The 138,407-nt window shown below is 33.1% G+C and overlaps 3 protein-coding genes and 1 long non-coding RNA gene across 5 annotated transcripts; 2 read left to right on the top strand and 2 right to left on the bottom strand.

The window, feature by feature from the left end:
- The first annotated feature begins 41,488 nt into the window (after window positions 1–41,488).
- LOC130947847 (serine carboxypeptidase-like 20) lies at window positions 41,489–65,756 on the top strand. The gene is made up of 14 exons (XM_057876564.1): window positions 41,489–41,779; window positions 41,985–42,136; window positions 43,260–43,336; window positions 44,133–44,255; window positions 44,403–44,505; window positions 44,669–44,706; window positions 44,942–45,043; window positions 45,333–45,407; window positions 61,373–61,597; window positions 64,000–64,065; window positions 64,517–64,638; window positions 64,719–64,832; window positions 64,945–64,990; window positions 65,371–65,756. Exons 1-14 carry the CDS (start codon window positions 41,613–41,615, stop codon window positions 65,452–65,454), a joined length of 1,494 nt encoding a protein of 497 aa, XP_057732547.1. The 5' UTR covers window positions 41,489–41,612; the 3' UTR covers window positions 65,455–65,756.
- Window positions 65,757–66,097: 341 nt separating this feature from the next.
- Window positions 66,098–70,627, bottom strand: LOC130947848 (uncharacterized). Its single transcript, XM_057876565.1, has 8 exons — window positions 70,521–70,627; window positions 70,352–70,375; window positions 69,676–69,781; window positions 69,522–69,590; window positions 68,339–68,832; window positions 67,354–67,615; window positions 66,555–66,763; window positions 66,098–66,427 (listed from the first exon to the last, which is right to left on the bottom strand). The coding sequence occupies exons 1-8, from the start codon at window positions 70,523–70,525 to the stop codon at window positions 66,361–66,363; spliced, it is 1,236 nt and encodes a 411-aa protein (XP_057732548.1). The 5' UTR covers window positions 70,526–70,627; the 3' UTR covers window positions 66,098–66,360.
- Window positions 70,628–100,859: 30,232 nt separating this feature from the next.
- Window positions 100,860–103,483, bottom strand: LOC130947591 (tyrosine-protein phosphatase DSP3-like). Its single transcript, XM_057876291.1, has 5 exons — window positions 103,084–103,483; window positions 102,831–102,924; window positions 102,459–102,516; window positions 101,891–101,934; window positions 100,860–101,575 (listed from the first exon to the last, which is right to left on the bottom strand). Exons 1-5 carry the CDS (start codon window positions 103,242–103,244, stop codon window positions 101,312–101,314), a joined length of 621 nt encoding a protein of 206 aa, XP_057732274.1. The 5' UTR covers window positions 103,245–103,483; the 3' UTR covers window positions 100,860–101,311.
- Window positions 103,484–110,981: 7,498 nt separating this feature from the next.
- LOC130947412 (uncharacterized) lies at window positions 110,982–113,288 on the top strand. Of its 2 annotated transcripts, XR_009072661.1 has the most exons (4): window positions 110,982–111,530; window positions 111,693–111,772; window positions 111,909–112,351; window positions 112,761–113,288. It is a non-coding gene; the product is annotated as an uncharacterized LOC130947412 (long non-coding RNA). The 2 variants fall into 2 exon arrangements; XR_009072660.1 differs by having other exon boundaries at window positions 111,693–112,351.
- Window positions 113,289–138,407: the final 25,119 nt, after the last annotated feature.

Genomic DNA, 138,407 nt, shown 5'->3' on the forward strand with positions numbered 1-138,407 from the left:
TTCATTTTTTTCATTATGAACCACTGTCATGCCTCCCTTTTTGGGAACAACTTGGACAGGGCTCACCCAGGGGCTATCAGAAATAGGATAAATAATCCCAGCCTCCAGTAATTTAGTGACCTCTTTCTGCACCACCTCCTTCATGGCTGGATTTAGCCTCCTCTGTGGTTGAACCACTGGTTTGGCATTATCCTCCAACAGGATCTTGTGCATGCATCTAGCTGGGCTAATGCCCTTAAGATCACTTATGGACCACCCAAGAGCTGTCTTGTGTGTCCTAAGCACTTGAATCAGTGCCTCCTCTTCCTGTGGATTTAAAGCAGAGCTTATAATCACTGGAAAAGTGTCACCCTCTCCTAGAAATGCATATTTCAGAGATGGTGGTAGAGGTTTGAGTTCAGGTTTGGGAGGTTTATCCTCCTCCTGAGGAATTTTCGAAAATTCCTTTGCTTCCTCTAGTTCTTCTTGATCAGGTTGAGCATCTTTGAAGATGTCCTCAAGCTCTGATTCTAGGCTTTCAGCCATATTGATCTCTTCTACCAGAGAGTCAATAATGTCAGCGCCCATGCAGTCTTCTGGTGTGTCTGGATGCTGCATAGCTTTTACAGCATTCAACTTGAACTCATCCTCATTGACTCTGAGGGTTACTTCCCCTCTTTGTACATCAATGAGAGTTCGTCCAGTTGCTAGGAAAGGTTTTCCTAGAATGAGAGTTGCACTCTTGTGCTCCTCCATTTCCAGCACCACAAAGTCAGTGGGAAAGGCAAAAGGCCCAACCTTGACAATCATGTCCTCTATTATGCCTGATGGGTGTTTAATGGAGCCATCAGCAAGTTGGAGGCATATCCTGGTTGGTTTGACTTCTCCAGCCAACCCAAGCTTTCTGACAGTGGATGCAGGTATTAGATTGATGCTTGCTCCAAGATCACATAGGGCTGTCTTGGTGCAAGCACCTTCTAATGTGCATGGTATCATAAAGCTTCCAGGATCTTGAAGCTTTTCTGGTAAGCTCTTCAGAATGACTGCACTGCATTCTTCAGTGAGAAACACTTTTTCAGTTTCTCTCCAATCCTTCTTATGACTTAAGATCTCTTTCATGAACTTAGCATAAGAAGGTATTTGCTCAAGTGCCTCTGCAAACGGAATCTTTATTTCAAGAGTCCTTAGATAGTCTGCAAAGCGGGCAAATTGCTTATCCTGTTCCGCTTTGCGGAGTTTCTGAGGATAAGGCATCTTGGCTTGATATTCTTCAACCTTAGATGCTGCAGGTTTATTCCTTACAGAAGTGGTTGAAGAGGCCTTGTTAGAAGGATTATTATCAGCACTCTCAGGTGTCTGATTCTCCCTTGGCGTTTGAACGCCAGGATTGGGAGGAAAATGGGCGTTTAACGCCAACATTTCCCCCTTTTCTGGCGTTTGAACGCCAGAACTGGGCAAGGAATGGGCGTTAAACGCCAGCTTTTCCCCCTTTTCTGGCGTTTGAACACCAGAATTGGGCAAGGAATGGGCGTTTAACGCCAGCTTTCCTTCCCTTTCTGGCGTTTGAACGCCAATAACATTCCTCTCTGGGCTCTTACTGTCCTCAGAGGGATTTTGAACAGTGGTTTGGTTATCCTCTGTCAATTGTTCCTTGTTTGGCTTTTTGCTCTTTTGAGCAGTGTTGTTCAGTGCTTTCCCACTCCTTAGTTGAACTGCTTGACATCCTTCTGTTATCTGTTTAGATATTTGCTGTTTTGCTTGATTCAACTGCAGTTCTATGTTCTTGTTAGCAACTTTAGTATCATGGAGCGTTTCTTTAAATTCTGCTAACTGTTCTGTCATCAGGAGCAATTGTTGATTAAGCTCATTCATCTGTTCTTGAGGATTAGGATCAGTGACTAATGCCATGACCTCCTCTTTTGGAACGAACTCATTGCTAGAATATAAGTATTGGTTTCTAGCAACAGTGTCTATAAGCTCTTGAGCTTCTTCAATTGTCTTCCTCATGTGTATAGATCCACCAGCTGAGTGGTCTAAAGACATCTGAGCTTTTTCTGTGAGCCCATAGTAGAAGATGTCTAACTGTACCCACTCTGAAAACATTTCAGAGGGGCATTTTCTAAGCATACCTCTATACCTCTCCCAGGCATTATAAAGGGATTCATTATCCTCTTGTTTAAAGCCTTGGATGTCCAGCCTTAGCTGTGTCATCCTCTTTGGAGGGTAGAAATGATTCAGGAATTTGTCTGATAACTGTTTCCATGTCTTTATGCTTGCTGTAGGTTGGTTATTCAACCACCTTTTAGCTTGACAGCAAATGGAAACAGTAATAGTCTGTAGACATCCTGATCTACCTCTTTATCATGTACTGTGTCAGCAATTTGTAAGAACTGTGCCAGAAACTCAGTAGGTTCTTCCTGTGGAAGACCGGAATACTGGCAATTTTGCTGCACTATGATAATGAGTTGAGGGTTTAGCTCAAAGCTGCTTGCTTTGATGGGAGGTATACAGATGCTACTCCCATATGCAGCTGTAATGGGGTTAGCATATGACCCCAGAGTCCTCTTGGACTGATTAATTCCACTTGAGTCCATAATGGACAAAAGGGAAATGATAATGATTGCAAAGAGATAAATTTTGTTTTTTTTTTTTTTGAATTAACGAAAAAAAATTAAAATAAAACAAAAAAATTTAAAATAAAAATTCGAAAATCAAAAAGAAAATAAGATCAAAGCAAATTGAGAACCGAATCAATTAGTTAATTAAAAAGATTTTGAAAACAGCAATTAAAAAGATATGATTGAAAAACTTTTATGAAAAAGATTTGATTTTTAAAAAGAGGAAAGAGAAAAACAGCAAAAAGACACCAAACTTAAAATTTTAGAAAATCAAACACTAATTTTTTCGAAAATTTTAAAGGAAAAACACAAAGAGGACACCAAACTTAGAACTTTTATAGATCAAAAAGGGCTAAGAACATGCAAAATTCGAAAATCAAAAGAAAAACAAAAGCATGCAATTGACACCAAACTTAAAATATGAAACTAGACTCAACTAAAAGACTCTAAACCAACAAAAATAAAACAGTCCTAATCTAAGCAACAAAATAAACCGTCAGTTGTCCAAACTCGAACAATCCCCGGCAATGGCGCCAAAAACTTGGTGCACAAAATTGCAATAACACTTTTGCAATCCCGCACAACTAACCAGCAAGTGCACTGGGTCGTCCAAGTAATACCTTGCGTGAGCAAGGGTCGATCCCACAGAGATTGTCGGCTTGAAGCAAGCTATGGTTATCTTGTAAATCTTAGTCAGGATATCAGAAATTATCAGGATTGATTGTAAAAAGCAAAAGAACATGAAAAAGGTACTTGTTTTGCAGTAATGGAGAATAGGCTGAGGCTTTGGAGATGCTCCATCTTCCGAATCTCTACTTTCCTACTGTCATCTTCATCAAACACGCAAGGCTCCTTCCATGGCAAGCTGTATGTAGGGTTTCACCGTTGTCAATGGCTACCTCCCATCCTCTCAGTGAAAATACGTCCCTGATGCTCTGTCACAGCATAGGCTAATCATCTGTCGGTTCTCAATCAGGCCGGAATAGAATCCAGTGATTCTTTTGCGTCTGTCACTAACGCCCCGCCTTCAGGAGTTTGAAGCACGTCACAGTCATTCAATCATTGAGTCCTACTCAGAATGCCACAGACAAGGTTTAGACCTTCCGGACCCTCTTGAATGCCGCCATCAGTTCTAGCTTATACCACGAAGATTCCGATTAAAGAATCCAAGAGATATCTACTTAATCTAAGGTAGAACAGAGGTGGTTGTCAGGCACATGTTCATAGTTGAGAATGATGATGAGTGTCACGGATCATCACATTCATCCGGGTTAGGAGCAAGTGATATCTTAGAATGGAAGCAAGCATGATTGAATAAGAAACAGTAGTAATTGCATTAATCCATCAAGACACAGCAGAGCTCCTCACCCCCAACCATGGGGTTTAGAGACTCATGCCGTGGAAGGTACAAGAAACGTGTAAAAAAATGTTATGAGGTCCTAAGGTACCGATTACAATGTCAAAAGATCCTATAAATAGTAAACTAGTATCCTAAGGTTTACAGAAATGAGTAAATGACAGAAAAATCCACTTCCGGGCCCACTTGGTGTGTGCTTGGGCTGGGCAATGAAGCAATTTCGTGTAGAGACCTTTTCTGGAGTTAAACGCCAGCTTTCATGCCAGTTTGGGCGTTTAACTCCAAGTTTTATGCCAGTTTCGGCGTTTAACGCTGGAATTTCTGATGCTGATTTGCTACGCCAGTTTGGGCCATCAAATCTTGGGCAAAGTATGGACTATCATATATTGCTGGAAAGCCCAGGATGTCTACTTTCCAATTCCGTTGAGAGCGCGCCAATTGGGATTCTGTAGCTCCAGAAAATCCACTTCGAGTGCAGGGAGGTCAGAATCCAACAGCATCTGCAGTCCTTTTCAGTCTCTGGATCAGATTTTTGCTCAAAACCTTCAATTTCAGCCAGAAAATACCTGAAATCACAGAAAAACACACAAACTCATAGTAAAGTCCAAAAAAGTGAATTTTAACTAAAAACTAATAAAAATATAATAAAAACTAACTAAAAGATACTAAAAACATACTAAAAACAATGCCAAAAAGCGTATAAATTATCCGCTCATCAGTAGCCTAAAGCCAGAAAGTTCTTGCTGTGAGGAATGATCTTCTTGTAGTCCACAGCAGGTGGCTTCTCATCAGCATCCTCCCAAGGCACGTCAGCTCGACGGCCTAGCTGGGTGACCAGATAAGGGAAGGGGAGGGTGCCTCTGATATGGACCCTGGCCATATAGTGCCGGATAAATCGTGGCAGGTACAGGTCCTTACCCTCCATCACACACCAGAGGAGGGTGATCATAGCTGCAGGCAGCTCTGTCTCATGAGTGCTCGGCATAATAAAGTTACTCAGAATCTGGTGCCAGAGTCGAGCCTCATCATTCAAGTATATCCGCTTGATTTCTTTAGGCATGGTGGTGTTCTTACCCAGGACCCATGGGACAGTAGGGTCAAGGGCTATCCTCTCCTTGACAGCATCCCAGTCAAATCTCAAAAAGTGCATGTCCTCTTCAGCCTTTTGGTAACCGTCAGGCTGATCTGACGTAGGCTGAAGGTGTAAAATATCCTCAATGGCCTCTTCAGTGACCAGTATCTGTTTCCCTCGGAGGTGCATTGCATCCAGATAAGTCTTGAAATAATTGCAGTAAAACTCTCTTACCCAGGACCCATTTACCTCAGTCAAGTTTCTCTCCAAGAAGAACCAGCCTCTTTGTTTGATCTGATCGGAGGTGTACTGCTGTAGTTCTTCTAGAATTTTCAAAGTCCTCTCCAGGTACAAATTTCTAGAGGAAGCAAACACTAGAAACTTCAGCTCACAGTATCGATTTGGAAACTTAATTGGATCATTGGCAGGGAGGAGCTGGTCAGCCTTCTCCTGCGCAGTAAAGTGCTTTTCCCGCCAGGATTCATCATGCATAAGCTCCAGGAGAGACATAGAGGATTCACCTCTTTTCCGTTTGCCAGTTGTTGCCTTTCCTTTTCCCTTTCGCTGAGGGTCAGACATCCTGAAAAAAAAATAGAAATCTAAGATATAACAAAAGCAGGAAAACAAGTAGGCAAATAACAAGATAAGCACGAAGTGGCAAAAGAGTAGTAGAAAAATAAAATAAGTTAAATAAATGTATATTTTGGATTGTTTTGGAGTTGAAAAGCTGATATGAGAATCACATTCCAAAATATGATAGAAGTGGAAATCCTGTTAATTAGGAAAAACAATAATCATGCCATGAGTGAAATTAATTGAAAGAAGTAATGAAAAGGCAAAGGGGGAAGTTAGAAAGTTAAAAGTGGGTAAAATTGAAAAAGAGGTTAGAAAGCGAAATCAGTGAGTTAGTAAAAAGGAAGTCAGAGTAAGTGGCATGATGCTTGGTTTCTAAGTAACAAGAATTTCACAATTTTAAGCAACAATTAACTCATATTCAAGCAGGGGAATCAAGTTGTTGATGATGCATATAGATATAGAAATAGCGAAAAGTGAAATCTAATCAACAACAATGTGATTTATTAACCAGGAAATCGAAGGGAATAAGAATGCTGGCCTGTGCATTCGTGAATTGGTTTGGTAAAAGCGAAGGAATGCCAAATTCACATTGCTAAAACCAAAACATGAATGAATATCAAAACAATTTATAGAAAATTTGGACACCATTCCGGCTAAAATTGGATATTTCCGAAAGATAAACAGGAAGCAGAATAGTTCATATAAATTAACATAAACTGCAAATGGATATAAATAATATGACATGAAAGAGCAGTCGCAATAGCAGCATGAACAGGAAGAACATCATATGAACAATACTAACATCACAGCAACAGCAGAATTGCGAAAATTATAAAACAAGTAGCAAGAACAGCGCAATGAATCAGGCCTAAATAAACTAACCACATCCTAGCTACCTAACAACCTATAATCCACTACAAACATGCATCTCTAACTAGCCTAATGTGAAATAGAAACTGAAAAATATGCAAATAACTATGAATGAAAGAAAGGTGGCGTTCGACAGAACCTAGTAGGCGTATGAAATAGGCTAGGGAACTGAGAGATGGCGGTGATGTGGTTGCGGTGGTGCTGGGAGGGGCACGGTGGGGTTCCGGTCGTGGTGGGAGCTGGCCGCGGAGGGGGCAGCGGTGGTGGGAGGAAGAAGAGAAGAGAGAGAGAAGAAAGAGAGGGAAGGAAGATGGGGGTGGTTGTTGATGCGATCGCGTGAGTGACGTAATCGCATGGAATGGTTAAAAGGGTGAATGTCATGCGACCGCGTCGCTGGAAATTGTGCTAAACGCACAATTCCAGCATCGTTTCAGCGCAACTCTCTGTCTCTTTCGGGGTGTTGTGCAATCCACGCGATGCGAACGCGTCGTTCACACTTTCACGTGGGATGGGTGTTTTGCTAGTGACGCGTTCACGTGATGAACGCGAACGCGTGGGCCGTTTTGTGCGAAACGCACGACAGCCACACGATTCCAGCTCAGATTTCTGGGCGTTGGATTTTTACGCCGATTTCCAGATCACGCGGCCGCGTGAATGACGCGGACGCGTGAGAGGTGGTTTTCGCGACTGACGCGATCGCTTTAGCGATTCGGTCGCGTCGCATGCCTTTCTCTCTTTTTTTTATATGCAGTATGCAGAATGCAAGATGCAATGAATGTCATGCAGAAATTTCAGGTTTAAACAAAGTTCAAAAATAGAGTAGAATGGAGAAGGAACGATAATACCATGGTGGGTTGTCTCCCACCTAGCACTTTTAGTTAAAGTCCTTAAGTTGGACATTTGATGAGCTTCCTGTTACGGTGGCTTGTGCTTGAATTAGTCCAGAAATCTCCATCAGTGTTTAGAATGCCAGCATCCTCTGGGGTCCCAAACAAGGCACGTAAAGTCTTTGAGCAGTTTCAAACAGGTTGCCAAGCTCCCGGGGTGTTGAATGTCAGAACAGATTCCAGGATCCCAAATTCTACTTTTGCACCCATCTTTGTCTTGATCTGTATTTTTCCAGTCGGGTGGTGAGTAATCTGAATTCTCACTGCAGTGACCAAACAGCTTCCGAGATCCTTTCAATTGAGCTTGACACCAATCCTTGCACCTCAAATTGAAATGTGAAACCTCATTGAATCTTGCATACCAGCTCTGAGTGCGAGTCAATTTCCTTTTACTCTTAAAGCCGCAAAGAGCTCTAAGTTGGCCATCTGTTTCAAGTAAACCATATTCAAGTTGAAAATTAAAGATAAAAGCTAAGGATTTTACCCACTTGAAGTTTGTATTGGGCGGTAATGGCCTTGGGATAAGTGTTTCCAGTAGTTTTGCAAGCTCTACTCCCTTGTGGTCTTCAGTGAATTCTTCTGCCTCTTTGTAAACTTCTTCAATTTCAACCATGTCTTGATCAAAGTCTTCGATATCTTCCTCATCACTTGAGTCATAATTGGGAGGTTGAGAAAAGTCTACCTCTGCATCATCTTCGTATTCACTTGGGGAAGATTCTTCTATCTCAAAGAATTCACTTGCGGATGCAAGTTCATTACTAAGAGGGCTTGACTTGTGATCATCATCATTAAGGAGATATGTGTCTTGGGTTATTCCATCTAGTTCCTCATAAGATACGTGCTTTGGGGGTTGTGCACTATCCTCTTTAGCATCAATTGTAACGTCTTTGACGGAATTCTCCACAACTCTGGATTCTGGCAAAGGTTCGGCATCTCCTAAATCTTCAACTAACTCTTCTTTTTCTATAGTGACAGCTTCCTTTACTTGCTCTAGTACGAAGTTATGCTCTATACTGTCCACTGGAGTTTCTAATGTCTCCTTCATGCTACGTTCTTCATTAGATTCTCCATATGAAGCAACGGGGGTCTGTTGAGTGTCCAAACGTCTGGAAGATAATTGTTTTATTGCCTGCTCCAGTTGATGAAGGGTTGTATGAAATTGGTCTATTGATTCTTCGAAGCGAACCTGTGACTCTTGGCCTGATGAATATGGACATGGTGCATAAGGGAGTGGTGTTTCTTGGGAATAATTGGATTGGCGTTGGGGCGGATAAGGATCATATGGTGGCGAGTGGTGAAAAGAAGCTTGTGAGTGTGGTGGTTCGAAGCCATGTTGAGAGGATGGTCTATGAGCACAGGGTGGGGCTTGTTGGTAACTACAAGGAGGTCCACCATATCTATTAGTTTGGCATGCATTGTAGAACGGTCGTTGTCTGTGATATCTAGGAAGGTGTTGTTACCTCAAGGGTTGATCATATCCTCTTGGCTCCATCCATCTTTGATTGCTTTGACCGTGATGCATAGTCCTGTTATAGCTTCCATTCCTTTCAACAAAATTAGAACCAAACTCAAAGCGAGAGGGGTGAGAATTCATAGCAGCTATCAGAAATAATAAGGGAAAATAAAAACAAATAAACGAGTAAAAGAAAAGTATTTACAATAACCAATAATAAGGCACACATTTGCAATTCCCCAGCAACAGCGCCATTTTGACGTTAGGATTTTTGCTAGTAAAGAATTTTATAAAAATAGTCGCGTTGTAAGTATAGCTTCTAAACCAACAGAAAATCTTTTCGTACAAACGTTTGATTGTCATAAGTAACAAGCCCAATAAAATTTATAAACCGAAGTATTCAAACCTCGGGTCATCTTCTCAAGGAATTGCAGGGAGGTGTGTTTTATTATTGGATATGGAAAACAGTGTTTTGGATTTTGAAAATGGTTTTTGAGCAAGAGAAATGGGTTGCAGAAATTAATGAATTAATAATGAAGAAATCTCTTGGCAAGGTATGAAAACTGGAAGTCCTATCATAGTTATCCTTATCAATGGTGATGAGAATTATACTTTCGCTCCCACTAAGTCAACCTCTAACTATGAAGGTCAGTTAAATGGATAAATTAATTTAACACCTAAAGTCCTAGTCAACTCCTTAAGGAAAGACTAGAGTTATAGGAATCTAAATTAATCAGCAAAGATATTAATTATCAATCACGATGAGTTTGACAACTCAAGAGTTACCGATTAATCAACCAAAACCAATAGTAAAAAATCTAAATGATTTATATAAAGAAAGGGAAGCAATCATGATTCTGAAATACCTCAAATTATATTTAAATAAAGATGTCAATTCTAACATGGACAAGTTCATAAGACAATTGAGCAATATAAATCAAATACAAATAAAAGCTTTAGAGTAAACAAAAATAGAAGAGAAACATAAATTATTGAACCTGGTACGAAGAAGCAATCCTAATGACTAAAAGAAATCCTAATCCTAAAACCTAAGAGAGAGAAGAGAACCTCTCTCTCTAAAAACTACATCTAAATTATGAAAAGCGAATAACTGGAGATCTCCCCATAATGGATGCATTCCCCCACTTCATAACCTCTAATCTATTCCTCTTGGACTTGGATCTGGGCCAAAAAGGGTTTCTGAAATCGCTGGGAGTATTTTCTGTAATTTCTGGTGTGTGACGTCTGTCACGCATCCGCGTGGGTCACGCGGTCGCGTCATCTGGAGTTTTCCTTGTCACGCGTTCGCTTCGATCATGCGTCCGCGTCATCTGTGTTATTCTTAAGGCGTGCGGCTGCGTCAGTAACGCATTCGCGTCGCTCCCTTTTCGCGCCAGGTTGTGAGAAGACAATAAGCACACATGTAACCATCTCGAAGATGCGTTTATTAGGACCATAAAATATGTAAAAGATCCACATGGTGGATGAATAGGTCCACATATATCGTCTTGAATCCTTTTTAGGAATTCAGGGGACTCAAATCTAATATTTACTAGCGATGGCCTTAAAATTGGCTTTCCTTGAGAACATGTAGCATAACAAACTTCACTAGATTTATGAATCTTCTGGTTCTTTAGTGAATGTCCATGGGAGTTTTCAATAATTCTCCACATCATGGTTGTTCCCGGATGACCCAATCGATCATGCCAAGTTACAATGGCATGTGATTCAATTGCACTAATTTTAGTATAATATAACCCATATTAAAGTGAGGGTAGCTTTTCTAATATAACATTTTATTTGAATCATGAGTTGTGATATACAAGTACTCATGATTTCCCTCATTCATTGTTTCAATATGATACCCATTTCGGCAAATATCTTTAAAACTCAATAAGTTTCTTAGAGACTTAGTAGACAATAGTGCATTATTTATTATGAATTTTGTTCCTCCGGAAAACAAAATTATAGCTCTTTTGTAGCCTTCTATCACATTGCCTGAGCCAATAATAGTATTAACATATTCTTCTTTTGGTACAAGATGAGTAAAATATATATTATTTTTTAGAATGGTGTGCAAACTTGTAGTATTCGCAAGGCAAACATCTTCACTATATGTCCTTGTTATTTTCTTCAAAGACAAATAATAATAAAATGAGTAGAAATATTTGCGTAGTAAAATTATTTTCTTGATTGAAAATATTTTTCTAAGGAATATAGTATATACTAAAAATTTTATTACTATTATCTTGGCACATTCAGTCATTTTGACGTTCATAAATATTTTATTAAACATTATTTATATATATCGTACTTGAAATTCAAATGCATAGAAAATAAAACTTAACAAGAAGTTTCTTACATTATTTATTTACATGAATAACAATCTCACATTAAATTATTCCATCATTGATCAAATGACCAATATTTTCTTCAGAATCCTCAAAAAAATCAAATACTTCATAATGAGTGGTGTAATTTTCAGCATCATTTGAAACAAAATTCGTTTACTTTCCTTTGTCATCTTTTTTCAAAGATGCTTGATAAAGATCGACTAGGTGCCTTTGGGTACGACAGGTACGCGACCAATGGCCCTTTCCACCACAACAAAAATATTTATCCTTTGTTGATTTAATTTACCCATTGTTTCTTTCTTGATCCCATTTCTGGTGAGATCCTTTCTTGTGAACATAATTTTTCTTCCTTCCATAATTTTTCTTGTTGCCAAAACCTTACCATTTACCTCTTCTAGAGTTATGATTTACCGCATTTATTTCAGAAAATTGGGCGGCGCCAGTTGGGTGCGTTTCATGATTTTTTAAAAGCAACTCATTGTTGCGTTCACCAACAAGAAGGCAAGAAATTAACTCAAAATATTTTTCAAATCCTTTTTCTTAATACTGCTGCTGCAGGAGCACATTCGAGGCATGGAAGGTCAAGAAAGTTTTCTCTAACATATCATTATCAGTTATCTTTTTTCCCACATAATTTTATTTGTCAGGTGATTCGAAACTTTGCTGAATTATATTCACTTATGGATTTAAAATTCTGTAGACGCAAGTGTGTCCATTCATATCGGACTTGAGGAAGTATCACTATCTTTTGATGATTATACCTCTCTTCAAGGTTTTTCCACAGATTTGCATGATCTTTTCGTGTGAGATATTCATTTTTCAATCCTTCATCAAGATGACGATGAAGAAAGATCATGGCTTTGGCTTTATCTTTCTGGGATGCATTATTTTTAGCCTTAATGGTATCTTCAAGATTCATTGAATCAAGATGGATTTCAGCATCTAGTATACATGATAAATAGTTGTTTTCAGATATATCAAAGAGCATTAAATTCAAGATGAGAGAGTTTTGACATAATAAAAATTTGTTACCTAAGTTTTTCCTAAAATTTGATCAGAGTCTCGTATTGATAACGTATTGTAAATTAAATAAATAAATAAGAAAGAGGTAATAAATAAAGAAGTATAATTAGATAACAATATTCACCACAATTACTATTTCAATATAATAGAGATGATTAATATATTTACTAATATTATATATAAAGAGTGAGAGAGATGAGTATTCAGAATAGTTGTAACATAAAAAAACAGAGAGAATTGTTTTATTGTTGAGTATATTATTCCTCAGATTGCTTCTCCATTTATAGGCAAGTGAAGTTTACATTTTCAACTTCATTAACTCTGGTTTGTTTTGAGAAAATGAGTCATTCAGTATTAAAAACAAAATCAGCCGCCCATATTAATGGGCATCTATTTTGATCTTATCACAATATATATAATCGATAGTCATTTTACATAAGGTGATGTATTCAATGTTCAGCGAGTTAAACACCAATGTGGTCCTTCAAATTTATCATTTGCACCAAAATGATTTTTGAGATATAAATTGCTCCATAATAATTCTGAGATTGAAGAAATTATATTATGCTAGTCCCTGACTTTTTTCTATCAATTTCTTCTTGATGTTGTGAGTGACATGACACATAACCACCATGATGGACAACACAAAGGACGTCATTTTAGTTTTGAAGCTAAATGTTCCTCATTTTATTTGCCAAAGGACGTCGTTTCGTAGAGTATTTAGCGCCAAAACTAAATTAACGTCGTTTCATGTTTTCTAGTTTAATAGTTATGTGCCATGTCGCTAATGACATTAAGAAAAAATTGACAGAAAAAAAAGTCAGGGACTAATGTAATTCAATTTTTTAAATCTCAAAGATTATTATAATGCATTTGATATTTTAGAGATTAATTTAGTACAAACAACGAATTTTAGGGATCACTTTTGTAAGAACCCAGTTTTCGTTAAACAGACTTTTTTGGTTATTTTAAAATTTATTTCAAAAAATTTTGAACCATGGCTCAACAAAAAATAGTGAGGCTGATCCAATAGTAAAATAAATAAACAAAAAAATGAAAAATTAAATAGAAAAAGACCATTAATAAGGTCAAAATTAACTTTATGAGGGTAATTAATCCTCCTAAGTTAGGTTTGACTAATAAATAATAAATATTAGCTTACTATTGATTTATTTTTCTCACTAGAGACTTTTTGAGCCAGAAATTCACTTTTAGTGACGGTTTTGCGTGCACTGAGAAAAACTCCTGTAATTGAAAAGTTCGTAACCGGTGGTAAAAATAATTTCTACTTTGATAATTGTGTCCCAAGATTAATATTCGCCATCCATTCATGATTTATTTCTTTAAGAATAAATCTTAGCCATTAATTATTTTACCACGCGATAAAATTTACTCTGAACTGAATTTTTGACTAGTATTCCGCAAACAACTCCTAGAGACCCATATCTTCTTACTTGGCACCCATGTAACTTGTCTCTCCTTCTCAGCCTCTGGGCTGAGACTATCTCAGCCTTTCACCCCTCTCTTCTATGCTTTTAACCTCGAGTAACTAATTGCGGATAATTGTAGATAAGCTCGACATGCAAAACGCTGACCAAGCTTCCTCGTTTCACGCCCTTTATTCATTAAAGGCCAATCCTTGATCATGAAAATTTCAGCCTCTTTTACCATCAAAAATTCAGCAAGACTTTGAGTTTTTATTTAAGAAAGCATTGGCCACAAAATTTACAAAACACTTTACACATTTTTACACTCTTTTGACCGAATTCTTGAGAGAGGAAGAGAGAAAATTCTTGCACTTGTTCTCTGTGCCCCAGCCACCTATTTCAAATCTTCTTTCATTGTTCTTCATATGTTCTTCAAGTACTCAATGCATACAAACACAAACTCTTGCCCGTTTTTGCTAATTCTTACGTTTATACCGAAATTTCGGCTAGATAAACTCTTATTCTTTCTCTTTTCCTCTTTTCTTAAAAAAAGTATCAATGATGAATTTTTACTCTCCTCCATATATAGAAAACTCCTCTTGAAGTATCCATGGAGCACGCCTAAGGAGTTAGAGAGATTCGAGCTCAAAGTGGTTGAATTTCGACGTTTTTGTGACACTTTCGGCAAAAAACAAAATTGCATCATCACTAGCTGTGCTCCTGCCCTTGTGTGCATGTTTCATAGTGTGTGAAAGGTTTAATAACTAAATGACATAAGAGATAAGGGTTAGGATTAGTTAAAGTCTATTTGTGCTTATTTTCGGTGTTCATATGAGCCACCTTGTAGTAATTTTATGCTTGATTCTTAACTTTGGAAATTTAGTGATGCTTCTCTATTTTAGGCTATTATTTGAGTGATATAAAGCCTATTTTCCTCTGAAATTTTTATGAAACTACTGAAATTATTTAGAACACTTGGGTTTAAGTTTCAAGCCTTAAAAGTCACTAAAAGTGGATAAAAATAAAAAATTACATCCCTGAAAAATCCAGTCACTAAATGATTATAAAATTCATGTGTATAAGGATTAATAAGAGATTATAAAAGTTATGTTTAATCCTATGGAACAAAAGTGTAAAAGTAAAAAGGGTGTTATGGTTATTTTTGAGTAAAAAGAGGGTTAAAAATTGAAAGATAAATAAAATTTTGAACTTAGTGTCATCAAGAATAAATTAGTAATTATATAAATTAGTTGAGTCAAAATTATAATTAAAATAAAATTTTGGGTTTAAATAAAAGTTTTTGTAAAAATTAGAAGTAAAATAGTATAAAGCAGTAACTAGAATAAGTAAATAAATTAATAAAGAGTAAAATAATTTTTTAGGTCCCTAAGGATAGAATTGGTATTAATTAAAAGAATTATGAATATTTTGGTCATAGAAAAATATTAGAATTAACCCGGTAATATTTTTTACGGTAAATCAGGTTAAACGGTAAAACTAGAGTACTTAGGGGCATATTAGTAATTTTAGGCATAAAATCAAAATAAAAAATTATTAATTATCTTAATGAAGGGTAAGAAGGTCTTTCAGAAAAAAATATGAGGGTAAACCGGTGAAGTAATAACACTAGTGGTGAAGGCGTCACTAAAAGCCTAAAGAAAACTAAAAAAAATAAAATTATGTACAAAAAGAATAAAATTGGAAATGTACGAAAATACCAAGGGCAAAATGGTAAAATATGTGACAAGGAGAGATATTTTAAGAAAGGACTGGTGGTGCACGAAATTGTGATCACTACAACTTCGCACAACTAACCAGCAAGTGTACTGGGTCGTCCAAGTAATAAACCTTACGCGAGTAAGGGTCGATCCCACAGAGATTGTTGGTATGAAGCAAGCTATGGTCACCTTGTAAATCTTAGTCAGGCAGACTCAATTGGGTATAGATGATGAATGAATAAAACATAAAAGATAAAGATAGAGATACTCATGTATATCATTGGTGAGAGCTTCAGATAAGCGTATGAAGATGCCTTCCCTTCCGTCTCTCTGCTTTCCTACTGTCTTCATCCAATCCTTCTTACTCCTTTCCATGGCAAGCTTATGCAAGGGTTTCACCGTTCTCAGTGGCTACCTCCCATCCTCTCAGTGAAAATGTTCCTATGCTCTGTCACAGCATATGGCTAATCAGCTGTCGGTTCTCGGTCAGGCCGGAATAGAATCCAGCGATTCTTTTGCGTCTGTCACTAACGCCCCGCCTGCTAGGAGTTTGAAGCACGTCACAGTCATTCAATCATTGAATCCTACTCAGAATACCACAGACAAGGTTAGACCTTCCGGATTCTCTTGAATGCCGCCATCAGTTCTCGCCTATACCACGAAGACTCTGATCTCACGGAATGGCTGGCTCGTTTGTCAGGCGAGCACTCGGTTGTCAGGCGATCAACCATGCATCGTGTATCAGGAATCCAAGAGATAAACACTAGAGCCTCATATGCTTGTAGAACAAGAGCGGTTGTCAATCACCTTGTTCATAGGTGAGAATGATGATGAGTGTCACGGATCATCACATTCATCAAGTTGAAGAGCAAGTGATATCTTGGACAAAGAACAAGCGGAATTGAATAGAAGAACAATACTAATTGCATTAATACTCGAGGTACAGCAGAGCTCCACACCTTAATCTATGGTGTGTAGAAACTCCACCGTTGAAAATACATAAGAACAAGAGTGATCATTGGCTTTGGTCCCAGAGAGGGAACCAGAAGAACCAAGATGAAAATACAATAGTAAAAGGTCCTATATATAGAAAACTAGTAGCCTAGGGTGTACAGAGATGAGTAAATGACATAAAAATCCACTTCCGGGCCCACTTGGTGTGTGCTTGGGCTGAGCAATGAAGCATTTTCGTGTAGAGACTCTCCTTGGAGTTAAACGCCAGCTTTTATGCCAGTTTGGGCGTTTAACTCCCATTTTGGTGCCAGTTCCGGCGTTTAACGCTGGAATTCCTGAGGGTGACTTTAAACGCCGGTTTGGGCCATCAAATCTTGGGCAAAGTATGGACTATCATATATTGCTGGAAAGTCCAGGATGTCTACTTTCCAACGCCGTTGAGAGCGCGCCAATTGGGCTTCTGTAGCTCCAGAAAATCCACTTCGAGTGCAGGGAGGTCAGAATCCAATAGCATCTGCAGTCCTTTTCAGTCTCTGAATCAGATTTTTGCTTAGATCCCTCAATTTCAGCCAGAAAATACCTGAAATCACAAAAAAACACACAAACTCATAGTAAAGTCCAAAAAAGTGAATTTTAACTAAAAACTAATAAAAATATACTAAAAACTCAACTCAAACTACTAAAAACATACTAAAAACAATGCCAAAAAGGGTACAAATTATCCGCTCATCAACTGGACACATGTTTTATTTAAAAAGATAGGCAGAGAAGTCCCTTAGAGATAAATTTTTTTTAGATATGCTGCGGAAAAAGAATTGTAAACCCCAAGGTCCTTGAGGTTGTTTAGAGGCGGGTATTACCCACTGACTGCAAAAACTCTGTTTCTCTTTTGTGCGTATATTATGGCATCAAGCTTTGCGACGATTGCCTATTGTCACGGACTAGTGGTATTCTTAACCACATCGATATGTATGCACGGACGGACACAAATCGGGAAACCATATCTAGGACTAGTTCCTATGTAACATCGGGTTGTGGGTAGTCAACCAACGCATGAGCTCATGATCTGCATAGGATCAGGCATGTATCATACATGGTTGCTACATTCTCTATGTTTGTGATTGCTTACTTGTACATGTTATTGTATTTTGTCTCTTCTTCTTTTATTTCGTGCTTGGTTACTATTCTGCTATATACTTATGATTGTACTTGTTTGTGTGACTTACCGACCTAACTGCGCGAAGTCTTAGACTTAGGCTACGGAACCCCTTAGGTTTTCTTGTGTAGTACCCTACTGGAAAACTTAGGTTCTCACCCCTTACTTCTCCATTCTGTAGATGCAAACCAGCAGCGAGCAGCAATAGAATTACTCGAGGATCAGAGCGACTTATCTTACTTTCACACGGTACTTTCATGTTTCTTTAGCTATTAGGGATTGATGACTAGTAGTAGTTATAATAGTAGCAGTAGTAGTAGTTGTCTTTGCCCTCGCTTTGTATACACTATTAAGAGGGTTAGGTGCTTTTGTAAATACATATATAAATAAATTAGAATGGGTCCCAAACTAGGGTGACTATTGTGAGTTGAGACCTATTAGTATAAATATGGAGTCTGTAAATATTTTCATGAATAAGCAACAATGTAACCCGGTGTGAGTTATAATATACTAAATGAGCCTTTGAGCATATATGTATGATATTACTATGTTTTCTATATTTTCTATGCTTCATGTATATTTATCTATTTAACTATTACCTATTTTGTTATATTTATATATCTAACATATGATCTCGATTAGCGCTACAGGCTCATATGTATATATTTAATATAAGGTCTAGAATTTCTAGAAAAAATTGTATAATAACGTCTAACAGCTAACAATGGTCATGACGTACTAGAAATCAGATCGTTACAACTTTAGCATTGAACTCATGTTCAGTAGATAAATATAGCAAGCATGATGCCTTTATAACACTAAATAAAGTTTGGATGATATACCATGGGAAGATCATATCTATGCCATTAGTTAGAGGATATTGTTGTTTTCTTCTTTTCTACACTTATTAAGAATAAAAGAGTAAACTAGTAAAATGATACTTAAAAGTTTATACCACCGACAAAAAGAAATAAAAAAGATATTAACGATAAATAATTCGTCAAAAAAATTAAAAATGTGACAAAAAGAACAAGATATAAAATATATATTCTAAAAAAAATATTTCAGATTTTGATGTAAATTTTAAAAATTATTTTTGGTAATTTAATGTTAAGTGATTTTTTTTAAAAAAAATTATTGTAAATTATCACATTTTTTGGAACATAAAAAGAAAAATCTAGAAAAATTTTTATTTTGAATTTTTTGTGTGTATTTTTTAAATATTTATTTAAATATTGATGTAAAAATTTAGATCAAATAGATAAGTTGTTTGTTAAATATAAAATTTATTTTCATTTAAAAAAAGTATAATAATTATTGGTTATTTTTGTCGTATTTTTAAATTATTCCAGAACTATTTTATTGATATTATCTTTTAGGTATCTTTTTATCCGTAGTTAAATTTTTTGAATACTAAATTTGTAGTTAAGTAGATAGGGAAAATGATAAAATTGTTTGTAAATTAATATATATCAAAATTATTGGCTAAAATTTATAGTATTAAGTAGAGACGGCAAAGCTAGGGCCATATACATGTCCACAAACGCATAATCCATTTATATGAACGGCTTTGCATTAATTTCCCACTAATTGTGTTGACGTCATAACCCCACTTTGGAATTTAATAAAAGTGCCCTTTTGTCACCACAAGCCGCATTGCATTATACTACACAATACTCTAGAGTCTAGATCAAGCAAGTTGGTTTGTGGAGTTTATGAAACACATAGCTAAAAAAAAAAAAAGAATTGTGACTTTTTTTTATTAAAAAAATCATATTAGAAGAATTTCAATTTGTTGTAATTAGTTGAGTTAAATTAAGCAGATTTTATCAAATCTTAAATATTAATATTTTAAGAGAAAAAAAATTAGGGTAAGGGAATGAGTGATCAAAGAGTAGAGACCAAAAGAAAGAAGACAAATGAGAACACATCTTTGCCAGAATAGCAAAAAATTGACTGCCATTTTGTGCAATTGGCACATTCCATGGCTTCGTATAATGAATGGCCATAAATCGGTGGCCCCGAATGTACAATCACATGCCATTGGCCATTACATACACTCCACAATTTCAATTTGGCTCTCCACCTAGTAAATTAAATAAATGTCCTCCTTGTTTCTTCCTATTGTTAATTTCTTCCACATTGACCCAAATTTTGTTTTGTTTTGCCCATCATACTCTTATTTTCATTTCATTGGTCGTTTGAAGTTGTCATAAAACATTGAAAGTAGAGACTGAATTTGACATGATATTGGTGTGAAAGTATTTTATAATGTCAACCAATCAAATCTCATTATATGTTCGAAATTTTAGATTTTTTTGGTTACTAATTGTTTAGTAAGTTAATTAGTTGTATTTAGATATATAATTAGATAACGGTGTAAAAAAATTAACATCATATTAAACTAAGTTTTTAAGTGAAAAAAATAATATTAGAGAAATAATAATCTAAAATTATTTTATTTAATTTAGTTTCTATAATTTGAAGTATATAACATTCATAATTATACTAACATTTAATATTATGCCTTTATTCTAGCGATAATTAATAAATATAAATTGTTCTGATAAGGTGTATCTGAAATGGATTATGAATGATGGACTTTGAAAATGAGGATGAAGACGGTGGTAAACGTGATGAAGATGTCTTCATGTCGGCTTCGAAACTACAAAAGACTTTGATGTCTAGGTTAGCAAGAGTTTATACAGGATAAGTGTAGAATGAATTGAAGAATACTTGAAGTGTTGGGTTATTTATAGAGAGAGGTCATGACTTCACCTACAGAGATCTTATTTGAAGCTAGTGGGTGATTTCTTCTCTTACTGCATGGTAAATTAACCCAAGTTGAATTGGTTATTCTCTAAGGATGATAACCAAAGTAGTGGGGAAGGGAGCAGTTACTTGCTCCCTAAGTTGCGTCGGACTCGGGTATCTAGACTTAAGCTCTTGGTTGGCCGAGTAGGTTGACCTGCGTCATGGGGCACTCATCTCCAGACTTGTGCTGATAACTCTTAGTGTAGCCCATTAAATGTAGTGAGTCCACCCTTTGGCCTTGGTATTTATTATTGGGCTCAAAGTATGAACAGTACCCCTACTCGAGGACTGATTGATCAATTTGGACCTCGAGTACGAACCTGAGTTAGTCGCTAGGCGAGTTGGCTTATCTCAGGAGATCGATCAACTAACGACGAGTTGAAGTCTTCGTGATAAGAGGTCGGAAAGTCGACATGATCTATGATCTCGTCTAGGTTAAAAAAATCAACGTAATCGTTGGGATTTGTGCGCATCTTTCAACTGTTCCGAATCTTTTTAGTCTCCTAGGTAATTGCACTTATCGTTTAAATCAAATTAAAATCATCCTTTTATCGCTATTTAGCTGTTATTCATATCTCACTCTTTCTATATTCTCTTTAGTTGTTATTCATATCTTCTTCTTCTTCACAATTTTTCCTTATTTAAACTTTTGATATTTTGATCCTTTTCATCTTATTTGTTAGTACTTCAAGGATTCTCTAAGAATTCTTTGCTTACTCTCCACATCCATATTTCAGCTTAGTTATCTTCCTCTTTGCAGTATTTTTGTCCTGTTTATTCTATTTTTTTTATGCCTTCTTCTCTGTTCTTGTTCTTTCTTACCTTATGATCCCTTTACGGTTGAAGCATTGCTTCTTGATTCTAATTTGTTGTTCCACTTTCTGATTTTGTGATCTTGTATGACTTGCTATATGCTTATTGTTTGATCTTGATGTATCTTCAATGATGCTAATTGTGCGTTGGAGGCTTCTATTGCCCCTCCAAGGGCGATGACATCCCTAACATTTTAATTTGTAGCATAAAATATTTGTACAAATTCCCCTGTTTCTTGGGGTGTAGCCATCATGGATGGTGGCGAAAGTGAAGGGTTGCACTTTTTTGGAGGTGAAAGACCCCCTTTTGCGCATTTCGAGTAGTCATTGTTTTTTCTTTTGAAACTATTCGACTTTATGTGCCGATTTGTCATTTTTTGGATGCCTTATAACATTCTCAGGGGTTTACAATGGGTACATTTTCCAATCTTAGGTGTCGTCTCAGTGATGGATATCGAGACCCTTTAAAATTTTAAACTTGTTCATACATTTTGTAGAGATAGGAATGATGAAGAACACTACGACTTAGTCGTCCCCGGCCCTGAAGTGAGAGTATGTTATTTGTTAAGATTCTTTTTTCCCAAGTTCAAGAAAGATGTTTTCTATTCTTGCAAGGTCGCTCCTACCCAACTCCATCCCAATTCTTGGGCCCACATGCGAGGGTACTAGGTCGTGTGCCAAGCCCTTTGATTTCCAACCTCCTTACACGTTTTTCTTCATATCTTTCACCTAACCAAACCCTTTAGTTCTTCGAAGAAACAATAGTTGGAATCTTTTAGAACCCAACAAGGTCGAAAGGTTTTCTCTATTTTTAAGGAGTCCTTCCACGACTTTAAAAGCTACTACTTCAAGCTCCGAATTCGAGATGGTTTCTTTCTTTTTTGTATTAATAAGAAGGAAGAATTTATGTCCTATTTGAACTAGCATACCAAACCTGAAAGTCGAAGGTAAGAGCTAGAAGACCACACTAACGAGGAGGATATTATGGTTAAGATCTTTTGAGAGTGCTAGGGTCGAGCTCCCAACCACTTAAAAACATAGATGTTGCTAATTAAATCTCCAAGCTATGTTCGAACCTTACTAAGTAGATATTTGTAATCAAATCTCTTTGTCTTTTTATGTGTATTGAACTTGTTTTTCTTTGCAGAGAGGACACTCACTGCTTCTGAAGCTTATAGGCAATGAAGAAAAGTCAAGCATAACGACTTGAAAAAAAAGTATCAAGCAGCAAGGTCCTAAACTGAGCTCTTCTGCCTCTCCTTCCTCAAAGGCCCAAACTGACCTCTCAGTCTAAGTCACAAAAGTTATTCCTAAGCCTCCTTCTATTCCCAAGTTCCAAGAACTCGAGAAGGGGGTCGATCAAGGAAATTCCAAATAAAAAGAAAACCCTTAGTAACAAATATAAGAGCTTTGCTGAGCCCAACTTTAATGCTATGGGATTAACTAATGTATTCATCATGCCATGTAGTCGCCTTTCTATTGATGCCATTGGCATAGAGAAGAACTTGAAAGTTCTGATCAGAAGCAGAGTCCAAATTATGGGCTTCACCAGGGCCATCTAGAAAAATCAATGATAATCAAGGTCGAACCACGTTGAGCTGAGGAGGATAATCAAGGATTTTGATGAGGCTTGGAATGTTTCTTTGGAGGCCCAAAAGAAGACAGAGAAGGGACACGATTCGTGTTTTTAGTGATAAGCTCAAGTTCTAGGAGGGCTTAGAGAAGGGAGGAGTACGAACAACTCGAGGATTCTTCGATAAGGGGATTTGACGATATGATCGCCAATCTAAAGGCTCAATTCCAAGTCCTGGCTCTCGAGTGGGACATCACTCTTATTGACCCAGACAAGGTCATGGTGATTGGCTAGACCATAGATCTCTCTGAGGCTACACATAAATATGCTGATGTTCTTCTAGTGGATGACCCCAAAGCTGTTTTAAGGCCTAATGTTGTTGCCCTTTCTTGAATTACTTTAATTTTTTTTATTGAATTTGTAAAGTTTTTTTTTCGAGCTGTGGGATTTGAACAAATTTTTTTGTATTTTGGATATTTGCTCCATTTTGGAGCCTTTTAGTAGCACAACTTGTCTTTTCGCTAGGTGTTGCTTTATTTTCATCGATTATACTTTCCCAACCTCTTTCAAATTGTTTTCACTTAACAAGTTCTATTTCACTAAGATAATTGAATTGTTTTTGCAAAAGACGGATTTATTCAGCTCATTTTTCCAATTCCCTCCTGAACTTGGACCTCATTGCTTTGCATCTCTAACCACCAAGGTCGATGACTACTTTTGTGTTTTGTTGAGCTTGAGTCTAGGATGTTTAACAGAAAATCGGACATGTTGTAATACATAAAATTGCATGAGTAAGAGAATATACTTTATTCAATGCTAAAAGCAATTACAAAATAACTAGTTGTTACTAGGAGCATTTTTACAAAGAAAACTCTTAGCCCTCACTTTGAAGCCTTGTTAAAATTTCCTTCTATAAAACCCAGTGAAAAAGAACTATAAAGTCAGAAAAAAGAGTACATAAGTTGCACTATCTAAATATAGTATCTCTATAGATTGTAACCATGTCACGATCTAGGTAGTTTGTTCCCAGACAGGTCAAAAATCTTGTAGTAGTATTTCCCTAAGATTCGGACTATCTTGTAAAGACCTTTTCAATTGGCTATAAGTTTTCCTTCACCTAGCTTAAGCATCCAAATGTTATTTCAGATTAGCACTACGTCGTAGTTCGAGAAGTTTTGATGGATGACTTTCTTCTTGGACCTTGCTGACATTCTTTGATTTAAGGGTTTTTCTTTAAGTTTGACCTTCTCTAGTATCTTGAGTAGGAGATCATGTTCTTCTTTGTGAACTCGGATGTTATCGACTTTATCATTTACTTCCATGGGAATCATTGCTTCAATCCCGTAGGCAAGTTGGTAAGGTGAATCCCCCCTTATTGATTGGGGGGTCATCTTATGGGAAAGATCATTCTCCCAAGTGCCCTTAGCTTCATCTAGTCTTGTCTTCAAGTCGGTTAGAATAACTTTGTTCACACCTTTTGCTTGTCCATTGGCTTATGGATGCTCTACCTATATGAACTGATACCCTATCTTCACTTATCTACTAACTTCTTGAAAGACGAGTCAATAAGCTGGGTCCCGTTATTAATAGTAATAGAGAAAGAAACTCTGAACCTGGTGATTAAGTTTTTCCAAAAGAACTTCTAATGTTTATGGGTTGTCGTCTATGAAAGTGGTTCTGCTTCAATCCACTTAGAGAAGTAGTCAACTCTCACGATTAAGTATTTCACCTGACTAAATGATTATGGAAATGGTCTGAGTAGGTTAGTTCTTATTTAGCAAAAGGCCATGGTGAGGTGATGCTTATGAGCTCTTCTGGTGGGGCTACATAAAAATTTGCATGCAACTGGTATGCACCTCTTGACAAAGTTGGTAGTGTCTTTTTGTAGTGTGCACCAGTTGAAATCATCTCAAAAGGCCTTCTTTGCGAGTGACCTTGCCCCAGACGATTTTCAAAGATGCCATTGGGGATTTAATCTAATACCTCTTCCATCTTCAAAGTCGAGACGCACTTGAGGAGGGGGTGGAGATCCTCTCTTGTACAGAACTCCTCGAACAAGAATGTAGTGTTGAGTCTCCCTGGTTAATCTTTTTGCTTCCTTCTCATCCTGGGAAAGAATATAAAAATTTGAGGTATATAACGTAAGGAGTCATCCAAATGAGATCCATTCTATAGAACGGTAGTACTTTCAAGCTATTTGATTCCATTGATACTGAGGGTGCTGACAAGGTCTCCTAGATTAAGCTTCTACAAATACCACAGGATCGTTGTGACCAGGGACTACACGCTTAGCATCTTCCTTTGGAAAAGTTGATTGTCGGCAAGTCAGGCTCCGTTCTGCTTTTTTTCAACCTGGTAGATATTTTTTAGATGTCTCTTCAAAGATGACTTGGTGGTGCTATCCCCAACAAGACCCTCAGCTATGACATGAAAGTGTCTCTCTAGGGTCTTTTATGGTCCCAAAAACCTTTACTTCTCCTTGGATTCTCTTTTCCTCTTATTGTTCACTTCTTGGTTGTGAGATATTTGTCCAAATGACCATCTCTTGCCAACTTCTCAATCACATTTTTCAAGTTGTAGCAATCATTGGTTGAGTGGCTGTAAATGTAATAGTATTCACTATACCTTGTCTGATTTCTCCCGCCTTGCTTTTGATGGGACGATGTGGTGGTATCTTTTCTGTATGGAAGAGTTTCTTATACACTTTCACAAAAGAAGCTTTAAGTGGATTAAAAGTGTGATACCTTCTAGGTCAGTCGGAGGTCTCACTTTCCTTCTTCTTTTGATCTCTCTCTCTCTCTCTCTCTCTCTCTCTCCTTGGATTGGTAGGTGTTCACCCGTCCTTGTTAGGGTCTCATAAGCTTATTTGTCTCTTCCTTGATATATTTCTTGGCCTGTTCGTGTACATCGACCATGGATGTCGGGTGGTGCTTGGAAACGGACTACAAGAAAGGCCCATCTTGTAGTTAGTTGATTAACCCCATGAGGGTTACCTCAGTTAGTAAGTTTTGGATCTATAGACACATGTTGTTAAACCTCTCTATATAAGATTGGAGTGATTCTCCAACTTCCTATTTTGCACCAAGCAAGCTCAAGACGTGCTTGTCCTTGTCTTTCTGAATGGAGAAGTGAGTTAAAAAATTCTTGGCTAACTCATTGAAACAAGTTAATAACTTAGGGAGTTGCCTTTATTGAACCATCTTTGAGTTGCCTTTGTCAAGTTGGTTAAGAAGGCCTTGTAGCAGGTTACGTCTGACGTGCTAGCTAGGTACATCCAAATTCTGAAGTTGCCCATGTGAGTGGTAGGATTGGATGTACCGTCATAGAGAGCCATCTCCAGGTTCTTGAAGTTCTCAAAAACCTTAGCCTACATGATGACCTCATAAAATTAAATGGGTCCTCACTATCATAGTGGTAGTCTGAGTTATCTTGGTTTTTCTGAGCTTCTTTATTGCAGAGTTCTTCCTCCAGTTTTTTTATTTTCTCATCTACTTTTCTTCGTCACTAAGCTAAGTTGCTGCCCATCCTCCCTCTGCTATGCCAACTTGAACTTTAAGTGCTCAAGCTGGCCAAGGTGGTTATATACCAACCTTAAGATTTCTATAATTGTACGTCCATCTCCTTCAGAAGGTGGCATGTAGATGGTGGAGTGCACTCGTTATGGTTGTTATGCTTGGGGTGAAGATTATGGATGATTTTGAGGTGGAGGTAATGGGGGTATGGAGTGAGAATGGCGTCTTTAGCCATAACTTCTGATATGTGAGCTAGAGTCTAATGTGATTTCGTCGTCCTCGTAGATGCTACCCACCATTTCAATGGTTGATCTTTAGGTATCGGTAACGACCTCAATGTTCCTTGGTATACCCAAAATAATGAGTGATGGAATTTGAAAATGAGGTTGGAGACGGTGATGAAGGTGATAGAGATGTCTTCACGTTGACTCCAAAATGGTCAAGTGAGGTTTACCTACAAGCCATCAACTATGGAGATCTTATCTAAAGCTATTGGGTCATTTTTTCCCTTATTGTATTGAAAGTTTACCCACATAGGGGTGGGGACATGCCCCCCGCCCCCGTCACCATAATCCCCCCTCGTCTCTGCCCCGTTTTTGCCACGAGTAACGGAGATCGCATATTTGCCGGAGACCTGGATATCCACGGATATCCGCATATTTTACAAACTGTACAAACAAAGATTTAAATTCAACAACAATTGTACAAACAAAGATCCAAATTCAGAAAATTAATAATTTCAAACAATTTCAAACACAGATAATTAATAATTGAACAAATCTTAATTTTTCAAATAAAAATTCAATAACAATTACACAAATAAAACTACAAACTTAAAAGATTAACAATTTTAAACAATTTCAAACAATGAACAAACCCTAAACCCTAAATGTTGAAAAAAACCTCAAAATAAACTAATCAGAGAAGGGACTTATTGATGCGGCAGCGATGACGAACAGCAAAGAGGTTGTTGGAGGCAACAACGACGCTACTGGTGGCGGAGATGATTCTGATGGAGGCATCAACGGTGCGGAAGACTGATTAGGAGGCTGCAATGATGATGAACGAGCATGGAGCAGGAGGCGGCGATGCTGTTGAATGAGTGCGGTGTGGGATACGACGACGATGAAGCAGGGATAGTGAGTGAGAGGGCGGTCATTTGCAGTGTGAATATGTGAAGGTGGCGGTGACCAACGATGAGGCTTGTGACCGGCGAAAATGCAAAGAATCTTGGAGTGGTTGGCGAGGTGGTGAGCAGGAGGAAAATGGCAGCGATGCTGTTTTTGGAGGAAAAAAGCAGCAGTTGGAGGTGATGCCAAGACATCATTGCCTGTTTTTCTATGCTTTTTCACTAGATTTTGGTTTAGTTTTCATACAAATTTTATTAATAAAGGAGAAAAAGCATGAAAAATCTCTGCATTGAGAAAATCTCAAGCACATGTGAATTTTTGTTAATATACAGGGTAAATATGATGGAATAGATCACACTAAGAGAAGTCATAATTTTAAACATCATTAGCACACTTAGTAAAGTAAAGATTATCACGTATGTTACTTTGATACACTTGTTTGTTTGATGACAGGCTAAATAGAAGTAGAAAAGCAGAGAAAGCAGAGTTGGGGAGCCAAAGTTGATGGAAAAGTTTGAATAAAATTTGACAATGAACCAACACTGTGATGAAGAATTGAAGAGGCAACGTTGGAGAGAACGTTGGGGGTCCAACGTCAACCCCAACGTGAGCGCAAAGGAAGCCTGGAAAAAATTGCAGCCACGTGTATGCATCCTTCACGCGTACGCGTGCTTGATTAAGAAATGGCAAACCACGCGTACGCGTAACCCACGCGTACGTGTAACCCACGCGTATGCGTGAGTAGCGAAAAATGACAAGCCACGCGTGCGCGTCACCTGCGCGCACGTGTTAAAAAGGCTAACATTGGAGATAACGTTGGGGGGCAAACGCTGGGTCCAACGTCCATGATATCATCCCTGGGCAAAAATCTGATATGACGTGTACACATGGGTGACGCGTACGTGTCGATTGGCAAAAAGAAGTATTCACGCGTACGCGTGGAGGATGCGTATGCATGGATTGCAAAACGTTGGACCGGACGTTTGCATGCCAACGTTGACGCATTGGATTAGGTTGGGGGTTGGACGGATATAGTGACATGTAATCCTCCCAATACTTTGATCTATGAATGTGGGTGGTATAGTCAGTGACCGAACTTCACCTCTTCCCATGAACAATTAAACCAAGACATTGGACAATTGTTCATGCTTAGAGAGATTGGTGAGCCAAGACATTGGGATCCAATCATCTAAGATTGCCAAGACGATCAATGAATGCATTGATTGAGGAAGAGATGAGGATGAAATTTATCCAAAGAATTGCAATATCTCTTGATCCCAATGTTCATTTTATTTTCCTTCTTTTACTTTTTATCATTTACTTTTTGCACTTTACTGCTTTTATTTACTTTGATGCAATTTACTTCTCTGCTACTTATCACTTTAAACTGAACTGTCTAACTAGGCTAATTAATCAACCATTGTTTGCTTAATCCGTTAATCCTCGTGGGATCGACCTCACTCTTTAGTGAGTTTTATTACTTGATGCGACCTGGTGCACTTGCCGGTAGTTATTGCGCGGAACTAATTTTTCGTGTATCAAGTTTTTGGCACCATTGCCGAGGATTAATCGTGATTAACAAACTACCGGTTGGTTGGTTACCTAGATTTGACATTTGTTTTTCTGTTCATTACTTGCTTTCATCTTTTATTTTTATGCCATTTGAATGTTTGTGTTAATGCCTCGCCAAGAAGCCCCTGTTTGTGACACTTCTAGCTCTTGGTGATTGTGTTATTAACACATAGAATAGTTTCTTTTATTTAGCTTTCTTTCAAATAAAATTGGCATATATGGTTACATTCTAAGTTTGGTGTTGCCCTGCAACAACCCGTTTTCCAATCTTTTCGGATACTTACTTCAATTCTAAGAGAAAGTGTCACACTAAGTTTGGTGTGCCACTTATATTTTTTGTGCAACGTATCCAGCAACATCACTTGTTGTTTAATCATAATGCCTTTGCTTCTTAGGCCTGCAGTGTTACCTTTAATTTTTGCTTGCTTAACCACATACATTACTCATATTTCAGTGTTTAAGACATTCATGACCCATCATGAACCTCATCACCACTATTTTAGTTGTTGCTTGAGGATAAGCAATCATCTTAAATTGGTGTGGGAAGGGGAAGAATAGGAGGTGAAGGACAAAAATAATGAAGAAGAACTACAAGGTGGTAAAGCTCCTTTTTCCTCTTATTTGTTTCCAGTAATTTAAATTGCATGATTGTCTTCTATTCTCTTTGTATATATGTGTGATTGCTCCTTGTGAATAAGCATAGTTTGAAGTTTGACTGTAACATGTTGCTGTGATATCATGAGTGCCATCTTGAGTTTTGTAAATCCAAAGCAATTGAGTTTCATAATCATAAACAAACAAGGTCTGAGCATATAAGTATTGGGAAGCTAGCATGATTGATTTGTTGCACAATTACATTGGAAATTATTTGATTGAAGTTTTCATTGAGGACATTTTATGAAATTTTTGAAATCATAAAAACCTTGAACAAGCAAATACAATTAAGGCAATAAAAAAAGGGAAACAATGAGAAAGCTGAAGGCTCTGAGTACCAATGACAATTCAATTTTTAAGTACTTGTGGTGTTTATGTATCAAGCAAAAAGCTTGAAGACAAAACACTTAGAGTCAAGGTTAGGCTCAAGTGCAAAAGCATTCCCTCAAAGCTCAAGGCTCTGAGCATCAATGATTAGAGAATCAAGAAGATAAGAAACAAAATGAGCTAAAAGAGTCCTATGATTAAATGCTTGTGGTGCTTATGTATCAAATGGTAATACTTGAAAACAAAACATTTAGAGTCGTAGCTTTGCTTGTAACTCATGGTGCAAAGCACCCAAGAAGCTAAGGAAAGAATGAGAAGCTTGTTTCAAGGAAGAAACATAAAGAAAGAATTTCATAATTGGGAAGCATCAATCATCTTATTTCTTTTGTAATTGCTGTATGTATAAAAAAACTAGCTAACCATGAATATTACACTGCTACTCCTCTCACCTTGGTTTGTTAGACCTTATTGCATGATTCTCTCCTTGCTTGGAACAAGTAAGATTTAAGTTTGGTGTTGTGATGCCAAGGCATCATTGCCTATTTTTCTATGATTTTTCACTAGATTTTGGTTTAGTTTTCATACAAATTTTATTAATAAAGGAGCAAAAGCATGAAAAATCTCTGCATTAAGAAAATCTCAAGCACAGGTGAATTTTTGTTAATATACAGGGTAAATATGATGGAATAGATCACACTAAGAGAAGTCATAATTTTAAACATCATTAGCACACTCAGTAAAGTAAAGATTATCCTGTATGTTACTTTGATACACTTGTTTGTTTGATGACAGGCTAAATAGAAGCAGAAAAGCAGAGAAAGCAGAGTTGGAGAGCCAAAGTTGATGGAAAAGTTTGAATAAACTTTGACAATGAACCAACGTTGTGATGAAGAATTGAAGAGGCAACGTTGGAGAGAACGTAGGGGGTCCAACCTCAACCCCAACGTAAGTGCAAAGGAAGCCTGGAAAAAATTGCAGCCATGCATACGCATCCTTCACGCGTACGCGTGCTTGATGAAGAAATGGCAAACCACGCATACGTGTAACCCACGCGTACGCATGAGTAGCGAAAAATGACAAGCCACGCGTGCGCGTCACCTGCGCACACGCGTGAAAAGGCTAACGTTGGAGATAACGTTGGGGGGCAAACGCTGGGTCCAACGTCCGCGATATCATCCCTAGGCAAAAATCTGATATGACGTGTACGCGTGGGTGACGCGTACGCGTCGATTGGCAAAAAGCAGTAATTCACTCGTACACGTGGAGGATGCGTACGCGTGGATTGGAAAACGTTAGACCGGACGTTTACATGCCAACGTTGATGCAAACGTGGATGACAGAACCTGGGGAAAAATTTTTACACTGCAACATTACTAAAGGCCCCAATGCACCCCTGAACCATGCAAGCAAGCCTAGCCCATCAATTATCACTCATCCAAGGCACAAGAGGGATCTAGATTTGGAATTTTAATCCAATTGTAATTTTTTCTTTCATTTTCTGTAAGCCTATATATAGGCAGTAGATGGATTGGAGAAATCATTCTGGATTAGAGGGGAGTCCAGAATTATGGATTGGAGAAATCATTCTGGCATCACATCCCTTGGCACACACCTTTTATGCACTTCTCTTTTTTTCTTTTCTTTTCTATTTTATTTTGTAATTTCCATTTTGAATTTGAAGTTTCAATTCCAGTTTTAGTTCTTCATCTTCTACTTTATTCTGCACTTTCTTTCTTCTCTGTTAAATTTAGAGCAATGAATTTAACTAACTCTTTTTATTTGGTTAGAGAGCTCTATTATTATTTAATGGATCAATTGTAATTTTCATCATGCTTTCTCCGTCTTTTCTCTTGGTCGTACTAGAAAGCTTTCGATCCTAATTCAATTGAACAATTTCTCGACGGAGAAATTGTTCATAATTGGATTTCCTCGGAGCCTTGACAAAGGAATGAGGAAATCATGTTAGAAATGCTTTCTCACATTGGATTAGGTTGGGGGTTGAACGGATATAGTGACATGTAATCATCCCAATACTTTGATCTATGAATGTGTGTGGTATAGTCAGTGACCGAACTTCACCTCTTCCCATGAACAATTAAACCAAGACATTGGGCAATTGTTCATGCTTAGAGAGATTGGTGAGCCAAGACATTGGGATCCAATCATCTAAGATTGCCAAGACGATCAATGAATGCATTGATTGAGGAAGAGATGAGGATGAACTTGATCTAGAGAATTTCAATATCTCTTGGTCCCAATGTTCATTTTATTTTCCTTCTTTTACTTTCTGTCATTTACTTTCTGCACTTTACTGCTTTTATTTACTTTGATACAATTTACTTCTCTGCTATTGTTTGCTTAATCCGTTAATTCTCATGGGATCGACCTCGCTCTTTAGTGAGTTTTATTACTTGATGCGACCCGATGCACTTGCCGGTAGTTATTGTGCGGAACTAATTTTTCACGTATCAGGAGGCAGAAGAAGAAGGAGGTTACTAGGTGAGGCAGATGGGTGAAGGAAATAGTGAACCTGCTGAGTGAGAAAGTGAGGCTGAGATCTAGGATAAAAAATTAGGGTTTTTAAATTAATATATATAAGGATATACATGTAATTTTATATTCACGGGTATTATACGTGTACCCATAGGGTGAATACCTCTTTTCTTGTCTTCACTCCATTTATTAGGCGAGTATCCATACTCGCCACCTGCCGAGAAAAAACGTCTCCCATATCTACTCCCCCACAGGTAAATTCTCGCGAACACTCGCTCCGCCGAAAAAATTGCCATCCCTATGCGTACACTAAGTTAGTTATTCCTCTGAGAATAATAATTGAAGTATTGGAAGAGGAGAGCTGTTACTTGCTCCCCAAGTCGAGTCGGACTTGGGTCTTAGTACCTGAGCTCTTGGTTGGCCTGATAGATCGACCTACGTATTTTGGGGCGCTCTTCTCCAAACTTTGGCTGATGGCACTGAGTATAACCCATTAAATGCATTGAGTTCATCCTTTTGACTTTGGTAGTTACTATTTAGGACACTATGGAAAAAAAAAGTTATGTCTATTTTGTTTTCCAAACTTTGGCACCAAAACATTATTTAAAAAAAAAAACTAAATTTTTTAAAATATCACTAAAGTTTATAACAAAAAAAATTAATATTATTACTAAATCATGTTATTTAAAAGTAAGAAATAATTAATTTGAATATGAATACTTATTATTGAAAATGTTATAGTACTATATTCATTGAATTTTATACTATGCATGGTTAGCGTAAAGATTTTGCAAAATGGTTTATACTTTTTGGTACGTTGAGAGTTTTGAACCCAGGACACTTGAATGAGACTAGCCTAGATTTTTACATGTAAGTGGTTTATTAATTTTTACATTACTTTTTAATTTATTATATTCCGATAAATTAATCATCATTCAACTTTGTTTATCAATGTTATCTTGATCCATGTAGGTGATGAGCGGAGTGTGTTTAAAGTAAGCTTCAACAACTTTGTATTTATTAAATGTGTTATTTTTATGATTCATTAAATTTTTGTGAAATAAAAATTAAAGAATAATGTGAATGAATTTTAATAAATATAGAACATATTAATAAATAAATAAATATCTTTTTAAATACAATTTTTAAAATGACAAATATAACTTTTCTTTAAATAAATAAAAAAACTATAAATACATAAAAACATAAATATGTCTTATTCATTAAAATAAATTATTATGTAGTAAAATTTTAATGATATTAAAAAAATGATCATATTAAAATTTCGTTTTTAATTACAACCTATAAAATATAGAACAATTAAATTTTGTTTTATATTAATTGACAAATAATTATTTTTTTATTATAAAATAAAAATATATTAAGTGATTACTTTCAATTATTAAACATATTATTATATAAAATAAATATGCTATCCAAATATGTGTGTATTGTTGGAATAAATTAATTTTCATATCCCAGATCATCCATATTGAATCACCAAAAATATAACATAATGCGGAAGCGTACCTGAATTCATAAACATGAATCATACGATCGGAAGAATTTGGATCTTGTGGTTCTTTCGATCTTCCTCAACCAAAGCCTTCTGTATTCCTAGGGGGCTGAACTGTAACTCTTTTGATGGGGAAAGAGCAACAAAGGCGGCTTTGGTATATTGGGGACCGAAACCCTGAAGGTCTATTTATATTTGAGCATGGCACCCATTAAACCCTTAAGCCCAAATAAAATAGTATCTAAAGCCAAAAAGATAATATATCTAAATCCAAAAGATAATTATCTAAGGAACAAAAGATAATCCGGTTTTATTCTCATTTAATTCCAAATCAAAAGTAATAATGACTTATTCAATTAGCATTTATAACAATAAATGAGATCATCATTATATAAGTCATTTAATTTGAAATAGCATCATTTGTGATTATAATTGATATATGTATTGCCCACAAATAAGTTAGGAAATCAAATAATTTCCTAACAATCTCCCACTTGGGCTATACATATATTATTTCTTGACATAATCACATCCTTATAAACTTTATGCGCGCATCTGAATGCTATTTCTTTCATTACTTTAACAATCTGGTCCGTCTCATACATTAGATATGGAACTACCGCAGCTTTTATCACATTAAATGCCGTGACTAAACCACGCCAATCACCATCCTAATATACTTAACGACATAGATCAAATTTGGATGAGTAATATGGAAATTACATGCCAAGTGATCTCATGCATGTCTATTTCCAGCTGGTCCAACTTTATTGAGATCAAACACAATACAAATATTGCAAAATGAACATTTCATATAACATAAAATAAACCATCAACTTAATTCTGCAGAAAATAACTCAATATCTGTCATAGGACATATAGCATAAAATAAACTCCCACTAAACCAAGGCATCACTAATATTGACACCCATCCGAGCAGTGTGCTCATGAAAAACTTTAGGGTTCAATCCCTTGGTAATGGGTCTGCTAGCATATACTCTGTTTCCATATGTCCTATGGAAATCTGTTTTTCTTAAACTTTCTCCTTGACAACTAAGAAACTTGATGTCTATATGCTTCGATTTTGTCAAGCTCTTATTGTTATTGGAGTATAGTACTTACTGACTTATTGTCACAAAATATCTTTAATGGCCCCTTCAATGTCATCTACTATATGAAGCTTAGTGACAAAGTTTCGCAACCATATGCCATGAAATCGGAATCAGAGTACCTAATGATCTCCAAATTTTCTGATCTCCGATAAATAAGCATGTAATCCTTTGTTCTCTTTAGATAACGCATTATGCGTTTAACAGCTATCCAATGATCCATATCCGGATTGCTCAAGTATCTACCTAACACTCCCACTATAAATGATATCAGGATGTATGTAGACTTGAGCATACATTAAATTCCCTAGTGCTAATGCATAAGGTTTATCATGCATTGCTGTCCTCTCAAGATTATTTTTAGGGCATTGTTTGAGACTGAACTTGTCTCCTTTAGTTACGGGTGTGTCCATTGGTCTACAACTTTCCATGCCATATCTACTTAAAATCTTTTCGATATAGTTCTTTTGTGATAATCCAAGAATACCTTGAGAGCAATCTCTTAGTATCTCGATTCTTAATACAAAAGAGGCATCACCAAAATCTTTCATTCGAATTTGTCCGATAGAAATTTCTTAGTTTCATGCAACAAGCCTATATCGTTACTAGCAAGTAGAATGTCATCAACATATAAGACCAAAAGGATATATTTACTCCCACTGAATTTGCGGTATACACATTCATCTATAATATTTACCTCAAAACCATGAGGTAATGACTTAATTAAACTTGTGATACCATTAACGGGAAGCTTGTTTGAGACCATAGATGGATTTTCTCCTTTCTCTATTGGATCTCCTTACTGACACTTCTTGAGGTTGTTGAGCTTGCTGTATGGATTGGGATTGAGGAGGATTCTCATTATTTTACTGTGCTGTAGCAGTATCTTGAGCAACAACGATATTCTCATTGTTCTCTTGTACTGTAACTGGATCTACAGTAGGATTCTCATTGTGCTCTTGTACTATAACTGTGTCTTGAACAATAATAGGTACAAAGACCTGATCATTGTCAGTTACAGAATCCTCATCAAAAGCAACATTCCTAACATTTTCTTCCCCCCAAACTCAACATCCTCAAGAAATCTCGCATTTCCCGTTTCAAAAATAGACCTTAATGCAGGATTGTAAAACTTGTACCCCAGTGAGCGCTCGCGTAACCAACAAAGTAGCAACTAATTGTCCTTAAGTCCAATTTTCTTTCATGCGGCCTATTAGGTCGCGCCTCAGCTGGACATCCCCAAATATGCAAATGCTTTATACTGGGCCTTTTCCCAGTCCAAATTTCATATGGGGTTTTATTAACTGCTTTGCTTGGCACCCTATTAAGGATGTACACTGCGGTCTTTAATGCTTCTCCCCAGAGTGATTCAGGCAAGGAAGAATGACTAATCATACTTCTCACCATGTCTTTAAGAGTTCGGTTCCTTCGCTCTGCAACACCATTCATGCTAGGTTTGCCTGGCATGGTGTATTGCGGAACAATACCACACTCCTCTAGGAAAAGAGCAAAAGGTCCGGGACGTTGCTCACCTGAACCATCATATCTTCCGTAGTATTCACCACCACGATCCGATTTGACAGCTTTAATTTTCTTTCCAAGTTGAAGTTCAACTTCAGCTTTGAAAGACTTGAAAACATCCAAGGCTTGGGACTTTTCATGAATTAAATATAGATACCCGTAACGAGAGTAATCATCTATGAACGTAATAAAGTACCGTTGTCCATTCCAAGATACAGTAGGAAATGGGCCACATATATCGGTGTGTATCAGTTCTAAGACATCTTTAGCTCTCTCGGCACCTAATTTTCTTTCGTTTGTCCTTTTCCCCTTTATGCACTCAATGCAGACTTCAAAGTCCGCCAAATTTAGGGGTCCGAGAATTCCATCCGACACAAGCCTCTGAATTCTCTGTTTAGAGATGTGGCCTAGGCGTTTGTGCCATAATGATGCCGAATTCTCATTAAGTTTTTGTTTTGTACCCGTTTGCAGTATCTCATTATTATAGGAATTTAAGTTAAGCCTATATAGATTATCCACCAAATGACCAGAGCAAATATTATTCGAATTATAAAAGAGACTGACTTTATTGTCTCCGAATGAACAAAAATAACCTGATTTGTCCAAACGAGAAACAGAAACCAAATTTCGTCTAAATGACGGTACATAAAATGTCTCTAATAAATCCAAGTAAGATCCACTCGTGGAACATAATCTAAAGGTTCCTATAGCTTCGACTGCAACTATATTGCCGTCTGCCACGTAGATGTATCTTTCAGCATCACTTGGCGGTCGGCTCCACAGGCAACCCTGCATAGTGACACTTACATGAGTAGTAGCAGCAGAATCTACCCACCAAGTATCAACAGGTGCATAACTTAAACTAGCCTCAGAACAAACGAAAGTAAGAATTATACCCTTCTTTACATGCCAAGTGGCATATTTGGTACAATCCTTCTTCATGTGTCCCACCTTCTTACAGAAGAAACAGGTTGAAACTTGATCCTGTTTCTTAGCCTTTTTCTGCTGAGAAGGCGCATCCGCAGTAGTATCACGCTTTCTTTTACACTGAGAAGATAAAGCCATGTGAGCACTGAATTTCTTAGTAAAGAATTTCTCAACATCCTTTAGGAACTGTTTGGCATCTTTATCCTCAGTAATTGAGCCCCGAAACGCCTCAGGAATTGAGCGTTTCATGATCATAATGCTCATTCGATTGGATCTCTCCCACTTCTCTATTTTAACCTCATTGAGATTTTCCGGAGTGGAAGTGGGTTTCTCCTCTCGAAGAGCTGTATCTAGATCCATACAACCGAGGACAATCTCCACGGTATCTTTCCAAACTTTAAAGTTTGAACTATTCAGCATAGGAATACTGCTAATTTGTGCAGAAACATTAGTAGCTGAAGCCATAGTTTCTAGATTAGAACAAAAGAACATGCAGTAAACATTAGTTAATTAATGGGAAAAAATCCATATTGAGATATCTAGTACAACATTAATTTTCAATCTTTGGATAGAAAAATTAACTGTAAGTGATACTCTCATTGCAGTAATCAAATATTGTCAAAATTCCTGTCACACATGAAGCCTTTCTTTGGACCGACTTAATGCGCACATGGAGACTTAAACTTTGCAACCTATTTATTACCGCATATATTTTCTATTAATTGGCCAAACAATAAACTTCCTTTGAGCCGATTATTGACCGCATAATTAATAGAAAATAAACAAAAGTGCGCAATGCTTATTATTTGGCCAAACAATAAACTTCCTTTGGGCCGATTATTGTTCGCATAAATAATAAGTATTACTTTTATTCTTAATTAGTTACCCAAACATGTATTCACAATTAATATGTGCATGTAATTCGGCCAAATATAGGCCTTCCTTTGGGCCGACCAATATTCGCATGAATTACATATTACCGTATTCCTTATGTTTTGAATAAATCAATTTTCACAAAAGAGGCTACTTTGGCAGCATAATGTTCAATCAATTTATTCCAAAACCAAATCTTTATAAAACATGTGGGTATAATAATCCAAATTATTACTAGTTTCCTTATGTAACAATTAAACAAAATATTTAAATTCCAAAAGGAATTAAATCTTAATGGTATCTTTTTATACCTTAAAGAAAAACATGATTATAATTCATGTGCCAACAAATTTTTATCCGTTAAGATTAAAATTAATCTTTATATAAATTAAGTCCTGAATTAATCTCGTATAATATATTTATATACATATATAAATATACCTTTAGTGTATAACCTAACAATGATAATGTCCATCAATCGTACATACACATTAGTACGTCTGAATAATTCATGTAGAAATTTCATGAAGCATTAGTAAACATACTAATTAATATATATATACATATGACGCACGATGCACATGGAAACAATTTCACGAAGCGTCCAGCAATTTTATATGTAATGCAAATAATGCATATGTTTTTATATATTAATCCAATAAAATAAAATAAAATATTTTCAATGATTAAATTATGGATGGCTCTGATACCACTTGTTGGAATAAATTAATTTTTATATCCCAGATCATTCATATTGAATCACCAAAAATATAACATAATGCGGAAGCGTACCTGAATTCATAAACATGAATCATACGATCGGAAGAATTTGGATCTTGTGGTTATTTCGATCTTCCTCAACCAAAGCCTTCTGTATTCCTAGGGGGCTGAACTGTAACTCTTTTGATGGGGAAAGAGCAACAAAGGCGGCTTTGGTATATTGGGGACCGAAACCCTGAAGGTCTATTTATATTTGAGCATGGCACCCATTAAACCCTTAAGCCCAAATAAAATAGTATCTAAAGCCAAAAAGATAATATATCTAAAATCCAAAAAGATAATTATCTAAGGAACAAAAGATAATATCCGGTTTTATTCTCATTTAATTCCAAATCAAAAGTAATAATGACTTATTCAATTAGCATTTATAACAATAAATGAGATCATCATTATATAAGTCATTTAATTTGAAATAGCATCATTTGTGATTATAATTGATATATGTATTGCCCACAAATAAGTTAGGAAATCAAATAATTTCCTAACATGTATATATATAAAGAAACTCACATGTAGTATGTCTTTATTATATAAAGTCAAACATATCAAATTATTTAATAATTTAACTATATCAACTTCACAAATAATTTTTTTTAGTGTATTATATATATATATATATATATATATATATATAATTTGAAAAAATAGACAAATAAGAAACAAACAACATTATTCTTTTTTTACTTTTTCTAAATATAGATAAATACTTTTCTAAATAAAGTAAAAATTAAAAATGATGACTTGATGATCTAAACTATTGAGACCCAACTGGTACTAACCCAAAACATGATGACTTAAGAACATAATTGAGATGATTTATATCATTTCTAATCTTATGTTATATTAACCTGCGATAATCAAGTTGAGACGAAGAACCGGTACCCATGCATAAATCTAATTATGTTTCAAACTTCTATCAATTTCTTTAAATATAAAATAAAATACTAATCACAAAAATAAGCAATTAAAATTTTACTTTTTCTAAAAGTAAAAATTAGAACTGACAGCATGACACAGCTAAAACCCCTCAGGTACCCGGCCCATCCAATATCGTAGGATAATTTTTACGTTATTTAAAAAATATTAAAGAACCAATAATATTATTTATTTTTTGTTTCTAACAAAAAATTAAAAAAAAATTGTTCATTTTTATTATTTAAAAAAATTTGTTCATTTTTATTCTATGTAATTATATATGTAATATTATAAATAAAAATATAGTTTTCAATAATATTTGCATAAATTTATATACTACCTAATAATATTTTAACAAAAATAATTATTTAGGATATTTTTAGTTTTAATATAAAATAATCTAGTTATCTATCAATTAATACAAATAAAAGTTAATTATTTGATAGTTTATATGTTGTAATTAGAAAACCATTTTAACTTGAATTTATTTTAAAATATGCATAATTTTTTATTAATATATTCTATATTTATTTATTTAATTTAATACAAAGCTAATATATGTTTTATATTTATTAAATTTTATCAATATTTGTCTTCTATTACATTATTTAAGTTTTATCTAATAAAATCTAATAGTTTATAAAAATAAAGCATTTAATATCTACCAAATTAGTTTGAGCTCATTTTAGCACATTTTCTACATCATAGAGGTTTGTGTAAAACATTTACAAAAGTAGTCGATGTCGTAATTTTAATATCTTTGTGTGTAGTGTGCGTGTTAAATCTAATTTAAGAGTTAAACTTTATATTGATTTTTGAAGTTGTACTCCTAGTTCAATCTGGTCTATAAAATTTAATTATTAAATTTGATGTCTGTAATTCACGTTAGTCTCTAACTCTATTTTTACTAAAATACAGAATAACATTAATGATATATTGATTTAAACTGATTACTGTTACGCTAAATATAATGTGACCATTAAATTTCATTTTATTTTTTATAATTATTCTCGTAACTTTTTTGGGAGTTTAGAATTTAGGATTTCATCTTCCCACAAACATTATTAAAATTTTATCCTAAAAGAGTGCAATAGAATGGAAAAGATTAGGTAAGAATCAAAATAGCTATGAGGACAACTGCCAAGATCAAGACAAATCTTATGGTCATATGGAATTCAACGTGGCATTTGTCAACCTATTTTAGTATGTCTTTAATGTCTTTGTGGTAGAAATAGAGTTAGAAATCAACGTGAATAACAGATGTAAAGTTCAAAGAATAACTTGAATAGATTAAAATTTTAAGAGACAGATTAAAACTTGAGTGTAACTTCAAAAACTAATTTAAGATTTATCTTGCAATTTGTCCTTATTGATTATATTCAACGATACAATTCAATCCTCTATTCATCGATCTCTTTTTCAACTAGTATTAATCAATTAAATACTTGACTAGTGACTGCTATATATATATTAATAAACAGATGCTTGACTACTACAACTATTTAATAACTATGAAATCTTATTAGGTTCTTCCACATCTTCAACACATTTCATTGCTCCATCCTGGATCAACTATAGTATATATTTTATCGTCTCACCCAAAAAGGAGACAAAATTAAAAGTATAATTAAGAGGAGAGAATGATGATGAGGATGATAGAGCAACACAACTTGGTACTTTGCGTAGCTTTATCATCACTTTGCATTGCTTTTGCTCCTTGGATCTCTATTGAAGCTGCCCCTCCATCCTCTCTTATCACACAACTCCCTGGCTTCAAAACTTCTTTCCCATCCAAGCATTATTCCGGGTATATACACACATTATTATTTATTTATTTTCATGATTATGATGAAATTTATCCTAATTGACGCCTGTAATGTTGCACCTTTTATTTAGACATATTCCATCCACTATCATTGAATTTATAAGATATTATATATGATTTTGATTCCACAATTATTAATTACTTTGAATATATCTTATTATTATTATTATTATTATATGGAGTTTAGATATATAACTGTTGATGGAAATGTTGAGAGTGGGAAGAACCTGTTCTACTACTTTGTAAGTTCCGAAAGAAATCCAGCAAAGGATCCAGTTGTTCTATGGTTGAATGGTGGACCAGGTTGTTCTAGCTTCGATGGCTTCGTTTATGAGCATGGTAATTATAATTATTAATTAACTACTTAATAATTAATTAAGCTGCTAAATATTATGCTGTATAATAATATATACGTACCATTCTTAGTGTTTAATAAATGTCTCACACTCGCACTCATTTAAAATAAGTTTCAGAAATGGTCATGGGTATTATTGTAGCCAATCCAAGTCTAACCACACATTTCTTATTGTTGGTTATATTTCCTTATCCATGTGTTATAGTCTCATATTCTTATTCGTTTTCATGACAGGTGCTATCTATATCAACTTATTATGAACAATGAAAACATACAATTATTATTGATAGGGTTACAAAAAAAATGTCATGTATGTCTAGATGTTATGTCGCATCGATATATGTTATCTACTATATATGTACATTTATATTTTATCTTATGATAAATAAAACATGAGTTTATATATGTATACCAAAAACTAGCTATTAAATATAAAATACACATTAAAAATAAATTAAACAATATATATTTATACATAAATATATAATTATTTATTTATTAATAACTGATTTTTGGTGTGCACATCAAATTTTTGAGACTGTAGTATTCGATATCATACTATTAATATATATATGATACACAGACGCTGATAGAAACCAGAATACAATACGATACACGTACGGAACACATAGACACATAAGTTTTAAATTTTTAGAAGATATCGAGCCACAATATAATATATATAATATCAAGTATTTTTTAGATAAATTATAATAATATTTTAATATTTTATTGATATTAAAATATAAATTAATTTTTTTAACTATTTTTGTTGTATTTTTAATTACATAAAATATTTATTTTTTTATTTTAATGAATAATAATATATATTATTTCTAAACTCATTTCAAGAATACAAATTAAGAATAACCTTAAATATACTAATACGTGATGATATTTAAATGTGTTTAAAAAATTTTTTATTTTTTATTATTAAGACACATACGGTTGAACAAAAAAAATACATATATCAAATAATTTTTAATGAATATCGTGTTTGAAATATAGTCAACACGTGACACGACCATTCAACGAGGGTCTGTGCTTCATGATATATAATAAAACTTTGTGATGATGTATATGTGATATATGAAATCATGCATGCAGGGCCATTCAACTTTGAGGCTTCAAAAACAGAAGGGAATCTTCCCACCTTGCATATCAATCCATACAGCTGGTCTAAGGTTAGGAGTTGAATTTTATTATCATTTTTGTATGTTTTAATTTTGTTGTTTTTTAGATTACATCAAGATCTGTCTGAATTTTATGTGTTTTTAGGTATTGAATTCCATGTGATTTGAAGATTATGTCGTTGTGTACAAATTAATGAAAAGTGCTGCATGTTATATAGGATTGTTATATTTTGGAAGATTTAGAGGATTTATATAAAAATGGTGGGTCCAACACTCCAATATGCAAATGGACTTTACTGACAAGTGGAGCTCATCACTGTTTTGTCTTACATATATAGAATTGTTCTATATATTACACCAAAAAAAAAAAAAAAAGAATTGTTTAGATTTGTATACTAATACTATATCTGTATATCATCTGTGATTAGCACAATGACGGGGGAATATTTAATTTATAGAAAGGAAAAGTATCGGTGAACAATGAAAATATTAAACAATGTAAACAATAGATATATTGGATGTTCATTTTACTAGTGTACGGATGGTTATTTTAATATTAAAATTTAGAGAGTTAATTTGGAGGTGTAGTGTGTTTTTATTTGATTGGTGGTTGTTCATATTGTTCAACAAAGTCATTGTCCCCCTAGCATTCCCCTTATAGAAAACATTGCATGTGTTAGACATTCTCTCAATTATTTAATTAATAACCTACCTTTTCCTTATTAACGTAGGGTATATGGAATAAAAATGAAGAAAATATTAATTTTTGATGAATTTTAATTTGCATGAAATTTAAAATGAATAAGATTGCTCTTGAATTAAAATAATTAATAAAACGTTATTTCAGGTTTCCAGTATTATTTATTTGGATTCACCTGCTGGGGTGGGTCTCTCTTACTCCAAGAATTCCAGCAAATACAACACTGGGGACTTACAAACTGCATCTGATACTCATGCTTTTCTCCTAAAGGTAATTCCGCTTATAGGAACAATAATATATAAAGTCTGTTCACAATACACAAAATAAATATTTTATTGTTAAAATTCTAACAATAATAAGATCAAATTAATCCATGATGAGTTCCTATTAATTATATGTATCATGATTTCTTGGCAGTGGTTTGAGGAATTCCCTGAATTTCTTGAAAATCCATTTTATATTTCCGGGGAGTCTTATGCTGGAATATATGTTCCCACGTTGGCTTATGAAGTGATCAAAGGTATCACACATACACACACGTCTGTAGAATTTTGATTTCTTTTTTCCAACTTGCACTATAATTTATTCAGACAATTCAAGATTGTTTGTTCATATAAGATAGAAAATATTTCCTTAGATGAAATTATAACATAAATTATTTACATGTACTGCTATTATTCCAGGAATCAAGGGTGGTATTAAGCCCGTGATCAATTTCAAGGTACGTAAAGAAGCTATGAAATTTGATTTGATTAAATTAAATTAAATTATTACTTCAATTTCAATGCACTGTGTATCCAGTTATATTTCACTGCATTAGCAAAGAAAGAGATGTTATTAGACAACTATACAAAACGTTTTATAATATCAATATATCAAAATTAAATTAATTGGCAAAATATTGTTAACTAATGATAGAAATTTAAACCTAACACTTTGTTCTTTGGTGTGTTTAGGGTTATATGATTGGAAATGGTGTCACGGACAACACCTTCGATGGCAACGCTTTTATCCCATTTGTGCATGGGATGGGCCTCATATCCGACAGTATCTACGAGGTTGTAATATTAGACAATTCGGATTTTCTTTTTTATTTTTTTGGATAAGTTATATTTTTTATCTCTAATATTTTTTATTTTTGTCAAAATTATTTTTAAATGTTTTTAATTATTTTTCTAATATTTTAGATAGAGTAATAATGTTCGGGAATAATTTTGACATAAATAAAAGACACTACGAAATATTACAAAAATTAAATAAAAAAGTCATACTTTAGTTTTGTATTTTTTTTTTCCTAAGTTCAATTTAAGTTCATAATAATTTGCGTATTTTATTACTTGATTGCAGGAAGTAAAAGCTTATTGCAAAGGAAATGATAACGAAAATGATATGTGCTCAAAGAGTTACCTAAAAGTTGACAGGGTAAGATGAATCGCAGCATGCATCGCATGGCTTTCCAAATATCTTTCATTAAATATTTAAGAAAAAGTATATGGAACCAAGGTAGTGAACTCGTAGTTTTTACCTCGACTCGAAAAGTTAGTTCAAAATCGTAAGTCGTTGAATCGTAAGACGGAACGTAAACGTGACTCGTAAAATATAAAATTAAAAATTATAAAAAATTTGATAACACAAATTTACAAGTCAAAAGTCATAATTCATAACAAAACTCAATCACAAATTAAAACACAAATTCACAATTCACAACTCACAGATTTATAAAACATGAAATAAAGTTAAGTAATAAATAAAGCAACTAAACTACTACAATGAATAACTAATTATCTTGTGCATTACACCATAATATAAAATTTTCAATTATCCTTTACACAGTATCCCTTCACTTTGTAGCATAAGTATTTAGTTTTTTATTTTTTTTTTTGAGAAGCAATAATATTTAATAGTAGCTGGTTTATCAGTATGTACAAAAATGATGATATGAGGACAAATTCTCAGAAAAGGAAAGATCTTGAACAAAAAGTAAAAATTGAACACTGTACATCTCTAAGTACACAGCAAAATCATGTGATGGTGATAGTGTTTATGGCAAGTTTTCCTTGCTAAGGTAATGAATGATGAATCTTCATCCTGTGTTGCTTCATATGGTTGAGTTCATTGCAATGCTTAATTAGATTAATTCATCATTAACTTTGAATCTTAGTTGATGAATGCTTTGTTGCACAGTTCCAAAAGCAAGATAACAAGCTCCCCATGCCTTCACGTGCTGCAATGCTTTCTCTTCTTTGTATAACTTTAATAAACTCATCAGCACTTAAGTTTCCATCCCGGTTAGCATAAAAAACATGAAAAATTATGTCAGCAACTGCATCTGTAATAGTGATGCCACATACCTGTGATGCTGCTTTTTGAAAATCAGATTTTGTCAACTCTCCACTGATTTTTTCATAGCTGAATATGGCTAGGGAGAAGAATTCCAACTGCTTGCGCAATTTTGCAAAGACTTCAAACTCTTGAAATGTGATTTTTATGTTTCTGAGATGCGAATCATCGTTCATTTCCTCCACCCTATCCAACAGTTTTTTTATATGATTGATATCAACAGCTACAACCAAGGAAAGTGCGAAATCTTTGGCTGAAATTGTTCCTTTTCTGTTGTAGTAATAGTGAGCAAACTATATCCAATGCCATAATAATAAATTAACAATTCAAGTTTTCAGCTAAATAAAATTCAACAAAAAAAATTCAACCTGCAAAGAAATGAAGAACAGCTTTATTGTGACTTGTGAACACAAACCACTAAAATGAACAATCACTGAACAGGGGAGGCAAACCAGATTTAAGGCTTACCTAAATTCACTAAACAGGGGAGGCGAAGAGCGCAGTAGGCAGCAACAACCAACCATGAATACCGGCAGTCAGCGACACAAAGCATCAGCAACACAAAGTCAGCAACCTTCCGATGCAGTCACAGTTGCACTCAGAAAGAGCCAGAAAGGCAGAGATACACTCACAGGGGCACCGCGACAAGCCATATGGGTCGCGGTAACACAACTTTTCTTCTCCGATTTGGTGATTTCAGAATTCAAAGGGAGTTCAGAGTTTAGAGGGAGGGAAAGTGATAAATTGAATGAGGTGAAAACTGAAAAGACAGTCATAGATTGAGGAAAAATTGCTAGGGTAAACGGTTTAAGAAGAATTTGTAGGGACATTTACCTTCTTCACTTCAGATTGGGCTCTAGGGTTTGAATTGGTTGCAATTTGGGCTAAGAAAACCATTTCTGGATCCTTCTTAAAACTGGAACGCAACCTCGCCAGAAACTCGCGATTCCAGCGTTTAAACGTGTTTCCTCGGGGATTCAGCACGGAGCTGCTTCTTGAAAGACGAAAAGCATAAACGAGACGATAGGGAGAAACAAAATCGCAGAATCGTGCGATTTTACGAGTAGAGTCGCGATTTTAACTACCTTGTATGGAACCAACTAATAATCAGTCAAGAATGGAACAACATAATTAATTATAATTAGTTTTATTAATTTATAATTTAATTTGTTTGTTAAATTATTGTTGACCACGTTAGTATTAGGAGAGAATCACGGAAAAGATGCTTTGATCATTCATTAGTTGATTCCATATAATTAATTATATTTTATTAATGCGTAACACATGAAACATAGAAATCATATCCAAAACCATCCAATTTATAAGAAAAAAAAACATCCGTGTGCCTATTAATAGCAACATCCGGTTATCAGTTGGCTGATTCTTGACTTATATAGAGTTGGTTCTCTAGCATTGTTGAATATTTAAATAAATAAAAAGAATGAAAGTAAAGAAATTTTTTGTTATGCAGTGTTAGTACCAAAAAATTTACACTAATTTCTAATTATATATTGCCACATAAATAAAAATGATATATTTTTTTTTTCTTTAGATATCAGATATAAAATTTAATTGCCCTTTGCTTATGCAACACTAATAATACATTATCATATGACAATGATGAGTCAATGCATAAAAATTATACTAAAAATAAATAAACAAAAGATGTATATATATTAATAATGAGTTTAATCAGAACAGAAATAATACTTACTATGAAGGACTTCCAATCATGGATGAATTTAATTTTGATATACTAACAGTATAATATTTTATATTATTATATAATTATTATAAAATTTATAAAGAAGAATAATTCTAAAAATAAAAAAGAATAAAGTAACTTTTGTATATTTAAAATGTATATTTACATAATAGAAATGAGAGCTATTTAAAAGATATCAGGTCTAAGTTCAAATTAAAGAAGAAGAAAAGAACTAGGAGAAGAAGAGAACGAAAAATAAACGAGAGTAAAAAGAAAGATATAAAAGCATTGTATTTATTACTATCAAAATCACACACTGCATGAGTCTCCCTTATGCTATTTATAGACCTTACTAACATGCCATATCACACTCTCTAACAGAATCACTAATAGAAGTGTGCTAACGCACTTGCAACTAACTCATCTACTGACTCAGCTTAGTTCTTCTAGAACTTGATGGTCTTCTGAATTCTTCTGATAATCTTCTGAACTCTTCTCACATACTATGCCAACCACATTATTACTAGCTACACTATCATTCTCCCTCAAACTCAAGGTGGAAAGAGTTTGCACCTTGCAGCTTGTCCCTAAAGTGCAAGAAAGAATCAGAAAGAAGAGGCTTAGTAAGAATATCGACAGCTTGCACCTTTTCTAAAATATGACTAACCCGAACAAACCCAGCTGTGACCAAATCACGAACAAAGTGCATGTCCATCTCAAAATATTTCGATTTGGAGTGCAGAATCGAGTTGGCAACAAGCAGCACATCATTTAAATTGTCGCAATAGATCAGAAGAGGAGTAGCAAGAGGAAACCTGAGCTCACCAATCAAATTCTTGACCAAAATGAGCTTTGCAACAAGGTCAGCCATGCTCCGATACTCTGTCTTGGTACTAGAGCGAGCGACGGCAAATTGCTTTTTGAACGACCAGGAGACGAGATTCTTCCCAAGAAAAACACAATATCCCCCCTGAGACTTTCGATCGTTGGGATCACCTCCCCAGTCCAAATAATAGTAAGCAACAATCTCTAGAGATGGGTTGAAGTAAGAGTACTAGCCAGGTACCTCAAAATACATTTTACAACCAGCCAATGAGCTTCTAACGGATTTTTCATATACTGAGAAACCTTGGTGATACTGTATGCCAATTCAGGTCTAGTGATAGCTATATATTGCAGACTCCCCACAATAGAGTGCTAGAGCCTGGGATCCACAAATAAAGCACCACTAATTACCGTAAACTTCATGGTGGAAGGCAAAGGGGTTTGGCATGGTTTGCATCCCTCCATACCAGCCTTTTTCATCACATCTCCAATGCACTTTTGTTGAGACAGCAATAAGCCACCCGTTCTTGTTCTTGTGACCTGTAGCCCAAAAAAGTACTGCAGCTCACCAAGATCCTTAAAAAAAATGCATGTTTAATTTTTGAATCACATACGTAATGACACTAGCACTTTCACCAGTTACAATAATATCATTAACATAGACAAGAATAAATAATCAACCCCATTTGAGAAATCGATGAACACAAAGACATCAGATTTGGTGGCTACAAAACCGAGCTCCCTGAGACCACCTGCCAGCTTACGGTACCAAGCTCGAGGAGCTTGTTTGAGGCCATAAAGGGCCTTGGTTAGCTTACAAAGCATAGTTTCATCACCCTGAGTATACCCCGGAGGCTGCTGCATATAAAGATCTTCTTTGAGATCACCGTGTAGAAACACATTGTTCACATCAAGTTGCCATATGGGCCAAGCATTGGCAAGTGCTAAAGTTAAAACAACCCGAATGGAAGTTGGCTTAACCACCGGACAGAAGGTTTTAGTAAAGTCAAATCCAGGCCGCTGAGCAAAACCCTGAGCAACAGGCCTTGCTTTATACTTTTGCAAGGAGCCATCTGAATTGAACTTGGCACAAAAGACCCACTTGCTGTCAATAGCCTCCCTGCCCTCTAGTAGTGTCACTAGTTTCTAGGTATTATTCAGCATAAGCATACTGTACTCAGCATCCATAGCTGCCTTCTACTTAGGATTGCTGAGGGCCTATCTAACAGTTTGAGGTTCAAGTTTGGCATGAAGAGCTAGAGGTTTGTGAATGCCAGCTTTGGCACGAGTCACCATTGGGTAAGAGTTATGGGATTGAGCACACTGAGTATCAACAGCTGGTAGGATAATTTCAAAGTTGGACATAGGAATAGGGACAAAAGTGGAAGACACTAAGTGTAAAGGAGAAGGATGAGAGGAATGAGAAGAAGGTGAGGAGCTAGGAGGATCCACTGGAATAGAAGAAGGTAGTGTAGAGGTGTGAGCATGATGAATTGGGACTCTTTGGAACATGTGGAATTGTTGGCATTGTAGGTGCTGCCTCTGAAGTAGAATTAGGAACCTACAACTTGGCAAAGGGAGAACTACTATCTTTGAAGGGAAAAATAGTTTCTAAAAATCACATGTCTACTGATGACAACCATACCAACCGTGGTAAGACAGTTGTAGCCTTTATGTTGAGACTTGTAGCAAAAAAACAAACAAGGAGCTGAGCAAAAATCCAACTTGTGTTTGTTATAAGCCCTCAGGTATGGAAAACATAAACACCCAAACTCACACAAACTATCATACTGAGGCTTTGTGCCAAAAGCCTTCTGATGAGGAGAACAATGTTGTAGAGTTAGCGTTGGAAGATATTTAATGATTCTTGTAGATGAAGCGAATGCCTCTCCTCAAAATTGGATGGGCATACCTGCTGCAGCTACCAAGGTTAGGCCCATTTCAACAACCTGCCTATGCTTCCGCTCAGCATTTCCATTCTGCTGATGCACATGAGGACACGAAAACCTGTGAATAATACCCTTAGCCTGTAGATCTCTAGATAAAGACAAATATTCAGTAGCATTATCACTTTGGAAACCTTTCAGCTTTTTATTGAATTGCAATTCAACCATAGCAAGAAAGTGTTAAAAACTTATTTGAGTTGACTTTGGGCTCGAATTAAGTACAACCATGTATACATGGTACAAGCATCAATGAAATTAACAAAGTACCTATTACCACAACTATCAGGGATAGGAGCTGGGCCCCATATATATGAATAAAAAGCTCTAAAGGTTCTTTATATACTGACTTAGAACTAGCAAATGGCAGTTGATGTGATTTGCCAATACAGCAAGCATCACACACTGTCTTATTTACAACAAAAGGAACATTACAACTCCTAAGAACAATAGCTATTACATAATTATTGACATGTCCTAGTCTTGCATGCCACAACAAGAACTTATCTGCAATAACTACTGAAATCAATGATTGAGAATTTTTGTGAGTAGTTGACACATTGAGAAACATATAAAGGCCATTTTCCAATTTTTCTTGGTTGAGTAAATCACTGTTTTCCTGTGATTTCACATAGCAGCTATCAGCATGAAATTCAAAATAAACTCCATTATCACAACACACTTAAGAGATTCTTAGTGATATTAGGAACATGTAACAGTTTGCTTAGCAAGAAAGTTTGAGCACTCAAATTAGATTTTAAAACAGATTTTCCTACATGATGAATAAGCACACCTGAACCATCACCGACTATGACTTTCTCTGAGCCTCCATACTCTTGCTATTCCAAGAGATTCTAAAAGTTTGATGTCATGTGATGTGTTGCACCACTATCTGGATACCAACTAGGATCATCAAGTGTTGCTAATGTAGTAATCACATTATTCAGATTCGCACTTACTTGCGGCACAGCTCTACGATTATTGCTGTTGTTGTGGTAATTGTTGTAACTATTGCTCTTAGCACTTCTAAAATTGTCATCAAATCTATGCCAGTAGTTTAGATCACTGTGGCCATATTTTCCATAGACCTGACACTGAATCCTCTCACGTGATCCATTTCCTCTTCCTCTGAATTGAAATCGAGAGTCAACAACATCTCTGCCTCTACTAAAGTTATTATCCTCATGAAAGTTACCTCTACTTGCACTGAAATTGCCTCTTCTTGCATTGAAGCCTCCTCTACCAGAGCCTTCACCAAAATTTTCTCTATCAGTGCCTTCAATACTAGATCTGTTGTCAAACATTGCAGATCTGTCATAGCTTGGCTGAGTTCTTCCAGCACGTCCTATTCTTCCTCCTCTATTGTGATAACCTCCTCTAAAATTTCCTTGTGCATGCTGTGCTATATTTGCTTGAATAAACTGATCCGATTTTCTAAATCTTTCTAACATACTTTCATGTGCCATTAAAACTGCTTCTAGCTTACCAACACTGATACTCCGAGGTCGTGTCATCAGAGACGTAATCAGAGAAGCATATTATTCAATTAATTCATGAAGAAATAGTGTTTACATGATCGCTTTCACGAACAGGTTCTTCCACTGACGCTAGCACATCTATCGTACTCTTGATTGCAAGTAAACAGACACTTACGAAGGATCCAATTTGAATACTGCTCAATCTATTTCTCAATTGCATCACCTTAGCCTTTATCTGTGACGTGAAATGATTCTCAAGTCTCTACCATACTTCATGAGTAAACACACATCCAACCATCCTTATGGTGAATGGTTTTGACATAGATGCAAGGAGCCATGATTTCAACAATGCATCTTGCTTTTTCCACGCCTTGTACTCAAGATTTATTGATCTTGTAGTTGCATCTGCTATTGTAAGGTATTTTTTCAAAAATTTTTCACTGGTAAGATGATTCAGCATATCATTGCCTTTAATGGTTCCTTCAGCTTGATCCTTCCATTGTAGATAATTCTCATTGTCAGGTTTCATTGAGATTGGAGTAGACATGAAGCTTGATTGCATTTGAGCTGCAGAACCTGGATTTGTCATTGCTGTGATTGAACCAAAGCTCTGATACCATGAAAGGTATTAGATCTAGGTTCAAATTAAAGAAGAAGAAAGAAACTAGGAGAAAAAGAGAACGAAAAATGAATGAGAGTAGAAGTGTGCTAACCCACTTGTAACTAACTCCTCTGCTGACTCACCTCGGCTCCTCTAGAGCTTGATGGTCTTCTGGATTCTTCTTATGATCTTCTGGGATCTTCTCACATACTATGCCAACCACACTATTGTTAGCTATACTATCACTATTTATACTAAACATAGCACTCCAAGATAACTAAAAAAAGTACTAAACTATTAGTTACTTACAGAAATTTATTTAGAGATATTTACTAACTAGGAATAATTGACTAATATACCCTTTATATCCACCACAAACTCATGGTGATTTATTGTGTAATCTGAGTTTGCTCTTGAATTTGTCAAACAGCATAGTGAATAATGGTTTAGTAAAGATGTTAGCTACTTGTTCATTGGGGGGTACATGAGTGACTGAGATTAGACCCTTCATTACACGTTCTCTAACAAAATATAAGTCCATCTCAAAGTACTTTGTTTGCTAATATATAATAGGATTGTATGAAAGCAATACTGATGACATATTGTCACAGAAAACACTTGGTGAGGTGAGACAGGACTGCTGCATTTCAAGGAGTATATTTTGAACCCAAGTTAATTCTGCAAAAGATGTTGCTAGTGCTCTAAACTCAACTTCTGTAGAACTTCTACTCACTTAATCTTGCTTAGTACATTTTCATGAAACTAGATTAAGACCATACTAGATGCAATAACCTGTTGTAGACCCCCTATCATCAAGGACCAAAGCCTTATCAGAAATTTGAAAAAGTAGTAATTCTCAAATCAATTGACTTATAAAAATGCAAAGCTAGATCACTAGTGCCAGCAAGATATCTTAAAATTTTCTTGACTGCACATAAAGGTAGAAATAGGGCGGGTAGGGACGGATTTTTGCCCTACCCGACCCCGCCTTGCCCTACAATAACCCTATCAAACCCGTTTTGCTTCTACCCACGGGTAGTAAAAGTTAAACCTAACCCGCCCTGCTCCTATAATTATTAAAATTTAATAAATTAAATTAAATTTTAAAATTTATATAACCTTCATTATATACACAACATAAATTAAAGTAAAAATTTAAGTATGATACAATATTATTAATCATTTTACTAATTATTTTATATATATTACATATATTATATATTAAAAAGTATATATATTGATATATATTATATATATCGGGACGGGTAGGGGCTGTTTAACCTAAATCTGACTCCGTCCCGCCCCGCCCAAGAACCCGTCCCCGTGCGGGAGCGGATAATTACCCGCCTCGAACGGGTAAAGTGGGGTTGTTACCCATGGGTTCGGGTAGTATTGCCACTCCTAACTGCACACCAGTGATCTTGACAAGGTTTGGCCATAAATTGGTTTACTTTATTGATTGAAAAAATAATGTTAGGTCTAGTTATAGTAGCATATTGGAGACCCCCAAGAATGCTTCTAAACAGGGTTGGATCCTCAAAGGGAGCACCTGATTGAGCTGTTAATCAAGAAGAAGATATCATTGGAGTATTCATAGGTCTAGAGTCTTGCATACCAGCTCTCAATAATAATTCAAATGTATATATAGTCTGATTTAACATAGTAAGATTATCAGAATGTTTAACAGCTTCAATACCTAAGAAGTAATTGAAGTCACCAAGGTCTTTAAGTAAAAAACTAGAATGTAGTTTTGTAAGAATAGAATGCATTTCGTTCTCATCACTATCAGTAACCAGCATATCATCAACATAGATTAAAATATACATAACAGAATGAGCAATATGTCTAGTGAATAGAGATGGATAAGATGTAGTGTTATTGAAACATATGGTTTTTAAAGCTACAGTGGTAGTTAAGTACCAAGCTCGAAGAGCTTGTTTTAATCCATAAATAGCCTTATTTAATTTGCAAACTAAATGAGGATTTGATGAGTAAAAATTAAAGCTCATGGATGTCGGTAAGTGCATCAGATCGTTAAAGTAATACCACAGTAAGTTGATACCATTTCTACAAGGATTAACGGATTAAGGCAAGAAACTCTAATTAAATATCTAATTAGATCGACCAAACCTTAGAAATTTGATTGTGAATCTTGAAGAAAAGAAGAAACAGAATAAGAGAATTGAGAGAATGCTTGAATTTGAGAGAAAATCAATAGATGAGAGCATTGAAGACTCCGGAGATGTTTGATTTGGAAGAACAATGCTTGTACTTTCTTATTTAATTCATGGAAAAATCTTTTCATATCAAATCATTTATAACTAAATCTCAATCCGTTGGTGATTTAATTTCTCTAAACCCAATTAATCGTCAATCCCTTAGTCAACTAATTGAGAAAAGAGGTAAAGAGCAGTTTCGATTCTTAGGCCACACAATCTTCAAGAACTATCACTAGCCAAATTATATGTCACGTATTCGAACTAGATATAGATAAGTGAAGATTATGAGATGAGTTTTAAGTTAATTTTGAAATTAATTTTCTCAAATATAAAATCAGAATCTAAGACATATATAGAATATTTTCCAATAGTTCTAACCCTTATTGATAAAGAACAAAACTCAATCTTGAAAAAGTAAAGAAGTATGAATTAAAATAAAGAAAACTCTTACATTATCAATCTTAAACCCAAACAGAGCCTCTAACCTTCAACGGGGAGGTTTAGGGACTCACGATATAAAAGAAACTAATCCTAATTATGAGAGAGTGATCCTCTAGTTGATGATTAATCTATGTGAACAAGGTTCACTTATGTATATCCTAAGTTCTATCTAAAATTCAAATTCAAAACTAACCCTAATCTTTATCCTTCGGAAAGATAAGATAGCTAACTTTTTACTTCAAATTCAACTGAAAACAGCAATTCAAATCTAATCTAGAAACAAATCCTAACAACAAAATCTTTATATTTTTAGAAGAAATTAATGATAACTAATCTCTTGAATCTTGAATCTTCGGATGAGGTTAAGATTTCTTATGATTTGTGTAATTGGACTTTGGCCTTAATTGTTGCATCCTGGGATTTGCGGAGTGTTGTACGCCGGGTTTTCTACTTTAGGCGTAATCCCAATTGCACCTCCAGGCACAATTGCATGTTGGGCTTGGGCTTGGAGGCAAGGAAGGACGCTGAGCTTGTGGAGTCTTCCACCGAGCATGTGTGCAAGGATGGGAGGATGCGGGGCTTGTGTAGCAGCTGTCGGGCGTCCTTGCTTGAAGGCTTGGGTGTCCGGTTCTCTTCCTTTTAGACCTAGTTGGACCGTTCTTGAATTGGTTTGGTATTTTCTTGCTAAAAAGGCTTTAATTTTTTATTATTTTGAAACAAAAGCATCTGAAAACACAATAATACTAACATAATTCCAAATATTTGATTAGTTATGAAATTTCACTAGAAAATATGAAAATTTTGATTAAAATTCTAAGAGAACCTAAGAAAACAATTTAAAAAGAACCCTAAAAATTGCTTAAGATGTCATGTCATCACAACACCAAACTTAAAACTTTGCTTATTCTCAAACAAAAGAAAAAGTAAATAGAGTTTATCTTAAGTGAAAAGATTTGAAGAGTAAAATTAATTTTAAAAACAAAAGTGGGATTTATGATAATCCTTGTGGTTTCATTCGGCTTCTCTTATCTTTGATGAATCTTGCATACTTAAGATTTGAGAATTTCCAAAAACTTAGATCCTCATTATATTATGAGAATTTCTTTGGTCATATATGACTTTTAATTTTGGAAAAGATCTTTGAGGCTTTTGACTGTTTTTCTGTTTTCACTGCTCCAAGGAATTGATGGTTGAATTTTCATAATACTTCTTTGAGTTTCTGTTTTTGTAGCTTGTCTTTTCATTTCCCCAAGATTCAATTATCTTATTAAATTTCTCAAATATAACCACATATTTTATGCACCACCACTTTTGTTTTGAATTTATTATTCAATTTTTTCATTAAGATATCCTTCTTACAAATTGATCGCTAGAGAAACAAGCAAAAAAAAATTTTGATGCAACAATAAAGAAAAGAAAAGGAAAACAGGGATAGAAATCTTAAAGAGAAGATGATGTAAAAAGAAAATAAAAGGAAAGAAAAAGAGAAAAATGAATAATGCATGCTCAAATTTTAAAAACTAATTTTTCAATTAAAACATCCCTGGATGTTTTTTTTTTTTTGAAAATTAATTTGAAATGCATAAAAGAAAGAATAGAAATATCTAACTAACTATCAGAGAAATATAATTCAAATTTACTACATGTTTACTTGTCCTCTTCTTGAATAGAGGCCTATTAGTTCCTGAAAAAATACCTCAATAGATGCAAAATAAATTTTTCTAACCATTTTCAATACCAAACTTAGAGTTTGGTCAAGTCTCTAAGTGTGGGCATATAAGTGAGGAGAAGGTGAAATATGTTGTGATGTGAAAGGTGGGTAGAAAAGAAGAGAAGATAAACGTGAATATAAAGTAAATGTGGAATCTGTGTGTTTGTATGTGAAGTATGATAATAGAGAATGATATTGAGAAGGGTGATATGCATGCATGCAGAGTGGTCTTTTAAAAAATAAACAATGATAATAGTTATAAAGCAAAATTTTTTGAAAATTAATTTTAAAAATTAAAATCAATAAAAAAAATTATGAGTAGAGACCAGAATCTAATATATATATATATATATATATATATATATTTGAAAATTTTTTAAAAACAACATAAACTAAAAAAAGGAGAATAGAAAAAATATAGAAAAACAAAAAGAAGAAAAATGCAACTATATGATGTTTAAATGAAAAAGAAAAGAAAAAGACTCCTTTTTTTATAACATGATGCATGCAGAAGAAAGAAAGAAGAAGAATGTAAATGAAAACCAAGAAAAGAAAAGAAAAACTAATCACAGTTGGGTTGTCTTTCAACAAACATTTCTTTAATGTTATTAACTTGATGTTGAGTCTTTTAGGTTAGAGGTTGGGAATTAGTTAGAGCCCTTTTATTACGGACTTGTTGGCTTAATGGATTAGACAAGTCATTCTTTATGGTTTCTTCTGATGTACTGAGATATGCACCCTTTATATTAATTGCCTCACATTCCTCCAAAACATTCGACTATATTGTTCTTTGGATACAGAAACAAAGAAAAATCAAATGCACCTTATAGAATAAAGAAGAATAAAGAAGAGAAAAACGAAGAAAAGAAGAATTTAAACAAAATAAAGAAAATTAAATTAAATTAAATTAAATTAAATTAAATTAAATTAGATCTAACTTAGCGATTTAACTGGACGTATGTTGTCAATCTCGATCAATTAATTTTCGGCAACAATGTCAAAAATTTGATGAGCGAAAATTAAAGCTCATGGATGTCAGCAAGTGCACCAAATCATTCAAGTAATACAACGGTGAGAGGATATCGTTCTCGCGAAGATTAGTGAATTAAGGCAAGCAACGTCTAATTAAATATATAATTAAATCAATCAAACCTTAGAAATTGGATTGTGGATCCTAAAGAATAGAAGAAACAAAGGAAGAGAATTGGGATAATGATTGAATTTGAGAAAAAAAAATCAATAGATAAGAGCGTTGAAAGCTTTGGAGATGTTTGATTCTTGAAAGAATGATGCTTTTGCTTTCTTATTTAATTCATGCAAAAATCTTTTCACAACAAATCATTTATAACTAAACCACAATCCCTTAGTGATTTAATTTCTCTAAACCCAATTAATCACCAATTTCTTGGTCAACTAATCGAGAGAAGAGGTGAAGAATAGTTTCGATTCTTAAGCCACACAATCTTCAAGAACTATCACTAGCTGAATTATATATGTCACATATTTGAACTAGATCTAGATACGTGAAGATTATGAGATGAGTTTTAAGTTAATTCTAACATTAATTTTTTCAAATATAAAATCAGAATCCAAGACTGATATAGAATATTTTTCAATAGTTCTAACCCTTATTAGTGAAGAACAAAACTCAATTTTGAAAAAGTAAAAAAAAAAAAAACATGAATTAAAATAAAGAAAATACTTACATTATCAATCCTAAAACCAAACAGAGCTCTTAACTTTCAACGAAGAGGTTTAGTAACTCATGATAGAAAAGAAACTAATTCTAATTATGAGAAAGTGATCCTCCGATGGATGATTGATCTCTGTGATCAAGGTTCACATATTTATATCCTAAATTCTATCTAAAATTCAAATTCAAAACTAACCCTAATCTTTATCTTTTGGAAAGATAAAATAGTTAACTTTCTACTTCAAATTCAAATCAAAACAGTAATTCAAATCTAATCTAGAAACAAATTCTAACAACCAAATCTTTATATTTCTAGAAGAATTAATGATAACTAATTTCTTAAATCTTGAATCTTCGGATGAGATTAAGATTTTTTATGATTTGTATAATTGGACTTAGGCCTTAATTGTTGCATCCTGTGAATTGAAGAATATTGCACGCTGGGCTTAAGGTCTTCAACTTTGGATGTAAGCCCAATTGCACCTCTAGGGACGATTGCACGCCGGGCTTAGGCTTGGAGGCAAGGAGGGACGACGGGCTTGTGGAGTCTTCTGCCGGAAGTGTGTAAGGAGATGGGAGGACGTCGGGCTTGTGGAGCAGCCGCCGGGCGTCCTTGCTTGAAGGCTTGGGCGTCGGGTTTTCTTCCTTTTGTGTATGGTTGGACCGTTTTTGAACTGGTTTTGTATTTTCTTGTTAAAAAGACTTTATTTTTTTATTATTTTAAGACAAAAATACCTAAAAACATAATAATACTAATACAACTTCAAATATTTGATTAGTTATGAAATTCTACTAGAAAATATAAGAAATTTGATTAAAATTATTAAAAAAAGAACCCTAAAAACTGCTTAAGATGATGTGTCATCAAGATTGGAGTGTTCAAAACCTTGTGGTTGGAGTGTCCATTGAGAAAAGCATTATGAAAATCATATTGCTTAATTCTCCATCCCTTTGATATTATTATCCTAATGGTTACTGTCTTAATGATAGGAGAGAAGACTTGATCAAAATCTATTCCTGCTGTTTGAAGATATCCTTTAACTACTAGCCTAGCTTTATGCCTAATTACTTCCCCTTTTGAGTTTTTCTTAACAGCAAACACCCTTCTACATGTCATAAGTTTTTCATTCTTTGGTAATTCAACTAGTATGCATGTATTATGATGTAACAAAGCCTTATATTCAGTTAACACAGCTTCTCTCCAAACTAAAGATTGTAGTGCAGTCTTTGCATTTTTAAGAACATCAGATTGAGATAGCTTAGGTGATAAGTAACTAACCTGATAAATTTTAGGTTTGAGCTTACCTGTTTTTGATCTAGTAACCATATGATGAGAATTACCTTTGTGTGATGTGGGTAGAGAGGAAGTAGAATCACCCTGAAGTTCAATTTGGATACCTAAGGGAGGAATGGTACTAGCTGTGCTATGATGGTGTGTAGTGTTCTGATCTGAGGTTAAAGGTTGTAGTCTAGCAACTATTGTACCTGCTTCAATAAACACAGAAGCAGCCTCCAAGGGAAGTGAAATAGATTGTGTAGGCTTAAGGGAAGAGGGGAGAATGGTAAAAATTCTGGGTGACATTTCATTATTTGATATAGATTATATACCAAAATTATTGTGTGATGTATAAAATGTTGGTGCAAAAATTTATGATTCATCAAAAATTACATCTCTTGATATTATAATTCTATCTTCTTTAATAAGATATTTATACACTTTTTGTTCATTGAATAACCAATAAAAATTATGGATGTGATCTAAATTCTAGTTTATTTTTATTATAAGTTCTTAAATTCGAATAGCATAAACAACCAAATATCTTCATAAAACTATAATCATCTATAGTTCCAAACAAAAATTCAAGAGGAGATAAATTATTAAGAATTGATGTAGGCATTCGGTTAATCAAATAAATAGAAGTAGAAAAAGACTTATCCCAAAAATGTAGAGGAAGATGAGCAGTAGCTAAAAGACTCAAACCAGTTTTAACAATGTGTCTGTTTTCTTTCAGCAAAACCATTTTGCTGAGGGGTTTGTAGACATGTAAGTCGGTGTCCAATGCCTTCATTGACCAAAAATTGTTTAAAAGAATTCGAAAGGTATTCACCACCATTATCCATTTGTAGTGCTTTAATTGAATGTCCTAATTATTTTTATAATTACAACCCTCCTCTTAAATGACTGTTTATACAGTGATACTACGTATATACAAACAATTAGTTACCAATATAATATATATATATTAAAAATGAATTGACAACACAGGTATTATATACAAATATATGATAGCTAATTTAATAACTCATTTTTTGTGTGCAAGTAATATTTCTAATATACAAGAGTATATTCAAATTAAATTCATGTGTTAATATATCATTAGGAATCATTGGAGAATGACTAATCTGTGCGCTATGAATATATATGTCCCAGGCCATTGAAGATCTTAATGTGTACAACATACTAGAGCCATGCTATCATGGTTCAACAGGGAATGTGAGTTTGCCAACGAGTTTCAAGCAATTAGGGAAAAGTGAGAAGCCACACCCTGTGAGGAAGAGGATGTTTGGTAGGGCATGGCCCCTTAAAGCCACAGTCAAAGATGGCCCAGTTACATTGTGGCCCCAGTTGGCTGAAGATGGCCACATTCCTTGTGTCGTAAGTAATCACTTCTAATAATAATATTAATCAATTCAATCCTGTTCATTGCATATGTTTATATTTACAGATTTTTTTAATAAATGAATAAATAGAATTTATTATTTATTTATACATGTACTTTTTTTTTAAAAATATTTATATTTTTTAATTTTATTACTTATCTCATTATCATTATAAATACAATAGATATACATATATTTCATTTACAGTAGTAGTATAAATGAGATAATACATTTATTATTTAATGTGTATCTATCTCATTTTCAGTAACAAGGAAATAAAATCCTTGAACAAGTAAAAAGAAGGTGTGCATTATGATTTGATTTGATTTAGAACGTAAAATAAATATAAATTGTTACTACTTGGATTATAATAGTTTGATTTTTATTTTTCAATTTGATCCAATTTTACTCAAATGATTGTGATTGTATGATATTAATTTGAATTTATTTTATAATCCAATATGATTCAAAATATTGTGATTTAAATTCAATCGGTTTATATTTTATCTTGTTTATAATTTTATAAATTAAATTTTTAATTATTATATTTTTGAAAAACTAAATTATATCTAATTTAGATTTTAAAGATAGGAAATAATTTAAATTACAAATTTTTTTAAATTAAAAATTCAAATTAGATATAAATTATAATTGAGAAAATTTCACTTCCTTCTATGAGAAATGCTAAAATGACATGTTTCTCTCCTCTATTTGTAAAATATATATTTTTCTCCTTTTTAATTTTTAAAAAACCTCCTCTTTAATTATTTTTAAATTTTTTGTGTTAACTTTATCCATTTTTAAAAAAAAATAAATTTGTTTTTTTATAAAAAAAACCCTTTAACAAAAATTTTAATTTTTTGTTATTAAATTTTGTTTACCAAAATACCTTTTAATAAATTATTTTTTTATTGATTAAATTTTATTTTTACCAAAATATTTTTAAAAAAATTAATAATTAAATTTTTTTTTCTAAGATACATTTCAATAATTTTTTCTTAATTATTAAATTATGATTTTACCAAAATTTTTATAAACAATTATAGTTATATTTTACTATTAATTTTTTGATATCAATATTATTATTTGAACATTAAATAAAAAAATCTTGGTAAGATTATTTTCTGATATTAATATATATTAATTATTATACATATGAATAGTGGTAAGATTTTTTTATTTAATATTAAAATAATATATATTGAGATTGAAAAATTAATAGTAAAATATAAAAATAATTGTTAACGAAAATTTTGGTACTGAAGGGTATCTTAGAAAAAAGAAATTTAATTATTAATTTTTTTAAAAAAATATTTTAGTAAAAATACAATTTAATCAATAAAAAAATAATTTATTAAAGAGTTTTTTGGTAAGTAAAATTTAATGACAAAAAAATTCTTACTAAAGGATATTTTTGTAAAATAATAATTTATTTTTCTTGAAAAATGGATAAAGTTAACATTAGTTAACACAAAAAATGTAAAATAGATTAAAGATTAGGTTTTCTAAAGGTTATAAAAGAAGAGAATATACATTTTACAAATAGAGGGGAAAAAGAATGTCATTTCAGCATCTCTTAAGAAAGGAGGGTGAAATTTTCTCTTTAATCAATAAAAAATAATTTATTATAGGATATTTTGGTAAGTAAAATTTAATTAAAAAAATAAAATTTTTGCTAAAGGATTTTTTTATAAAATACAATTTATTTTTTCTTAAAAAATGAATAAAGTTAACGCAAAAAATTTGAAATGCATTAAAGAGGAGATGTTTTAAAAGTTATAAGAAAGGAGAATGTATATTTTACAAATAGAAAAGAAAAAAATATTATTTTAACATCTCTCAAAGGAGGAGAATGAAATTTTTTCATTATAATTTGATTTGAAAGGATTATAAAATTTGGATGGGATATAAATTATAATAGTTTGAATAAGATTAAAATTTAAAAATAAACACAAATAAATGCCACATAATTAAATCACAATCTTTTGAGTTAGATTGAATTAGATTAAAAGATAAAAATCAAAGTAATACAGTCCAAATCGTAAAAAAAAATCTAAATTATACTATAATCTCTTTTATATTGTAAAAGAAATATATGCAAAAATCATATTTACATATATTTTATTTGCAGTATAAACGAGGTTTTTTATTATCTTGTTTAAACATGTATTTCAGATAAATAACGATACACAAAAATATAAATAATTTTAAAATATATATCACTGAATAATGAATTTAATTTATTTATTTAAAAAAAAATCCTATATTTACATGGTGTGCCTAATTTGTGTCGGTCTTATTTGAATGCATGAGCATGACAAAGTAATGGCATGATGAGCAAACTTGGAAAGTAATAATTAGCATTTGATCACGTATGTTTGATTTGGCAAAGAGCAGAGTGATGAGGTAGCAACTTCATGGCTGAATAACCAAGAAGTCAGACAAGCCATTCATGCTAAACCAGTAAGTAACAAGTTTATTTATTTTATGATCACCATTCAAACAGTGAATATAAAAAGCAATTACTTTTACGAATATTAATTTAGGATACCTTTTTATTTATTAAATAATAATAATAATAATAGGATCAGTTATAATACCTTACACTCTAATTAAAAAAAGTCTTGGATTCCAGTTTAAACACAGTATAAAAAAAATACAGGATTGAATATTCAGATAAAACATCTTTACATTTACATTACATTAATATCAAATCTAAATTATTATCGTTGGGAAGATGTGAAGAACCAGAATTTTGTTGTTTGCAAAAATGGAGAGACATTATGTTGAACATTTACATATCTTCTCTTTGATCTATCCAAACTCTTGGAAACCTTTAAATAAAATTTGTTCTTATTCTTGTTATGTTTAAGACTGACTTAAAAGTTAAAACAATGATGAATTTTAATCACAGGAAAGTGTTTCGGGTCCGTGGGAATTATGCACTGGAAGGATATATTACAATCACGATGCTGGAAGCATGATTCCATACCACAAGAAACTAACGATCATGGGCTATCGAGCACTAATTTTCAGGTATCCCCGAATATTTTTGTTAAACCAATATATGAATCCCGTAATTAGTATTCCTTATTGAATGATGATATTGATGACAGTGGTGACCATGATATGTGTGTGCCATTTACTGGAACTGAGGCATGGACACGATCTCTTGGATATAAGATCATAGATGAATGGAGGCCATGGACCTCTAATGACCAAGTTGCTGGGTACCTTTCTTTATAGCTAGCTACTTGATCAATTTTCTAATCACGTTCCCACTCAAACTTATATATCAAAATTTACACAAATATACAATAAAGATCACTTCATTTGTTGCAGATACTTGCAAGCATACAATCACAACCTCATCTTCCTCACTGTCAAGGTACCTCATAAAACACACCACACTAACATTAATTTTCAACTTAAATATCATATCTTAAAGTAGTAAAAGCTCTTTTGGCGCCTCACCATTTGTCCAAAGACAAAGCAACCCTCTACAATTCGAAAATCTCTAATCGATCCCCGACCATGTAAATAACTAGTCTAAACGACCCTTGTAAACAGTGACCTATTGATATGCCGAAGACCGCTTAGACCAATTACTTGGATGGTTGGAAACTAATTAGGAATTTTCGAATTGTAGAGGATCGATTTGTCGTAGGACAAATAGCCTAGAACTGGAAAGGACATTTACTCGTATTTTAAGTCACCATAGTTATCATTGTGACTAATTTGGGATCGGTCCTAACTGACATGGAACAGGGAGCTGGACACACAGTCCCTGAATACAAGCCACGCGAGGCACTGGATTTTTACAGCAGATGGTTGGAAGGGAAATCCATATAAAATCATAGGCCATACCTCAACTATGTCCGACTACTAATTTGTTATTATTCGGTTATGTATAATAAGCAAACTATATAGTGTAGCCATACTGCCAATGTAAAATTGGCAGATTTCTGGTCAGTTGTTCAAAACCAAATAGAAGGCTTCGTGACTAAGTTTGACACACAAGGCCAATTCCAATTTAAGTATAGTATCATTTTAAGGACAATACAAGGTCCTGATAAGTTACACATGTCAAAATAAATAGGATAATTTGTCTTTTAGCAATGCTGAGACCAACAAAATTTATCATTTTGGGTCAATACTTAGCCAACAAACGTATTTTTAAACGCAATATCCAAAGAATAAGGTGTTGGCTAAACCCTAAACCCTAAACTTTTAAACCCTAAATATTAAACTTTAAATCCCTTAAATCCTAATAGTATAAAATAAAGTGTTAGTCCAAAACATTGGCTACTATTGAAAAAAAGTGTTGTTTCTAACATTTCTTACTTTTTTTTCTTTTCTTTCAGAAACCTCGTTAAGGAGAAATGGAAGACTTTAAAATATTAAAAATATTTTTTGAACCCACATATTATAAACTCGTTGACCCATTCAAAAATCTAGAACCAATCAATAAACCTAGCAAAGCAGTTGAAATCAATAAATTCAATGCGCAATGGTTTTGTTAAAAGAAAATAGATTATTCAAGTTAAATCTCAAAGCAGAGAAATGCATAATACAACATAATCACTGGCATGCAGGAAACGGACATGATGCAGATAAGAGAGTCATATGCAAAGTCAAATAAAGAAGACAACAAGTAATTATAACTTAGGAAATTATGAGCCAATCTCACAAAGTAGATAGGTGATGGGGCATGCTAAAGAGAGAATGCAATATCTCAGCCCTGACCCTCTGCCACTCTCATTCTTCCTCTTCCGCCTCCTCAAGCCAATTGACGAAGGGTTCAAGTGCCTTCACAAAGCTTTGCCTGAAGTATTTCCAAATAATAAACTTTAAGTAACAGCTACAACCTTAGGAAATAAATGGCACAAGAAAAATGGAAAACTTGAAAAACCACTTTTATGAGTTGGTGAATGCCCATAATTATTATATACCTGCCCTTGGTGTTCGTTCCTCTGCGGAACCAGTGAAGAATCGTGTCTTCAGCCAGCACATCCTGCTCATAAAGGGACCTTATAATCTCAGGGAACAGCTTCATGAGTTTCGCATCCTCGTAGCATTGCATCTGTACTTTGTACATCAGTTCAAGCTCAAGCTTCCCACTGGTGCAGAACGTATTCAACAATGGTGCCCAAGTTTTTACCTTTATCAACACAGAGTGATGTCGTCAATACTTGCAATATAGAACATGCATTATAAGAAAAATAGAAAATTATGACTTTATGAGAAATTATGTTTCCCTATATGCATGTAAAAGCAACCATCGAAACAAGCAAACACAAACATGTTTTAACACCATATAAGAACACCTAATCCATGATTAGGCTCTCAGAAGTCATGCACTACTCAGCAAGCCTATGAATACATAATCCATGATTAGGCTCTCAGAAGTTATGCACTACTCAGCAAGCCTATGAATACATAATATTCATAAACTAAATACTTCTTATATATAGACACAGGTTCAACAATTGAAATTGCACATTCAAATACAGAGTAGATAAAGAGAGTAAAACACTAATGCCATTCCAAAATGCAAAAACCACTGGACCACTTCCAGCCATGGGCAAGCTAACTAGACTCAAATTGCATAACAAATTTTTAAAATACTGGCAACGTTATTAATAATTATCCCAATTCCCAAGAACACTAGTTTAAGACTACAGAGCTGATAAGTTTCCAATCAAATACAAATAGTGAAATAGCCATAGATGGAAAACATTTTAAAGGTACCTGGCGCAGGGCTGAATTTGAATTCTGTTGCTGATTTTTTCCTGACCACTGAACAGCATCCATTAAAACATCCCACAACACCCGCACAACCTCAATATCTGGCAATTTAGCATCTTTAACTTGCAGCTTCACTGTTTCTATGACTTCAGATATATCAGCTTCCTCGGTTATCAGTGTCGTCAAAGTAGACTTCATTTCCTTAAGTTTAACTTCGAATATTTTCTTCTCATTATACTCCACCAAGGTTATCAGTCCTTCCTTCCTAAAATGTTATTGTGATTAATATCTTTAAGTTACAACTTAGCGAGCAAAACATTAGGAATGATAAAAACAACAAAAATATAGTCTACTAAATGATCCACCTTAGTGAACTACATAAATAAATTCAATTATTTATGGAAATAAAGTCAAGATTCCTTAGTCCAAATACCAAATTTTAAATTGATCAAACTAAACCAAATTCTCGTCAGTATATAACCATTTTATGAAAGAAGTAAGAACAGGAGTGAAGTCTGCAACGCAATACTAAACAGAAGTACAGAACACCTGTCATATATATAACAATAATGCCTAAGCCTCATGAAACTAGGCAGAGTCAGCTATATAGATAAGTTGATGACTTAGTCTCCTATTGCAAAGCATATCTACAGTCAACAGGTAGAAATTTAAATATTTTTTACTGGTTTGAACAATAGTTTTTCTTGGACTCTTACTTTTACCTATTGTACTGCTCTTAATCAAATCTACTCTTCCTAGAAGGGCTTATACAGGAGTCTTCACACATGAACGAATCATCTTAGGCAAGATTCTACTATCTTTGTTAAGATAGGTGCCACGTCATCTTTCACTCTAAGTATGTTACCAAATATCACAATCATAAATCTCAGGTCTTAGCATATAACAAACCAAGAGCATTCCAAAATAAGGTCACCAAAGGAATTAGAACTGCATATATAAGGACGTGACTATAACAACTAAGTCTTACTTGAAATGCTCAGCAAAAGACTCATTTGATCTTTTTGAAGGGGGGAAAAAGTCCAAAAGATTATCCTCCACTTTTCCCCGTTTCAGAATTGAAATAAGATCATCAAGGCTGTTGTCAACCAGATACTCCTTAAAGAACTCAGTTACGAAGGACAGAACTAGCCCTTTGCCCACAAGATTATCTTTAAGAAGTGGTTGGAAGACAGTCTCTGGAGGAAGACCGGATAGCTTCTGAGAGAATGCAAGTGCCGTGAAGATTGCCAACTTTTTCCTTTCATTTTCTTCAAAAAACTCCAAGGATTGTAGGAATCTTCGCATGACATTTTCAAGATTCTTTATGAGGAATGGCTTCCTTCGCAAAATCTTTTGTGTGTAGATCACCGATGGCAAAATGACTTCCCGCTTCGGCTCACACTCTATTATAGAGTAAGGATGGCGATCCCCTTCATCAGGCTTGGTTGTTCCAGGTTGTGTACGACAACCAATGAAAACAACCTACAATAATGTAAAAAGCATATATCAGATAAACATTCAAAGAAGAATAAACTACATGGAAGAATCAAGGACTTCCCACTGATTGACAAGTCCTGACATATCTAACTATAGCAAAAGACTGAAAGACAATGTCAACTTGAATGACCTGATTGACCCAAATAAATGGAAGAAACAATTGAAATATATTGCTACTCAACATCAATTCAATCTATACAAATGATGCATATCAATTAGTGGTTTATTTGACAGTTATGCAAATTGGCATACTCTTCTATTTGCACTACTTACATGAACAGCATCACAATACAAATAGAGATGTCAGTGTCAAGGTGAGTTGCATCTCAGACTAAAAGAAGGGTAGACTAATAGAGGTGTAGGTGGGTGGGTGTGCATGGAGAAGGAAATCTTGACCATCGAATCTGGCATCTACAGCTATCACTAGGTCTAAAAACACTGATAAAATAACTGGTGACGTAACCATTACTAAAACAAAATAAATGTTATTTATTCAATCTAAAGATACACAGAGGAATGCTCTGCATATATCAGACACCACCTAAGTTTACTGCACATCCTAACAGTTTTAGATGTAAAAGTCATGATATCATGAAATATGCACAATCAATCCACATAACATGAACTAACTAACAAAAACAAATAAATTATCTCGACTGGTTCAGAAAGCTTGCCTCGAAAAAGGTGTCACCGTATCTTGAGAAGTCAAGTTCTGAAGACTCAATGCTCTTAGCAACAAGTTCCTATACACATAAACTACCTAAATCATTATGTATCATTAAGATATCAATAATTGAACTGAAAATACAATGTAGGATGTTATATTACCAGATCACCAGCATTATCCAAATAAATCTGGACCACTGCATCCGAGAATGCTTCAGGGTCCAAAGGCGCCGCAATATTCCGCTTGCGGGTCTTAATCCGCGTGCCACTGAAGTTAGAGAAGAAGAAATTCAATAGGCATTTTGGCAAAACTCTCAAAAAATATTGCTCAGTATATACACAATAAAAATCAGAAATCATAAGATATGTTCAGTATTACCAATTCATAGCAATAAAAAGGTAGACACTCAAAAGCAGTTATCTTCATGTTTGTGTTTTTTTCATGTGAAGTTAATAATTGAATAATAATTGAGTATCATCTAACTGTTCTCAATTATCATCTTCACATCACATGAAAACAACTGATTGTTTGTTTCTACCCAATAAGAAGCCTTCAATACAATAGAACATAAGTCCCATCACTACCAAGTGCAATTTTTTTGAATAATAAAAAATAAATAATTGGAGTTTTGTACATGCAACATCTGATAATAATAATAATAATAATAATAATAATAATAATAATAATAATAATAATAATAATTTGACGGATGCCGCTGAATACAAACCTAGCTATTGCTATTACTAAAATATATAATTCTAAGTTAAAACCTAGATGTATAAAAAATAGATAAATATATAGAAGAATGTGAAATTAGGGATTGGAGAAATAACTTACCCGAGAGTGGGTTTCTCCTTGGAGCTGCAATAAGAAGAGGGGGAAAATTAAACGAAATTAAATAAATAATGAAATCGGAGAGGAGAAGGGGGAAATTGGAAAAGTGGAAAAGAGGTGAAGGAGAACAAAAACGACACCGTATTGAGGGATAAGGGGGTTGGTAGGTTACCTCATAAACCAAGACGATGAAGAATGAAAGAACCAACGAATGAATGAGTGGGTGGGTCGGCTCTGTGAGTCTACGACTGTGTTAGCTGATGCTGGGGATGAGAAGGAAAATTATGAGGGAGAGAGAGAATATATATATATTAAACAATTAATAAAAAACGAATAAAGTATTATTTATGTTTTAAATATTTGGAATAAATATTAAAATAATTTCTAATATTTTCTGTCTTATTTGTATTTTAAATATTTTAAAAATTATTCAATATAATTCTCATTTTTGACAATTTAAAAATTATTAATTAAATGATATATATCTTTCTAAATTTTAGTTTTTTTTCTGTAATTTAGTAAAAAAAGTTAAATCTGAAAAAAATTTATTTTAAAAGGCTATTAGAAAATTTTAATTATTAAAAAAGATTTTTAATATAAAAAATTATTAAAAAACTAATTTATATAATATTTAAAACGAAGGACTAAATTTTTTCTAAAAACGAGATAATCATATTAGTATTTCATGTAATTATTATTGACCGGAGTTGTTTATTTTTTTTTCTCTTATATTTAATTAATATTAATTCTCTTTTAATTCTTATTATTTTGTTGTTGTTGTGTTCGGTTATGGGATGTTAAATGAAATAGTGAGGTTATTTAAGATATAGAATTAAAATAAAAATCAAAGTAAGACTTAGAAATTAATTTGACACCAAAAAAATGTTAGAAGAATGGGAAAAAAAGAAAATAAAAAAATTTAATAATAAAAAAAATTTAAATTATAGAGGTCATATATTTTATCACAATAATAATAAAAGAATTATATTAAAAGTTAAAAAGGACTTATTAATAGTAAATTAATGGTTTACAACAATAAATTTATATTATAGATAAAAAGTACATTAATAAGAGTATGAGTATAATAGTAATTAAAATAAAAAAATAAAAAACTAACCTATAAATATATTTATTTTTTTATAAAAAAAAATTAATCTTTTTTATTAAATATTATAAAAATTAATTCTTCTTAATTATTTTTTGTAAAATTATTTTTAATAATTAAATATCCCTAATGGATTTTTAAAGTAATTTTCTATAAATTTTATATACATATACAAATTTGATAATGACACGTCACCAATTAGTGACACAACTAATACTTTTTTTAAATTAAATAAATATAATATTTACAAAAATGTGTAATAGATAGAAAAATTACAAATTTACACACATATTACATATTTCGAGTACAGAAAAAAAGTCAATAATATTATAAACTGAATATTCTGAATGCAGGATACACAAAAAAAAAAAAAGAAAACGGATGTACCTAGGATATATGACACAACTATGTGCAGTTATGCATAAACCGGGTGCATAGTATTAGGGATATATTCGTAAAAAGTTTAAAGCCACTACATTCAGGATACGTGCATAAATATATAGGAATCTATACATCCTAGATAAGTACTTAAAAAAAACTCCTATATAAGTAGCTTCTTGACTCAACCAGTTATCACACTATATCCATCTCAACTCTATCTATTTCTCCTCTCCTTGTTACTCATACAAATGACTAATAATCAGTTTTTTTTTTTTTTTTGTAGTAGTAGTAGTCTATCCCAATGGGATAATTAAAAACAATGATGAGGGAGTAATATTTGAGTGTAATTCACGTATGATGTTGTGTACTTGCCGTGTTGATTCTCTAGATTCGCTTAAAAATGTCATCTTAGGCAACATGAGGGCAATTGGTTCAAAAGAAGTTGGTATAGTAGTATATAGATTCCTATCATGCTACCTGGTGGAGGTTTTATTAACAGGACATTTTGGGTTAAAGTTGAAAAGAACATCAGTATAATGTTCGATATACATGCTAGGCTAATGCCGCAACATGTTATGGAGTGGTATGTTGATACTCGTGACGTAGGTGGTGGTTCTGGGTTGTCTTCTTCAATACCTCATGCAGTCTTAGTAGCGGCGAGGTCGATTCACTTTGTTGATCCTAGAAATAGTATTGATGTTGAATTGAGTGAGTCTGATTCGGATTATGTTGCCGAAACTGGATCGTCCAATGAGAGTGAGTCCTTTGGGGAGTATGTGCCAGATACTCCACCTTGTGGATCATGTTGTGCTTCTGAAGACGATGGATCATGCTGTTATGCCCTGGAGGAGGAACCTGACATGAAGTCCCTTAGAATATCCGCCTCATGCCCAACAAAGAAAGTGGGTGATGGGACATTGGTGCGCGGAATTATACTTTGCACAACTGAACCAACAAGTGCACTGGGTCGTCCAAGTAATACCTGAGTGAGTCAGGATCTATCCTACAAGGATTGTTGGCTTGAATCAAGCTGTGGTTATTTTGTGGATCTTAGTCAGGAGGATAGAAAAGTTGTTTGTTTGTTTGAAGCGCATAAAAGAAAAATAAAGATAACGTTACTCAATTGAAGGTGAATGCAACGATTAGAAGATGGTTAAGGCTTCAGAGATGTTTTGTTCTTCTGGATTAATTCGGTCTCACTATCTATGCCAACTGTGAATGATTTCTTCTATGGCAGGCTGTATATGATCAACGCCTTTCTTGAGAGGTCGCTGATTCTCCTCCAGGCTGAACACCAGGGTTAGTGCGCATCCAGACTGAATGAGAGTGAAGCTCCTGCAGTCCATTTCCCTTGATGATCCTACTCAAAACGCCACTGACAAGGTCGAATCTTCCGGATAAGAGAATGTTGCGCCTTCGGTTCTTTCCTTTACCACAAAGACCTTAATCTCCCTATACCTCGGCTGAACTGGTGTCTCGAGAAGTTTCCAACGAAGTCATGGATTAGCCATCTAAGAGATGTATAATCAAGCTAGTGGTTCATTGATATCCGATGAAAGACACTCGCCAAACCCATGTAGAATAGAGATAACCTTGTGCCGGTTCAACTCGTTCATAAGGTTGAAGAACAAAGATACATCTTAGAATAGAGAATCAAACACAAATGGTGATAGAACAGTAATACTTTTTATTAATCCATAGAACTCAGCAGAGCTCCTCCCCTTAACCTAGGAGGTTTAGAGACTCATACTGATAGAAAATACAATGAAAGCTTCGAAAAATGCCAGGAAAGATCAAGTGTCTGTAACAAAGGGTGATTGATGAGCGGATAATTTATACGCTTTTTGGCATTATTTTTAGGTAGTTTTTAGTATGATTTAGTTAGTTTTTAGTATATAATTAGTAGTTTTTATGCAAAGATCACATTTCTGGACTTTACTATGAGTTTGTGTGTTTTTCTGTGATTTCAGGTATTTTCTGGCTGAAATTGAGGGACCTGAGCAAAAATTTGATTCAGAGGCTGAAAAAGGACTGAAGATGCTCTGAACTCCCTGCACTCGAAGTAAATTTTCTGGAGCTACAGAAGCTCAATTGGCGAGCTCTCAATTGCGTTGGAAAGTAGACATCTTGGGCTTTCCAGCATATACTTTACTCGAGATTTGATGGCCCAAACTGGTGTTCCAAGTCAGCATAAAAATTCTAGTGTAAAACGTCCAAACTGACATAAAAGCAGGAGTTAAATGCCCAAACTGGCACCAGAGCTGGCGTTTAACTCCAAGAGAAGCCTATGCACATGAAAGCTTCAATATTCAGCCCAAGCACACACCAAGTGGGCCCCGGAAGTGGATTTCTGCATCATTTACTTATTTCTGTAAACCCTAGGTTACTAGTTGGCTATAAATAGGACATTTTACTATTGTATTTTCATCTTTTTGATCATCTGTGATCTTGGGATCAGGTCTTAGAACTCTTTTTTGTTTGTTTCATGCTATTGGGAGGCTGTAAGGTTATTATGGCTGCAGCGTCGGAGGCAACAAGGTTCACCACCGCGTTCTTAGGAGTCAAGGTAACAATAATTCGTTTACTTAGGGAATTAAATTTACAGTCTTTTTATATTTATTCATGTAGAATAATTTTGCCAAAATTATTACAGGATCAACCTCCATCAACAACGGGGAGGGGCAGTGGCAGGACCTTGTAGGAGATACCGAAGAACTTCCTCGTCTGACTCTTTCGAGTCGTCTATGAACTATAGAACACCATCTTCATAGGACAGAACAGCACAAAGTTATTTGTTTTTGGTATTTTGGTGCACTTATGTTTTGTAATAATGTTTCGGTGGCCATGTTATGTGTACATATTTAGTTTCGTGGACATGTTAGTATTCTGTCTCATAAATTTGGTTTTTTTAATGTAAATTATGTGTTTCGAATTGTGGTTTTGTGAATGTATATATGGGTCATATATACTGCATTCTAGTGATATTGGTTTTATTAACAGTCAGACAATTCTACCATTAGAAGAATTTTATACTTTCCATCATTATTTGTTAAAAAATTAAACCACAAAAGCTTTTTCATTTGCAAAATTTGATTCTGGTATTTGTATGGCCACATAAGTGATGGCATGGAAGTGGTAACATCCTATTTAAGAATTGGGAAATTTTTTAATACTTTATGCAGAAACTACAGAAATGATTAAATCGGGAGTAAAATGATTAAATTAGGACTGATATGGTGTTCTTTAGGATAAGGGATTCTAATGGTGTGATAAGGGGAAAATATTGGAAATCAAGTTGATATGTAAATGATGACTCACTAAGTTAGCGAGATAAGGTAAATACACATTCAGGATGAGAGACTAAGTTAGTAAGATAAGGTAAATACACATTCAGGATTTGGTTAGCATGTATTTCCATTATACAAGAAAAAATTGGAGGCTGCTTCTAATTTCAAATTAAATAAACAAAGAATTAGAGAAAAGTAGAATGTTGGAACTCCCACATAATTTATTTGCTAGCATAGCCAAAAACTTTGGTAGACGAGATAATTTTAATGGTACACAACACCTAGTTTAAACTGGTTACAATAACACCGGTAAACACAATATTCTTCCATATCAAATTCTCATGGGATGCAACATCTCACACAATTAATAAGTTAGAGAAATTTAAGTTCATTACTTATAAGCGAACCAGAGACTTCAACCAAACAAAAACTAAAGCAAACATAAACCTACCGAAAACCAAGACTACCAAACGTGCCTCGAGAAAAATGCCTAAATTCCAACAAAATTATCTTCCGTTGTCGGTTATTCCGGATGAACTGCTGCAAGAAATCTTCTTGTGAAGTAGTGCCAAAGTTGTAGGGAGATGTATGTGCTTGAATAAATTCTGGCTCCGACGCCTACGCCAACCAAGAACATGCATACAACACATGCGAAGGCAGAAGGTGTTAGATCAATATGTCTTATTTCATGTTGGATACTCACTACTGTTAATGGGTTCAGATTCACTATTTGTAATGGATGCTGCTTCCGAAGAAGAAGTTCATGTTCAACAACCTTTCGGAGTTGACATCGATGGGTGGTTTCGTATTGTGGGAGGGTCAAACGGGATCATATGTTTCAAGTTCTCCTGTGGACAAGATGATACAAGACTTTTGGTATGAAATCCAACAACACAATGATCTAGAGAAATTTTTGACCCCCACAGGGACCACGGTAGATCATATTTCCCAGTATATGGTTTCGGTCATGTCCCAAACACAGATGCATACAACATCATTCATATGTGCAAAAGGGGCATAGCTGATGCCTACGTTTTTTTCTCTAGATACTGTTCAAGGCGTTCTACATGGTTTCACTGTGTTAATTGTCTCCCTGGTGTAGAAAAAATTGACCCTAACTCTGTTTTTCATAATGGCCACGCATATTAGATTACTGGTACAGGAGATAGTTATGCTACACCCAAGTCTGTTTTATGTTACAGTGTCGAAGATGAATCTTTTAGTGAGGTGTCTATTCCAGTAGGTGCAATATATACGGTTCACAATTTACTAACCCACAAGGACAAAGTTGCACTCCTCGCTCATACACACAATGAATTTGGTTATGTCGCATCAATTTAGCACTTGAATGAGGACTCTGGTGGAAATAAAATATTAGAGCAATACTACAGGTTTACGAGTCAAAGCATCAGGGAAAATCCAATATTATTCGTGGATGATAACCTAATTTTGTTGGTGAACAATTCAAAGGAAAGAGAGTTACTCATCAATTACAGGTACAGAGAGCTTGTGTTGACAGAATATGATAATGAACATGGCACTAGAAATCTATTGGTGAGGAGAGCATGGCGAGACCCAGGAATGCCACACCCGATCACAGTTAGGTCTACACTTAAGTATTTTGAAAGGATGTTTCCGGTTTAGAAATAATTGACATTTAAATCTACTCTGACTAATTGTTGAACGTCTATGTTTAGTATTCTGGTTGCTGTTCTTTATGTTTTTCTTTTTTGGTTAATGAAATCCACTATTAATTGTTATAATATTGGTTAATTCTAAGTTTTTTTATTTCAGTTTATCTTGTGTATGTTTTTCATTGGTTTGAAAGGCCCAAAATTAAGAGAAATGGTTCTATAACAACTTCATTCTATCTAATTCGATGTGTCATGTAGTGTTCTTCATGTATAGGAGATTTATAATGGTGTTATTCTATTTGTAACCATGTTAGTATATAGATTATGTGACAGATATCAGTTAACCAACAAACATTTTACGCGGATATTCAACCAAAAACTGCTATTCAAACAAAAAACTGCTATTCAGACAAAGATTGAGCAAGGTAAGTGTAAACAAACAAATGAATGGAATAAATAGTTACCTGAAGAAGCAGTTGGGATTAAAATTTCGGAAACAGTTGGGCTTAACCGGTTTGAAGCCACTTGCTGCATTAATCCTCAGTACAATTTTCTACTAAAGTATTGTTGTTGTAACTAGCCCAATTTCATAGATAGCCCACTTTACTTTTAGAAAGACTTGAACTACCAAAAAATAAATGTTTTTCCAGGTTAGTTCACCGAGCCCAATCCCAAGTATGTCAGAAACACTAAATATTCACTTAATTAAACTAACACTGGGGAAAACAAAATATCGATCACCTTTTATCATCTACTATGTTACACCTTAATACCTAAACATAACTCAACCGGGATGATCATGAATCCACACATGCATACAAAATTCGACCTATAATTCAACCAATTTTTTCCTATGTTACACGATTCCACCAAAAAAGACGCATATAAATGGGCATTCAAGAAACTACTTGAAATAAGTTAGAAGACAAACTTACATGATGACCACATGTTTCAGGACCACAATTGTAGACACCACTACTGTCTTCGACGTTGACACAACCTAACCTAGTACATGGTAAGACCTGCAATAAGCCATACACTAATTGAATATTAGTATATAAGAAAAAAAACGGATCAACCCACTACATGGTAAGACCTGCAATAAGCCTTTAGCACACTAAAACTATAACAAACTATAACAAACTCCAGGTTGCACTCTACCTGCACGGCCACGTCTTTGAAATGGTCAACCCATTAGTACTCTTTCTTTGACTTTAAGTTAGAAAGTAAGAGGAATTAAATAAAGTACATGAAGGGAGCAATAAAGTCAAACAAATTTAGCAAATACAGGATTCAGCAATAATGGCAAGCACCGATTTTTGAAAAAATCAGATGTTTCATTTGGAGCATTAAACATCATCTACAAGGGGATAAAGATGATGATCTTCAACTTCAATACCTGATGAGCTGAAGCCTTTGAAATTCATGTTGGTAACAGACAGGCTAGCTTATTTAAAGCATCATACATAGTCTCTTTTGCTTTACCACAGTCTATGACATACACAACATCATCTATGGTGATGCTACTCTCGGCGATATTTGTTGCTAGGACAATTTTTCTACAATGGAAAAATAACAATCATCAAAATTACAAAACTTGAGACTTAATAAAAAATAGCAATGTACTTTTTGCTGAACAAATTATATATATTAGAACAAAGCAGTGGCCAATCATCATGGTCAGATAAACTAGAAGTGTTAAGATTTATTTAGGTTAAAGGGATTAAGAATTTGAAAACCTATGCAGGAAAATTTCTGAAAGGAAAGCAATTAAACTTGACTAACAAGTTACAATTCACCAATTTCCCCAAGCCTAACATAACATTCTAGTTGAGTTTCAGCTTCTTCATTCTCTCATTTGTTCATATTTATGCTGCACACTAGTATATAAGAAGAAAAACATATCGTGTCAATTATCTATTGTGGTGGCTGCATGATTTGTCATTGAAGTCACCAAATCATCAGTCTATATTGTCATGCCCTTCTCCTTCCTACTCTTACAGAGTTACCGAACATTGAGTTATAACATGACTGCAATGTTAAGCATTCATGTCACTAAAAAAAAGTTAATATTTTCAGGTATTCAGACTGACTTACTACAACATATTAGTCTTCATATGCTATTGAAATTAGTAGGAAAATTCGATAACTAACTCACAAAAATATATACCAAAAAACATATAGGTATGTATAGGTAAAACAAGAACACGTAACAAGAAACACATTCAAATTCCAACCATGTTGCCCATATCAAATAAACGTCATCGACAATTTTTGCTTTAAAAGCTTCAAGCAATTGTGTGTCTACATTCTAGTAGAAAAATTCAGAAAGAAGGAAATTATTCTAAAGTTTCTGAACCTAATAGAGGTGCTTTAGGTTCTGGTTTTGATCTAATCATTAGACTTTGTTGATGAAGCCTCCTTCTCTCTTGAACCTGCTTTTTAGTCTTCTTCCTCAACTCTGCTTCTCTACTTTTCTTGTTCAGCAACTTCTCTAGGTTTACTATTCTTTCCTCTACATGTGCTATCAAGTTATCCATTCTCAAATGTTCTTCAACATGATTCTACTTTCCATCACCCGATCCCCTTGTAGCCTCCCCCGCTCTAACCCTTACAAGGTGGTCATCAACCCAGAGAAAGAATTTACAATGTGCTTCTGTCACCTATATTAAATAGAACACAATAAATGTATGGTGGTACAAAACACTCCAAATCAGGCTAATCCACATATGTCACTGTAATTAATCCCTAAAAGCTAAATCTAAAAAATCCTTTCAATTTTTTAAGCCATTTTTTAAATCAGATCAGGTTCCATGTCAATTCATGTCACAATCAATATTTTTAATCTAGGTACATCTATTTTCAATAAATCAACTTTTTTTCAGTTCTCAATCATTCTTCAAAATTAACCAGCACCAATATCAAATCATATACAATATCAACCCAATTTAACAGCAAATCGCTTACAAAATCAAATCATTTTCATAACCAATAGGCATGCCATTCCAAACAATTCAAAATCACATCCACAACAACTTGAACTAGGAAAAATAACCAAAATCTATATTCTAAACCTCCATTCCAAAAATTCAAAATTTACTCAATTTTAGCATAAACTTAGTGATCATACATGAAGAATTGTGTGCTTACCTTTAACAATGGGCATCCAAAAAATAGCCTATTCGGATTGGTGTCTGTCTTCGACATGTAACAGATGGCATATTTTTCGCAGAAGTATTTTGGGGCCACATCATCTTTTACATCCCTAGGTTGCAGCGAACTTGAACTTGCATATCCAGCTATTAGTTCCTGTTGACCGCTGGCTTCGCCTCTGCCTCGTCTCGTGTTGGAGGAGCATCCATCACTTGCCATAAATCTGATTAATATTTAACACCACCATGAACAACTATTATCAACTATTGCATTCAAAATTGAAACAATCTGCTTCGATCAATGGTGATTAAAGAAAGTGAATAATAGAACAAATCACGCAAAATTGATTGTGAAAATCAACAACAAAAACAAACGAATGAGCTAAAAGAAGAAGCAGTAGGCATTATAATGGTTTTTCGAGAGGGTTTTGCACGTGGGTCACCGAAATCGTTCCCGGCAAGGGGATGAGTTATGCTTTGACGGCTTCAAAAATACTTCACTCTGCCTGTGGGTCACAAACAAAAACACCCGCGTAACCCTAGACCAAGAAGCAGTAGGCAGGGTCTTCGACGTGGTTCAGAAAATTCTGTCACTGACGATGAGTCACCGAAGAAATCAGAGGAATGAGGTAGAAGAAGAGGCTGTGGACATTACAGCAGTATTTGGGGAAGGATTTGTGAGTGGATCACTGAAAAAATCAAATGCATCACCTACAGGAATGGTTGGAGGAGCAGTGAGGTAGAAAAAGAAGATGTGGACATTACAGGAGTATTTGGAGAAGGTTTTGTGAGTGGGTCACTGGAAAAATCAAACCCATCACCTATAAGAAGGGTAAAAGAAGTAGTGATGTAGTAGAAGAACAAGCAGTGGATATTACAGGGGTATTTGGGGAAGGTTTTGCGAGTGGGTCGCCGAAAAAATCAAACCCATCACCAACAGAAAGGGTAGAGAAGAAGAATCAGTGAGGTAGTATAAGGGTAGAAGAAGCAGTGAGGTTGAAGAAGAAGCAGTGAGGTTGAAGTATCTTTTGAGAGGTAGAAGAAGAAGCTGTAGACATTGAAATGGTATTTGGGGAAGTTTTTTATTTGTATGGTATTTGGGGAGGGATTTGTAAAATCAACTATTTGCACATTGTACCCATTTATATTACAGTATAAATACGTTATGTGGTATAATGTAAATAATATAAAATACAATGTAGTGTGAAAATATTTAATGAATCAATTAATGAAAGATTGAAAATTTCTTTGATCAATGGCTGAGATGATGACACATATACAAGGGTAATTTACCCACAAAATTGCCATGGGTTTGGAAGAAAACACCTTAAAGAATATATATATATATATATATATATATATATATATATATATATATATATATATATATATTCCTTGTATAATGACCGTGGCTCATTAAGCCACGCGTCAGTTCCTCAAAATCTCAGAATAAAAAAATAAAACTGAGTCTAACAGTTTCCCTCTATTATCTATCTATCTTTCATTTCAATCCATCGCGTCCTCTCTCTCCCTTTTGAAACCCTAAGTCCCCCCTTCTGCTTTGTTCTCTCCTCCATAGCCCACAAACTCATTCTGATCCATATAATCGATGTCCATCCACGTTCTCTTTATGGCTCTCCCTGGTTCTCAAAACCTCATTTCAGTAAGCCATATATCTCCCTCCGGAATGCCATCTCTTAAACACCATTTTCATCAACCCCCATCTGGAAATCCTAACTCACCGAGCTGAGTGGAATCTTCATCTCAGATCACAATCACGGTGATGGCACTGTTAGTTTCAGCTGGTGAAATGCCAGCGATGCCGAGCGACTAAGATATCTGTTACGGGGTTGATGCGCTCTCAAACGTCAACAGCCTTGGTGATACATGTTGGGTCGAGATCTCAACCAGCGCTCCCCCGTGAAGGTATTCTCTCGATTTATTTCTGTTTGGGACTGGGTCTTTAATCTCTTTGATTTAGGATTTTTTGTCTATTTTCGTTGTCTTTGATTTGAGGTTTGGTATGTTTTCTGTTTCTGAATGGCTTCAGATGTTCTGGAGGTTTAATTTTAGCAAGATTAAGAAGATTGGTTTCTGTACGTGCTGTCGCGGTAAAAAAATCTCTGCCTTTATTATCTTTGGAAGAAATCTGATCACTCTGGTAGTTGGTATAGGTGATTTGCGGCGTCACCTCTGTGCGTTGAATCTTCCCCATTTCGTTGGGTAAGTCACGCTGATTTCGCATAATAGTACCAAATTAATCTTCATGTCTCTTCAAGAAATGGTTTTGGTATTATGTAGGCCGGTAATGATAATAATACAACACCAACTCTCTATCTTTTTTATTCAAATTGTATATAAGTTTTTATTTCACATGGAAATATGGCTGGGGTGTTGATCTGATTTGAAAAAAGTGGGAGAAAAAGTAATTGCAGGAAGAAGATAGAAAATATTTGTGCTTTCAGCAAGTGCGGTGATTTGATAGGATCTTAAGGGTAGTTTGGAATTGTATATTGGTATTTATACCTTTTTAAAAGCAAGATATTTGCATTTCAATGTTGATATTTATGGAATTTTAGAAAATAAAAATTTATTGTATTTATATTATCAAAGTGGCAAATTCTTTCCCTTTAGAATAATGTTACCCTTGGTTTTTACTGTTTCAGGGCTTAAACCAGCTAATTTGGCATATATAGTCTTCAATTTAATAACTTTTTACTTGCAATGAAATTTGTAACAAATGGAGGAGGAGTGGTAGAAGGAGGGACTGCGAAAAAGGCTCATATTCATTAAATTCATTAAAGAAGATGAAATTCGTGTTGCTGCTGAAACCTCAGAGGTTATTTTATCGAAGAAGTATTTTTATTGTGGTGGTGTTGTCTATTCATTGCGTCACCTTTGCTTACTATTTAGCTGCAATTTAATGAAACTTGCTTGCTTTATGATTAGTTTGCAAGAATGGACCTTTAGTTTTGATGGATGGAAGTGGTCGAGGCCTAATGGAGGGCATGCAAGACTAACATAAGCATTGAAGACATAAAATATTTAAACAAAACAAGGTATACTCAAAATAAAATTATATTTTATTTTTTAAAAAATATGTTTTTTTTCAAAACACCTTCCCTTTTGGGTGTTAATCATAGGCCAAAATGAATTGAGTTGAATTTGTCATTTTTATATGAATGATATGGATTGAGTTCTACTAATGTTTGGAGCAAAATTTATGTAAAATTGATGATTATGTCCAAAAACTAATAGGATTGCTACCTTTTAAATTGATGATTCTGCTATCATAATTTTTTTCTCAGCTAATAATTAAAATTAAGAGGTGTTTTCTTTTTGCCCCAAAATTTTAAAATAGGGAGAGAAGAAGTATGATATAGAGGGGGTGAATTTGGGTGGCAAATATAAAGACTGGCAAAACAAATTGTATTCTGATTTAGTACATTCTTAGGTCGGTCTGTTGGGATAGCCTTCTTTGATATTTTTCCTTTCACTGTTTGCTTTGCCTCTTTATCTTTGGTGAATCGTTTGAAAGTTTGTGTATTTGAATGAGTTATAGGAGAAGCTAATATTTTTGTTTAATCATATCATTTGTTTTAAAGGAAAGGAATTTTGCTGCTGAGCAATCTGCAAGGGTGATTGACGCACACTGTATGTTCAGCAAGCCTTTGTCTAGAGCAATTTACATGGTAAGCATAGTCACTTGTGAAGATTCCAAAATTCCTTCATTTTTTGTGCATCTATCTGACTTGAGTTATGTGAAATTTAATATGTTTATCTTTATAATTAATTCACTTTATTTAAAGATTTCTTGATGTTAGGAAAAATGTGTGCAGATTTGCAGAAATGTATATGACATAGTTCAACTGATCAAAGTAGAAAATTCTTTCATAGAACTTTTATTATTTTGACTACTAATTATACTATTGTTATCTTCTTTTGTGGAATTATTTATTTCAAAATCAAAATTTCATGCCTCCCTGCATCTTTTTTTCAGCGGGTGACAATGAGATTGATGCCTGTATTTACATGTGATCTTATACTAAGGATTGTTACTCGCTTCTGTGCCTCAACATTTTTATGTTGCTGAAAATTGGTAATGAGTTGTTTGATTACACTTAATGATTGAAAGGTGTTGACAAATCTGAATGCAAGTTTATCTCCTCGAATATGTATATTATCATAATCTGAGTAAAAAGAAATTGATATCATGACAGATTTGTAACATTTTTTTGTGTATAATTGACTTTAACTTTGGTTTTCTTAAGGATTTTTAATTAAAAATAAAAATATATTGTTGCTTAGGTTAAAAAAGAAGTTTAATTTGTTTGAATTTTGAACTGATTTGATGAAAAATTTTGGATTAATTTTACTATTTTGTCATATGTGACGTGTTAAATGTGTAATTTTGGGTTCGTGTCATTCTTATTATCCATTTGTTTTATAAGTGGCTTTACTTTTTCTTTAAGATCTATATGAATTTAGTGTTATTTTAGTTGCAATCATTTTTAATATATAGTTATGTTTATTGATCAATTGTGCTTTCTTTTATATTGGTAAAGGAATTGAGCTTAGCTTTGTGTTGCTTAAGGATTTTAACTTTAAAATAAAAATGCCTTACTGTTTGATTTAACAAGAAAGGAAGAATAATATTTTTGAATTTTGAGCTACTTTGACGAATATTTTTGGATTAAATTAACTATTTTTTCATCTGTGATGTGTGAAGTGTGTAACTTTTAGTTGGTGTCATTGTTATGACGCATTTGTTTAATAGGTACCTTTTCATTTTGCTCTAGCTCTATATGAATTTACTGTTATTTTAATTGCAATTATTTTTTTATATGGTTATCTTTATTGATCCATTTTGTCTTAGGATTTTGTTCGATGTGTTTTGAGTAAAATACACATGAACTAATTGTTCTTTATTTTTCCCCCCTTTATGTTGAGGTCCAACTATGCTAATCTTAAAGTTCCACTCTTGAAAAAGTGGAGTCAGAAAATAGAAATAGGATCAGAAAGTCTGTTTTTTCATCTGTGATATGTGAAGTGTGTAACTTTTGGTTGTGGTCATTGTTATGATGCATTTATTTAATAGGTGTCTTTTCATTTTGCTCTAGCTCTATATGAGTTTACTGTTATTTTAGTTGCATTCATTTTTTATATGGTTATCTTTATTGATCCATTTTGTTTTCTTAGGATTTTGTTCGATGTGTATTGAGTAAAATACACATGAACTAATTGTTCTTTATTTTTTTCCTTTATGTTGAGGTCCAACTATGCTAATATTGAAGTTTCACTCTTGAAAAAGTGGAGTCAGAAAATAGAAATAGAGTCAGAAAATCTACAAGAAGGTTAAGTTACTTTTTTTAGATGTTTGTAAATTTTAAGAGATTACTTTCTGGGTAATTTATTCTTTTGGAGACATTGTTGGGTATCTCTTTTTTGAGTTGTGATCTCTTTAGATTTGTATTGTTATCATAACTTAGAAAAAAAGAAATTGATGTCATAACAGATCTGTATTATTATTTTGTGTATAATTGACTTTAACTTTGCTTTGCTTAAGGATTTTATCTTAAAATAAAAATATCTTGCTACTTGGTTTGAAAAAGAGGAAAAAATAATATTTTTGAAATGTGAACTGATTTAATGAGCATCTTTGGATTAAGTTTACTGTTTTTTCATATGTGATGTGTTAAACATGTAATTTTTGGTTGGTGTCATTGTGTTATTTTTTTTTTTTTTTGTCTTATAGGTGTATTTTCACTTCCTTCTAATTAAGTTCATTATTTTTTCATATGTTCTTTTTTGTCTTTTTTATATTTATTTGTAGAAAATTTTTGAAATATTTTTGCAAGTGATACCACTTTATGCATTTAATTTCAAAAAGCTTATGTGGTAAAAAAGTGAAATATTCTATATTTTGTTGCCGTATTTTTAAAATAAAATTATTAAGGTTATCCTTATATATTACTCTCTTTTGTTTATTTCTTTAATCCTTGATTGAATCTTTCATTTTTTTATTTTATATTTCTTTAGAGGTAAATAATGGGGTCGTTATTTCTATATAATGTCCAGGTTGATTTTATAGGTATTATAAATATTTTTTCAATGCAACTACATGCTTATTTTTATATAAATTATTTTTTCTTTTAAGTGGGTTTATAATCTTTAATTTCTTTTGATATATGAAAGCTCATAAGTATGTAAAAAATAAGTTAATAAATTTATAGGGTGCAATTTTGACCGCTGGTTTATTTTGTTCTTTTTCTATTTTTCTGATTTTTTGATTTTATATATTCTTGATTAGTAACTTTATAAATACATATTTTGCTTTCCTCTTTATTGGAATAAAATTAGTAAGTAATTTATCCTTATTTGTTTTTCTCTTTTGTTATTTGTTACTCTCTTTTGTTTATCTCTTAATTCCTTGATCGTATGTTGTATTGTTTTCTTAGCATAATTTTCCAAGTTTATTGATACCTTATCTCTTTTTGGGTATTTAGTTAAATAAATAATTAGCTTGTGGGTATCTTTATTGGAATATGATATATTTTTTCATTGAAAATCTAATTATATAGGAAACCTACTAAAATCATGATATTTAAACAAAAAGGTGTGCTCATCACCTAAACCTGTCATTTTCTAGATCTATGCATAGGCTTTTTTGTTTTGATTCTTGCTTTTTCTCTTACACTGACCTCATGTTGTTTTTGTTATCTTCATGTTCTCTCTCTTTCTCTTCTTTCTCTTTGTCTTCTCTTCCAATTTTCTTTATTACTTATATCTATTGGTGCTAGCTTAGGATTTATAGAGAAGATTGCTCACTTAATATACTAATTATTTCAATGAGGTTTAGAATGTGAAAAAATAAATTTATATTCAAGTAATTGAATTTTGAATATTAAGTAGGTTTTTTAAAGATGAATGAAATTAAATGATTCTCTAACCTATACTATTTTGATATACTATTTTGATGATAATTGAAAACAAATAATTTTTTGAATTTCTATGATTTTGTTACGATTGTTTCAACTCCTTTTAAGTGGGTTTACAAATATTTTTTAACTGATCTTAAGTAAATAATTATTTGTAATGTGCTAATGAAGATAATCTGCTATAAAGATAGAAGAGAATAGTTGACAAATCAGTCTGTAATGGAGAAATAATATTCTAAATAAATTGTCTATATCTACTTTTTTAAAAGAGATCACCTTGATATATTTTTCATTCGGAATATGCTCCATCCTGTAGTAAATATTAAAAATATGTTGTATACGCCTATTAAAATTATAATATTTAAACTAAACTAGATGTGCACATTGTATGCTCTTCCTTTTCCTTTCTTTTGGTCTTCCATTTTTTTTTCTTCCTTTTATATTTCTCTTCTTTTTTTTCTCTTATCTTTTTTCATCTTCTTTCTCTATGATTTCATGCGCAATTTTTGTTATATCTCACTGAGGTATATATCTGACACTATTAGGTTAGGGTTAAGAGGAGCTGTCTTGATTTATGAGCTATTTTTCATGCCTCTTTGTTATATTTCTCTCCTACTATTAGGTTAGAATATAAGGTTCCAAATTTGTTCTTCTCATTCTTCGATTTGATAGTGGTGGTTATGAAGATCTTAGATTAGATATTAGAGGTTAGTAGGTATAGACTATTCTAGGGTTTATATTGTGTATTTTTAATGCTTAGTTTCAAATATCTATTAGTTGCTTCCTTTTTTTTTCCTACCAAATTAAAAAGTTTAACTATTTAAAAAATTTTAATATCTTAGTTGTATACTACTAGATATACCCTTTCTTCCCCATTTTTTTTATCTTGGGTGTATCTTCAATGGAATTTGATATATTTTTTCATTGGAAATCTAATTATATAGGAAGCCTAAAATCATTATATTTAGTTTTGATTCTTGCTTTTTCCCTTACACTGACCTCATGTTGTTTTTGTTAGCTTTATGTTCTCTCTTTTCCTTTTTTCTCTCTTCGTCTTCTTTTCCAATTTTCTTTATTGTTTATATTTATTACTGCTTCTCTTCCAATTCTATTTATTGCTTAAATCTATTGCTGCTAGCTTAGGATTTATAGAGAAGATTGTTCACTTAATATACTAATTATTTGAATGAGGTTTAGGATGTGAAAAAATAAATTATATGTTCAAGTAATTGATTTTTGAATATTAAGTTGATTTTTAAAAGATGAATGGTATTAAATGATTCTCTAACTTATATACTATTTTGATGATAATTGAAAACAAATAATTGTTTGGCCTTTCATGATTTTGTTACGGTTTCTTCAATTCCTTTTAAGTAGGTTTACTAATATATTTTTTACTGGTCTTAAGTGAATAATTGTTTAGAATGTGTTAATGAAAAAAATCTACTATAAAGATCAAAGAGAATAGTTGACAAATCAGTCTGTACTAGGATAATAATATTCAATAAATTTATATCTACTTTTCTATAACAGATCACCTTGGCAAAATTTTCATTCTGAATACGCTTTATCCTGCATTAAATATTAAAAATATTGTATATGCCTATTAAAATTATAATATTTAAACTAATACTAGATGTGCTCATTGCATGTTCTTTCTCTTCCTTCTATCAGTATTAGGTTCGGGTGTAGAGAGAGCTATCTTGATTTACGTGCTATTTTTCACATCTCTTTGCTATATTTCTCTCCTGCTATTAGGTTAGGGTATAGGGTTCCAAGTCCGTCCTTCTGATTCTTTGATCTGATAGTGGCGGCTATGAAGATCTTGGATTAGATATTGGAGGTTAGTAGGAATAGACTAATCTAGAGTATTTTGTTTATTTCAAATGTTTCAGTTTCAAATATCTACTAGTTATTTCCTTTCTTTTCTCACCCAAATTAAAAAATTTTAACTATTTCAAAGATTCAAGTTTCTCAGTTGTACGTTGCTATATATACCCCTCCCTCTCCATTTTTTTGTCTTGTGTTAACTAAAGCTACTATATTGTGTCTGTTATAAAAGTGTCATTCTCATAAAAGAAAATCTGCTAATGCCTTGAGAGAGAAGTCAAATGAAAGTTATCACTCGGATAATTTGTGTGATCAAGTCAATGTGTTTATTTGCGTATACAATGTGCTAACTTTTAATATTTGATTTTTTAGACCTATTTGTATTAGTTTTTTTAATTTGGTTTAAATTTTAATGGATTTACTGAAATTAGGAATATGTTGTGGCATTATACAAGGTTGTGTTCAGGATTAGAAAAAGGAAAAGCCTCTGTTGACATGGTCCTTAAAGCTCGAATTTGATTAATCTGATGATGTTGTTGCTTTTGAGGATGAATTTGCATCTGGTGAGGGGGTCAAGTGACATGATTTTGTATGTCATCTAACTAAAGCTACTAATTAGGATTTATAGGGCATTAGATATGAGTAGTGTAAATAGTGTCCATCCTTTGGTGTGTAATGTGTGTAATGTGAAGTTTTTTGGTTGTCTCAAATTTAATTATGTAGTCTTTTATCTTTGTAGTTCAGCTCTATATAGATCAATAAAATGCAGTAGCTCTTTAGTGTGATATGTTAAAACGATTTATATTTGAAAAGTTATATATGTACTGTGTTGCGAATCTTATTCAAGAGAAAGTTGAGAATTCAGTTGCAAATGATAATTGATAATTTATATGACGTCTTGAATATTTTCACACAAGAAATAAGAATTAATTATATAAATTGAGAAAGATGTTTAAATAATGTTATTTTAAGTTATTTTGAAGGGTTTTTAAAAAAAGATATGGAATGACTTTGTTATATTAAAGTTATTGAAAGGAGAAACCTAAAGTAATAACTACTTAACTAAACTCTAAATAGATAGCTAGGTAATCTAAACTAGGTTGAAAAAAGAATTAATTTGAACAAACGTCATCATGTTCTTTAGTTGGATAAGAAAAGCTATTATTATAATTACCTTTTATATGCTGACTTAGAGTAGATTATTGGTTTTACACATTTAGATGAAAGAGGTTTAACGGTTTAATTATTCTCCTAAAAATTAGTTAAGTTGAAGGTATTAGATTGAAGGTATTCAATGATATTGTGATTTTAAAACACATAACACTTCTCAAGTTTTGCGTTTTTTTCATTTTTTTTTTATTTTTTCATATAAAACCGAAGTTAAGTGTAATCTTTCTTTTAAGTGTGTTCATTTTATTCACTTTCTATTCTTTTATTTCTACTCTTTAGCTAGAATATTATAAGTGAGTCATCTACACTTGTTATAGAGAATAGAACATTTGAAATGAAAAGGAAAAGAGACGAAACATTTGCCACAAGAAACGGTTTGCTGGTTCTCTTGGTTACTGAAAGTTCGTGGGTGGCCCGACATGGAGGTTTAGCTCTCTGATTTCAAGATCTGACAATTCTTCTTGATATCCAGAAACACTTTATTGCAAGATCCAAATTGATTCGACCTCCAACATTCCATTTAGGTTTGCGGTACTTTAACCTCTTGCAATCCCTAACTCTACTACTTTCGTTTTTGCAACCTTTTTGTTTGGGTCTTCTACCTGTCCTTTTGAAGTTGGCATTTTATTCATGAGTTATTGCCTTATATATTTTAAATTTTTCTAATAGCGATTTTATATTCTTTTAATTTGAGAGTGACTTTATTATTATATTTTTCAATATATGTTTTCAGCATATTTTAGTATCTTGATTTGAATTTGCACATGACTTCTCTAGAACTTACATTTTCAATAAATTATTCTTTGATATTTAGTAACTCTTACTCTTTTGGAGACATTGTTTGGTATTTTTTTTTTTTTTGAGTTTTGATCATAAATTTTGGTAAAGATCTTAATTTTAACTATTTCTCTTTGGATCGGTATCATTTCGTAACCTCGTGAAAAAAAATTGATGTGTAAACAAATTTGTATCGTTATCTTGTGTATAGTTGACTTTAGTTTTACTTTGCTTAGGAATTTTAACTTTAAAATAAAAAATACCTTGCTACTTGGTTTAAAAATAAAGGAAGAATAATATTTCTAAATTCTGAACTGAATTGACGAATATTTTTGGATTAAGTTTACCATTTTTTTATCTATGACGTGTTAAATGTGTAATATTTGGTTGGTGTCATTGTTACCATCAATTTGTTTTATAGGTGCCTTTTCAACTTCTTCTAAATCTATATGAATTTATTGTTACTTTAGTTGCAATCCTTTTAGTATATGGTTATGCTTATTATTCTGTTGTGTTTTCTTAGGATTTTATTCGATGTATTTTGAGTAAATATGATATATTTTTTATTGGAATTTAATTATATAAGAAGCCTAATAAAAAAATAATATCTATACTAAAAAGTGTCTTCATCTAAGTCTACCACTCCTGGATCTAAGTCTCAGTTCAACTCAACAATAATTTAAAATAAAAATTTTTTAAGAGTAAAAATTTTTGCTGTTAATATTTATTTTAATTCTAAATTATCTTTGTGTTAGTATTACGGGACTAAATGAGCCATAATCTTATAACTTCTATTATTGTTGTTTATTATATTTCTTTTTACACTTTTACAATTCTATATGTTTTATAGCATTCGAGTTTGCTGTTTTTGATGAAATGATTGTTTTGGGCCAACACGAATATCCATGGATCCACCAACTGTTATCTCTGAATCTTTTGTGGTTGAACACTTAATGCTGTAACTGCTGTTGTTTTGATGAATAAATAACAAAGATTTATTAGTTTTCGATAATTAAATGTATTGATAGTTGGATATTAGAGTGTGATAATGAAAGAAAAATATTATTTGTAGTATGAAGGAAGGGTACAAATTGGTACGGTAGGTAAATAGAGTATATAGTTGGTTAAAAGAGAGAAAAACTCACCGTGGTAATATGGTGATTTTGTTAGTTGTTGTGGTTATCGTGTAATGATGTTATTCACCATCAGATATATTGAATTTAATATTTTGGAACAAATTCGGACGATTTGGGATTTAAAAGAATATTAGGAACTGTTTTTAAATAATATCCATTTTTTCTATGTGGTATATACTAAAAATATTATAGTTTAATCATTTGAACAACTATGCAATATTCATTCACATGTAATTTTGATAGCATTTTTTAATAAAGCATAGAAGAAAAAAAAAAAGAAGGGTAAAGTAAGATGCTTTTGCTTCTTTATTTCTTTTTCCTTTATATTAAGGTTTACATTAAAAGTAGTAGTAGATGAAAAAAAAAAGTTTTTATGAATTTTTAGTTTATCTTTCTTTTTATATTTAATTATCAGATAAATAAAATCAAAAGGCAAAAATAATTATTATATTTTTAAATCATATATTTTCTCATCTCTTCGTATATTCAACGCTCTCCCACATATTCCTATCAGCAAAATGGATGTGCATGTTAAAGGAATACTTTTAGTAATAGGGTAATAAAATTTGGATGGAACTGCATATACATCTTGAAATTAAAATGCATGTGCATCTTGAAAAAATACTTTTACTTATAGATGAAATTATGTTTGTTTTTTAAAAGTATTTAAATTTTTATATTTTAGTGATACTCGAATTTTAATATTTTTTAATTAAATATAATAAGATAGATGTGTAATTTAATTATTTTTGTAATATATGGTATTATAGAGATTTTTTAAATAAATAATACTATATTATTTTGTGAGTTATTGATTGAAGAAACAAATTTTTGTAATATATGTTTTTTCGTCCCGTGCGTTGCACGGGTGTTCTGCTAGTATATATATATATATAATCTCATTAATAATTAAAATTTTCTAATTGTGTTTATGCTACTTAAATTTTTGAAAAAGATTATTTATGAAATAGTGTTAGTAAAAAAAATGTAATAATTTAGAATGAAATAAAGTATTATTTTTTCCACTTACATTTAGAATAAGTTTTAAAGTCGTCCTTTTTAAGTCTCTAACATTTTAAAATTACATCAATATTATCTTACCATTAATTCTGTTAACAGATCACTATTGGAGTTTTACACGTGACGTTATTGTCCATTGTGATAAACGGCTCCCATATTATTGTTACTACATAAAAAGAAAAATAAATAAATTAAACAAAAAATAACTCCGACAATACAAAACTCTAATTTCAAAACGTTCTTTGTCTTGCAATTGCTTTGTCTCTCAATCTCTATAACCTGTGTTCCTTTTGGTTGCTGATTCCATGGCATCTCAAACATCCCAAGTGATACAAAGTAATATTCAAGAGATGCAAAACAGTAGTCATCTTGTCAAAGGAAAACATCCCACTATTGTGGAAAAAGGCCGACGCTTGCAACTTCCTTAACTAGAGAGAATCTTGGATGCAAGTTCTAGAGCTGTGTTAACTATGGAGTAAGTTAAAAATGTTGTGTTGTGATATTTATAGCTTTAGCATATTTCTATACATGGCTAAGTTGTCCTTTTTAGAGTAGATTGAAACTTTATATGGGTTGAGTCAAAGGAAGACCCACGAGTCACAACTTTAAAGGACAAATGTTGAAGTGAGATTTATGTTTGCAATAGCACTTGTTCTGGTTGGATGGACAACTACACTAATCTTGCTAAATGAAAAGAAAACATTAATAAGAAATGAGAGGTTTCTATTGCAATGATGCTACAGGGTTTAAGGTAGAAGAATATGAAAGAAAACAATATATGGAGCATTTAGCTAACATGTTAGTTGTAAGTTTGTTCAAAAACTTGATGCGGCTAAGACCAACTTAGAAAATTATTGGATTTAGAAGCTTGTTCATTGTAGATACTTCCTAAACTGAATTTCAACCCAATCAAATTTGATTATAAAAATGGCACAACTCAAAACACTATCGAGAGTTTAATTCTGGATCATTTTTCATGAAAAAATATAGAAGGTGATTAACTGTGAGAGTTTGGGGATTTTAGAGACAACTAAATTTAGGTAACAAGAAAATAAAAATTGCAATTATGTAAAATTAAAGAAACAAGTAATTCAAAGCAATGATAAACAACTAGAGGAAACTAGATATGAATTTCAACTAAATTAAAGCCTTGATTACGGTTATCAACAATGTTTCACTAACTTTGTTACTAATCTAGCAATATGATAAATTGTCAATTATAATTTGTCAACCTCAAACTTTCAATCAATCAATCAACTTAGTTGCTAAGCTTTCAAAAAATAAAAGACCTCCTATGTGTGCATCACTCCATTTTTAGTTGGCCATGGAGAGAGTGACAGTCTTGGTTGGACTTGGTAGTACCTTGGATCAAGTTACTGCTTGTGGAGTAGTATTAAAAGGGGTCACTTTGGCCGCTTTTAAAGCAATTTGTAATTGCTGAGTAATCACTGCATTCATAGTTGATTTTCTCTTTAGCTATGAGGTTATGCCTTTGTTGTCCTCGAATTGCTTGCTGCTACTTTGTTGAGAAGCTTTACTAGATGCAGTTCTTGAAGTGCCTCTTGAATTTGATTTGGTTGTTCTCCTTGAAGTATCTCTTGAAGTAGATCCACCAACATTATTTTCATAAGCATGAAGCATGAAAAAAATTATTTTATAGCCTAAGTGGATTGTGTAATTAATCAATAGAAAAACAATAATAAATATACATAACCTCAACGCTTACAACAGAGGTTGCAGATACTTTGCACTTCTTTAGGAAGGTTTTTTTTTGTTATGACCTGTAGCAAAATAATAAGAACATTTTGGGCTTGTCCTTCACGAGATAATCCAATCCTAACAACTTGGCCTTCAGCCGCTTATGTCCTTTTCTTCTTAGGTCTTATGGGTTTTCTATAAACTGGTGGCAACACATTATCATACTAATACTGAGTTCTTTCTCACAAGTATGAATCATACACAACATCTTAGTAGCATGCAATATATGCATCTTTCTTGTATCAATCAGAAACATAGTTGTCCATATTAAAGGATATTTTTTCAATACAAGTCATTGAAGGTTCAGTTCTTGACTTTGTCAACTCCTAGATCATCACAAAGATGAGTCAGAAACCAAATCCAAGGGTCCTTGGTTTCTACCTCAACCATACCACTCAAGGTTGTCAAACTTGCGAGTCTAAATAAACTCGTGGAGCTGACCTAGACTCGACTCGCAAGTTAACTCGTAAACTCGTACGAGTTCACCTGTTATGAAGTTTATATATATATATATATATATATATATATATATATATAATGTATATTTACTAAATTCTAACACTTCAAAATTAATAATATCAATCTTAAAGCACATAATAAATTAAAATAATAGCATACATTATAACAAATACTTGAGAGAAATGACGCAGATGAGTGAGTTGTGAGTGAGTTTTTTTTCATTCTTTGGGAGTGTTATCGTAACCCTAATAAAAAAATGTTTTTTTTAGTTTCAAAATGATACTTTTTTGAGCAAAAAATGAAGAAAAACACAAACTCGCTAACTCGGTCTTAGACTCACGAGTTTATCTGAGTTTGACTGAGTCTAGCCGAGTTTACTCAAGATAGAGTCTATACCCGAGTAAACTCGATTCCATATCTAAACTCGTATACGAGTTAACTCGAGAGTTTGACAACAATAATACCACTACATATACAATTGGGAAGATTTGGTCATTAGGGTCCTGACCGATTGCTGTGAGTCAACGACCTACATAAGGTTTCTTGATGAAGCAACCATCCATTCCAATCATGGACCTTCACACCAGAGAACTCTTCTTGCAAGCATCCAGGCATACATACAGTCTCTCAAACTTTGGTCTTATGCCAATCCTTGGCATTGGTCTCTCAGCGGCAACTTAGGTGGTCTTTACACTTGTAAGTGTATTAAAGACCCTGGATTTAACCTCAGTAGCTTAGCATAATAATCATAGAGCCTTCTATATTGCTTTAGTAAGTTTTCTGTATCATCCAATGCAAATTGCTTTACCTTAGCAACTTTAGACCTAGTTAGCTCCACATTCCACTTTTTATATATTTCTTCATTAGTGTACTTAACTTGATCTTCGGATTCTCAGCAATTTTCTTTTTTAGAAAAGCCTTGCTTATCCATTTTGCATGCATAATTTCACTGTTCAATTTCCTTGAAAAATTTTGCTTCATGTGACAACCTTTCAACTGCCATGTTTGTTCATTTTTTATCTTTCCATAATAATATGCATACAAATTATAATTCTCCAAACAAGTAGCTTTTATCCTCCAAAGATCAACCTTTGAAAATCTCAAATCCCTTCTAATCTACATAGCATAGGCATTTATATAATCCTTAAACTCCTCTCTTGACACATAGAAAATTTCAATGTACTCACTCATGTTTTGTGCAGTTAATACTTCTTTCCAACAAGATCATCCTCATTATCACTAAATGGTACATCTAGAAAATCTTCACTATTATACCCTTTATCCTCATTACAAAATCCCCCAACAATCTTCTCCTTTTCCTTGTATTTTCTAACTTGTTTGCAGTATGAATTTAGGTCTAAGTAGGAGCAGACTTGAATTAATCCTCTTTGCTAATGAGAACATCAATTAATCCGAACAACCCCTTCCTTGTCATCATTACTATCACCAAAATCAAACTTCAGTAGTACTATGGTCTGATGCATAACTCTTTCTTGAATCATCACTCCAAGAATATTCACTCCTTGACTCATCATCCTTGGGTTCATAGTCATCATCCTTAGATGCCTCACTGCCTTTTTCTCCCTTATCCAATCCTTCACTCTTAGACCTAACTTCTTCCTTTGGGATTGATCCAACATTGTTCTGCCCTTGTCCAGTATCATGGGGTTATATAAATAAAACAATTCGGTCAAACCCATCTTCATTCACTATTGTTGTTGTTGTAGGATTCACACACACTTGGACATCCTCTACATCTTCTTGGATATCACTAATTTTGTGAATAGCATATAACTCAACCATATCCTCCTTCACCCCAATACTTTCCATCTCCATTACATCTTTATCATTTTGTAGCATCTTTAAGCTTTCCTCTATGCCATCTTTTACTGACTTATACCATATGGCTGTTATGTCTTTCTTCAAATAACCTTGTTTACAGATTATATTGTATGTCTCAATCAAGCTCCACTCATCTTCATTGCAATAGTCTATGATAGTAAGCTCCCCACCCAAATATTGCAAAGACCTTCCTTCAAGTCCAAATTAAACCTATCTTGGTGCTAAACTTTCATACTAAAATAACTCATGTTATACCTTCAAACCCTGTTACATATATCAATCGTCATTAGAAAAATAAACAAAAATAAACCCACCACCTTAAAGTAAGAAAACTAACCTAAAATACTTCATAACCCCAACATCAGTAAGCGATTAAGAAAGTACAAAAGCTCTAATTAATTCAGGACCACAAAGAATATTTTCTATGAACCCCAACTACCCCCCAAACATTACAATGCAAACAACCCTATACGTTACCACCTTCATTGCATGCATTATTGATTAGAAAACAAAAAAGAAAAATAGGTTGTACATACATTTTGCTTCTGCATAAAATCAACACATGTAAAAATAAAAAAGCAACAATCTTCTCCTTTACAAGTGAAATTGATCCACGAATTACCTTCAATCTACAACGTTTCATAAGATCTATCTCAAAGAAGAGAAAAATGGTAGGGTTCAGAGAGTTGGGGATAACAAGTCTTACATTCTTTTTCTCTTCTTAATGGTATCTTTCATATAATGAAACAATAATAGGTGCAAAGAGGCAAATGTGTCAATGTTAACGTTTGGGGTAAGGAAATTAACGTCCATATGTGTAACTTTGTTAGTGATTTGTTTATAGAATTGACGATAAACATGGATGCAATTTTGAAATGTTTAGAATTAAATAGGACGATTTAAATGTTATGGATAATTTTAAGATTTATTTTAAATATTAGAAACAAAAATAATACTTTACTTATTTAAAATGATTTAATATGAGTACTTGAATTAATTCATTATTATTTACATCTATTTAAGAGAAAAATTATTTATGATCTATAATTAAAAAATAAAAATAAAATTAATTAAAAATTTTATTAATTAGAGATCTAATCAAGATATAATGAGAATTGAAATCATGAAGTAAGACTGTAACCAAAGCTCTTAAGGGTATGAGACTATGAGCTAAAAACTTCCAGTCAATTTTATCATAAGTTTTCTCTAGATCAATCTTAAAAGCTAGTATGCCTTTTTTTATTTAGTCTTCTTTATAAAGTGGAGTACTTCTTGAGCAATAATGATGTTGTTAGGAGTTCCTCGTCTCGGAATAAATCCTCCTTGAAGCGGGCTAACAATCTCCGCAAGATGAGAACGAGGCCTATTAACAAGAACTTTCGTGATGATCTTGTAAACTACATTGCAAAGACTAATCGGCCTGAAATCTTTTATAGATACCGGTGATTAATTCGATTATGAATTGTGTCACTGCTTCCTCTTTATTTATTCTTTGGAATGGGAATTGCCTGAATGGCTTTACTCCTAGCCGGGGTATTAGACAAGGAGACCCTATGTCACCCTATTTTTTTGTGTTGTGTATGGAGAGATTGGCATGCTTTATTAGTCATTAGATTGATTTGGGTTTGTGGGAGCCGGTTGCTGTTTCTAGAGAGGGACCAAGAATATCCCACTTAATGTTTGTGGATGTCTTGCTTCTATTCTGTAAAGCTACAAAGAGACAAGTGCAAAATATGATGTTGATTTTAGAGACTTTTTGCAAAGCATCTGGGATGAAGATTAATGTAGAGAAGTCTAAAGCGTTTTGCTCCAAGAATATCTCTGCAACAAGGAAAGAGGTTTTCGCTGGGGTATCCTCTATTAGGTTTGTCCAAGACTTGGGCAAGTATCTTGGAGTTACCCTTAGCCATTCTAGGGTGACCCGTTCAACTTTCAATGGTGTCCTAGATAAGATTCATAGTAGACTAACAAGCTGGAAAAGGAGTTTACTCAATCGAGCTGGTAGACTCTACTTGGTTAATTCTGTTGCAGCCGCTATTCCCACATACCAGATGCAGGTCTCTATTTTTCCCGAAGGAATCATTAGTAAATTAGAGTCTATGATGAAGAATTTTCTTTGGAAAGGACAAATTGATGGAAGAGGATTGAATCTTGTTAGTTGGAAGGAACTGGTTACTCCAAAAAAATATGGAGGTTTGGGAATTAGAGATCCTTATTGTGTGAATATTACTCTTCTTACGAAACTAGTTTAGACTTTTTTCCAACAGCCAAACAAGTTATGGTTCCAATTGTTGGATGTCAAATACCGATCATCTCTATATGACTGTTTTAGTTGTCCTATGAACAAGGACTCTCCCATTTAGAAGAGTCTTTGCAAGGCTTGGGAAGTGTTGAAGGATGGGTTTGCTTGGTGTATTGGGAATTTGAACCAGAATTTTTGATTTTCTAGCTGGAGGAGAGAAGGACGGTTATCTAATGAGATGGATTATGTTCACATTTCTTATTCTAATCTCTGGATAGAGGATATTTGGTCGGTTGGTAGGTAGCATTTGGATACTCTTTATTCTCCTTCATCTCAAAATCTAAAAGGTAATATTCTCTCTTACAATCCAAATGTGCAAGCAGGTCCGGAAGTGGATTGGTATTGGTTTGGGTCTGCTGTCAAAGTTTATGACTCACGCAATGGTTACTTGTGGTTGTGTAAGCAGCTGTTTGGTTAGGAGGAGCGAGAGAATTGGCTTTGGCTTTGGCACCAGCTTGTTCCAGAAAAGCACAAGTTTTTGGCTTGGCTGTGTCTTAAAGAGGCTCTTCCTACAGCAAGTTTTCGCTTCAGAAGAGGGATGTCATCATCAGATAGGTGCCCAAGATGTCTTTCTAGTCAGGAATTGGTTTTACATTGTATTTGGGATTGTCCAAAAGCTCAGCTTGTATGGCATATGTTGGATATTTCTTGTCATCTTTTGGATTTGAAAAACTGGTTCTTGTATCCTAGCAGAGAGCATCCGTTCAAGTTTTTTTCGAGACTTTGATGGATATGGCGAGCAAGGAATAATGACATATTTAATCCTCATAAAACTCAGCCTCCGAAAAAAGTGATTTGTCTAGCATTAACTTCAGAAAAGGAGTTTAGGAATATTTTTGAATTACAACGTATGTCCTTTCCCTCTACTATAAATGGTTTTTGGAATCCCCATCCATTAGTACTTTCAAGATTAATTGTGATGCTAGTTATCCTAGTTTGAGTGATAGTGTTGGTGTTGCTTGTGTTATTAGAGATTGTAATGAAAGTTGGCAAATGGGGTGTTTGGAAATGATTGAGAGTAATAGTATTCTTCAAGAAAAATTGTTTGCTATTTGGAGAGGATATCTCTTAGCCTGGGATGTGGGTCAACGAGATGTTATTTGTGAGACGGATTGTGTGGAAGTGTTTAATCTTGTTACTAATCACCAAGATGGTTTTGGGTTTATTGATCCATCGGTGCTCAAAATAAGAGATATCATGCATTGAAATTGGCGTGTTGACTTTCGTTTGATTATGAGAGATGCAAACACGGTGGCAGCAGACACTATGACAAAAATGGCGATGAAGTTACAACTTTCTCATATGGAGCTTCCTTCACTTTGGAAAGAATTTAAGAGTAATCTTAAAAAGGATTCTCTCTATTTAAGCAATTCTTTTGTTTTATTTATTTTATTTTTTTTATTTAATTTATTTAAGTCACACAAAAAAATTATGAAGTTGAATTTTTGCATAATAGACAAGATTGGACGAAAAAAGTAATAATATTTTGGAATTAATTTTCTCTTATTTATCCATTAAGAGAATAATAATATAGATATTTATTTTATTTATACTATTGTATTGTAATACGTTAATTTTTGTTAATCATATGTATTATAAGATCAATTTATATCCTTTTAATAATTACTTTAAAAATAATCATACAAATATATATTGACTAATAGAATATATACATATTAAATTAAATAATAAAGAATAAAAATTCCAACAAAAATATCAATGAATAGAAATTTTCCGTTCATTGCACAAAAATCTAAACTAGCTAGCGAGAGTTACTATAGTTTTACATAGGTCATATCAATAAAAGCTATAGTTAATATAGTAATTACACAGTTCATATTAACAAAAACTATAAGCTGTACAAATGATTTCAAAATGAGAGATAAAAGTTTACACTGCTCCACTGAAAATTAATCAGGAGACCTAATATAAAGTGTAGGTTTTTTTTTCCCACAAAAATTTACTAAATGGAGTAGATGTTCGCATATTAATACAATTAGGCAAAGAACAAACATCTAATTAGAGAGTAGACACACTAAGTTAAGGTTTGACTTGTATCTCAATTCTTTGTTCATGACGAAACACCAACTTATCTCCACATAAACTTTAATTGGTTTATATTAAAAGTTAAAATGAACCAAATCAAAGATGTGGATGCTGCTAACTAATTAATTAAACTTTAGTCAATTGTGGCTTCTGTACATTGTTATCACCGGATCTAAACAACAAGCGAGGCTTGTTTGAAGCAAATCCTTGGTATTGGTATATGATGCTGTAAAGACATTGTCTCATGTTTGAGATATCAAAGCTTCCAATGAATTCCAAATCCGTATTTCTTGATTTGGCACCGGCAAATTTTTTGTACTCTTCAAACACTGAATCCAAACACCAATTCTGTAATTTCCTCATGCATCCAACAAGGCAACCAGTCCTATGCTGCATTAAATTAAAGAAGACAAAATTATATTAATAATAGAATAATAAGGAATGTAATTAAGGATTAAGTAATGCTAGAGAATTAATTTTTTTTTAGCTAATATCAGTGAATTTTTTTTTTGAAATTATTTTGTTTCTTTTAAATTTAAATTCTAAATTATAAATCTTTAATTATATAGACTCTAAATTAAAATCCTAAAAAAATTGACTAATATTAGTTAAGTAAATTTGTTATACTTTTTTTTTTAAAGTAAGTAACGCATTTGTAAAAAAAATGCAATGACTAAGACATTAATTTGACAAGTCAACGCTTACCTTTCCACTATTGCAATGGATCAAAACTGGGTGATTTTTCACATCTGAAAATTAACACAAATAATTGAGTTAATTATAAGAACAATATAAGTTCTTAATTTTTTATCACAAAAATAAATTTGTTTTATCAAATTAAAATATAAATAGGTTTTTGATCTTTAAAAATAAGAGCCAGATAAATTTCTCTAGCGATAATTTGAATTCAGTATGAAAAAATTTATGTTCCCATTTAGAAAAGTTAAAAATTTAGTTGTAATTAAATTTGGTGATAGATTTTTTTTTATCTTTAAAATAAAATGTTAGACAACTTATTTATCATTTAAAATAAGAATAATATTACATATTTAAATTTTTTTGTTAATCAAATTTAATTAAATTAGTTTAATATTAACAAAAATTAGTTATGAATATTCAAATTTTATTATTTATAATTTGGTTGAATTTAGTTCATAAAAAAGTTTGAATGAATAATATTACTCTTCAAAATAAACACGAATAAATATGAAAAATATTTGAGTTGCTCTTCTAATAAATTATAATGATGTAAATAATGTAAGAAGTTGTGTACCAATTAAAACTTTGAGAGCCTCTGTGATTGTATCTTTGACAATAGACTGAGAAAGATCCTGCAAATAAGCACCCAAGAAAAGACTAATCATTATTAGCAATAAACAAAACACGTTTAATGCAATTCCTAAACCCGGCCCCCTTAAAGTTTTAAATTTTTATATGTCACTGAATATACTATCTTTTGAATAGTAAAGAAAAAAAAAAATAGAATAGTCAAACATTCGTAATCCAAATTCTTATGTTTCTATTTTCCGATATATTCCAACTTTGGATGTTCAAAGTTGAAACGCTATATACTAATTTTAAAACAATCTGTGAGCCAGCTAGGACGCATTATACAATAGAAGAGAAAGCAGGGTAGGTTAATTACCGTCTTGCCCTCAATACCAAAATGAAAGAGACGGATATTATGTGATTGAAGAAACTCAAGATTCTCCTCGGGATAGGGTTCAGGGCATAAGCATCTGCAGTCATATTAAAATATCCACCAATTGAATTATTATTAGTAGTAATCTTCATGAGTTTTAAACAAAGATTAAAAAAATTAATGCAATGAGATAGAAAAGCATGCATAATTACAGAAATTATTGGTAATAAAGTATAATGTTAGAATAATAACTTACATGATGGATACAAGATTTAGGGTTTCAAGAAAAGCAAAATTAGAAGGTTTAGGGAAGCTGGAGCGGTAAACGCCGTCTTCGACCACCGAGAAGTTGGGCGGAGGAGGCGCGACCGCGTTGATTTCCTCCTCTATAGCCACCACTTCTTCAACCATTGTCATCTTCTTGCTGAATAGAATATTAATCTTGTTCAATAGTTCACTGGCTTGCTTCAATTCTTTAATTATGAGCTTAATAACTGAAAAACTGCTTAGTCCTAATTTTATGTTACGTATGGTTTCTCCTAATTTGGTTTCGATATAACGAGATAGAAGATTTATGTTGCGAATCTTTATCTCTTTCGAAATCTTCGCGATTCTTTGAGATATCTTATATATTGTTATATAAGATATAAGATATAAGATTAGATTTTCAGTTGTTTTAGCGATTTAGTATTATTTAATTAATTATTTAGTTAAATTTAATTAATTGATGAAAAATGCGTATGTGCGTTCATGTATGTGTCACTGTAGACCAAATCAAGTGGGAAACTTTGAAAAGGAGATGGCGGCTTCCAAAAAGTTAAGTTTGACCCACATGACGCATTTTATGTAAAATCCGAGAAAAACTAACTAATAAATTAAATTAATTAAATTTGTGTTAATTTGAATTGAGATGTTTGGGATATATAAAAATTATTAGAATTTATAATTTAAAATTTTAACGATAAATTTTAAATTTAAAATTTTTTTTGAGTAAAAAAATATTAATTAATAAAAAGTGTAAAAATGCATACTAGTATTTTAACTAACAGTATTTATTTAAATCTATAAAATTTTGGCCTATGATTAAACCAAACACACCAAAAGTAGACTTGGGTCACATTTGGGGGTCCAAAATCTGCTCACTACCTTCATTAAAACATTTATCATTGTCTTAAGAGAAAAAAGAGAGCAATAAGAACACTATTCACTCAATCATTCAAATTCACATAACTTTCAATTTGAAATTCTGATTGATGACCCGTTTGTTGTTATGCGTTTATCTCAAATTCCTTTTCAATTTTATCTAAGCATTGTGGTAAGGGATCTTGAAATCCTTGCTCAGTTTTCAGTTTCATTCATGTTTCAAGTCTTTGGATTTGATGTTAAAAAAAATTCAACTTTTGATATTTAGAAGAGGTTTAACCTTGAGTATTAAAAAAGTTTTGACCCAAGATTGAGTAGTACAAGATAAGGAAGTTTAACTCCCTTCATTATTTTTAATTTTAACTAAAATATTAGTACGATTATTGAGTCAATTTGTTGTGATTAGATTATATGAATTAACCTGGCTTGTTGGATTGAATTAGTTTGGTTGCGAAGCATTTGTTGAGGCTTGTTGACGTTGGATGTTCGACTTGGATGGGGAAGGAATCTAAAGGGATTTGAATTCGTTGTAATATAACATGAACTACTAGACAGGTTATCTCTAGGATAGGATTAAATGAATATGGTTGATGTAGTGATTAAATGGTTGTAAATTGTATTTATGCTTGGATGATATGAATGGTAATCGATGTAAAAATTTAGTCGGAGACCATAATTGAGTGAGAAAATCTCCAACTTGGTAAGATGAGGTGAGCGGGATAAAATGTTGTATGAGAATGAGATATTTGATGATTGTTGGTTGTGGATTTTATATGTATGAGTGTGTATGTTGAGGTTGTCTTGAGAAATTGATTAATTGGGTGTTGAATGATTAGAAATGATAGAGAATTGATAAATGTATATTGAGAAAGTTTAGAAGTGGTATTAGAATGTTTTTTTTTTCAATTGAATTGGACTTGAAATTAGTGAAAATTGTTATGCAGAAATATTTGGGTAAAAAATAGATTTTTGACAAAATTCGATAGGTCATAGTTTGGCCCTCGAACCTCTAAATTTTGTGAAACTTGTTTTAAATGAAAATTGAGTTTGTCTATTTTATGATGTTTAAAGAATGGATGGAAAATGATTTTTAACAAAAACATTATGAACATTTAGAAATCTGGTTTCAAAAATTAAATTCTGCAAAAATTGTAGAAAACTGAGGTCATGCTATGCATGAAGGGCATTACAGAATTGAAATATTTTTATGCGCGCACTATGTGTACGTGAAAAAAAAAACAAATCATGCATACATACGACTTGCATTCCATAATTGAAAAGATTTCGTGCAAGTACTATGCGTATGCACAAAAGTGGACTCGTGCATATGCACGAGGCATACATACACACGACTCTCCTGTTTTCAAAATGTGTGTGTGTGTGTTTAACTATTTTAGCCTATCAATAGGGGTGGAAATAGGCCAGGCGGCCTGCTAGGGGCCTGCAGCCTGGCCTGTGTTTGGCCTGGCCTAGCCTGGTCTGATAGGAAATAGGCCCAAGCTCAGGCTATTAAAAAAGCCTATATTCTTTAAAAGGCCAGGCCTAGGCTTTTGAAATAGCCTGTTGGGCCTGTCAGGCCGGCCTGAGCTTGCAAATATACCATTATAATAATACCTTTTATCTTATAATAATACCTTTATCCACTCAACCATTTATCTCTTTAATTATATATGTGTATTTTGTATCAATATTATTCATAAATTTATTATTTTATATTTTATAATTTTAAAAATTAAATTATATCTTAAATTTAATTATTATTTAAAAAAAAATAGGCCTATTGACAGGCTTCAGGCCAGGTCAGATTTAACAACAGGTCAGGCTCAGTACTCATTAAAAAGCCTATACCAGACTACAGGCCAGGCTAAGGCCAATATACTCTATTACAGGCCTGGCCTGTTAAGAGTAAAGCCTGGCCTGACCTGGCCTATTTCCACCCCTACCTATTAAATCTATTTTTAACCCCCATAATAATTCTCAATTAAGGTCCGATAACTAGATTTTAGGCTTTAAATGGGTTAAATTGATATTGAAAGAGGTTTTGAAACGGAAAATTTAAATTAATGATGAGTTGATACTATTGAATGAGATGATGATGATGCGATTATGTATATATGTATATTTATGAATATTTGAGATGTCGAGATATGATTGAGGACGATAATAATTATGATGAATTGTGATTGAAAATCAAATGATATGCGATTAAGACGTTTTGTTGACCTTTCGTTACAAGATATAGCCAGGCACTTAGATCTTTTCGAATGATTCCCCCAAGATAATGTGAGCATGGCACACTTCCTAGTCATTGATTTGAAAATCATGCATGATAATTATAAAGAAATGTATATAAATAAACTTAAATGTAACCACAAACTATCATCGAATTATAACTTAAATGTAAAGTTATGAATGATAGGGTGTTACATTTTATATATATATATATATATATATATATATATATATATATATATATATTTATTGTACTTTTGTTTATTCTATTAATTAATTAAACTTTATAAATTTATCTATAGGTTTCATCGTTATTAAGCATTTTATATGAACCATTACAATAAAATATAAAAAATATTATTATGAAATAATAATAATATAAGATTTTTGAAATTTAAAAAAAAGTTATTTATAATTATTAAGATTAAGTACAATTTTGGTCCGTATAGTTTAGGCTAAAAATTTTGTCTTTAACTTTTTTTTGCATTCGAATTCGTCCTTAAGGTTCAACTTGGTTTCAAAATTATCATCCAAACTAAAATACCATTCTCTAACAACCCTTCTCCAACAACTTTTTTTCACAAAAAATACTCAGTTTTTCTTTTTCTTCTTCATCCAACAAGAAACGCCAACAACAGTAATTAAAGTTTTAAAATAGAAACAGAAAGAATAAACAAGAAACACCAACATCAGCAACAAGACATAATAACAAGATAGCAAAAAAAAAAAAACAATTTAATAAATAAGAAACGAAAGCAGAAACCAGTACCAAAGAATCAACAAATTAAAAAAAGGAGTTGGAACCCTGTGGAATAACGAGCAGCGGCAAGCGAGCAAGGAGCAACACGGCAAAGCTTGCTGGAAAACAGAAATGGCGACACGACACTGACTCTATCGTCCGATCTACTTGCGTGGACGCCGTCTCCATCTTGCCTGCTCATGGACGTGCTAATGCAGAGCAGAAACCGCGACAACGGTGCGCGACATCTCCTTCGTCGGCGTCGTCGCCACCTTCCTCTTCTCCGTGCTTCTTTCTTTTTGCAGAATGTGTTGGCTCATGTTCTTTTTCTTTCTTTTTTAAAAAATATATTTTTTATAGGAGTAATTTGGTCTAGAATTTTATGATTTAGGTAAAAATGATGATTTTAAAATTAAATTGAACTTTAGAGATGAATTCAAATATTAAAAAAGTTAAGAATAAATAAAATTTTCAACCTAAATCATAAAGACTAAAATTGTATTTAACCCTAATTATTATGTGTGTATATATATAATTTGTTGGTTTTCCTAAAATAAAATTTATGTTAAGATAATAAAGCTAAAGAAATTATTTTATTATAGAGCTCGACCTGAGTCGAAAGGAGTTAAATTAGATCAAATTCAAAGTTAACTCATAACGACTAAAATTATTTAAATAGCTCGGATTGTCAAAAATTTATGAATTGATTCAAGGAATAGAATAAATACCCAAATTAATCCTAAAAGTTTAGATTGAATATATTGATCATTGACAAATTTTTATTCTCTAAAAATTTAATCTACGAGAATCATTTTCATCTATCTAATTGATCCATCTATAGTCACTTTTAGTCAAAATTGTGATATGTTGTTGGATAAATAAATATTTACCAATTTTGTTATAAAACAATTGATCCCAACAAATATTTTTTTAGAATAAATTAAACTCTCTTTAAAATTTTATGAAACTAAGATTTTAATCACGTCCAATGAAAATAATTTTCAAATATTTTTAGATAATAAAAATTTATTTGCAAACAAAGTATTCGATCTAAAAATTTTTAGAGATCAATTTAGATATTTATTCCAAATAATATATTTGAACATAAACTATAATTTTATATAAATAAATTATAATTTATATAAAATATATAATAATTATATATTATATATTTATCAATTATATTTTATATCTTCTATTTAAATGATATATATATATATATATATATATATATATATATGTTGTCCTCTTCTATTATAAATAATTTAGTTGTACTTGTGACCTTTTGGATTGTGTGTGAAATTAAATATTATCATTATAAATTAAAAATATAAATACATAATATAAATGTATTCATATAAATAATTATAAAATAATATATAAAATAAAGTACCATTTTATTTTTAATATTTGGAATAAATTTTAAAGTTACTTTTTAATATTTAAATTGTCTTATTTAAGTCTCAAACATTTTAAAATTGTCTCAATATTATCTTATTATTAGTAATTTATTAACAGCATTGATGATATGATAACATTGAGATGATTTTGAAATGTTAGGAATTTAAATAGAACAAAAGTAATCCAATATTCTTAGAAGAATGATCAAATTAAGTAAAATAGTAGTGAATTTTAACGGAATAAATTGTATTAGGAATTCAAAATTTTTACTCATCTTTGTAGAATGACTAGCAGATAAATTTTTAGAAAAGAGAAAAAAGAGCATAGTACATATATAATAAAGTATAAATTGTATCTTTTTGTCTTTAATATACCAAATATTTTAATATTTAATTTAATCAAACTTTATTTTTAATTTTGAAATAAATTTTAATTTTACCCTTTACTAATATTTTTTTTAATGAAAAATAATTATTCAATTTATTTTTTAATTTTATTCTTAATCTAAAATAAATTTATTTAGAATGAAAGTAGTGTGATTAAGGTAAAATTAAAAAATAAATTTATTTAGAATAAAAGTAATTTGATTAAGAGTAGTTTACTTAGATGTGATTAAAAAAATAATTGAATAATTATCTATTATAAAAAAATGAATATTATTAAAGAATAAAATTAAAAATAAAATTTAATTAAATTAAATATTAAAGAAGTTCGGTACACTAGAAACAAAAAGATATATATAATTTATAAAAAAAATTTTATCTACTAACTATTTTATAAGTATTCCATAATAAAAATTTTTATGAGAAAAATAAAAAAATAAATTTATTTAAAATGAAATTAATGTGATTAAGAGTAATTTATCTAGATATTATTATAAAGAAAATTGAATATTATTCATTATAAAAATTGATATTATTAAAGAATAAAATTAAAATTTATTTTTAAGTTACAAAAATTTTTTTTAAATTAAAAATAATTTTCATACATTAAAGACAAAAAGATATAATTCATATATATATATATATATATATATATATATATATATATATATGCTCTTTTCTTTTTTTTTTAAAAAAAAATTATCTACTAATCATTCTAAAATTTTATTATGAGTAAAAATTTTAAATTTATAATGCACCAATTCATTCCGTTAAAATTCACTTTCATTTTACTTGATTTAGTAATTCTTCTAAAAATAATATATCTTTTTATTTCTAATATATATTTTAGTCCTAATAATTAAGTTCTTAGCATTTTAAAATAGTCTCAATTCTGTTAATAATTCACTAACAACACATTAAACATTTAAATATGACAATTTAAACATTTGAAACCATTTTAAAATTTACCTCAAATATTAAAAACGAAAATAATTCTTTACTTTAATTATATATATGCAACAAACTCACCCACCAATAAAACTGAATTTGTTAAAAATCAAGCAATGCTCACAAGTTTAAGAATTCAACTTATCAAACTGTCAATAAATTCAGTTCACTAACTTGATTCAAATAAGATTTTATTCATATACAGCATATATAATATAATATGATATTTAAATAAATTAGTATGTTTTCTTTAATTTATATATAGAATGAACTTAATTATTATTAAAATATACAGATATATTTTATATTTAAGATTTTATATATTTTTCACTGATTCCTATAGAGTAGTAGAAGTTCAGTAAAAGGAAGTTGCAATATCAATTTCGAAATTAAATAAAGTGAAATATTTGACAGAATCTTGAAGGAATAATATGAGGCACTGTTGAGGCTCATGTGATGGATAACGTGACATTCGCTAATAATATTAAAATTCAAAACACTATAGGTTTAAAAGGAATTGAAAATTATAATATTGATGAACTTGACCACTTCTATCTAGAAATTAAAGTTATTAAGATTATTATAATATGGGAAATTCCAAAATAAAATACTAATTGCTTGGTCGCCAAGTATGGTCTTCGAAGTTCAAATCTTCCACAGGGTGGTCAACGTAATGCGGCAAACAAACTCTGTTTTCACGAAATTTGACCGTCTTCTTTAATTTTAATATATAGTGCCTACAAAATAATCTTTAATTTGTAAAAAAAATAAAAAAATTAATATTTAATTTAAAAATATAAAAATAATTTATTTTTAAATATTTAAAATTTATTATAAAAAATAAATTAGACAAAATTTAAAAATCAAATAACAAGCATCATAGAATTCACGAGTAATATTTTGCAATGGTAAAGATGTCCATGGCCTAAGAAAAGCTAAAGAAGGCAGTAGAGTCAAAATCATTGAACTAAAGTTTTTGACCGAATTGAATCTATATAACAATGGTATAGTGATGAATCATATCCGACATGGCAATTTTTGAGAATTTTGAATTTTTTTTAATTGGAAATTTTTATTTTATAGGGCCCACAAACAACTCATAATGAGTTGTTCTATCTGTCTGCTATTATATGATATTTCTTGCCTCTTTGCTATCTTCTTCTTCTCTCTCATTGAAACCCTATTCACCTCCCCTGTATTCTCCAGATTAACTTTTGTTTGCCTCTTCTTTTTCTGTTTGTTCGGATCGGTGTATCCAACTCTGAGATCTTTCTCGTGCTTTTTTTCTTCTTCGCTTTATCTCTGTTGTTTCTTATTCTTCCTCCTCTTCGTCCTCCCATGGTTTCTCAGTCACGAGCGACGCCTCTTCTGTCGGTGGTGTCCACAATCTCATAGAGCGTTAGCCTCTCGCTCGGCCGCTCGGGCTCCTTGGCGATTCCGTTTTTCCACTGAAGATGGAAGTTCGTTGGGGTCGATTTGGATCTCGATGGCGCCAGAAATTCAACGGCTGTCAATGGTAGTCGATCGGCGAGGTGGTTCTGGTCCTTTTTTTCAAATCGCAGAAGAACTACAGGTCGCAGAAGAGGTCGTATCCCTTCTTTCATTTTTTCCTTATTCTTCCTCCTCTCCGTTTGGAAGAGGGTTTTTATTTTAAATCACTATTTTGATTCTCTGTGTTTTATGATAAATTCTATTTTATTTTTTCTGTTTGGAAATCGTTGGAGTTTTTTATTTTGGTTAATTTTGAGTTTTATAATTTTCTGCGTAGTTTTTTAATAGTTTGTTTTATTGTTATTAGGTTGAGACCAGAGTGCAGAGTGCAGAACTCTTGGAAAAGTTTTTTGTTGTGTTATTGAGGTATTTGTGACTAAATTTTCTTTTTAGCTCAATTGTGCCATCATTTTTTAATTAATGTGCAACTGATTGATTTGGACTATTTGCTACTGATTTGATATTGTACATGTCAATACTGCTGTTTGTTAATTTGCTACTGATTTGGGTTATTGCTTACTAGTTCAGCGGCTGTTAATGGGAGCTGATCGGTGAGGTGATTCTGGTCTTTTTTTTGGGTTGCACAGGAACTACAGGTCGCACAAGAGGTCATTTTCCTTTTTTCTCGATGTTTGTGATTTTCCGTGATTTTGATTTGTTTTATAGTTCGTTTGTTTTTTAAGTTTGTGGAGGGATTTTTGTTGTCTTATTTTTGCCCTTTATCTGATTCTGGTCTTTTTTCAGGTTGCATAGGAACTACAGGTCGTACAAGAGTTCGTTTTCCTTTTTTTTTCAATGTTTGTGACTTTCTGTGATTTTGGTTTATTTTATGATTTTTAAGTTTGTGGAGGAGTTTTTGTTGTGATATTTTTGTCCTTCATCTGATTATCATTTCTTCTTGGTGTAGTTTGGTTTGATATTTGAGATTGGCTATGATCAGTGTGATAGTGTTGAGTTTATTTGGAAGAGGGTTGTTATTTTAAATCACTATTTTGATTCTCTGTGTTTTATGATAAATTCTATTTTATTTTTTGTGTTTGGAAATCGTTGGAGTTTTTTATTTTGGTTAAATTTTGAGTTTTATAATTTTCTGTGTAGTTTTTTAATAGTTTGTTTCATTGTTATTAGGTTGAGACCAGAGTGCAGAGTGTAGGACTCTTGGAAAAGTATTTTGTTGTGTTATTGAGGTATTTGTGACTAAATTTCCTTTTGAGCTCAATTGTGCCATCATCTTTGAATTACTGTGCAATTGAATGATTTGGACTATTTGCTACTGATTTGATATTGTACATGTCAATACTACTGTTTGTTAATTTGCTACTGATTTGGGTTATTGCTTACCTAGCTTACTGAGCAATTTCATGTTGAATTTCATGTTGAATGGGTCTTCAACATGTCTATTGGTAGCTAAGTTTTGGGTGGACACTTATTAGCTGTTGGGTTCTGATGAGCGGATATTTTATACGCTTTTTGGGGGTAATTTCATGTAGATTTTAGCATGTTTTAATTAGTTTTTAGTAGAATATTATTAGTTTTTAGGCAAAAATCATATTTCTGGACTTTACTATGAGTTTGTGTGTTTTTCTGTGATTTCAGGTATTTTCTGACTGAAATTGAGGGAGCTGAGCAAAAATCTGAGTTAGGCTGAAAAAGGACTGCTGATGCTGTTGGATTCTGACCTCTTTGCACTCGAAATGGATTTTCTGGAGCTACAGGAGTCCAATTGGAGCGCTCTCAACGGCGTTGGAAAGTAGACATCCAGGGATTTTCAGCAATATATAATAGTCCATACTTTGCGCGAAGATAGATGACGTAAACTGGCGTTCAACGCCAGTATCATGCTGCTATCTGGCGTCCAGCGCCAGAAACAGGTTACAAGCTGGAGTTCAACGCCAGAAACAGGTTACAACCTGGCGTTGAACGCCCAAAACAGCCCCAGGCACGTGAGAAGCTTAAGCCTCAGGCCCAGCACACACCAAGTGGGCCCCAGAAGTAGATTTCTGCACCATTTATCATAGTTTACTCATTTTCTGTAAACCTAGGTTACTAGTTTACTATTTAAACAACTTTTAGAGATTAACTCTGGACCTCATGACATTTTCAGATCTGAATTTTATACATTTTGACGGCATGAGTCTCTAAACTCCACTGTTGGGGGTGAGGAGCTCTGCAGCGTCTCAATGAATTAATGCAATTGTTTCTATTTCTCCATTCAAACGTGTGTGTGTTCCTATCTAAGATGTTTATTCGCGCTTAATTGTGAAGGAGGTGATGATCCGTGACACTCATCACCTTCCTCAATCCATGAATGTGTGTCTGACAAACACCTTCGTTCTACATCAGATTGAATGATCATCTCTTAGCTTCCTTAATCAGAATCTTTGTGGTATAAGCTAGAACTGATGGCGGCCACTCTTGAGGATCCGGAAAGTCTAAACCTTGTCTGTGGTATTCCGAGTAGGATCCAAGGATTGAATGGCTGTGACGAGCTTCAAACTCGCGACTGCTGGGCGTGATGACAAACGCAAAAGGATCAATGGATCCTATTCCAACATGATCGAGAACCAACAGCTGATTAGCCGTGCTGTGACAGAGCATCTGGACCGTTTTCACTGAGAGGATGGGAAGTAGCCACTGACAATGGTGACACCCTACATACAGCTTGCCATGGATGGAACTTTACAAACAATTGAGTTGAATATTACATTGCAGGAATTCAGAGGACAAAGCATCTCCAAAACTCCAACATATTCTCCATTACTGCACAACAAGTAACTATTTCACACTCTTTTACTTTTCTAATAATTCCAAACACTTTTACTTCTTACAATTAAATCCAAATAACCTTATTGGCATCCTGACTAAGATTAATAAAATAAACATAGCTTGCTTCAAACCAATAATCTTCGTGGGATCGACCCTTACTCACGTAAGGTATTACTTGGACGACCCAGTGCACTTGCTGGTTAGTTGTGCGGAATTGTCAAGAATTGTGATTTTCAATTTCGTGCACCAAGTTTTTGGCACCGTTGCCAGGGATTGTTCGAGTTTGAACAACTAAAGGTTTATTTTGTTGCTTAGATTAGGAAAAATTTATCCTTTTTTTTACTAGAATTGCATCTTTTATTATCCCTTTATAAAAATTTTTCAAAAATATTATTTTTCTTTACCAATTTTAATCTTTTTCGTGAGTTTAGTGTCTTGTTCTAAGTTTGGTGTCAATTGCATATTTTATATTTTTCCTTTAAATTTTCGAATTTGTGTTTTTTTTTGTTCTTCATTGATCTTTAAGTTGTTCTTGTTTATTTTTCTTGTTTGATCTTGAGTTTTTCTTGTTCTGTGTCTTTTCTTGTTTTTCTTGTGCTAATCCAAAGCATTAGTCTTCCAAAAGAAATATACCTATTCAGAACAATTGTTACCTTTTCTGCCCAATTGGCTAGAGCGTTGGTCTATGTTCTTGGTAATTGGGTATCTTTATTTCAAAACTTCTTTTAAAAATAATTTTTCTTGATTTAATCTTGTGCCAAACTTTAAGTTTGGTGTTTTATTGTTAATTTTTCTTCAATTTTAAAAAATTTAGTGAAGTTTTCTAAAAATTTTAAGTTTGGTGTTCTTTCTTTTGTTCTTGTGTTCTTGTGAATCTTCAAGGTGTTCTTGAGTTTTTCTTGTGTTTTGATCTTAAAATTTTTAAGTTTGGTGTTCTTTGGTGTTTTCCCTCCAAAATTTTCGAAAATAAGGAGCATTAGATCTAAAAATTTTAAGTCTTGTGTCTTTTGTGTGTTTTTCTCTTTCATCATAAAATTCAAAATTAAAAAAAATATATATATTTTCTAACTAATTTTAAACTACATTTTCGAAATATTTATATAAAAATTTCAAATTTCAATTTCAAAATCTTTTTTTGAAAATCTTTACAAAATATTTTTAATTCTTTTTTTATTTATTTCGTTTTTAATTATTCTATTTTTATTTTATTAAATAAATAATATCAATATACATATCATCTCCCTTGTTCCATCATGGAATTAAGTGGAAATGAACAGTCCAGGAGGACTCTGGGGTCATATGCTAACCCCACTACTGCTTCATATGGGAGTAGTATCTGTATACCCTCCATTGGAGTCAGTAGCTTTGAGTTGAATCCTCAGCTCATTATCATGGTGCAGCAAAACTGCCAGTATTCCGGTCTTCCACAGGAAGAACCTATAGAGTTTCTGGCACAATTTTTACAAATTGCTGACACAGTACATGATAAGGAAGTAGATCAGGATGTCTACAGATTATTACTGTTCCCATTTGCTGTAAAAGATCAAGCTAAGATATGGTTAAATAACCAGCCTAAGAACAGCATAAAAACATGGAAACAGCTGTCAGAAAAATTCCTGAATCACTATTTCCCTCCAAAACAGGTGACACAGCTAAGGCTAAGCATCCAAGGCTTCAAACAAGGAGATAATGAATCCCTTTATGATGCATGGGAGAGATACAGAGAGATGCTAAGAAAATGCCCCTCTGAAATGTTTTCAGAGTGGGTGCAATTAGACATCTTCTACTCTGGGCTTACAGAAAAAAGCTCAGATTTCTCTAGACCACTTAGCTAATGGATCTATACATATGAGAAAAACAATTGAAGAAGCTCAAGAGCTTATTGATACAGTTGCCAGAAATCAGCATCTGTACCTAAGCAGTGAATCTTCCATAAAAGAAGAAGCTAAAACAGTAACTGCTGAACTCAGTCTTGTGGATCAGGCTAATGAATTCAATCAGCAACTAGACTTTCTAACTCAGCAGCTAGCCAAATTCAAGGAAATACTACAGGAAACAAGAATGGCTAATAGGAATATGGAAGTAAAGTTAAAGCAAACAGAAAAGTAACTATCAAAACAAATAACAGAAGAATGCCAAGCAGTTCAATTAAGAAGTGGGAAAACATTAAATACCTCACTTCAAAGCAGCAGGAAGCCAAGAAATGAACAAATGTCTACTCAAAATCCCTCTGAGGACAATCAGAGCCTAGAGAGAAATAATGCTGGCGCTGAACGCCCAGCCCATGCTCATTCCTGGCGTTCAACGCCAGAAACAAGCATGAATCCGGCGTTGAACGCCCAAAGGGAGCACAGTTCTGGCGTTCAGATGCCAGTAACAAATAAGGAGTTGGCATCTAATGCCACTCCAGCTTCCACCCCTGGCATTCAAACACCAGTGGGGGATCAGTCACATACAAGTGCTGATAACAACCCTTCTAAAAAGGCTTCCCAACCCACTTCTGTAGGTAATAAACCTGCAGCAACTAAGGTTGAGGAATATAAAGCCAAAATGCCTTATCCTCAAAAACTCCGCCAAGCGGAACAGGATAAGCAATTTGCTCGCTTTGCAGACTATCTCAGGACTCTTGAAATAAAGATTCTGTTTGCAGAAGCACTTGAGCAAATACCCTCTTATGCCAAGTTCATGAAAGAGATCTTAAGTCATAAGAAGGATTGGAGGGAAACTGAAAAAGTTTACCTCACTGAAGAATGCAGTGCAGTCATTCTGAAAAGCTTACCTGAGAAGCTTAAAGATCCCGGGAGCTTTATGATACCATGTACATTAGAGGGTAATTGTACCAAGTAAGCTCTATGTGACCTTGGAGCAAGTATCAACCTAATACCTGCATCTATTATCACAAAGCTCGGTTTGACTGAAGAAGTCAAACCAACCCGGATATGTCTTCAACTTGCTGATGGCTCCATTAAATACCCATCAGGCGTGATTGAAGACATGATTGTCAAGGTTGGGCCATTTGCCTTTCCTACTGACTTTGTGGTGCTGGAAATGGAGGAGCACAAGAGTGCAACTCTCATTCTAGGAAGACCTTTCCTAGCAACTGGCCGAACCCTCATTGACGTCCAAAAAGGGGAAGTAACCCTGAGAGTCAATGAGGAGGAGTTCAAGTTGAATGTTGTCAAAGCCATGCAACATCCAGACACCCCAAATGACTGCATGAGTGTTGATATCATTGACTCTCTAGTAAGAGAGGTCAATATAGCTAAGAGTCTCGAATCAGAGCTAGAGGACATCTTTAAGGATGTTCAGCCTGATCTGGAGGAATCAGAAAGAATAATAGAACCTCTGAAAATCCCTCAGGAAGAGGAGAAACCTCCTAAACCCGAGCCCAAACCATTACCACCATCCCTAAAATATGCATTCCTAGGAGAAGGTGATACCTTTCCTGTGATCATAAGCTCTACCTTAGAGCCACAGGAAGAGAAAGCACTAATTCAAGTGCTAAAGACACACAAGACAGCTCTTGGGTGGTCCATCAGTGATCTCAAGGGCATTAGCCCAGCCAGATGCATGCACAAGATCTTACTGGAGGGTGACGCCAAGCCAGTGGTTCAACCACAAAGGCGGCTGAATCCAGCCATGAAGGAGGTGGTGCAGAAAGAGGTCACTAAGTTACTAGAGGCTGTGATTATTTATCCTATTTCTGATAGCCCCTGGGTAAGCCCTGTCCAAGTCGTCCTTAAGAAAGGTGGCATGACAGTGGTTCATAATGAAAAAAATGAACTGGTTCTCCTACAAGAACAGTTACTGGGTGGCTTATGTGTATTGATTATAGAAGGCTCAATACAGCTACCAGAAAGGATCATTTTCCTTTACCATTCATAGACCAGATGCTAGAAAGACTGGCAGGTCATGAATACTACTGCTTCCTGGATGGATATTCAGGTTATAATCAAATTGCAGTAGATCCAAAAGATCAAGAGAAAACAGCATTCACATGTCCATCTGGAGTATTTGCATACAGAAGGATGCCATTTGTCCTGTGCAATGCACCTACAACCTTTCAGAGGTGCATGCTCTCAAATTTCTCTGATATGGTGGAAAAATTCCTGGAAGTCTTCATGGATGACTTTTCAATATTTGGAGACTCATTCAGCTCCTGTCTTGACCATCTAGCACTTGTTCTAAAGAGATGCCAAGAGACTAACCTAGTTTTAAACTGGGAAAAATGTCACTTTATGGTGACTGAAGGAATTGTCCTTGGGCACAAAATCTCGAACAAGGGAATAGAGGTAGATCAAGCTAAGGTAGAGGTAATTGAAAAATTACCACCACCTGCCAATGTTAAGGCAATCAGAAGCTTTCTGGGGCATGCAGGATTCTATAGGAGGTTTATAAAGGATTTTTCAAAAATCGCCAAACCTCTGAGCAACCTGCTAGCTGCTGACACGCCATTTGTCTTTGATGAGGAGTGTCTGCAGGCATTTGAGACTCTGAAAGCTAAATTGGTCACAGCACCAATCATTTCTGTACCAAACTGGACATTGCCATTTGAACTAATGTGTGATGCCAGTGACCATGCCATTGGTGCAGTATTGGGACAAAGGCATGACAAGCTTCTGCACGTCATTTACTATGCCAGCCGTGTTCTAAATGACGCACAGAAGAACTACACAACCACAGAAAAAGAGCTACTTGCAGTGGTTTACGCCATTGACAAATTTAGATCCTATTTAGTAGGATCAAAAGTGATTGTGTACACTGATCATGCTGCTCTTAAATATCTATTCACAAAGCAGGATTCAAAACCCAGACTTATAAGATGGGTGTTGCTTCTGCAAGAGTTTGATATAGAAATAAGAGACAGAAAAGGGACAGAGAATCAGGTAGCAGATCACCTGTCCCGAATAGAACCAGTAGAAGGGGCGTCCCTCCCTCTTACTGAGATCTCTGAAACCTTCACGAATGAGTAACTCTTTGCCATCCAGGAAGTGCCATGGTTTGCAGATATTGCAAACTACAAGGCAGTGAGGTTCATACCCAAAGAGTACAGTAGGCAGCAATCAAAGAAATTGATCACAGATGCAAAGTACTATCTTTGGGATGAACCATATCTCTTCAAGAGATGTGCAGATGGAGTAATCCGTAGATGTGTGCCTAAAGAAGAAGCGCAGAAGATCCTATGGCACTGCCATGGATCACAGTATGGAGGACATTTTGGAAGTGAGCGAACAACCACAAGAGTCCTCCAATGTGGCTTCTACTGGCCTACTCTCTATAAAGATTCCCGAGTGTTTGTACTTAATTGTGACAGTTGCCAAAGATCTGGCAATCTGCCTCACAGTTATGCCATGCCTCAACAAGGGATCTTGGAGATTGAGTTGTTTGATGTATGGGGTATTGACTTCATGGGACCTTTCCCACCATCATACTCAAACACTTATATTCTGGTGGCAGTGGATTATGTATCCAAATGGGTGGAGGCTATTGCAACACCCACTAATGACACTAAAACAGTGTTAAAATTCCTCTAGAAACACATCTTCAGCAGATTTGGTACCCCTAGAGTATTAATCAGTGATGGGGGCACTCATTTCTGCAATAAACAGCTTTACTCTGCTTTGGTTCGTTATGGAGTTAGCCACAGGGTAGCCACTCCATATCACCCACAGACTAATGGGCAAGCTGAAGTCTCAAATAGAGAACTCAAAAGAATCCTGGAACGGACTGTAATTAACCGTAGAAGGGATTGGGCACGAAGCTTGGATGATGCTCTGTGGGCATACAGAACAGCATTCAAGACCCCTATAGGGACCTCTCCATACCAGCTTGTGTATGGAAAGGCATGTCACTTGCCAGTGGAACTGGAACACAAGGCCTACTGGGCAACCAGATTCCTAAACCTTGATGCCAAGTTAGCTGGAGAAAAATGATTGCTCCAGTTAAATGAGCTAGAGGAATTTAGACTCAATGCTTTCGAAAATGCAAAAATTTACAAAGAGAAAGCGGAAAGATGGCATGATAAGAAATTGTCATCCAGAGTCTTTGAGCCGGGGCAGAAAGTTCTGCTATTTAATTCTAGGCTCAAATTATTCCCCGGGAAATTAAAATCCCCGTAGAGAGGTCCATATGTGATTACAAGTGTATCACCATATGGATACGTAGAGCTTCAGGATAATGAATCTAACAAAAAGTTCATTGTTAATGGACAGAGAGTTAAACATTATCTTGAAAGCAATCTTGAGCAAGAATGCTCAAAACTGAGACTTAATTAAAAGCCCAGTAATAGTCCAGCTAACGACATTAAAGAAGCGCTTGCTGGAAGGCAACCCAGCCATTCACAAAATTTAATTTTATTTGTTTTTTCTAATTAATTAATTTTTACAGGTATATGTCAGAGTATCTTCAAAAGGTAAAATAGCAATTGATTGAATTCACAGAGTTATAGGGAAATTTGGAAGCTCACTGGCATGAAAAAGCCAGTAAGAAACGTTTTGGGCGTTGAACGCCCAAAAGAAGCACCTACTGGGCGTTCAACGCCAGTAAGGGTAGCCATCTGGGCGTTAAACGCCAGAAAAGAGCATTTTCTGGGCGTTGAACGGCAGAAAGAAGCACCTTCTGGGCATTTAACGCCAGATTGATAGCATCGTAGGCGTTCAGAAAAACGCCCAGTGACAAAGGACTTCCTGGTGTTCAACGACAGAAAGAAGCAACAGCTGGGCGTTGAACGCCCAGGAGAAGCAACAATTGGGCATTAAACGCCCAAAACATGCAACAGTTGGGCGTTTAACGCCAGGATGGTGGGGAGGAGGTAAAATTCGTTTTTCTTCAAAAGTTTTCTAATTTTTATATTTCAATTCATGATTTCTTGGATAAACATGTTTCTAAATATCATCCTTCAATTCCAAAAATTTTAATCCTAATTTCTAAAATCCCTAATTTCTGAAATCCCTTTTTCAAAGATTTTACATGCATCTTCATCCATAAAGACAAATGATTTCCAATCCAATCCAACTCTTTTTTTAAGTTTTTCAAAATTTAATTATCTTTTAAAATCTTTTTCAAATTAAAAATTCAGATTTATCTCATATCTTTTTAAATTATATCATTTTCTTATCATATTTATCTTTTATAAATCATATCTATTATCTTATATCTTTTTCTTATTTTCGAATACCCACCCCTCCCTTTATATTCACTTTCGGCGCCCTTCTCATCATCCACCATTCCACACTTGCTCTCCTCCTATCCCTCTTCTCTCTCTTCTTTTGCTTGAGGACAAGTAAACCTCTAAGTTTGGTGTGCTTATCCGTGATCACAAAAACATACTCATTTTGATCATGGCCCCTAAAGGAAAACAACCCAACCTAAGAGGCAAGAAAGAGAATATTCTAAAGCCACTTTGGAATCAAGGGAAGTTCTTAACTAAAGAACATTCAGACCATTACTACAAAATAATGAGTCTAAGATCAGTGATCCCGGAAGTCAAGTTCAATCTGAAAGAAGATGAATATCCGGAGATCCAAGAACAAATTCGAAACAGGAATTGGGAAATCCTGGCTAATCCTGAAACAAAAGTGGGAAGGAACATGGTTCAGGAGTTCTATGCTAATCTATGGCAGACAGACAGGCAAAGAATAATTGGAGCTGCCCTCTATGACCATCGGACCTTAGTCAGAGGAAAGATTGTTCATACCCATCCTGACAAAATCAGGGAGATCTTTAAGCTTCCTTAACTGAAAGATGACCCAGACTCCTTTAATAGGAGAATGATGAGGGTCAATAAAGGCTTGGACAAGATTCTAGAGGATATATGCATCCCTGAAGCCAGGTGGACCACCAGCACGACTGGCATCCCAAATCAACTCAAAAGAGAAGATCTCAAACCAGTAGCCAGAGGCTGGCTGGATTTCATTGGGCGTTCTATATTGCCCACCAGCAACCGTTCTAAAGTTACTATTAAAAGAGCAGTAATGATTCACTGCATCATGTTGGGAAAAGAAGTAGAAGTCCATCAACTGATCTCGTGTGAACTATACAAAATAGCAAACAGGAATTCCAAGGATGCCAGATTGGCCTATCCAAGCTTAATTTCTATGCTCTTCAAAGATGCCGGAGTGAAGATGGGAATAACAGAGTATATCTCAGTTGAGAGGCCAATCAGTAGAATATCAATGGACAGACAACAGCTGCAGGATGATCCAATCAAGAGGAGAGCACAGGAAGTCCTCCCAAAACTTCCTCAATTCGAATATTGGGAACATCTTGAGGCATCTATTTCCAAATTGCAAGAAGCTATGAACCAAATAAAGGAAGAACAGAACAATCAAAGTAGCATGCTTTGCAAACTGCTTAAGGAACAAAAAGAGCAAGGGCGTGATTTAAGGGAGCTGAAGCGCCAGAAATTAATCCCGGAAGGACCAAGCACCCCACAGATCAGAGGAACACCTACTTCTCAAAACACAGGTTGTTGAGTTTTAATTTTAGCTTTAACTCTGTGATAGTGTTATTATAGAAATTTACCTTAGGAGATATATAGAGTAGTAGTAGTAGTAGTAGTAGTAGTAGTAGTAGTAGTAGTAGTAGTAGTTAGCATATCTATTCTGGCTTTATTCCCAATTAAAGTTATAATTTATTTTTCTCATCATCATCAGACATGAATAAAATAGTAGATTTTTAGAATAAAGAAGTAATTTATATTTTTCGAGTTCTTAATAATAAAAATTATAATTAATTATATGTGGTGGCAATACTTTTTGTTCTCTGAATGAATGCTTGAACAGTGCATATTTTATCCTGAATTTTACGAATATTGGCTCCTGAAAGAATGAGGAACACAAAAAATATTATTGATGATCTGAAAAATCATGAATTTGATTCTTGAAGCAAGAAAAAGCAGTGAAAAAAATAAAAAAATAAAAAAATAAAAAAATTTACAAGGAATCATTGGATTAAGAAAAGGATCCAAGGCTTTGAGCATCAGTGGATAGGAGGGGGCCAAGGAAATAGTTCCAGGCCTAAGCGGCTAAACCAAGCTATCCCTAACCATGTGCTTGTGGCATGCAGGTCCAAGTGAAAAACTTGAGACTGAGTGGTTAAAGTCGTGATCCAAAGCAAAAAGAGTGTGCCTAAGAGCTCTGGACACCTCTAATTGGGGACTCTAGCAAACCTGAGTCACAATCTGAAAAGGTTCACCCAGTCATGTGTCTGTGGCATTTGTGTATCCGGTGGTAATACTGGAAAACAAAGTGCTTAGGGCCACGGCCAAGACTCATAAAAGTAGCTGTGTTCAAGAATCAACATACTTAACTAGGAAAATCAATAATACTATCTGAATTCTGAGTTCCTATGGATGCCAATCATTCTGAATTTCAAAGGATAAAGTGAGATGCCAAAACTGTTTGGAAGCAAAAAGCTACTAGCCCTGCTCATCTAATTAGAATCTAAGCTTCACTTAAAACTCTGAGATATTATTGCTTCTTGATTTCTTTTTATCCTCTTTTATTCATCTAGTTGCTTGAGGACAAGCAACAGTTTAAGTTTGGTGTTGTGATGAGCGGATATTTTATACGCTTTTTGGGGGTAATTTCATGTAGATTTTAGCATGTTTTAATTAGTTTTTAGTAGAATATTATTAGTTTTTAGGAAAAAATTATATTTCTGGACTTTACTATGAGTTTGTGTGTTTTTCTGTGATTTCAGGTATTTTCTGACTGAAATTGAGGGAGCTGAGCAAAAATCTGAGTTAGGCTAAAAAAGGACTGCTGATGCTGTTGGATTTTGACCTCCCTGCACTCGAAATAGATTTTCTGGAGCTACAGGAGTCCAATTGGCGCCCTTTCAACGGCGTTGGAAAGTAGACATCCAGGGCTTTCCAGCAATATATAATAGTCTATACTTTGCGCGAAGATAGATGACGTAAACTGGCGTTCAACGCCAGTATCATGCTGCAGTCTGGCGTCCAGCGCCAGAAACAGGTTACAAGCTGGAGTTCAACGCCAGAAACAGGTTACAACCTAGCGTTGAACGCCCAAAACAGCCCCAGGCACGTGAGAAGCTTAAGCCTCAGCCCCAGCACACACCAAGTGGGCCCCAGAAGTGGATTTCTGCACCATCTATCATAGTTTACTTATTTTCTGTAAACCTAGGTTACTAGTTTACTATTTAAACAACTTTTAGAGATTAACTCTGGACCTCATGACATTTTCAGATCTGAATTTTATACACTTCGACGGCATGAGTCTCTAAACTCCATTGTTGGGGGTGAGGAGCTCTGCAGCATCTCAATGAATTAATGCAATTGTTTCTATTTCTCCATTCAAACGTGTGTGTGTTCCTATCTAAGATGTTTATTCGCGCTTAATTGTGAAGGAGGTGATGATCCGTGACACTCATCACCTTCCTTAATCCATGAACGTGTGTCTGAAAAACACCTCCGTTCTACATCAGATTGAATGATCATCTCTTAGCTTCCTTAATCAGAATCTTTGTGGTATAAGCTAGAACTGATGGTGGCCACTCTTGAGGATCCGGAAAGTCTAAACCTTGTCTGTGGTATTCCGAGTAGGATCCAAGGATTGAATGGCTGTGACGAGCTTCAAACTCGCGACTGCTGGGCGTGATGACAAACGCAAAAGGATCAATGGATCCTATTCCAACATGATCGAGAACCAACAGCTAATTAGTCGTGCTGTGACAGAGCATCTGGACCGTTTTCACTGAGAGGATGGGAAGTAGCCACTGACAATGGTGACACCCTACATACAGCTTGCCATGGATGGAACTTTACAAACAATTGAGTTGAATATTACATTGCAGGAATTCAGAGGACAAAGCATCTCCAAAACTCCAACATATTCTCCATTACTGCACAACAAGTAACTATTTCACACTCTTTTACTTTTCTAATAATTCCAAACACTTTTACTTCTTACATTTAAATCCAAATAACCTTATTGGCATCCTGACTAAGATTAATAAAATAAACATAGCTTGCTTCAAACCAATAATCTCCGTGGGATCGACCCTTACTCACGTAAGGTATTACTTGGACGACCCAGTGCACTTGCTGGTTAGTTGTGCGGAATTGTCAAGAATTGTGATTTTCAATTTCGTGCACCAGGTTCCACTATTTTGATTCTCTGTGTTTTAAGATAAATTCTATTTTATTTTTTCTGTTTGAAAATTGTTGGAGTTTTTTATTTTGGTTAATTTTCAGTTTTATAATTTCCTACATAATTTTTTAGTAGTTTGTTTCGTTGTTGTTAGGTTGAAACCAGAGTGCAGAGTGCAGAACTCTTGGGGAAGTTTTTTGTTATGTTATTGAGGTATTTTTGACTAGATTTTCTTTTTAGCTAAATTTGTGTGTGACAATTTATGTGTTGGTTATAAATGTGATTAGTTTATTGGCTGTTTGTTCCTTTTAGATTAATATTAAATCATTCCCAATTCAACTTTAGACTTTATCTTTTTTTCAAGATGGTTGTTTGATCTTCTATTTTTGGTATGTATCTTAATTTGAACGGATTTATTGTGTCTGGTTTTTGGTGATATTGTAAACATCAAGCTTATGTGTTTTTTGGTCTTTGGATTTTTTTAGAGTCAGGAGTTTTGTCTTGATTTTTATCTGGGTATCTATTTCTTTTTGTGTGTGTTAGTTAGTGCCGTTACGAAAAAATTGTGTTGCATCCACTGTGTTAGTCGTGTTTTTTGGTGTTACTATTAGTATGAAGTTCATGCTTTTTTTTATTTTCGATTTCTATTTGATTGTGATTTTTGTCTTGCTTTTCTTGTGATTGTTTTTTTTCTCTTGACTATTTCCCGTGGTAAAAAAAATTGTCTATGTGTCATATTGGTTGAACTTTACTTTAAATCTGCTATTGTTAATTGTGCTAATTTTGTATATGATATTGATTTAAGTGAATATGTGAAGAAGTGAGTTTTCTTTTAATGCTAATTCTATATATGTTTTTGATTTGAGTGTTAAACAAGTTCGAAGGTGCATGTTATTATTTACTTTCATAGTCACTGTGGTTAATTGTGTGTTGATTTTGATTTTTTTTCTAATGGTTTGAACTGTTGCTTTGTATCGCTAATAGTGTGTGTGTTTTTTTTTGTTCCATTCTTACGAGGTTGAGACCAAAGTGCAGAACTCTTCATGAAGTCAAAGAAGTATTACTTTGTTTTTTCAAACGAACGCCTCTTTGATGCAGATGATTTTAAAGAATCCCAGGTTTTAGAGTTTTCAGGTGTTTTATTTATTGGCTGTTTGTTCTTTTTAACTTAATATTAAGTCCGTTTATTTTTAATTATAGATGTTATCTTTTTTCTTGGTGGTTGTTTGATCTTCTATTTGTTGTATGTATTTTAATTTGAGAGGGTTTATTATGTGTGGTTTTTGGTATTACTGTAAGTGTCAGGTTTATGTCTTTTTCGATATTTTGATTTTATTTGAGAGTTGCGATTTTTGTCTTGATTTTTATTTATTTGTGTGTTTCTTTTTGTGTGGGTTAGTTATGGTTGTTGGGAAGGTATTGTATTGCATCCACTTTTTTAGAGGTTTACAAGTTCTTGTTTTGAGTTGGATGATTTTTCAGTGTTTATATTGGTTATATTGTTGATTATGAAGATGACCATTAATTGTTACTCCTGTGATTTACTTTTTTTAGGATTGTGATTTTTATTTTTTTAGTAGGTATTTGGTTCTTTCCGCTTGGATAGTTTGGGTAGCTGGAAGAACGGGTATTGCAAGGAATTATTTGAATTTTATTTTGAATTTATTACTGTGTAATTGTGTTTACTTTACTTCTTCGGAATTTTTGTCAATTTATTTTTTATTATTTATTATTTTATATCAGTTAAGTGTTTTATATCTTTTAATACTTTGATTGATGGATTGGGAGGTTGACCAAGGATATGATAAGAAAAATTATTTGAAGGTCAATGGTGTTAGCCTGCCATTGTTCATCATGTATGGTGTTTTTATGCTAATGTATATATTTTGGTGTCTTTCTTTTTGGTTGTGACTGAGTTGTTTTGTGGACGAACAGATTCGCTGCACTGCCTACAACCTTGCTCACCTTCTCAGAGATTCTCTCTTTTCGCTGTTATACTCTCTCTTGTGTCTCTGTCATCTGCTTTGGTCCAAATTGTTGCTGTTGTAGTGCTGTCTCAAGTGGTTAAGGTGATGTATTTTTCATATATTCTTTGATAATTTTGGGTAGATTACTGATATTTTTGAGTAGAAAATTGATATTTATGGTTGTTGGTTACATAAATTGTGTATTGCTTACGTGGGTTACTGAGAAACTTCATTTTGAATGGGTCCTCAAAATCTCTATTGGTGGTAAGTATTGGGTGGACATCCATTAGCTGCTGGGTTTGGAGAAAAATATTTTCTAGCACCACCTTAAGTTAAATAATTTTTCTTCGTATATATTTTTAGGAAAATTGTTCAAACTTTGATACAATGAAAGAATCTTGTGTTATTCTTTCTTACTATTCAAACACATTATGTCTTGATAATTGTTGGAGTTTTCAGACTTTGTTTGTATTTTAATTTTAATTGATTTTCTTATTCATGTTTTTGGTGTTACTATTAGTATGAAGTTAATGCCTTTTTTCTACTTTCGAATTCTTTGTGATTGTGATGTTTTTTTCTTGTGGTTTTTTTTCTTTTTCTGGTCTCCACTATTTCGTGTGGTTGGAAAAAATTGACTATGTTTCATTCTGGTTGAATTTTATTGTAAATCTGCTACTGTGTAACTGTGCTAATTTTATATATGCTCTTGATTCAAGTGAATATGTGAAGAATTGAGTTTTCTTTTAGTTCCAATTTTATATGTGTTCTTGATTTAAGTGGTATACAATTTCGAATGTTCGTGTTACTTTTTTTTCCCACAATCAGTATGATTAATTGTATGTTGATTTTATTTTTTTTTAATTATTTGAACTGTTGCTTTGTATTACTAATACTGTATTTTTTTTATGGTTTCTTGTGGTTAGTGGGTTTAATATTACTCTTTACTCTAATACATGAATGAAAAGTTTATTCAGTTACCTCAAGACCAGAGGATTTTTCTTGTCTCTTCCGATGGATGGTGACGGTTACGAAGAATACGGGTTCAACACTAACCAGGCTCCTCCTCGATAGCTGTGTGGTCACAAGCGAGGGTTTCGAGGAGTTTCGCCAGGTGAGGTACCATACTTTTCATTGTGATCTGGATTTTGGTTGTCCCTCTCCTATTTTGATTCCCTTGCAATCCTATCTTAATTTGTCTTCAAATTTTGATTTTTCTTCCTTTTTATCATTTATTCGGTTCTTTTGAATATATGAGGTGGTGCTGAAAATGATACCAGAGAACAGTAGTTTTCTGTTTTTTGTTTATTTTAATTGGCTATTTTCTGTTTTTGTTCCTTTTTCTTTTTCATGGTTGTCCCTTCTTATTTTGTGTTGCTTTGTTGACCCTTATTTTCTTTTCAGTTATTGCTTAAATGAGAACTTATATGTGTGTCTTCAAGGTTTTCTTAAGTTTTATTTTGATAAGAAACATTTAATCACAGGAAGGTAAAAAAAATATTAAAACTTGTGTGTGGGTTGGTTATGCAAAGAAACATAAAATCTTTTTTGATTCAAAGTTGCCCACCATGTGTTTGATATAAGCTCTCAAAGATGCCACTTCCTTGTTTTTTTGTCTACAATTACTACTTTAGGAAGATATGTTGACTTAGAAATAATTTTATCGTTATTTTCTGCTTTGATTGTCAACAATGTAGCTTTTCTTTAACGATTTTACGTTTATTTATTCAATCTTATAACTTGGTTGTTGTTTAATGCCTGCTACGTATTTAAGGTGGTTGAAAAATTTCATTTTATGGTTTCTTGTGGTTAGTGGGTCTAATATTACTCTTTGGTCTAATACATGAATAAAAAATTTATTCAGTTACCTCAAGATCAGAGAATTTTTCTTGTCTCTTTGTATATTTTGTATAATTCTTTATTCTCTTCTTTTTTATATGCTCATGTCATTATGGTTTACTGCTTTATGAGATTTGATTTGTTTATAATGTGTTCCAATTTTTTCAAGAAAATGGTTTTCCCAAAGTATAGCAGTATACTTATTTTGTTTTGTCTGTTTTATTTTTTTATTTTATTTTTCATACTGAGTGATGTCTTTGTTTATTTTTTATAGGTGTCTCATCTTAGATATCATGATTGATGTGATTGAGAAAGATATTTGGTATTCCCAATAAGATCTCTCTTCTTTTTTCAGTTGAGTGTGCTGTTTGGTATCCAATAACTCTATATACCTATATTGACTTGTGTACTCTTGTTATATGGATTTGGTAGAGGTTAATAGTCTATGTGTGGGAGGTCTATTATGAGGTAAAAGAATTCAGTTTGCTATGGATGGACTGTAGGGTCATTTATCACTCTATATTAATATTAGATTTGTTGAAATGTCTCTTTTTTCAATTGAGGTAGGACTAAATGGTGACTCAATGTGTTTTCTCTCTCAATATGAATTTAATTTAATATTTTTATTGTTTATTTAATTTATTCTATTTATTATTTTTGCACATTGTTTGCTTTGGAGGAATATGAGGTAGAAGAAAGTGTAACAAGACAGAATAGGTTTAAACAAAATTTCTTGCTGTTTGGTTTAGGGGAGAAAATAAAAAAAAGAAAAAAATGAGTTAGAGTCCATATAACTCTTTTCTCTTTCTTCATTCATGACTTGAAAATAGGTGGAAAATGTCACAACAATGTCAAGATGAGAACTTTGTGCTTTGTTTGATAGAGCTGTTAAAATTTTTAAGTTTATTCTATTTGAAATTTTAAAATACATATCTCTTGTTATTTAATTTTAAGAAATACTTTTTGTTAGATAAAATATTAGTTAAAAAAATTAGTAACTTATTTATTTTAGGTTTTTCTCACCCTACATAATTCACGTGTGTTGACTGCTTTTTATAGGTTTTGGTTGTTTGTTGTGATGGTTGATGTGATTATTGACGTGATTGAGAGGGCAGTTATTATTTTCAAGTATAATTTGTTTTTTATGTGTTATTTCTAAGTGCTATATATATCAAGTCAACTTTTTTGGTGTAGGAAGTTGGGGGCAGCTTGTGACTTTCCCTTCTTTTGTGTTCTTTCAGATTTATCACTCTATATTAATATTAGATTTGTTGAATCGTCTCTTTTTTCAATTGAGGTAGGACTAAATGGTGATTCAATGTGTTTTTTCTCTCAATATAAATTTAATTTAATATAGTTATTATTTTTTTAATATATTCTATTCATTGTTTATGCACATTGTTTGTTTTGGAGGAATATGAGGTAGAAGAAAGTGTAACAAGACAGAATGTGTTGAAAACAAAATTTCTTACTGTTTGGTTTATTGGAGAAAATAAAAAAAATTGGAAAAAAATTGAGTTGGAGTCCATGTAACTCTATTCTCTTCATTCATTCATGACTTGAAAATTGGTGGAGAAAGTCACAATAATATCAAAATGAGAACTTTGTGCTTTATTTGATAGAGCTGTTAAAATTTTTAAGTTTATTCTATTTGAAATTATAAAATACCTCTCTTGTTATTTAATTTTAAGAAATACTTTTTGTTAAAAAAAATATTAATTAAAAAATGGGGTACCTTATTTATGTTAGGTTTTTCTCACCTTACATCATGGATCATGTGTTGACTACTTTTCATAGGTCTTGGTTGTTTGTTGTGATGGTTGATGTGATGACTGACGTGATTGAGAAGGCAGTTGTTATTTCCAAGTAAAATTTGTTTTTTTTTTTTGTTATTACTAGGTGCTATATATGTCAAATCAATTTTTTTGGTCTATGAAGTTGGGAGCAGATTGTGATTTTCTCTTCTTTTGGGTTTTTTTAGATTCTAGATATAGATTGCATCTATCTAATCACTAAGCTAATGAACTATAATTTACTTGATATATTAATATTAAATTAATATAATATATGTATAGATATACTGTTACTATCTATACTAGAACTACATTATCCAAGAAATTATATTGGATTTGATTTGATTTATAAGTTAACAATGATATTCTAACTATTTTCTATTGAATGTTATATATTTAGGTTGAATGCTTAATTGATTTATTTGAGAATATTTTAATGTTCTTTTGATATTGTTGCTCTTTTTATTTCCATTCTGTTTGTGATTAATTACTCTAATTGATTTGTTGATTGATATATTTATGTTTTGTTTATTTTTTTAATTTTTTCTTTCCATGCATCTAAAATTCTAGGATTTAGTCAGGTGAGATATGCTAATAGATGTATTTTTCTATTCAGTTTGTTCCCAATAACTACATTATAGGTGTTTTTGGGTGTGCCTCATATGCATATGCACATATGTTCAAGTAGATTAGATGTTAGTGGATTTTAGGGTATACTATTCTATTACTTTATAATTATTGTGATTCTATGAGATTTATTGGAATGTGTCCTTTCTTATTTAATTGTTGCGCAAGGAGGATAGCATATGTGTTCTTGATTGTGGTTGCTGGATATGTGTGTAATAGGTAATAGATGATGTATGCTATGTGATACATGTTTTCCCACCCTTTCTTTGAGGTATTCAAATTCAAATTCAAATATTTTGGTGATTTGTTAGCTTGTCTATAAAAAGGACTCCTTGGTTGTATGGTTCAATATACCTCATTCCTTCTCTGAAATTTCTTGTTTCTGGTTTGTATTTATCCTTTTAATTTTCTCTATTGTGTTTGGTGGTTGAGCCAATGCCTCCTCCATTTGATTCTATCTCTAAGATCCACCCTCCAAGGGAGGCATGTAGACTCAAAGTTAGGGTATTAAGAACTTGGATTGTTCCTTCTTTTGGAAATCATGATGTTGCAAATTCAATGGAAATTGTTCTTGTTGATGGAGATGTGAGTGGCTGTTCAATGTTGGTCTTGGGTTGATTTTATCTACAGTTTTCTTTCATCTTTTGTTGTTTTCGTTGTAACTGTTTTTTGTTTTTTAAATTTGTTGTTGTTTTCTTTTGCAGTCTAACAAAATACAAGCAACTATTAAGAAGCAGCTGATAAATAGGTTTAAAGAGAGTATTATTGAGGGTCAAACATACCGAATGTCATATTTTAGTGTTGTTCCAAACCAAGGAAATTATAGGACAGCAGAACATGAGTTTAAGTTGGTTTTTCTTAACCGTACAACTGTTATTCCTGTCCCTAACGATGATATCCCAAAGTCATATTTCAGTTTCTGTCCCTTTGATAAGCTCTTGAAAATGACTGAAGATTACGTTTACTTAGTTGGTAAGTTACTTTAAATCTTCCTTATGCCCTTCATTTTTTTGTTTCAGTTTGTTGCCTTTTTTCTTGGCTAATTTTTTATGGAAGTATGCACTTTTGAATTGTGATTTTATTGATGTTTATTTTCTTGGATAGATGTTATTGGTTTGCTGACTTCTGTTGGTGAAGAGAATGAGTATGTGAAAGATGCGAAAGTGATGAAGATGATCGTTCTTGAGTAATCTTCAAAAGAGTTTGTTTTTTTCTGCCTGATGTTGATTGTGTTTTTGCATTGATTAACTATTATTTATGTTAAGCACTGGTCTTTTAGTTTTTATTGGTGTTTTATGTTGAATTGTTAATGAATCTAAGTTTTTCAATAAATATTTTTTTTCAGGTTGACAATACACTGTGCTCTGTTTGGGGAGTATGTGGATGAAGTGCATCGTTTCTTAGGTTCTGGCTATATGGAGCAGCCAGTTGTTGTGATCCAACTTGCCAAAGTTAAATTTTTTAGGGGTAGTCAATATTATAATGTTTAGGCTTCCCAATTTCTTCTGAAATTTCTTTGCTTTATGTTTAGTTTCCTGTTTTTAACTATTTATTTATTTATTTATCTATTATTTATTTAGCTGGATGTTTTGTAGGACAAGTTAGTCTCCAAAATGTTATGCATGCTACTCGGCTGTTCTTTAATCCATATTTGTCTGAAGTAGTTGATTTCAAAAACAGGTTATTGGATAGTATCTCATTAGATGACATGTTTAGTTGATTGATGTTTTTGTTTATAGTTTTAACTTGGTTAATATAATTTCAGTTTATTCTATTTATTCATGTTTTAAGTTTTGTTGATACTGTTTCTTTTTTTCCCTTTTTTTAACTGATTTTTCCTTTTTTCCTGTAATTCTTCTATGATTGACCAACGTATCAATGGAACACAGCCATTGTTTATTGCTAATGAGGGCAAGGGTGTTTCATTGAAAGATGATTTTATGCGACTTACTAGAAGATGCACTATTGACGAACTTCATGATAACAACGAGGTTTATTGGGTTTTTCCATGTCTTTGGTCAATTTTGACTTAGATGTCCTTTCATGAAAAATTTATACGAAGTTTATGTTTTCCATTCATATCTCAATGTTTATTTTTTATATTATGATAGGAGGGGTCTTTTGTGGTTTTTGGTTTTGTGAGATCTATTGTGGATGAGGGACCTTGGTGGTACTCAGCTTGTGTTTGTGGGAAGTCAATTCAGCCTCAAGGTAGTGCATATTATTGTGATTTTTGTCAGCACTATGTTACCAATGTGACTCCTAGGTACGTTGTGTTTATTCCTTTATGTGTGATATTCTTTTCTTTTTTCTTTCTTTTTCCTGCTGTTGTTTATTTCTCCTTGTTCCATTTTCTTAATTACATTTATTTTGTTGTTTTTTTTTGTTTTTTTGTATTAAATTTTTTATTGGGTAATTATTTGATGGTCAGATATAAGATCAAAATAACTATTGAGGATGATAATGGACATTGTGTATTTGTGTTATTCGATCGTGATGCTGCTTACTTATTGAAAAAATCATGTGCTGATCTGTTTGGAGAAGTTCAGAAGGATGCAAGTGTATGGTTTATTCCCCTTTTTTTTCTGTTGTTGAGTTTAATAGTGACTGAGATCTGTTTCTGCCATGTATAACTGTTTGTTGAGTGTGTTTGAGTGTGTATTTTGTCCTTGATTCCTCTAAGAACCATGTTTTTTAAATTATTTCACAGATTATTTGTGGAGATAATTATCCTGTGATGTTCCAGCAATTGGTGGGTAAAAAATTGCTCCTTAAGATAGATACCAAGAGTGTTGGTATAGACAAGTATTTTGAAACTTTCCGTGTGAGAAGAGTTTGTGATGATGCTACTATTATTTCCATGTTTGAGTTGCCTAACTATGATGCGGATGATGAGCGTACTCCATTGAAAGTTGCATCTACAAACTCGTGTTTTTTATTTTCTTTATTGTTTTTTATTGTTTCTTATTATTTTTTTCTGATTGATTTTCTTTTTTTTTATTTATTTTTTTATAAATTGTGTTTAGGATGGTAAGTCGGGAAAGATCCCTTCAAGTGAGGATGAACGTATTGTTGACAAGAGGAAGCCCTGTGAGGTGCTGGATGAGGGTATCACTGCTGATGAAAATTGTTCAAATATGAAGACAAACTGCAAGCCTTTGATTGATTTTCTTGGTGAAAGGGTGCTAAAGTTCATGGATTGGATGATATAAGTACTGAAATTGATATTGTAAGAGAGGCAAGAAAAAGTGTTGATGATAGTGTACTTGTTGATGGGGAGTGCAGTCTGGAAATTCAGGGCCTCTTGAATTCTCCTCCCGTGAAAACTACGGTAATTTGTTTATTGGAATTGAATTAAATAAGAATATGTTGTTTGGTTAAATTACCTATTCTTTTCCATGAATTATGGAGAATAATCAATTTAATTTGGCTGGAAAACTAACATGATTTGTCAATCTATATGGTTGTATGTTCTCTGCTGTTTCCATTTATTCAGCCATTCTATTCTTTTGCATTGTAGGGTGTACTTTCTGCTGTTCTTGATGGATCCCCTATTCATGTGATCAAGAAAGAGAATGTTTCCAATCCTCCAAGGGGTAGAAAAGCTAAGAGAAATCTGAAAAAATCTTTTGATGATGTTGCCGATGAGGAACTTGGCCCAACTTCCAAGGTTCTCAAGAACCGTGATGTTTGAGATGTTAATAGAGTTGATGGTGTTGTTGTGAAATAGTTTATTAATCTAAGAAGTAGTTAACTTATATGCACTTAATCCAATGTTTCAATCAGATGTGAAGATGATGTCTGTGTCCCATCCTTTTTTTTTAGCTGTATCCAAAGACTAGCATGGTTTCGTAGTATCATTTTGTTTGTTTGTACTTTGCTAAGAATTATACACAGTGTCCTATGTAAATGATGTGATATGGGCAGGTTATGGATTCTAGGTTATTTTGAAATTTGCACCTATGCAGTTTATTTATATATATATGTATGTACTTTCTAGGTACAACACTAAATAAAATCCAGCAGCTTTTGAAAAAAAAGGGATATTTTAAGTTTTCAAATGTCATCTTAATTTGATAGAGTTTCAGAAATTTTATTTTGTACATGAAAATAATTCATATATTTAATCGTTTTTTTTTTTGTTGTTGGTTAATTAGAAATTTTATTCTAGAGTACATATATACAATTAATATATAGATATAGTTTATCTTTTTTTTATGTTATACAAGTTATCCATCCGACAGATATAAAAAAGGAAAAAATCACTTTAAAAGATTGTTAGAAAGATTTAATTATTAAAAAGGACTTTTAATATTAAAATTATTAACAATAATTTATTTTTATTTTAACATGTATCATATTTAAGAGGAAGGACAAAATTTTTTTTTTAAAAAAAATAAATATATTTTTCATTATTTTTTTAGTTATTTTTCCTAATCCGTATGTTAATCTTTTTTATATTGTTAAAATTTTCATTGATTACTTAATTATTTATTTCTTTGTCTTCTATGGTTTTCCATCGTTCTTTTCCCTGATTATCAATAGAAAATAAAAAAAATTATGAAAGTTACTTAAACTTCGGGAGAAATAAAATTTATTCATATAAAAAACTCTGAAATAAATAAAAAATGATATTATGATATATTTTTCTTAATATTTAGCTCTTTTTAACTATCATAAATATTAACAAAAATTTAGTCCTTAATAATTGTGTGATTATTTGTCTTCTTGAATAATTAATTTGTCATAACCGTTATTTAGTGTAATTTATTTTAAAAAAATTATCCAGATAATTTTAATTATTATCTTCTATCTTTTACTATCTTCTATTAGTATTTTTTCTTTTTTAAAATCACCAACAAAACCTAAAAAAAATCAAAGGTCCCTCTCTTCTCTCTCCCCCACATGCAATAAAAAAAAGAGAACCTCAGAAGAAGTAACTGAGTGATCGTCTGTCGTCTCTCTCTAGTGTCTCACGTCACTCAACCCATAAACCCCACCACCCAACATTACCAGGGTTAAACCCCATATCTTCCTACAAATTCTAGAACTCTCGTCCTCTGCGGTATCTCCCGACGGTTTCGATTCCTACGAATGAGATATCTCCGGCAGTTTCTCGGCGGATAGTGCTCTTGCTTGGGCTATTGAGAGATCCAGAATACATAGTTCGTCCAATGAGCAAGAGACGTGATGATAAGGTAAATCTTCTGACACCCGAAGAACACTTTAAATTTTTGCCCTAATCGTTACATTCTCAACACATTCTTCTGTTCACTCTTTTTTCTTTTGCTTTTTTTCTCATTTTTTGGTGGCTTGCCTTTCAGTAATTTTATCAACTACAGTTTTGGATTCTAAAAATATCGAGTGAATACGTTTATGTGAATGTACTGAGTTCAAGTATCCTTTATGATTATTTTCTTCCTAAAAGTAACATTTGTGTTTGGCTGACATGTTGCTGGATATTAATATGAACCAATATAAGATATTGTCATATATTTGGACATGCATGTATCATTCAACGAAACCTTGGTTCTCAATTTAAAAGGAAAGAAAGAAATATTTGATTTTCACAACAAGGCATGTTTCAAACTAGGTTGAGTGCAACATCTCACTCTTATTAACTTTTTTTCTTTTTTTTATGCTTTTTGTTACCAGGTTTTGAAGTGTGGATAAGAGCTAATTTTGCTGGTCATTCTGATTATTAAGCCACATTTAAGGTAACATGATAAAATATAACATAATAACATGATAGAAGTTCAAATGATAATAACTAAAAATTATTTTTTTATTAATTTTTTTACCGGTTAATTAATTCTGTTTAATTCACGTTGTATTGGCTGTGTCAAATTCACTAATTTCATATTACTATGTTGTATCCAATAAGAAAAAATATTGAACAAATAATTTAATACATTTTTAATGCTATAAAAAAATCATCCTAAAGATAGTAGTAAGTTACTAATTTGGAATTATTAGGCACCTTATTAGTCAAAAAATTTTTAACTAAAAATTGTGCAATATCTTAAGATTTATCCATGGTTACTCCTTTTGTTACTATACATCTTTATTTTTTTTTCTCCTCTCCTGGTTTTTTCCAATCTGCAGGATTATATATTTTCATGCAATATTCCTTTTTTTTTCTTTTTTTTTTTGGCTGTCTCTTTTCAGATAGCTGAAATAGGTTTTTTGGGCATTATTTTCCTACGATGAGTCTTGTGGTCCGTAGAAGTGATCAAACAAGGTTGAGATTATATTGTTTTCCTTTTCTATTAAGGATTTTTTGTTATGTATGCTGTAAACATATTGAGTTGGGTTAATTTAGGCGTTTCTTTGGCACAAGAGAGCATTGACGAAATGATAAGGAAGAAACAATTATCTTTCGTGCATACAGAGGACGGGTATATATTTAGATTAATATATCATTTTAGTTTCTTTTTTTAATCTTGGGCGATGTGATCAATACATAAATCATATATAACTGAATTAATAAAATTAATGGTAAAAAATTAAATGTATGTGATAAGTCTCTTTTTGTTTTTAGGATAATGTTTTGCTTCCAGAGATAGTAGTTGCTAGATATGGGGTTGAGCTGAAACATGAAATTGTCCTGATTGATCTTTGTAATAACTGTATCAAGCTTAAATTAAAAATTCGGGAAAACAAAATCTGGATACCTTCTGGTGAGATAGACAAATTATTTGCTTTCTATAAGTTTAAGAGTGTGGTGAAGATTGGTCTAATGCATGTCACAAGTGTCATATTTTTTGTGGCTCCTGTGGATAGGCGAAATAAACTAATTTATATGGATTTTTATGCTTTTTACCATGTTAAAGATATTATTGATATATCTTTACTAAAAGTAATTCAAGATGCGTTGGGATTGAACTACTTTGATGGACTGGATGATGTTTCATATGGTATAGAAGATAATGAGATGCATGGAAATATGAAAAGGTTAGAGTTTATAGTTTTTCCTTTTTTCTTAAAATTCTTAATTATTCTTAGTTTTATACATCTTATATTTTAACTACTGTATTTATAAGTATATTTATTTTAATATATATATATATATATATAATTCATTGTGTAAATATAATGTTATTATTCGCTTCTTCTATTGTCTATTTGTTTTCTCATTGT

This window comes from Arachis stenosperma, chromosome 9 (assembly GCF_014773155.1).
Source record: "Arachis stenosperma cultivar V10309 chromosome 9, arast.V10309.gnm1.PFL2, whole genome shotgun sequence".
Classification (NCBI taxonomy): Eukaryota; Viridiplantae; Streptophyta; class Magnoliopsida; order Fabales; family Fabaceae; genus Arachis; species Arachis stenosperma.

Excerpts from the sequence above, each read along its gene's own strand:
- LOC130947591 (XM_057876291.1), bottom strand. The coding sequence starts at position 103,244 with ATGACAATGGTTGAAGAAGTGGTGGCTATAGAGGAGGAAATCAACGCG. Across the intron at positions 102,517-102,830 it reads TTGGTATTGAGGGCAAGACG|GATCTTTCTCAGTCTATTGT; the intron begins GTAATTAACCTA and ends GCTTATTTGCAG. Across the intron at positions 101,935-102,458 it reads GGCTCTCAAAGTTTTAATTG|ATGTGAAAAATCACCCAGTT; the intron begins GTACACAACTTC and ends GTTAATTTTCAG.
- LOC130947848 (XM_057876565.1), bottom strand. Across the intron at positions 69,782-70,351 it reads AAGGAGAAACCCACTCTCGG|TGGCACGCGGATTAAGACCC; the intron begins GTAAGTTATTTC and ends CTCTAACTTCAG. Across the intron at positions 68,833-69,521 it reads ACGGTGACACCTTTTTCGAG|GTTGTTTTCATTGGTTGTCG; the intron begins GCAAGCTTTCTG and ends ACATTATTGTAG.
- LOC130947847 (XM_057876564.1), top strand. The coding sequence starts at position 41,613 with ATGATGATGAGGATGATAGAGCAACACAACTTGGTACTTTGCGTAGCT. Across the intron at positions 43,337-44,132 it reads ATCCATACAGCTGGTCTAAG|GTTTCCAGTATTATTTATTT; the intron begins GTTAGGAGTTGA and ends ACGTTATTTCAG. Across the intron at positions 45,408-61,372 it reads GTTACCTAAAAGTTGACAGG|GCCATTGAAGATCTTAATGT; the intron begins GTAAGATGAATC and ends TATATGTCCCAG.